This window comes from Thermobia domestica, chromosome 10 (genome assembly GCF_964235325.1).
Source record: "Thermobia domestica chromosome 10, izTheDome1.hap1.1, whole genome shotgun sequence".
Classification (NCBI taxonomy): domain Eukaryota; kingdom Metazoa; phylum Arthropoda; class Insecta; order Zygentoma; family Lepismatidae; genus Thermobia; species Thermobia domestica.
In genome coordinates, this window is record NC_137463.1 from 171,254,876 (window position 1) to 171,399,054 (window position 144,179).

General features: G+C 34.6%; 1 protein-coding gene across 1 annotated transcript; it reads left to right on the top strand.

Moving 5' to 3' along the window:
* Positions 1-7,082: 7,082 nt before the first annotated feature.
* LOC145662108 (farnesoate epoxidase-like) lies at positions 7,083-121,271 on the top strand. Its single transcript, XM_081727441.1, has 4 exons — positions 7,083-7,233; positions 21,677-21,791; positions 41,394-41,532; positions 120,730-121,271. The coding sequence occupies exons 1-4, from the start codon at positions 7,142-7,144 to the stop codon at positions 120,909-120,911; spliced, it is 528 nt and encodes a 175-aa protein (XP_081583567.1). The 5' UTR covers positions 7,083-7,141; the 3' UTR covers positions 120,912-121,271.
* Positions 121,272-144,179: the final 22,908 nt, after the last annotated feature.

Here is a 144,179-nt window from a genome sequence, read left to right on the forward strand (position 1 = left end):
TTTTCTTGTGGGAGGGGTATAATTAGAGAAAGGACTAAAGTGGTGGGGCAACTAGTTAGTGTTGTAAGGTGTTTAACTTAAATATAGAACAACATTTCGAATATCACTTGATTTGCTTGCTTTTTTAGGGGGGGTAATCTGATCCCGGGACACGATTACCCCCCTGCATTATTTCTTATGTTAATTGCTGAATTTCGTCTTCTGATAATTTTTAGTATAGAGGTATATGTACTAATGCCATAGATACGCTTTAATTGAAACCAACATTAATAGCGTTGATTTTTCCTTTGTGAGTGCTATTTTGCCGCTTTTTCTTGTGGGAGGGGTATAATTAGAGAAAGGACTAAAGTGGTGGGGCAACTAGTTAGTGTTGTAAGGTGTTTAACTTAAATATAGAACAACATTTCGAATATCACTTGATTTGCTTGCTTTTTTAGGGGGGGTAATCTGATCCCGGGACACGATTACCCCCCTCCATTATTTCCTATGTTAATTGCTGAATTTCGTGTTCTGACAATTGTTAGTATTGAGGTATATGTACTAATGCCGTAGATACGCTTTAAGTGAAACCAGCATTAATTGCGTCGATTTTTCCTTTGTGAGTGCTAATTTGCCGCTTTTTCTTGTGGGAGGGGTATAATTAGAGAAAGGACTAAAGTGGTGGGGCAACTAGTTAGTGTTGTAAGGTGTTTAACTTAAATATAGAACAACATTTCGAATATCACTTGATTTGTTTGTTTTTTTAGAGGGGGTAATCTGATCCCGGGACACGATTACCCCCCTCCATTATTTCCTATGTTAATTGCTGAATTTCGTCTTCTGATAATTTTTAGTTTAGAGGTATATGTACTAATGCCATAGATACGCTTTAAGTGAAACCAGCATTAATAGCGTCGATTTTTCCTTTGTGAGTGCTATTTTGCCGCTTTTTCTTGTGGGAGGGGTATAATTAGTGAAAGGACTAAAGTGGCGGGGCAACTAGTTAGTGTTGTAAGGTGTTTAACTTAAATCTGGAACAACATTTCGAATATCACTTGATTTGTTTGTTTTTTAGGGGGGGGGGGGGTAATCTGATCCCAGGACACGATTACCCCCCTCCATTATTTCCTGTGTTAATTGATGAATTTCGTGTTCTGACAATTGTTAGTATTGAGGTATATGTACTAATGTCTTAGATGTGCTTTAAGTGAAACCAGCATTAATAGCGTCGATTTTTCCTTTGTGAGTGTTATTTTGCCGCTTTTCTTGTGGGAGGGGTATAATTAGAGAAAGGACTAAAGTGGTGGGGCAACTAGTTAGTGTTGTAAGGTGTTTAACTTAAATATGGAACAACATTTCGAATATCACTTGATTTGTTTGTTTTTTAAGCGGGGTAATCTGATCCCGGGACATGATTACCCCCCTCCATTATTTCTTATGTTAATTGCTGAATTTCGTGTTCTGACAATTGTTAGTATTGAGGTATACGTACTAATGTCTTAGATGTGCTTTAAGTGAAACCAGCATTAATAGCGTCGATTTTTCCTTTGTGAGTGCTATTTTGCCGCTTTTCTTGTGGGAGGGGTATAATTAGAGAAAGGACTAAAGTGGTGGGGCAACTAGTTAGTGTTGTAAGGTGTTTAACTTAAATATGGAACAATATTTCGAATATCACTTGATTTGATTGTTTTTAGGGGGGGTAATCTGATCCGGGGACACGATTACCCCCCTGCATTATTTCTTATGTTAATTGATGAATTTCGTGTTCTGACAATTGTTAGTGTTGAGGTATATGTACTAATGTCTTAGATGTGCTTTAAGTGAAACCAGCATTAATAGCGTCGATTTTTCCTTTGTGAGTGCTATTTTGCCGCTTCACTTGTGGGAGGGGTATAATTAGAGAAAGGACTAAAGTGGTGGGGCAACTAATTAGCGTTGTAAGGTGTTTAACTTAAATATGGAACAATATTTCGAATATCACTTGATTTGATTGTTTTTAGTGGGGGTAATCTGATCCCGGGACACGATTACCCCCCTGCATTATTTCTTATGTTAATTGATGAATTTCGTGTTCTGACAATTGTTAGTGTTGAGGTATATGTACTAATGTCTTAGATGTGCTTTAAGTGAAACCAGCATTAATAGCGTCGATTTTTCCTTTGTGAGTGCTATTTTGCCGCTTTTCTTGTGGGAGGGGTATAATTAGAGAAAGGACTAAAGTGGTGGGGCAACTAATTAGTGTTGTAAAGTGTTTAACTTAAATATGGTACAATATTTCGAGTATTACTTCATTTTCTTGTGTTTTATTTGGGGGGTAATCTGATCCCGGGGGTAATCTGGTCCCGGGTTATAGCCGGGATATCTTTACCCCCTAGTACAGTTTTACCGGGGGTAAACCTGTCCCGGGGGTAAAATGATACCGTTACAAGCACATATTCCTTCACCAGTAAACTGGGGATGGACTGATAATGGAAGTGAACTTTCTCCAACATGAACTTCCATTCCAGCTGTGTACGAAGCATGTAGGAAACTCTTTTTGAAATGTGCCTGCAAGACATGTACCACAAGTTGTCGTTGTAGCAGTGCAAGCATCCCGTGCTGGTTTTTTTTTTTTTTTTTTTTGGTTCTGTGTGTAGGGGAACATGTGGAAAGGTGATGCAAACTGAAAATGAAGATCTAGACCAATAAAACTTTTATGTAAGTAGCACTCATTATTTTTGAAAAGTCAGTTGATCCACAATAAATTTACGTGGATCCACGTTGGAAACGGACCAATAAATAGATAAACTTAAATGTATGATTCTTTATAGAATAGCTTGTACACAAAGTAATATTAACTGTTCGTCGAAAACATAAAACTGTTTGTACACATAAAAATCCAAAAGATATATTGTGAATTTCAAATTATCGAACCAAGTGTTTGTGTTGTGTTTCTGTTCTTACAATACGAAAGAAAATATTTACTTTCTAATTTATAACAATATATTGCTTTATATAATTTCCTTATAATATTGTAAAGGATATAAATCCAATGTCTATGGTTTAAAGACATGAATTTACTTCTTAGTCTTCCTGTGCAGTTCACTTTCAATTCAGATGAAACCATAAAATTTTTGTATCGTGACGCTACGCACGTAATTTCTTAAGATATTTTAAAACTTGATTCATGTGTAAAAGTGAATAGTAATAGAATAGGTGATATTACTTTGTCTGTATTCGTTTGAAAATCTAGATACTCGGGTTAATATTTCGAAAGAAACTAATTTTTATGAATCATAATTAATGGCCGCCATCTTGAATTCATAACCAGGCTTGGTCAGGCTACTTTGTGCTTCTGGTGAAAGTGGGATTTACGAAGAATACAACACAAGAGAATGATTTGTTTCGTACAATGCAGCATCCATCAGTGATGTTTTATTACAATAAATGAACTCTTGTTCGAAATTTGGGAAAATCAATCAACTCAACGTGAATCTTTAAATTGTCATAACTTCGTTGTTTATTAACCAATCTGAATGAACTATACACCAAATGAAAGATAAGTTAACACTCTTTAAAAAGTTATAAGACATCTTTTTCGATAATCTCAGCCGTTTACTTGTTATTTTTTAAAAAATATGCGTAAACTCCATCATATGTAAAGTTCCAAATTAAATAATTTCTGTAGGTGCTAATTTCAGTGTTAGGTAAGTTATTAATTTAATTTATTAATTAAATTTGCTGATTTATTAGACCCTGTTGTCTTCTACGTCGTTTAGTTTTCGAATCGTAAAGATTGGACTATTAGTTAAGGAGATATAGGGCTCTAAAACCAACACTATGAATTCGCAGAGGCGGACATCTTTGATAGCCACCATATTGGATTCTGGCCACCTGTCGGAGTGGGGCCATTTCGATTCCTGCTTGTTGGATCAGGGGAACAACATATCCGAGTGGCACCTTTTTAACGCAAAGTGCAGGATACTTCCGGTAAGCTCCCCTACTAATTTCTCCCATCCGTCGCGCAGTCATTTCGTTGTTTTTAACCTATGGAGTAGTATTCTAAACGCTATGGAACGGGCAGGTAGCAACGCCAGTTTCAATCAAAGTGCATTTGTGGATGTTATAAAAGTTTCCTGTGGTACTTTCAAAGTCACAGTTGCCAGAAAGTAAACGAAGGAAAACCGAAGCTTTGAATTCAATTACAACGAAATACAACGAAATATCAAATACATCTACGACTGAGACACAAATCCAAAAGAGAATATTTAATATTCGAGCGAGAATAAAACAAAAAGGAAAAAAAGAAAAAACGGGAAACAAGAAAGTAACACTGAAACCATGTGAGCGAACCTATTGGAGTTGATGGATGTTGATTCGAATCCAGCAATATCAAGATTAACACGACAAGCGCATATCACGTGTTTTCCAAGGTCTTTGTAGATTGTTTGGCTTTAAGAACGAAATCAGACACTTGGCCCCTTTGTTTCCTTTTAAGAAAAGTCCAGCCAGTCACATCATAAAGCACGTCCATCTGATTGCGTTTTCCACACTATACGTGTCCCCTTTCGCGTTGACATAAACAAAATACATTCTAATGTATACATCCTTCCTATCAACGTTGAGTTGAGTTGATTTTGAGTTCAACGTCCTTTTTAGTAGCGAGGGTATATGAGACGGGACCCACTGATTAACGTGGAATCCGAATCACATGAGCTCCCGCCGGGAATCGAACGCGGGTCTTTCATGTCAAAGGTATGTACGATAATCGATTAGCCCCGAAGGAGCTCTTCCTATTAGGGTATTCGTCTCCAAAATATTAGGTTTCTTTATTGCCACGTGTGTATAGTCAAGTGCTCCGATAGCACCCGGAAATGTATATTGTTCTTCTGTATATTATACGCGAATGCCAAATGCAAATTAGGAGAATCGCGTAATAGTAATAAATAAGTTGACTAATGCGTTGTTGTAAAGAGGTTACTTTTCAATATTTTTATTACATCATATTATGTATGCTCTTGAAATACACTCAGACTTGTAAAGGGACATACGGAAATAAAGAGAGAATATTCAAAATCGTGGTTCGAAAAAAAAAAAAAAAAAAACTCACCACCCTTAAATTCTCACAAGAAATTTACGATCCCTACAGGTCACTTTTAAAGACTAAATTGAGCTATACTAATGAACACCGAACGGAAATTCTTTACCTTGGTTTTCAGTTTAATACTCTGAACTGCTTTTCTATACAGAAGTGGTGACGCTTTGGTCTCTCTCTTCTCCCTTTATTTTGTGTGTGTCTTATTTGTATTTATATACATAAAAATGTATGTATGTTTGGGAGTTTGTTCCAACATAAGTGTTCCAGCATGCCTTGAGTAATTTTAAGCAAAGTTCGTACTGGAAAAAGTGTTGTCGAGGTGAGCCCTCGAATATATCTATGGCGACATGGTGAGTGGGAGGGGGATATTTATTAAAATGATAGACAACGATAGATATTAGTGTCAAATCTATAGTTTTCGGGGTCGCTGAGACAAATAGTGTCACTTCCGATTGTTTTACTCCGATTTGCACTCAGAGGAGTGACACAGTGACTCAAAAATATCAAAATCGACCGATATTAGTGTACAATGATAAGTTTTCAGCGTCGCTAATTCAATTGGTAGTAGGTTTGTTCTCATTTAAGTCCATTGTAAAAGCTCAAAAGACTAGACATATGCCAATCTCATTGAGCTGAACAAAATGGTATGGATGATTGTTTAAATACTTACGCATAGATTTCAAGAAAATTAAATGCTTCCTGTCGCTAAGAATGTAATAGTTGCAAATAATAATTGATTGCTCTTATTGTGCTGGAGCAAATTGTTTATCACACATATACTTCTAACAGTGTCACACGTGTTCTTAACAGAGACTCATACACTACAAATCATAAAAAATATTATTACTTAATTGAATTTAAACTGGAATGATAAGGTTTTATTTAGGGATGGGTAAAACCGGTTTTTATAAAAACCGAAAACCGGTTTCTATAAAAACCGAAAAACGAAAAACCGACATCTCGGTTTTCTGCAAAACCGGTTCGGTTTTCACCGAAACTGGTTTCGGTGAAAACTTTTCGAAAACACATAAAACTATTTCTGTGGAAATGGATTCGGTTTCCGGAGAACAACGAAACACCATTCTGGTTAGAAGTAGAACAAATTTTGAAAGAAAAAAAACGGAATTGGTTTTGAAGAAAACCGAAACCGGACCAGGTGAAAAACCAAACCGGTTTTGCTCCGGTTTCGGTGAAAAATCGAACCGGTTTTGAAGAAAACCGAAACCGGTTTCGGTTTTTATAAAAAAACCGAAAAACCGGTTTTTGTGCCCATCACTAGTTTTATTCAATAACAGAAATAAGTCATAGGATACTACAAATAATTTTAACACTTCTCTTTTACCAGTCTCAAGACATTAAAGAAGAGACTGGAAAATTTACTAAATTGATTCGTTAGTTAATATAGTTTTTCATGAAATTGTATTTTTGGTGATTTGTGAGAAAACCTGAACCAAACAAATATACGCAGAATTCATTATCTATAATTTACTAGCAGATTTAGTTCTTACCGGTTTCGTGTATATCTCTTTCAGTTACTACGATATTTATTGTTGTGTTGAGTGTAACACGAATGAAGGAATTGAATTTACCATCATTGAGGTGGCTCTAATTAATATTATTTTGAAAATTTTCGAAGTTTAATTCTCAAATAACAGCAATATCTGTTGTATTTAAATTTGTTGAACATGATTCATACGTCAACGTTGTACATTAATACTTAGTTATGTATAAACATAAAATTCATGGGCAATTATTGCTAAGCATAACGTTTAATACATTGGAATCTAATAAAAATAAACTTCATGCTAACAGCAGTTTCGCAGAACTTTGTTTGACTGTAAATTCTCACAAATAAGAAGGCGCAATTTTATTCTGAAGGGTGTGTTGAAGGTTTCTTAAAGGTATGATTTGTGTTTTATTCTTTATTCTTATTTATTTTCAAGTGTATTTTATTCTCAACCCTGCTTTATTCTCAAGTGAATTTTACATTTTTCAGACAACGCTATTATTGACATTATTTCTGATATCTATCTCGGAGCAATAGATACATGTAGTAACACACTAAGCTTCATTGTTCTATATGTGATGTTATATCCTGATGTTCAACGGAAGATTCAAGAAGAAATAGATGAAGCGATAGGAAAGAATGGAATTCCAACTGTCGAACATATGAACAGGTGAGAATGATACACATACACAAATTAGTGGCAAATATTATAATTCTCAAATTTTCTTTCAGTAAGAATGTCATCAATCTATAATGAAGATATAGATTTGAAATTTATTTTCGAAACGTAGTAATCATAATATATAAGAGAAATGTGATTTTTCATAAGAACTGTAATCAAGTGAGGAGTAGAACGTCAGATACTAAATAAACAAAATGTACTTCATAATATAATGTGTTATGCATGTTCGATGTTTCTAAAAAATACCTGCCTAAAGCGAGACATACAATACATTGCAGTTAGATCGATTGTGAGCAATCACGACATGTATGTGATTTTAAAAACCATTATTTCGCATGTTTAATTGTAGGTGATATTTGTAAATGAAATGAAATGAAATTTTGCGCCTAGGGTAAAGGAAACAGTGAAGATGAGAAATGGACGAAATGGTGGAATGAAGAAAGTTTGAGGAAACAGGAGAACCCCGAGGAAACCCACGCGCATGGTGTTTGTTCACCACAAAGTTTACTTGGCGGGCGCACGTTTTGAACCCGGGACTCCATGCATCAGAGGTGAACACTCTACCACTGAGTCACCGCGGCCCCTAGGTGATATTTCTGTTAGGAAATGATTAAGTATACGGAATTTCGCTAAAATTTAAAATTAATTCTTTCTTTAACTTATGATTTTGAATTGTACTACGAAACGCAATTTCAACAAAATATAGATGAATATATGAAAACAAAACTATCTCGTATAAAATTTTTAGGCAATCAAACTTAAAAATAATCTTCATAAGTAAATATTAGTATTATTATTCTTAATTGTTTGGAAGGTAAGTTTAATAACATTAACAATGTGTAATGTATCACTTATACATTATTACAGCATTAACTTGTCATTTTGTCATCATATTAATTCTGTTGATGGCCACAGTTTGTTTACCGTCAATTATAGAAAATTAATACATTGGTACGCATGCAGGCAAAAAAGCAAATGATTTAAAAACGTATACTGCTAAAAATCTACTCAAAAACAAAACAAAAAAATATGAAATGAAATCTTTAAGTTTTACGTCCCACGATTAGGCTAAAGAAGACGGTGATGATGAGACATGAGTAAAATGGTGGAATGAAGAAAGTGGAAGGAAACGGAAGAACCCCGAGAAAACCCACGAGCACGGTGTTTGTCCACAAAGTCCGCACGGCGCGAGCTGGGATCGAACCAAGGACCCCAAGCATCGGAAGTCAACGTTCTACCACTGAGACCCCCTACTCAGAAACAAGTACTGCATAAAATAAACAGGAAGAAATGTACTTGACTGCATGATAATTATACTACTATAAGTTATAATAATTTCTTATGCTTAGTTCTATTCAATATTAACTAACAAGTTTAATACTTTACGACAGTAAACAAACTTTCTAATAATAAGTAGTATTTTATATTAGTTAACAAAATTTTTGTCTCGAAAATATTCTAGTGTAGCAATACACACCGATATCTATATGCGCAAACTCTTACCATATACACTATTCGAGTACGGTACTGTAACTAGTACTAGCAATTTCTAATTTCTAGTTCTTATCTACTGAAACTATATACATCTATGAATACTCTACTCACAACTTCAAAACTACTGCTATGGTCTTAGTAAACTACTTCTAAACGTATAACTGATACTGAATTAACTCTTGGGTGAATCCATTCTGGCCGTATTGCTGCGACTTCTAGGAGTAGGGCCGCCTTAAGCCGATTGGACCGATTGTTCCCAATCGGGCCCCGCGCCTAACGGGGCCCCGTGCTAGTGCTGTCTACTTTACTCCCCAGTGCTGTTTTAATAGCATATTAGGCCCTAGAGTAAACAAGCATGTCGTTGTTCCTATGACTAAATTTTGCTCCTAATACATGTAATTAGTACATGTTACTGTGCTCGCCCCCCCCCCCCAATACTTGCGGGGCCCCAGCCAAGTGGCTATGATACCGTTAAGATGGGTCTGCTACCCTCGGTTGTCAAGTACACACAACAACATATTGCAATACAGGTACATCCATGGACTCCACAAAGGAGGGTATGGCCTCTCCCTAACAAGTAAATGAATAGTTTGTATTAAGTTTGCGATATAAGCAAATATTTTCTAAATTTAATGCTGCAATAGTTTCTTTATTCTTTTTACGTTTACAACTTCTGTTTCAAAAATAGATATTATGTCCAGAGAGTATTCTGCACATCCCAACACCTGTAACACTCCTAGGGTTGCCAACTCTGGAAAATTAAAAAAAAAAAAAAAAAAAACAGCACCCCGTTAAAATTCGCTATGATATAGGTCTAAGTGTGAAGTATATATATTGGAACTCATCCATGGGAAGGAAATGTACTATCGTGAACAAAAGTGCATTAGCACTTGTATTCTGCGATTCCTTAGTACATTCATTAATAAGCTTAGTAGATGCATTAAAATCGGCATTGGTCATTTTATTTAGTGGCCTCGCGTAGCGTCCTGGTTGATTCCCGCTGCGGGGACTCGGTCGAAAAAGTTTAAAAAGTTTTAGGCCAGCCATTCTGAATGAAGTTTTCCTGGGGTTTTCCTCATTCACACCAGGCAAATGCCGGGGTGGTACCAAACTTATAGGTCCCAAGCCGCTTCCTTCCTTCCCCAATCCTTTCTTCCTTCCCTTTCTCCAGATAGTGTGTTTTCTTCCTTCCCTTTCCCCGAGGGACGTCATCCCTCAAACGTGAAGGGCTAACATGGCCACAGATGCTGAAAGACCACAAATCTAAATCCTAAATCCAATTTTATTTTATTTACCAGTAACTGCCGCTTCTTTAAAATTATCGAAGCTGATGAACAAAAGTATATTAATCTTTACTTGACAATTTCCGATTTGAAAAATGAAATTTACTCTTTAAACTTATACTTCAACTACAGGAAATTGCTTTAAGAAGTCCTTTTTCACTGCCAATAAATGTATAAAATTCCTTACAAGTAAATTTCAAATTTTCCTTAGTACAGTCCTTATCATCTCTTTAAAATTATCTAAATTGATGAAAAAAATATATTAATCGTTGATAGATGGTAAAAGGTAACTGCCTCGGATTTACAGAATAAAAGTTATTTTTTAAATCAATACTTCGAAGTAGATGAAATTGATTCGAACTAGATACAAATTTGATAAAAGATGGTCATTTGAAAAGAAAAAAAAAAACGGTATGGTAAGAAGTTTGACCAGTCACCGGCTTCAACCAAAATAACAGCAATATTTCCAGCCGGCCGGTGAAAAACAGGCCAGTTGGCAAGCCTAAACACTCCCCTAACACACCTCTAACAAGGGAAGATGGGTTATATACCAATCGAAAGTACTAATGACGCCTGTTACGAAACTGTAATAAAAATTTTTCTGCTTTTAAAGAATGCACAAAGAATGATATTGATATAACGGGGAGATGAGAACTGATGGAATGTGATGCACCCGTTACACCAATATGATTCTATAGGTATTCTTTAAACAGTTGATACCTAGCTGAACGTCCTCAATGGTTTGTAACTCCCAAAGAGTTCGCCTTCGATATTGATGATGCGAACATTTATGACCACTGTGGCACGTCATTTTTCATTCGTTGTTCATGGTTCAAGTTAAGGGTTTGTTTTGAACATTCCGTGAATGTCGATGATGTCCATTTTGTGAAGTGTGTTACATATATCCCATAGAAGGTTGATCTCTGCACCTCCCGGATACGTATTTTCTGTCGCCCTCCTGATACACATGGTGAGCCATTAGCAGCCAAATTTTTTTCCTGTCTTCATTGTTTACATTACACTTTCAAATGAGCCTTACTAGAGATTGCACTTCCGACCTCGCACTCAAAGAGTTCATTCTTAGCTTTTAGAAGTTGCAAATTTTAAAAACTTAATGCGGTAGCATAAAACCAAGGTACGTATCTTTGAAGGTTTAGGTGGTGTATCTTGTTCCCTTTAAACATTTCTGAAAATTTAAATTTTGGAGGTTCTTGACCCATTTTATCCTTTTTGATGAATCTCAGAACATTTTAAACAGGTTGGGGAGCATGGTGTGTTCTGCGGGCGCTGGCCGGCGCTGAGGGGTGTGTGTGGCGTGGTCTTCCTTTTATCACTCAGAATCGTTGTGGTGTGGTGCTTTGCTTTCATCGTGTGGTGCCTTGTCCTATGTTTTTGTTTGCAGGAGATCCAGGAAGCAACGTGTAATTTTGATCAATTTCGTATTATATGCATTTCAACAGAAAACTTTTATGTCAGTTATTAGTCGTTAAAATCAGTCGTTAAAATTCGAATTTAACAATCCAAAATATGATTTTTTTTACAGACCCTAAACAATGAGAATGGAAAATAAATCTATAAATGCAAACTGTTCACAAGATTTATCCATCTTATCCGAAAATGAAATTTATTGTTTTCAATGCGATAAAAAATTCCCAACAAAGAAGGGATATAACATACACAAGACTAGAAAACACACTACACAGGAACAATACCCAATTACGGAAGACTTTACGCACGAGTTGGCTAAATTAAAATCAAATATATGGGTAATAAAAAGGATTCCAAGAGGCATACGAGGTGCTGTAGCAGACAAACTTTCTTCTATCATTAGTGATTGTGCCAACAAAAATGATTTAACTTCTTGGAAGAAATTGTTTAGATTTGCTTTTCATAATCTACGAATCCCAGAAACCGAACAACATCCTCAGTCACTAACATAATGAAACAAAATCTAAGAGAGTCTTCTGTAGTAGAATGTCCTGCAACTTCAAGTAAGAAGATCAAACCCGACTTATCTAAACTGATTACAGCCAAAATCGCTGATTTTGATACAAGAGGTGCCTTAAGATTACTGATATCTGACGATTCTCTGGCTCCTTCGAGTGAGGAAACTTTTGCTAGTCTACAAAACAAACATCCGTCTCCTTCCAGAGTTTTAGAAATGCCGGAGCAACCAGAGTGCTTGACATCTTCTCTCCTTGTAAATGAAGACATGGTATCAAGAGCAATCCATAATTTTAAGAGTGGCTCCGCTTCTGGAATCGATGGCTTATCCCCTCAACACCTGAAAGACTTAATTTCTAAGTCTACAGGAGTATCAGGGTCTGTTTTACTAGGCGAAATCACGAAATTGGTTAACACCATTTTAAATGGAAACGTAAATCAAGACGTGTGGCAACACTTTTTGGAGCCAATTTGTGTGCTTTACGAAAAAAGGATGGCGGAATCACACCTATAACAGTTGGATGTGTTTTTCGACGACTAGCATCCAAGATAGCTGTTTCGCTCGTTAACAACCAATGCTCTCAATACTTACAACCACACCAACTGGGGTTTGCAACTAAAAAAGGTAATGAAGATATTATACATGTCACACGGACATACATAAAGAGAAATGAAAACGCAAACAAAGTAATCTTAAAAATTGATTACAAAAATGTCATTAATTCGGTGGAAAGAGATTCAATGCTAAAAGAAGTGAAATCTTTTATGCCACATTTGTATCCTTTTTTTGGCAAAACTATGCTTATCCATCAATATTATTTTATGGAGAAAGAACTATCTCATCGCAAGTAGGATGCCAACAGGGAAATCCTGCAGGTCCAATGTTGTTTAGTTTGGCAATTCATCCGATAGTCCAAGCGCTTTGTTCTGAATTGAACGCCTTTTATCTGGATGATGGAACCCTAGGAGGATCGCCGAATATAGTCATAGAGGACATGAAGCATTTAATTGCAGAATATAAGAAAATTGGGCTAGATGTGAATCCATCGAAATGTGAACTCTATTACACATCGGGTAAAATAGACACAAACGTAGAAACCCAATTTAAAAAGCTGTTGCCAGGCATACGTATTTTACAACCAGAAGAATTATCGTTATTAGGGTCTCCGCTCCACGAAGAAGGATACGATCTCCATTTCGAGAAACATATGAATAGTTTCAAAGTAATAACTGAGAGACTAAAAAATTTACCAAATCACATAGCTTATTTTCTTCTCAAACATTGCTCCGGCATTCCAAAGCTAACGTACTTTTTAAGAACTATTCCAACATGGAAAAGACTATCTAAAGTTTTACAGATAGATAATTACACTAGTTAACAAAGGTTTTGTTACATAAAAGGAAATACCTGTTCTTAAAGGAACTTTTTGCGCTGAATTCGAATATGCACTCGGTTTTTCTCCATCACGTACGATTTTCCCGTAACAGAGGGATTTTCCCGAAAATTCCCTTTTCGTTTATTTAAACCCCAAGATCTTGTTCCCTTGCATATACTAACATAGAACTTATACCTAAGTATACTTTGATTCATATTTAACAAACCCTCCAAGTTTCATAATAATCGCTTTATTATTTCTAGAGAAATAAATATGTTTGTATGTATACTGTGTGTACTGTTTATTGCACCTTATAGTAATGCTTTCAGATCTCTTAAGTTGAGGTAAAACGTTTTGCTTTATTACCACAAACACATATATAAAATATAATACAATATAATTTACAAGTGTGACAATTTACAATAAACAATAATACAAATGTACCAAAAGGTCATGAAAAGACAATCAAAACTATCACAATATATGAAACTTCCATTGGGTTTCAAAAACGTACACTACTTCCTTCTTTTGTAAGAAATGTTGCATTCTCTAACAAGACCCCAACAATAGTCCCCCATCATTGAAGGATCCCATCGTCCCTGGTACTTTTTCTCCATTATATCTTGGTGGAATCTTTCCCCCTGTTCGTCGCTGAGAGCACCTAGGTTAGCAGGAAAGAAGCTGAGGTGGGAGTGCAAAAAGTGGATTTTTAAAGACATCCTACAACCCAACTCTTTGTATTTCTGTATCATGTCCTGTACGATTTCTGTGTAACTCTCAGCTTTGTTATTGCCCAGAAAGTTGCGCACAACACACTTAAATGCTGTCCAGGCAGCTAGCTCAGCACTGTTTACCTTGCTGTCAAAGCTATCATCAAGCATTAATTTCCTAATTTGGGGACCAATAAACACTCCCGCTGAAAGCTTAGCATCACTCAGGTTAGGGAACTTATCTCGCAAATACTTGAAACCTTCACCAGATGTGTCCATGGCTTTGACAAAGTTTTTCATAAGTCCTAACTTGATATGAAGTGGCAGTAGTAATATCTTATTAGGATCTACCAAAGGAGCGTATTTGACGTTGCATTGTCCAGGTACGTAATTCACTCTAGGTTCCCATTCCTTCACTTCATAATGTTTGTCATCAGCTCGGCTATCCCATAAACATAAAAAACATTGGTACTTCGTGTAACCGCACTGCAGTCCTAATAAAATACCAACTACCTTGAGATCACAACATATTTGCCAACAATGGTCCTTGTAATTTATAAGATTTAGCAAAGTTGACATGGTGTCATAGGATTCCTTAATCTTCACTGAGTGCGCAAGTGGTATAGAAGGTTTTTTATTTCCATTATGTAAAAGGACAGCTTTAAGGCTGACCTTTGACGCGTCGATAAATAACCTCCATTCTTTTGGAACGTAAGGAATTTCTAGCTCCGCCATCAACCCATTTATATCCGTACATACGCACACATTATCTTGCATTGAGAAATAGCTTGAAAATTGAACATGCCTTTTCCTGTACACTGATATGTTCGTTTCTGCATCCAATAAGTTCCACTGCTGGAGCCTTGATCCCAGAAGTTCCGCCTCTTGTTTTGTCAGGTGCAAATCACGGACTAGGTCATTAAGTTCACATTGCCGGATGAAATGTGGCTCGCGAACACAGTCAGGGATGAACGTTGGATCCTTGGATGTACATGTTGATGTCGATGGTTCATCAAGGTCATGATCATCATCAGAGTCTTTTGGCCATATCTCTTCCCAGTTGGTAGGGGGCTCGGGAAGTGGAAGTTCATCCCCGTGCGGAATAGGTCTAATTGCGGATTTAACGTTGGGATAACTTATTGTGTATTTGCTTTTTTTAGAATGTCCCTTAACTACTGTGAGACAAAAAAGCAATCATCCAGATGGTTGGTGGGTTCTCTCCCCACCATTGGTACAGCAAATTTCATGAACCTCCGTTTCCCTTTGGCCCATGCAAGTAAAGTGACGTAGCACGACGCACAAATTATGTTGGGTGCCCAAGTTTTGTCCTGATCTCCCACACGACATCCGAAATATATATAATATGCTAGTTTCACCGATGGCGTAATGGATCTACACTGTCCTTTAACTACAAACTGGCCACACACATAACAAAAACTATTTGGTGAGTTAACACACGAACGCCGTCCTCTTGACGCCATTGTACTGATCACAAACTAAACTTCTGGTCTTAGTTGGGTATAATGTCGTTAAGATCAAACATGAAAGCACTCTTAGCAGATAACAAATATTGATAACCATTTCATGAACAAAACGAAAAAACTTGGAGAATTGTATATATATGTATTAAGATATACATATACTGTACGTTTAAAAAAATATACGTTGGAAGTACATTCTATTTTTATACACATTTCTAATTTACAGAGAGCAATACAAGTGTGTTGTTGACTATTGTAAATATTCATTTTTATGTGTGTGTTTGTAGTAATAAAGCAAATCGTTTTTACCCTAACTCAGGAGATCTGAAAGCATTACTACCAGGTGCAATAAACAGTGCACACGGTATACATACAAATATATTTATTTCTCTAGAAAGAACAAAGCGATTTTTACGAAACTTTTAGGGTTTATTAAATATAAATCAAGGTATACTTAGGTATAATTTCTATGTTACTATATGTAAGGGGACAGGAGCTAGGGGAATAAAATATCTGAAAAAGGGAAATTTTTGAGGGAATTTCCGGAAAACCCCTCTGTTTCGGGAAAACTGTGCGTGATGGAGAGAAACCGAGTGCATATTCGAATTCAGCGCAAAAAGTTCCTTTAAGATCAGGTGATTTTTCTCATGTAACAAACAAAAAGTTTAAATTTGTTAATTAGTGTTATAGATAAAAGGCATTACAGCAAATAATCAACTATTCCCTAAACGAAACCCAATGGACACAAGCAAGCCTTCCAGTCCGCCTAGGAGGTCTAAACATACGGAAAGTATCGGACTTGAGCCTACCAGCCTTCCTTTCCTCTTGTCCATGCGGTGCGTCCACTTGTCTCCAATATTTTAAATAGTTCAGTTGACAACGTGGATATACATCACATGGATGAGGCTTTGGAAATTTGGAAGTGGATCTACAACAGTAAAATTCCTGAGACAAAAGAATTCCAAAAAAGTTGGGATGCAATATTATTACAGAAAGTAATAGATAATGAAGTAATTCCTGAAAGTATAATTGACATTGTGCGTATGAAAGCTTTACAGAAAAAAGAGAGAGGTGCTTTGTTGCAAGCCACGCCATCTAAAACAATTAGAACCTTTTTAGATAACAAAGTTTTTCAAATATGTGTAGCTTTGCGTCTGGAGGTAAATATCTGCCATACATTTACTTGTACATGCCAAAGCAGAATGGATGAAAAAGGGTTACACGCACTAAGTTGTACTAAAAGTGGAGGAAGATTAGTACGCCATGGTGAATTGAACAACATAATAAAACGAACACTGGCGAGCATTGATTTTCCAAGCATTTTGGAACCACCAGGAATGTTTCGAGAAGATGGAAAGCGGCCAGATGGAATTACCCTAACTCCATGGAAAATGGGTCAACGGTTGATATGGGATGTCACATGCGTGGATACCGTTGCATCATCTTAGGCCGGCTATACACTATAAGATAGATCCTAGGAAATCTCTTACGATTTATCCTAGAGTCAAAATCTCAACGTGTATGGCAACAGATCCCATGTCATTTCCTGTGTTCTGAACGATCCTATGAGATTTCTCTTGTTTAGAGCACGCTCTATTTCGGAAAGAAAATTCGTAAGATTTCGATTTAAGCGACATTAGGTGAGAGAAAGTGAAAACAAAACAAATGAAAACACAAATGATGAGGTATCTTCTGATCGTGCAGGTTTACTTTAGATGTACCACTCGAAATAATTGTTGAAAAATTATAATTTGTCACTATTTCCTAAATGATTTGCGTTGACCGACATGAAAATATCTTACATAGCATAGATAAAATCCCTGAAGGGGACCAACAAAAGCAATTGTTGATAAACTACAATTCTTTTACGATTTGCGTACAAATACGGGGTCAAGATATATATATAGTATAAAAACTATAGTGCAAAAAACGCAAACCAAGGTGTGCTAGGTTGTTTCTAGAAAGTACGAATGCTATTTAACCGAGTCAGAGCAGGGCTAAGCGGAGTCCCGAGCGTGAGGGGGTGCGAGCGAAGGAAGCAGGCGCGTCAGTTGATGTAGTGAAAACGAGTGCGTTTTGGCAATGATACGAGTTTGAATAGCACTTGTCATGGTATCGTGGTAGTAGCGCTCCACTCGTAAACATAAATTATAGCTTCTGTAAACTATGCAGAAATACACCGGTGGTGGAAAATAGAAACACCGGTCAACTTTCATATGCACTCACTTACGTAAAAGTTTCGCAGAAGGGGTCCGAAGTAAGCAGAACATACAAAATTCACAGGAGAAATGGAAGATGCAAATACTTAGACCTAACACAACCTAACTAAATCTAATCTAATGAAGTTAACTAGCTTAAACTAACCTAATATTAATAGAAGTAAGCGAAATTCTATCACTTTTTGAAAATTGTGTTGGACCCATGTACTAATACAATCTAACGTAAATTGTAGCATTTCTTAGAAAAAAATAGTTGGACCCTTTCTGCTAAACATTGTCTCACCTATTTTAACCGTCGTTAAAACATTTATAATGATTTTACACTAGTAACCCTACAGTTGTAAACATAAAATACAGGTGTATTACCTTGTATTTAATTATGTTGCTTCCAAAAAATTTGTTCCTTATAAATATGTCTTTTCATGCAAAGTATTACATTTTACTTGTAAATCTTCTAAAATGTGGTACGCCAAAAGTATACCAGCACCCTTCTGCTTTTTTTTTTTTTTTTTTTTTTTTAAGAGGTATCCAATTTAACAATATAGCGCCTGATATTAATATCAGTGGGATGTGCAGTGTGGTTAGCATAGTAATTCTTCAACTTTATACTTTTATTAAATAGAACTATTTCACAATGTTGATATACGTCATTCGGTCAGACAGGAAAAATCTTCACGTGTATGGCACACAAGGGTAAGATTTCCTACAAGATATGTCATAACATTTTTCCGAAGATAAATCCTAAGATATTTCCTAGGATTGATCTCGTAATGTATAGCGCGCCTTATTTGCCATCAACACAAAACGAAGCAGGTAGTGCAGCTGAAGTGGCCTGCAAGAGAAAACACTCCAAATATTCTAAACTGAAAGAAGAGAATCTTGTCGTTGCTTTCGCAACTGAAACTATGGGGGTTTTCAGCAAAGAAGCTCACAAATTTTTGAAAGAACTGGGTTCCAATTTGATTAATAAAGCGGGCGACACCAGAAGCCAACAATTTTTAGTACAACGCATTAGCCTAGTTATACAAAGAGGCAACGCGATTAGTATCTTAAGCTCCTTTCCTTCACACAAGTTAGAAGAAATCTTTTATCTTAATTAAACATAAATTTTCCCTTATAAATTTTCAAAAATAATTCATTTTAGAGGCTCATTCTTGAAAAATATTTGATGTATAGAATATCCATTATTTAACGGATTCATAAGATCACAAAGCATAAATAGCTTATATTTTTCATATCTGTAATTCCGTGCTCTGTATCTTCATAATATCATTGTGGCATTGGGGTTTTATATTTCCCATCTAAATGTACTAACAGTCTTTCACCTGTACTCTAAAACTCTTTCTGTGATAGAATTAATTTTCATGTTATTTCGTAAGCTTTGCCATTTTGTAAATCATATAATTTAACAGGTATTAAAAAATTAATCTATATATATAAAAGAGAACGCACAAAATCCTTTGTCCGCTCATCACGCTAATACGGCTGAACCGATTTCTTTCATTTTTGGGGGGTTGTTAGGATTTGGACCCTAGATGGTTTTTATCATATCACTTTAATTTTCAATTACCAGTGTCTTGAGATAATTGACCAATCAGGTGTCAATACGTACAAAAAATCCTTTGTCCGCTCATCACGCTAATACGGCTGAACCGATTTCTTTCATTTTTGGGGGGTTGTTAGGATGTGGACCCTAGATGGTTTTTATCATATCACTTTAATTTTCAATTACCAGTGTCTTGAGATAATTGACCATTCAGGTGTCCATACGTACAAATCCTTTGTTATTAGTTCATCATAGGTATAAAAATAAACGTATTTATATGCAACCCGCATGACCCTGTGACTCGGCGGGTTAACATAACTGACAGGCGCTATAAATCACTTGAAAGCGAAAAAGTAAAAATTATCTAAGTAACAAAGTTTATTGCGTTCGGGGATGACCGCAGCGAAGCGGGGCGGGTTGGGGTGACCGCAGCGAAGCGGGGCGGGTTAACATAAATGAAAGGCGATATAATGTTAACATTAGTGCAATCTTCTATGGTTTTTATCATATCACTTGAAAGCGAAAAAGTAAAAATTATCTAAGTAACAAAGTTTATTGCGTTCCGGGGTGACCGCAGCGAAGCGGGGTGAACGCTGCTAGTGTAAGATAATTTATATCTTAAGTAATAATCAAACATTGTATCTTTTGAATGAAACAATTTATTATTATAAGAACTAATGTGTATATTTGTTAATAGATGCCAAGGAATAACAAAAAATACAAGTAACTTTTCCTTGCTTATGTGGGATATTGACTGTATTGCCGGCAAAATAAAAGGAAAAGCATCGATAATTAAAAAAAAAATGATGAATGTTGATATGAATGATATACATATATCAAAAATGATCAGTCATACTATATCGTTATATGGATGAGTACATGTATCTATACTCTTTCATACAACATAGGCAAATAGATCCATCCCTCTTAGTTTCAGGTAGTATTTCAGCCCATGACTTAAATGTCGGAATTGTAAAGAAATAAATATGGTAATAGTTCTCTAAAACATGAATATATGCCTCTGTAAATTTGGGTGGTCCTGCTTGTGCATTTGTATGGGTAAAAGGTTGACAAAAGTGTAAACACAAGCTATACGTATTTACCAAGCTATACGCCAGGTTTCTGGATTTTGTTTGAATTTATTTTCTATGATGGAACTTCATAGCATTTTCTGATCATGTAAATGAGTATATAAGGGTCCATTCTCATTCATGGACAGTTTACGGATTTTTATTTTTGACAATTTAAAGATTTAACACATGAGTACCAAAAATTTAAGAGCATGCAGCATGGTACCACTGATTTATGAAAGACAATATCGATCCCTGTGTATATCCATATGATCATATACTTTAATTAAGTGACATCTTAAAACAGAAATTGACATAAAACCCAATCCTATTGTAGAACATATTATTATTTTTATATTTTAATTTTTCGTAATTCTATTACTCACAGAAGAATACTAGTTGATTTTCCCAAATTTACAAAGGTATATACATGACTCCAAAGATACATTTACCAATACTATTTTTTTGACAATTCTCAAATCTAAGGACGAGTCATTGTATCTGTCTCAAATTTAAAGGTGAGGTGTATCAAACTATTCATATCTTATGTAAGAAACTAAGCGCCCCTACCCATCCATATTATCATATGTTGTACTAGAATCACATTTTAGATGATAAATTAGGTCAAAAGCCAACCATGTGGAAATACGTATTGGTTATATATATTTTTGACATTTTTACAAATAGAAGAGGACAACATGGACCATCCAAATTTACAAAAGTATATACCGAAGCTCTTGAGAACAATTACCAAGTTTGATGTTTTACAATTTTCAAATTCAAGTAAGGGAATCTTTGAATTTCTTAGAATGAATGTTTGTACATTTTATCATTAGTTCTCTTTGATTTAAATATACTGTATATTCTAAGGGGAAGAGGATTTAGGCTTTGAACAATTTTTTTTTTTTTTTTTTAAAAAGCTTTACCTTCTGAAATGCTTTTCTTGAACGTAGTATGTTCATAAAACTGATTGTCCTTCATCTCACTTTGATTCAAATGCGCTCCCTAAAGGTGGGGACAGAGATTAAACGTATATTTCAAATATTTTTCAATAATTTACTTTTACCGTGAAACCAACGAATATTTCAGCTAGTTACTTCCTTAAAATCGTCTAATTACGATGGAACATTTTTCGTTTTTTTTTTTTTTTTTTTAAGGTTTCAAATGTGACATTTTACTTGAAATTCAAGGAAGATAAGGTAGTAAACATTGGTAAACTGAACTTCTAATTATAACCAATTATTGTATTTCTAAAGTAACTATTGTAGATCGTAAATATATTAATATAATATTTTTGTATTGTTCCAGAATGCCTTATACCGTTGCGGTGATACATGAAGTGCAAAGGTTATTGTCTGTTATACCTGTCCTTCCACGAAAAGCTGTTGAGGATTTTGAGATAATGGGATATTCAATTCCTAAGGTATATATTAATACATATTCTCTATGTAATTAATGTCTGTATTTTAATGTATTATGTGTTTCACACTCATTCAAACGTTATCTTCATTAGTGACTAGGTGTCAGAATTTAAAAGTAGCCCTAGTGTTTATAAAGAATATGTATTTTAAATTAAAACATATTTAAATGCGGGGTGTTGTAAAATGTACTATTACTTATAATACTCACAAGTAAACCTTACGTTTGGGTGAATCGAGTTGCTGACTGAGACACATATGAGAAAGTAGTACTAAATGTGGTCAGTATTTCTGTGAAGTTGTAGGTGCGAAGCTCCAGGGGTTTAGGAGATACACCTACCAGAACATCACATGGAAGTACAGAATAGTATTCACACAGTTAGAGGTAAAAGCCCTGTAAGACCTCTTGTAACGACAAAAGGTGAATAACAAATATATGGGTACATATTAGGACTAGGGGGAAGTCATATAGTAAGGGTATACCTGACGGCGGCCATCTTGAAATCCGCCATTTTGAATTAAGGTTAAGTTTTTAAAATAGGAATAGGGTCATGTGATACATGATTTAAGGCGCAAATTTAATCAGAAGAACAATGGTGACGTGAATTTTGATTTACGCGCAATTGGTAAAAAGTTTCAGGGAAATTAAATATTGTTGCAGCATATGTATTAGTCCTTTACCCCACCTTATAAATTTTGTGTTAATGATAATAATTAAATAAAAAGCAGGTGGATAAATATTAGGTCTATGGTAAGTGTTGCCTTGATGGCGGCCATGTTAATGATACAGCAAAAAGGTTATACCGTTGGATTTATAGTAAAATTTGCTATTAATAAGGTGTCAATGTTATGCGTTTTGTTTAAATTTTTTGTCTGATTCAAAATGGCGGATTTGAACATGGCCGCTATCAAGGCAACTCTTACCATAGACCTAATATTTATCCACCTGCTTTTTATTTAATTATCATCATTAACACAAAATTTATAAGGTGGGGTAAAGGACTAATACATATGCTGCAACAATATTTAATTTCCCTGAAACTTTTTACCAATTTCGCGTAAATCAAAATTCACGTCACCATTGTTCTTCTGATTAAATTTGCGCCTTAAATCATGTATCACATGACCCTATTCCTATTTTAAAAACTTAACCTTAATTCAAAATGGCGGATTTCAAGATGGCCGCCGTCAGGTATACCCTTACTATATGACTTCCCCCTAGTCCTAATATGTACCCATATATTTGTTATTCACCTTTTGTCGTTACAAGAGGTCTTACAGGGCTTTTACCTCCAACTGTATGAATACTATTCTGTACTTCCATGTGATGTTCTGGTAGGTGTATCTCCTAAACCCCTGGAGCTTCGCACCTACAACTTCACAGAAATACTGACCACATTTAGTACTACTTTCTCATATGTGTCTCAGTCAGCAACTCGATTCACCCAAACGTAAGGTTTACTTGTCAGGGACGTAGTGTCCATTAATGCTATAAGGCTTAGCCTATCCATTTATTTATACATCAGCTTCAAATGTTCCTTTTGGATATTGATACAATTAATTTTATTATAATAGATTTATTTTATAATACGCTGTTTAAACATCAAGCGAGTTGAAGCGAAGCTTCTGCAAGAACGCATTGAAGGCTATCGGCGGCTAGCCTTCCGCTTCTCTCATGGAATTAGGAGGATGGGGCGGTGACAATCACTTTCCCGCCACCCTGAGCAGACGAAAACTATTTGAGCTATGCACAAATTCAACATGATGCAACGAAAGTGGACGAATGTTGACGAAAGGCTAGCCTTCCGGCGGGTGTTTGGCGAAATAAAAGCGACAGGACGCGGTCTTGTAAGAAAGTATAGAACAGAGACTATGAAAAATTTAGAAGCTCACATTCAGTAACGAGTTTTGACCAAGAGAAAAAAAAGAGAGACAGAGAGAATAAAAATGTTATGTTATTATGAATAGTATTAATACATCAGGGACCTTATTGCGTACTGGTTTGCGTTATTACAGCGTAAAATTTACATTTTAGTTTTCGATAATTGACATAGCAGTTATAATTGCTTGTATTTTTTGCGTTGCGTTGCTATCCGCAAGTTTTTCGAAGATCGATACTGAAGGAGACCTCAGATGAGGTATAGTTTCTTTTTTTTTTTCATACCTTCAATCTAAAAATAGCTTTTTCTGTAAAAATCATCAATTGACTGTGAGCTACTGATTCACTGTTTTCCATTAGTATGCTGATATGTGTTGTTGTGGGTGAAGTGCTTAAGTTTGTCTATGATTTGGGGAAGTTACACGTAAGATCGTCCTATAGCAATCCATTTTTATTTGTTTCTTTGAAACAGTAATACAGTGTATGTGTGATATGCGAGTATCGCATATGTAAGGAAACCGTATATGTAAGGGAAATATGAAGCAGAACCACTCTTATACTTTTTCTTGCATTGTATGAAAAATATATTGCATGAATTAGCATTTTTCTATCAAGCATTACAGCGTAGTCAGAACACTAAGACGTGATCGTTTAAATAAGGGCAGGATAGATTTTTATTGGGGAGGGAGGGGTAACTTAAATTCACTTTACACTCATATATACATACAACAAAAATTGCAAGTTTCAGGGGATTGAGCCCCTCCTAGCCACCCTCTAGCTACGAATCTAATATCAGCCTACCCATTACAAAACTTCACGCTACATTACTGCAGGCGCATTAAAATCCGTAACGAGTGAGTTAGAGAAATTCAGGATGGACCTAGTAGGAGTTCAGGAAATTAGGTGGGAAGGAAATGGATCTGTGAATTCCGGAAATAAAAAGGAAATAAAAATCACCAGTTAGGAATAGAGTTTTTCGTTCACAAACGAATATCACCAGCAATTAAACGGGTTGAATTTCTTACTGACAGACTTTCTTTTATTACTCTTAAGGGACGTTGGTGTGATATCATTGTTTTAAGTGTACATGCCCCAACTGAAGATAAGGATGATGATAAGAAAGACAGTTTTTACGAAGAAGTGCAACGGATATTTGACCAACTCCCGCGATACCATATGAAAATTCTATTAGAGGATTTCAATGCGAAGGTGGGACGAGGGATATTTTCAAACCGATTATAGGGAACGAAAGTCTGCATATGGAAAGTAATGACAACGGTGTTAGACTCGTGAATTTTTTAACATCCAAAAACTTAATCGTGAAGAGTACAAAATTCCCCACATCGCGACGTTCATAATACACTTGGACATCACCAGACGGAAAAAACACATAATCAAATTGAGCACGTTTAAGTAGATAGAGGAACGCAATCTAGATAATTGATGTCCGGTCGTTTAGAGGGACTGATTGTGACACTGATCACTACCTGGTAATAGCGATAATACGAGAGAGATTATCGTTGAATAAAGGTAATATTCAATGTCTGAAAATGGAGAGATTCAATCTAAAGAAATTAGAAGAGAGCCAGGTAAGAGAGGAATGCCAGATTAAAGTTTCGAATAGATTCTTGGCTTTAGAAGATTCGGAGTGCACTAGTGTTGAGGATACCTGGATTGAAATTAGAGATAGCATTAAAATTTCAGCAAAAGAAAAGTTGGGACACGCGGAAATACGTAGGAACAAACCAAATGCATTAAACTAGCAGAGAAGAGAAAACAGGCAAAATTACGCAGGATACAAAATTCGAATGAAATAACTACACAAAATTTTGCAGATATCAGGCGGGAAACTTCCAAAACTTTTAGAACAAAGAAACGCGATTTTCTGAAAGCTAAAATTAAGGAACTTGAAGGTAATAATATAAATAAAAACATCCGGGACATGTATAAGGGAATCAGTGAATTTAAGAAAGGCTATCAACCTCGTGCTTATATATTAAAGAAATTTGACGGTACAGTTCTCACTGATACGGATAGCATCTTAAATAGATGGAAAGATTTCTTTGACGCTTTTGCTTAACACGCAACCAAAAACTAGTGTGCATGGAAGAAAGGAGATACACACCGCAGAACCGTATATTCCAGAACCCAACCTAATAGAAGTAGAAACCGCTATAAAGAAATTAAAGAAACACAAATCTCCGGGTGTAGATGAAATTCCGGCTGAGTTAATTTTAGCTGGAGGCGAAAAATTGTGGAACAAGATACACAAATCTATACTCATTATCTGGAACAAGGAAGAATTGCTAAAAGAGTGGAAAGAATCAATCATTGTTCCAATTCACAAGAAAGGAGACAAAACTGACTGCAATAATTATCGAGGCATTTCTCTTCTGTCTACATCCTATAAAATACTTTCGAATATTCTATTAACATGATTGATCCCATACGCAGATGAAATTATTGGAGATTATCAGTGCGAATTTAGACGAAATCGATCAACTATCGACCAAATATTTACCATTCGTCAAATATTCGAAAAAAAGTGGGAATACAATACCCCGGTACATTAACTGTTTATTGGTTTTAGAAAGGCGTACGACATGGTTAGGAGAGGAACATTACACAACGTTCTTACAGAACTTGGAATACCGAGAAAGCTAATTAGATTAATTAAGATATATTTAAATCAATCCCAAAGTAAAGTCCGGGTAGAAAAATTTTTGTCCACGAGCTTTCACGTCGAAAATAGCCTGAAACAAGGAGATGCGATGTCGCCATTATTATTTAACTTTGTTCTGGAATACGCTATAAGGAAAATCAAAGATAACAACCAGGGCCTAGAGTTGAACGGCATTCTCCAGGCTATGGCGCTTGCTGATCATATAAATTTAATAGGGGATGATAGGAGAACAATAGAAAGAAATGCAGAGATCTTATTAAACGCTTGCAGGGACCTGGGTTTAGAAGTAAATGCAGAGAAAACTAAATACATGGAAGTGCGTCGGGACCGTAATACAGCAAATTATGGATGCGTTAAAATATTAAATAATACTTTTAATAAAGTGGATAGTTTCAAATATCTAGGATCAATATTAAGATACGAAAATCATATTCACGAAGAAATTAAATGTCGACTAAAGGCAGGGAATTCGTGTTACTATTCGGTTCAAAATCTCTTGTCGTCGCGAATTTTATCGAGGAATTTGAAGCTTAAAATATACAAAACGATAATCATGCCTGTTATTCTGTATGGTTGCGAAATATGGTCACTTACTTTGAGGGAAGAACATAGACTAAAATTATTTGAGAACAAGATCCTGAGACGAATATTTGGACCCAAGAAGAACGGGAATGGGGAATGGCGGAAACTTCATAACGAGGAACTACATAATTTATACGGTTTACCCAACATTGTTAGGTTCGTGAAGTCTCGAAGGCATAGATGGGCAGTTCATGTAGCTAGAATGGAAGAAAGTAGAAACGCTTTCAAAGTCTTGACTGGAAGACCAATCGGAAAACGACAATTAGGAAGACCTAGGCGTAGATGGGAGGACAATATTAAGATGGATCTAGCAGAGATAAGAATACAAAGTAGAAACTGGAAGCAGTTAGCTAAAGATAGAAGTCAGTGGAGAGCTTTTGTGAACGCGGCATTGAACCTCCGGGTTCCATAGGCCATAGAGTTAGAGTTAGTTAGTTAGTTTAATGTCAGTTTGTATTCTGGTCAAAATCGAACAAGTACATATGTTGTATAGTAGCATAAATTTATCTTATATAGGGAAGGCGGTTTAGCATTCAAACAAAATATTTTACTTTCATTTCTATAACAGCGCTACTGCATTAAAACTTATGTTACTTTTAGTAAAATATTTTAGGTCCCCAACGTGCTTTTTGTTATTTTATAGCTACTGTTTTTTATACCTAAGTATATTATTAAGCATGAGAGATAGATGCATTAACGTTTTAGTCAATTGAGACTCCAAGTTTAATTTCGTCTTACACTGTACTTAGATCTTATAAACTGATTGTAGCTTCATTAAGAACAGAATTTAAAACATTACATTGCGCGAGATGGAACAAATGCACAGAGAAACCGTTAGCTCCGTCGTTGCCAAGCGGTTAGCGTATGCACCTTTTGCATGGGAAATTCGGGTTCGATTCACAGTGGGAGCTTATGTGATTCGGATCCTACGTTAAGCTGTAAGTGTACGTATTATATAGCCTTGTTGCTGATAGGTACTCTAAACTTCAAATCAAATTTATGAAACGCTTATTAGAAATACTATGACATATAAACAAATATTTGTATTGGACATTTGTAATGATATCGTGGAATATTCTTCTCTCGTTTATAGAATGTTTCTAGATTCATCTATTTTATGTTAATAAAACGGAAAAACGTGTTATGAATACCGTTTACAAACACCGTATAAAGAGCTTAGCGTTAAAGGGAAGATTACTGCATCTGATGCATTTGAAAATAGGTCGCACTCTTCTGCACTTTAGATAAGAAACGAATAGAAATGAACGATAATAATGAAAGAAATAGTGAAAGGACACAATGTACTCATGACAGAAGTATTCGAACTCTTTACAGACAGATCTTGCGATCTTCGGTTTAGTACCATAAACCGCTCGACCATAGGACTAAGTGAGATTAACTGATATTGTAGTGATTACTAGAACGAGGTGTATCGGACGGTGTTTACGTAACTGTCTTTAAAGATTTCGTATCATACTGTGGTGAAGTGCTATTGTGATACACTGCTTCATTCAAGACCTTATACTTCCATTCAAACTCTGAATATCTGACTAAACGTTATTCTAGACGACATAAAACATGCGACATATTTATGATGTTGACCATACTTGTCCCACCTTGTCCCACCTTGTCCCACCTCCTTAAGAGGCCTTGTCACTTTACAAGAACTTGTAGCTGTCATAAAAAACCTTGAAACCCTACCATATTTCAATATGTTCACATAGTCTTGAAAGGGTCATAAAACTTTTTTTCCATCTTGCAAGGAGTTGAACAGTGTGCAACTTTCTGGGATGTCTTGCTTGCTACCTGCTATCGCCCTTCCGCTGACATAAAGGAAAAAACAGTTTCGACGCTTCCGAAACAACGGATTCTTTTCGACAGGGAGGGGAAGTGCGTCAAAATAAACGTTTTTAATGAGAATGTTCACTGTTTGTCCACTAGAGTGCAGTGCTGCATGGGTGATGATATCTCTCTTGCTTAGAAGTTGTAAAATCTAAAAAGTAGATAGAAAGATCGTGTAGCAATTTTTTTTTTTTTTTTTTTTTTAATCACAGCTACAAGATTAATCTAAAATGGAAACGTACCATAACAGATCTCTATATACCTTAATATGATTACTTAACTTTCAGCTTCATACTATACTCTGGCAAAAGAAAATAAATTGTGTGTTACTCTTTGAGCTTTCCTAGTACATGTTTAAAACCTCAAGAAAAAATATTCAACACTTAATTTTATAATGCTAACTGATTTTACCAAAAAAATCATATACTTAATTTCTATAGGGAGACTTAATAGCGAAAAATCTGCAAATGGATAATTTTGATAGTACCAATTCGATATTTTCAGTTAATTTAATTTTACATAAGTATTCAAATAGCGTTAAAATAGAGACGGTTGAAAATAATAACTTCCAACCCTGTTTTTCGGAATTGAAAATAACTTTGTAGATAAAAATTGTGTACTGATGGATGAAGTAATCGTGCAAAATTTGATTCAAATCAGCCACATATTGAGGTGGTACTTATGCTTATCATCGGCACTTATAAAAAAAAAACTGGACATTTTTTCCGGTTTCTAAAGTTATTCGTTTCATATATTTGATTAACACTCGAGGGGTCCATTTAGTTGTAGTGCGACATCTTCAAATTCGAATTTTAACTAGCTCAGAATTTTGTCCAATTTTTGTCCATTTTTGTCCACCCAAGAAAAAATTTTGTACCATTAAAATAAACGAGGGAGGGCCATTTCAAAATTTGGGACACTTTGATCACCTGTAGTGCGACATCTTCAAATTCGAATTTTAAGTAGCTCAGAATTTTGTCCAATTTTTGTCCATTTTTGTCCACCCAAGAAAAACTTTGTACCATTAAAATAAACGAAAGAGGGCCATTTCAAAATTTGGCCGAACCATTTAGCTGTAGTGCGACATCTTCAATTTCGAATCTTAACTAGCTCAGAATTTTGTCCAAATTTTGTCCATTTTTGTCCACCCAAGAAAAATTTTTGTACCATTAAAATAAACGAGGGAGGGCCATTTCAAAATTTGGCCGAACCATTTAGCTGTAGTGCGACATCTTAAATTTCGAATTTTAACTAGCTCAGAATTTTGTCCAAATTTTGTCCATTTTTGTCCACCCAAGAAAAAAATTTGTACCATTAAAATAAACGAGGGGGGGCCATTTCAAAATTTGGCCGAACCATTTAGCTGTAGTGCGACATCTTCAATTTCGAATTTTAACTAGCTCAGAATTTTGTCCAAATTTTGTCCATTTTTGTCCACCCAAGAAAAAAATTTGTACCATTAAAATAAACGAGGGAGGGCCATTTCAAAATTTGGCCGAACCATTTAGCTGTAGTGCGACATCTTCAATTTCGAATTTTAAGTAGCTCAGAATTTTGCCCAATTTTTGTCCATTTTTGTCCACCCAAGAAAAAATTTTGTACCATTAAAATAAACGAGGGAGGGCCATTTTAAAATTTGGACGAACCATTTGGCTGTAGTGCGACATCTTAAATTTCGAATTTTAACTAGCTCAGAATTTTGTCCAAATTTTGTCCATTTTTGTCCACCCAAGAAAAAATTTTGTACCATTAAAATAAACGAGGGAGGGCCATTTCAAAATTTGGGGCACTTCGATCACCTGTAGTGCGACATCTTCAATTTCGAATTTTAAGTAGCTCAGAATTTTGTCCAAATTTTGTCCATTTTTGTCCACCCAAGAAAAAATTTTGTACCATTAAAATAAACGAGGAAGGGCCATTTTAAAATTTGGCCGAACCATTTAGCTGAGTGCGACATTTTCAATTTCGAATTTTAAGTAGCTCAGAATTTTGTCCAATTTTTGTCCATTTTTGTCCACCCAAGAAAAAATTTTGTACCATTAAAATAAACGAGGGAGGGCCATTTCAAAATTTGGGGCACTTCGATCACCTGTAGTGCGACATCTTCAATTTCGAATTTTAAGTAGCTCAGAATTTTGTCCAAATTTTGTCCATTTTTGTCCACCCAAGAAAAAATTTTTTACCATTAAAATAAACGAGGGAGGGCCATTTCGAAATTTGGGGCACTTCGATCACCTGTAGTGCGACATCTTCAATTTCGAATTTTAAGTAGCTCAGAATTTTGTCCAAATTTTGTCCATTTTTGTCCACCCAAGAAAAAATTTTGTACCATTAAAATAAACGAGGAAGGGCCATTTTAAAATTTGGCCGAACCATTTAGCTGAGTGCGACATTTTCAATTTCGAATTTTAAGTAGCTCAGAATTTTGTCCAAATTTTGTCCATTTTTGTCCACGCAAGAAAAAATTTTGTACCATTAAAATAAACGAGGAAGGGCCATTTTAAAATTTGGCCGAACCATTTAGCTGAGTGCGACATTTTCAATTTCGAATTTTAAGTAGCTCAGAATTTTGTCCAATTTTTGTCCATTTTTGTCCACCCAAGAAAAAAATTTTGTACCATTAAAATAAACGAGGGAGGGCCATTTCAAAATTTGGGGCACTTCGATCACCTGTAGTGCGACATCTTCAATTTCGAATTTTAAGTAGCTCAGAATTTTGTCCAAATTTTGTCCATTTTTGTCCACCCAAGAAAAAATTTTTTACCATTAAAATAAACGAGGGAGGGCCATTTCGAAATTTGGCCGAACCATTTAGCAGTAGTGCGACATCTCCAATTTCGAATTTTAACTAGCTCAGAATTTTGTCCAAATTTTGTCCATTTTTGTCCACCCAAGAATAAATTTTGTACCATTAAATTAAACGGGGAGGGCCATTTCAAAATTTGGGGACTTCGATCACCTGTAGTGCGACATCTTCAAATTCGAATTTTAACTAGCTCAGAGTGTTGTCCAATTTTTGTCTATTTTTGTCCACCCAAGAAAAAAATTTGTACCATTAAAATAAATGAGGGAGGGCCATTTCAAAATTTTGGGCACTTCGATCACCTGTAGTACGATATCTTCAATTTCGAATTTTAAGTAGCTCAGAATTTTGTCCAAATTTTGTCCATTTTTGTCCACCCAAGAAAAAATTTTTTACCATTAAAATAAACGAGGAAGGGCCATTTTAAAATTTGGCCGAACCATTTAGCTGAGTGCGACATTTTCAATTTCGAATTTTAAGTAGCTCAGAATTTTGTCCAAATTTTGTCCATTTTTGTCCAGGCAAGAAAAAATTTTGTACCATTAAAATAAACGAGGAAGGGCCATTTTAAAATTTGGCCGAACCATTTAGCTGTAGTGAGACATCTTCATTTCGAATTTTAACTTGCTCAGAATCTTGTCCATTTTTTTCTATTTTTGTCCATCAAAGAAAAAAGTTTGAACCATTAAAATAAACGAGAGAGGGCCATTTCAAAATTTCGGTCACTTCGATCACCTGTAGTGCGAAATCTTCAAATAAAAATTTTAACTACCTAAGAATTTTGTCCCATTTTTGTCCACCCAAGAAAAAAATTTCTACCATTAAAATAAAAGAGGGAGGGCCATTTCAAAATTTGGGGCACTTCGATCACCTGTAGTGCGACATCTTCAAATTCGAATTTTAACTAGCACAGAATCTTGTCCAATTTGTGTCCATTTTTGTCCACCTAAGAAAAATTTTTGTACCATTAAAATAAACGAAGGAGGACCGTTTCAAAATTTGGGCACTTCGAGCACTGTAGTTCGACATCTTCAAATTCGAATTTTAACTAGCTCAGAATTTTGTCCATTTTTGTCCACCCAAGAAAAAGTCTTGTATATTAAAATAAACCATTGAGGACCATTTCAAAATTTGGGGCACTTCGATCACCTGTAGTGCATCTTCAAAATCGAACTTCAACTACCTCAGAATTTCGTCAAATTTTTGTCCATTTTTAAGCACCCAAGAAAATTTTTGGTACCTTTCACATAAACGAGGGAGGGACATTTCAAAATTTGGGGCACTTCTCTCACCTGTAGTAAGACATCTCGAAATTCGAATTTTTACTAGCTTAGAATTTTGTTCAATTTCTGTCCACCTTACGATAAAAATTTTCTATCGTTCAAATAAACGAGGGAGGGCCATTTCAAAATTTGGCCGAACCATTTAGCTGTGGTGCGACATCTTCAAATTAGAATTAAAACTACCTAAGAATTTTTTCCAATTTTTCTTCATTTCTTTCCACCCAAGAATAAATTTTGTACTATTCAAGTAAACAAAAGAGGACTCTTTCAAAATTTGGCAAAACCATTTAGTTTTAGTGCAACATCCTCAAATTCGAATTTTAACTTTTCCAGAATTTTGTCCTATTTTTTCCTTTTTACCACCGAAGAGAATATTTAGTATCATGCAAATAAGCGAGGGGGCATTTCAAAATTTGGGCACTTCGTTCACCTATAGCTCCTCATCTTCAAATTCGAATTTTAACTAGCTCAAAATTTTGTCCAATTTTTGTTCACCAAAGAAAATATTTTGTACCATTCAAATAAACGAGGAGGATTATTTTGAAACTTGGGACACTTCGATCACCTGTAGTGCCACATCTTCAAATTTGAATTTAAGTAGGGCAGAATTTTTTCCCCATTTTTCCACCCAAGAAAATATTTTGTACCATTGAGATAAACGAGGGAGGGTAATCTCAAAATTCGGCCACATCACTCACCTGCCAATCGTCAATTTCGAATATTAATTATTCACAATTTTTCTAGCTTTTGTACATTTTTGTACCAGCAACAACAAAAGAAATCCAATGAAATAAAGAAGGAAGTATTTAAAATTTGTTCACTTCCAACAGCTGTTGAGTGACATCTTCATATTCCAATTCGAACTAGCTCAGAATTTCGTAAAAAAATTTTACCATCAAGAAAAAATGTACCATTCAAGTAAGCAAGAGAGCGTCACTTGAAAATTTTCCCAATTCGATTACCTATAGTGCAACAATATTCAAATTCGTAATTTCAGTAACTAATATTTTTTCCGAATTTTGTACGTTTTTTGTACCATTTAAATAAGCGAAGGTAGGCTATCTTAATTCTTAGCCACATCGATCATCTGTAGTGCGACGTCTTCAAAATCGAATTCTAACAAGCTTAGAATTCTATAAATTTTTGTACATTCCTGTATCACCAGCAAAACATTTTATAGCATTCAAATAAACAACGTGGAGTTATTTCAAAATTTGACAGCTTCGAGCACCTATAGTGCGACACCTGTAGTACAACTTAATTTTTCCGGTTTTGTACATTTTTATATCACGTAGTAAAAATTTTATACCTTTCAATTAAACCACGGACAGTTAAAATTACGGATGGTATCGAGACGAGACGAGACGAGACTTTATACAGTCTCGGTCTTGTCTCGGTTGATAAGTAGCGTCTCGGTCTCGATCTCGTCGCCAGTCAAAAATCGCCGTCTCGGTCTCGGTCTCGTCTCGGTCAACAGATGCTTGTCTCGATCTCGGTCTCGGTCTCGTCTCGAAAGTCTCGATATAAATAGTGTGAAATTAAAATTGTGAAAGTATTATTATCGTACAGTCTGTCGTTTCCGCTTCTTATTTTTTGCCTTCATTCTTCACTTAGAATTATGGTGTGACGTGCCTCTTCGTAGCTAATTTGCTAGCGCTAATGATTTCCATGTGTGTGTTCCAGCTTCTATCATCAGTCAGTATAACTAACATACCTGGGATAAAGCAATAATAGTAACCCATATTTCACTTTCAGCAATAGACTTTGTGTCAAATAGCGTCAGTGCTGCCTATACAATTAAACTCTATTAAATTAACTCCAATACTATACAGTAGTTTATTTCCTTCTTTTGAATCAAAATTGTTCAATACCTCCTAACTTATAACGCAACACATAGGAGTACGAATGTATTTAATCGCGCCGAAATTGAAATTTACAATTTCTCATTTATTATCCAATACATTCTGCTTTGACGGTCATTTTAAAAACAGAATATAACGTTCATTATCTTAGCAAATAGAGTAAATAAATACTACATTATATTTTGTTTCAAATTGTCCAAATGCTTTATTACCGTTTCACATATCAGTGTTTAATTGACACTTTAAAACAGGAACTTCTTTAACTTTGTGGTGGGAGCTACGGCAATCATCTTTGCTATCTGTGGTCTCGAGTTGGATCACCAAAGAAGTTAGATTCAAAGTCCGATGTTTCGTATAGTTCGCCTCTCACTTTAAGTACTTTAAGTGTGTATATATATATATATAAGTGTGTGTGTGTGTGTATGTATGAACTTTAGAGATAGACTATGCTAAGTCACATTTTGTCGAAATTGAGTTAACAATACTTTTTTAATATACTATGTTCTTTCTAGTGGTGTAATAATGTTGTCTAAAAGCATCCTATTACTTTGTAACTACTTAGTATAGTTTGAAAAACAGTACTTTAGGTCTTACTAAAGGAACCGGTTTTTCGCTTCTCCTGTAAAATTAGGAAATTATGACTTGGTTTAGTTTATCACTGAGGTTGATAAACTAAATTCGAAATTGAAGATGTTGCACTACAGCTAAATGGTTCGGCCAAATTTTGAAATGGCCCTCCCTCGTTTATTTTGATGGTACAAAATTTTTTCTTGGGTGGACAAAAATGGACAAAAATTGGACAAAATTCTGAGCTACTTAAAATTCGAAATTGAAGATGTCGCACTACAGGTGATCGAAGTGCCCCAAATTTTGAAATGGCCCTCTCTCGTTTATTTTAATGGTACAAAATTTTTTCTTGGGTGGACAAAAATGGACAAAATTTGGACAAAATTCTGAGCTACTTAAAATTCGAAATTGAAGATGTCGCACTACAGCTAAATGGTTCGGCCAAATTTTGAAATGGCCCTCCCTCGTTTATTTTGATGGTACAAATTTTTTTCTTGGGTGGACAAAAATGGACAAAAATTGGACAAAATTCTGAGCTACTTAAAATTCGAAATTGAAGATGTCGCACTACAGCTAAATGGTTCGGCCAAATTTTGAAATGGCCCTCCTCGTTTATTTTAATGGTACAAAATTTTTTCTTGGGTGGACAAAAATGGACAAAATTTGGACAAAATTCTGAGCTAGTTAAAATTCGAAATTGAAGATATCGCACTACAGCTAAATGGTTCGGCCAAATTTTGAAATGGCCCTCCCTCGTTTATTTTAATGGTAGAAAATTTTTTCTTGGGTGGACAAAAATGGACAAAAATTGGACAAAATTCTGAGCTACTTAAAATTCGAAATTGGAGTTGTCGCACTACAGCTAAATGGTTCGGCCAAATTTTGAAATGGCCCTCCCTCGTTTGTTTTAATGGTAAAAAATTTTTTCTTGGGTGGACAAAAATGGACAAAATTTGGACAAAATTCTGAGCTACTTAAAATTCGAAATTGAAGATGTCGCACTACAGCTAAATGGTTCGGCCAAATTTTGAAATGGCCCTCCCTCGTTTATTTTAATGGTACAAAATTTTTTCTTGGGTGGACAAAAATGGACAAAATTTGGACAAAATTCTGAGCTACTTAAAATTTGAAATTGGAGATGTCGCACTACAGCTAAATGGTTCGGCCAAATTTTGAAATGGCCCTCCCTCGTTTATTTTAATGGTACAAAATTTTTTCTTGGGTGGACAAAAGTGGACAAAATTTGGACAAAATTCTGAGCCACTTAAAATTTGAAATTGAAGATGTCGCACTACAGCTAAATGGTTCGGCCAAATTTTGAAATGGCCCTCCCTCGTTTATTTTAATGGTACAAAATTTTTTCTTGGGTGGACAAAAATGGACAAAAATTGGACAAAATTCTGAGCTACTTAAAATTCGAAATTGGAGATGTCGCACTACAGCTAAATGGTTCGGCCAAATTTTGAAATGGCCCTCCCTTGTTTATTTTAATGGTACAAAATTTTTTCTTGGGTGGACAAAAATGGACAAAATTTGGACAAAATTCTGAGCTACTTAAAATTCGAATTTGCAGATGTCGCACTACAGGTGATCGAAGTGCCCCAAATTTTGAAATGGCTCTCCCTCGTTTATTTTAATGGTACAAAATTTTTTCTTGGGTGGACAAAAATGGACAAAAATTGGACAAAATTCTGAGCTAGTTAAAATTCGTATTTGAAGATGTCGCACTACAAGTAAATGGACCCACACTCGAGAACTCGCAGCGCGGTCTTTTCGACCGCACCTATAAATATTCTTTGATTTTGTTTAGTGACTTTGAGCAAACTTCCCCTCACCCCCCTCTAATCCTTCCCCAGACTGTATTGTTGCAACACACCACCGCTTTTGGCAAGTATACAATTCATTTAAAATTATGTAATTCATTCCTTAACGTCAAATTTTACAGCGAGTTCTCGCGTGAAGGTCTGTGCGCGAGTGCTGAAGGGAAAAGGAGTCATAACCATAAGCAATGAAATCAAGATTTTTTCTGGCACAAAACATTTGACCAAATAATAATTACAAAATTGTTATAATCTTAATCCTATTTCTTCCAAGTGGTTTCTTGAAGGAAGTGCTTTTAAACTGTTGTTTCCTTTACAAATAGTACCTTATGAAAAACTTATTTTTTCCGCGTTCATATGTATGTTTCACCACAATGCAATTCTCAAAAAAATACATAAAATAAAAATATTAGTTCTCAAACACGAACACTCCAATTTTTACGGAATAGTAACACACTTCGCTTTTAGTGGAACGTGCAACAAATTTTCACTGTGTACGTAGTATTTATACATATTTTGTCTGTAGACTTAGAATTCTTTCCTGGAATCAAATAATTTACTTCAGAATGATAACTTCTGCTCAAAAAGAAGATACAGTGGAAAGAATGAAAGCAGCAATCCTAATTTGGGAACACGAAGAAACTTGAGTCGAGTAACTTCACCGACATGTGAAGGCATATGTTACTTTCAGTCTCTCAAGTGTAGTGTTTCAGTAAGAGGAAAGTGTTTAGGATATTACTAATATAAAAGCAACCCAAATTAAAGAAATTGGAAAAGATCTTCGTTAGAGTAATATCTAATCAAAAATACATGTAAATAAATCGTACATCCAGGTGAAGTACAGAAACATAAAAAGAAAAACGTTATAAACAAGAAGACAAGAATTTTGAAAATTCTGTTAGTGTCTTCAAAAATAAAGTGGGAGATCGTCTTTGATATTCGTATTTACGATTTGATGGAGTGCACTTATGAAATTAGTAGGAAGTTCTCGACAAATGAGTGCGATTTTCTTATTGACTAAAGGCAAACGTAGATATGATTATAATAGGCGTAGATAGTGTACTACAAAAAGATAGAAAAAGAAAATTTTAAGAAGATTCTAGAAGAAAGAAAAGTGACAGTAATATTGTCATTCAACCCTGTAACTTGGCCAGGCGTATGTTCACCTAATATGTTTCTATCTTGTCAATCTGAAATAAAATTGGAAGTTCCTGCCTTCGCACCTAAATTTACAGAACAGTCATCGCCAGCGACCCAGAGCGAAACATGTAAAGAAGCAAGATCAAATGGCTATCTCAAATGCGGGTTAGGTTGCCTGCATTTGTAAATTCATACTTCTCAACAAGAATGCCTTCTACGGATGCAGCTGAAATTGCAAATTCTAAATTGTAAGACATGGGTATGGCTTATTACTAAAGAACATATGAGGAAAGTGATTAAGAAGAAGAATGGAAAGGGTGAGAAAGATACAATGTGAACTTCGTATTTAAGAATTTGGTAAAATTGATAGCATAAAAATTCTCTATTGTGATTGAAGAAAGTATAGAAGTAGAGGCATTAAACAAATAAAGTTTAGTAGAAACTTTCACAGACAAGTCACAATTAGGCAAAATGTAATTCTTCTTGCAGAACCACATTAGAAATGCATTCGTTATTTACATCACCTTTAGACACATCCATCGATATCGAATCAAGTACTATTGACTATTTAAAAATATTGAAATCAAATTTAAAACCAAAGAATATACTGCTGGTAGCTATTTTGAGACTATGGTGAAACGTGAACGAAAAAGGTGCTATTCGTTTAATAGGACAAGAGATTGAGAAACAAGTGGAGTTGCATGCCAACGAGCTTCCTCTCCGTTACCTGAGCAATATTTAGATGGGCAGACATCAGGGCTTAATATTTTTCAGGTAATATCGATATTCAGGTTAATTCATTTGAGAAGTTGCCGATAGTCGAATTCAAAGGAATTGACTCTCATTACAAAATGCCGATTACAGACAAACTAGACATCAGTAGAGATCAACAATATTTGTTGGAGATATATCGAGCTGTTGAAAGTGGAGATACTGGGTCAGCCCTGTCGAATAAGGACCATGGAAAGCTATCTACTCAAACTGGTTAATGGTGGGCAGCATTGGCGTCTCTGGTATGTAAAATTTGGGGGGAACATCAAAGAAAGTGATTTAAATGGTACTACCTAGCCAACCTGTTTATTAACTTCGATTTCATTTGTTACCTTTCTGCTTACCTTCACGGACTCCCTAAGGTATATCAAGAATTCGATTACAATAATTTCACGGCCTGAATATTATATCCCAAATAAATATAAGGCCTATGTTTAGAATAGTAGAATGGATCCAGCTCTTTTTTTTAAATTACAATTTTGTTAATTTCTGTTCACATTAGGTTAGTTTAGGTTAGGTTAGGTAAGTTTAGGTTAGGTTGGGTTAGTTTATGTTATGTTACTGTAGGGGTCCAGCATAATTCTCCAAAAATGATAGGATTTCACTTATTTCTACTAATAATAGGTTAGTTTAGGTTAGTTCCGGTTAGCTCAGGTTAGTTTAGGGTAGGTTAGATTAGATTTGGTTACGTTATGTTAAGTCTAGGTAATTGCATCATCCATTTCTTCTGTAAATTTTGTGTTTTTTACGTGCATCTGGACCCGTTCTGCTAAACATACTCCAAATGTAATTATTATTATTCATATGATATTCTGTCGTTAGTAAATAAATTAAATTAGAATAAAATATTGGAGGGACCCGTCCTTCTCGTCCCCTCGCCAAGAACGCCCGTGGTGGGCTGTATGATCTTATGACTATATATCAGCTTACCAGAATCTACTGAGAACCTGCCGGTATTAATCTTGTACACTTCTTTATGTAAGTGTGAATTCCAATCAGATAAGAAATAAAATGAAGACTACAGGGAGGAAAGGAGACAAGTAAGTTTTTTTTTTATATATATAACTTTACACAATTGTCCTGTTTTCCATTGACTTACCTACTTCTTCCGCTGTGGGCGAAATCTTCAGCATTAAATTTCTTACTGACTAACCTTCTTTTCGCTTTCTTTCTACTGTGGGATTTAGTTTAAGCAAACAACACCTTTCAGGCTACATAATTCTCCTGTTAACTTACGACCGACCATTCCTTGGCTTACTTCCTCTTTCCCCTGTGGGCTTCAAATGTAATTTTAATTTGAAAACGGTGCTTTGTATGAACAATAAACCATGAGAAACTCAAGAAAGACGTAAAATATAACTGCTTTGAAACGGTGCTTTGTATGTGCAGCAAACCATACAAAAATGAAGATATCTAAGACATGATTTGAAGCTGTAGTTGATCCACTCATTCAGAATAGCTCCTACTCCGTCCATCCTCGCGATAGTGACTGACGTTCAACCATATATTAGAGACTTAAGAATTACTTGTAGAAGATTCCTGAGTGCTGGAAATTTCGATTAAATAAACTACACATATCTAGTAGGTTGGCAGTCATACAATTTGGCAGTCCCTCCCCTGTTAAGGGATGTCACTAGTAAGGAGTTAAAGCTCATATTCAGAAGAAGTTACCGAGGAGTGTGAAGATTCTGAAATTGCTCGATCAGACACAAATATTGAAAGGTATACTAAACTAGGGACAGAATATCAGAAAAAGTTGGGGATCAGCAAATTGGTGTAGTATCTTCCGGGCTGGAATTGATGAACTGAAGAAATTGAAAAAGTTTCTATCAAAGAAGAATTTCCTTGCTAAATCGAACTGCTAACATTAAAGATATGCCCAATGGTTGGACTTAGCGCGGATGGCACTTGGCAAACAGCCAGCTGCTCATGGTAACTTCTGGATTATTTCTATTTATATAAATAGATTTGACTAGAATCGAAGGTTGTAGTGTCAAGTTTTTGAAAACGTCAGTTGATCAAATGTGTTGATCCACAAAACGAAAACTTTAGTTTATTTCTTATGGGTACAACTCTTCCATCAACAAAAATATAACAATAACGTTAAAAAAAAAAGTTTTGCTTTAGTGCTGAAAAGTGGTGCCAGTTTCATTTTAAGATGTACTCCCAACCGAAGCAAATTTTGCACATATTTACTTCATGTTTCAGTACAAAACTTTACAGCACAAAGATGGTTTCGATTTTGGAAAAGAATTTGAAAGTCTCATGTTTGACTCAATTTGGTATGTAGTAATTTTCTTTATAGATATTCATAAGGAAAATGTTAGGGGAGGGGAAACAATAATCAAGATTGAATAATTGATCTTTATATGCAGGATACGATTCTCTGGCTCAGCCTGTATTCAGTCTCCATGGACAAAGAGCATTGGAAAGATCCTGAAAACTTTAGACCAGAAAGATTCCTCAATGGTGGAGAGTCAGTTCACCAAGAATGGATAACTTTCTATGGTGGAGGTTTGTTAAGTTTAGTATGCTTTACATGAAAATAAAATAAATTAGAATAAAATAACAATCATTAGAATTTCAAACCAAAATAAAAGTTAGGTAAATTAATTGATAAATTTGAACTAAACGTGTTTTCAGCAGTTTAGTATTATTTACCCTCCCAGTATAAGACTGTGGTAACTATAAAATGACAATTTTTCATGTAAGGTAATTCAAATCTTCGTATCTAAAGAAAGTTGTCATGTTTTCTGTTATGTTAATTACGGTGTTGTGTTGGCTTTCAGAAGTACTAATTGTTGTAGAGTAATTATAATTATCCTAAATGCATAGAAATTACCATTATTAGACATTGAAAAGTAGTATCAATTTAAAACGTATTTCCAATTACAACAGTGTTATTCTGGGGGTGCGTATTATATAGGAAACTAGCAGCGTTCACCCCGCTTCGCTGGGGTCACCCCGGAACGCAATAAACCTTGTTAATTAGATAATTTTTACTTTTTCGCTTTCAAGTGATATGATAAAAACCATAGTAGATTGCAGTAAATGTTAACATTATATCGCCTGTCATTTATGTTAACCCGCCGAGTGACACGGTCATGCGGGTTGCATATAAATACGTTTATTTTTACCTATGATGAACTAACAAAGGATTTGTACGTTATGGACACTTGAATGGTCAATTATCTCAAGACACTGGTAATTGAAAATTAAAGTGATATGATAAAAACCATCTAGGGTCCAAATCCTAATAACCCCCCAAAAATGAAAGAAATTGGTTCAGCCGTATTAGCGTGATGAGGGAACAAAGGATTTGTGCGTTCTCTTTTATATATAAGATAAGTCTGCTTGTTTAAATTCGGCTTTATTCGTTCTATGTCTTTATTTAAAGATCGAATTAACTCACTTTCCAAATTAACTGGAAACAGAACAACATTTGAACACTGGGTACAGTAAATATTCTTGAACAAGGGCAGATCATTTAATTTCAGGATCGTATTTATTTAAGTATGTGCTCTCTCCTAAGTATCTCCTCCAGAAGAGATTATTGCATATGTAGTAGCAAACTACGTATAGTATATAACTGGGCAAGTATGGGCAGGTGATATTTTACAACAAACAGGAAGTGTGTTTTCCTATACATTCGTGCCAACATTGGTGCACGGAATACAGAGGAGTGTTTTTAGCGCACATGAAAGTTTTGTGATACTAACAGATTGCAATAATTATTTTACTATCAACTCCGTCCCCAACCCTACAGAGATACGCAGGGATCGGAATATGCTATATATCGCTGGAAAGCTCGCACCAAGTGCACTTTACATCTGTGACATCTCGCTTGAATGACACCTGTACGATACGTTGCGATTATTTGAAGATACCATCTGAAGATCCGAACAACGACACTGAAAAGTGCGCGTTGGAGTGTAGAACATCGTTATGCTTTCATAACTGTCTTTCCGGCATCACATTATGCCGTGTATACTTGTGAGCCATATGTATGACAAGTATCCACTGTCGTGAGTAGGGACGGCGCCGACACCGAGACTAGTCTTGATCTCGCCTCGACTTCGAGACCGAGACCGAGATGTGCTGTTCCAAATTGAGACGAGACTGAGACTGAGACGGAGCCCAGGCTCGTCTCGACACCATACCTACTCATGAGGGCTTTCCGGAAACTCATTCGCCCCTCTCGTATTAGTGTGAAGGTGAGTGATGGTCAAATAAATTACGTACCAGTGAGTGAGAATATAATCTTTCGGTCTTCGTGAGCGTGAGGATGTAAGAGGATGAGGCCAAGTGGTTGTCACGAAGGTGAGTGGGAGTGTGGGTCAAATGGTTTACCTGAAGGTGAGCGTGAGTAAGGGCCATGTAATCTTAGTGAGGGAAAGGGCCAAGCAGTTTTTATGAGGCTGAAAATGAATTTCAAGTAGTCTTCACGATGGGGACGGTTAAGCTTGTGCATGAGAGTGAGGGTGTCCTTGTGAGGAGCGACACCTCTGCTAGTTGCTGTAATTGCAAAAGAGAAAAGGAAAATGCATGAAACGTTTCTTGTAAACAAAAACAAATCAATCTTGCAATTTGCTCTCTTGAGGTCATGTACAGGATGGCCCAAAAGTAGGCATGCAGTACCATACTGATCACCTCATTGCATTTTATATTATTTCTTATTGCTATCAATCAGGAAGACTTAGTTTCTTTATTATTTGTTCTTAATATGTTTTTATTTATATCTTAAGCTCGGAAGAGCCGAAGCAAAAAAAAAAAAAAGAAAAACTATAAGCCTATAAAAGTATAAAAAACTATAACTATACTGAAACTAAAAAAAACTATAAAAAAACTATAACTGTAATACTTGATCAATGCATGGGTATATGACTATTTTTGGGCCACCCTGTATATTTGACGGAGGCTCAATAACCCCATTTCATTTTGTGTACCAGAAGCGTACATTCCTGTTATTGTAAATTGGTATGATGAGTAGCGAACATAACATTGGGTAGAGTAGCATACATATAATATATGAATGCTTTGATAACGCTGTACTACATTGCTGAAATAGAATTGTGAGAGTAGTTGTAGAGGGAGTGGCAGTAACAGCGATGGGAAAGTGAATCTATTTGTCATTAGCAGAGCAACTATTATTTGTGCAATCACATCTTGATAACGAGTGTTTTCAAGGTCTTACGTTATTATTACAATACTCGAGACATTGAGTGTTAAATTGTACAGCCAGCCACAAAAGTAATTCCCCCACTAAGCGCTCTAAGCCAATTCTGAGATCAATCTCTCTGGTTCAGAGCGTGTTGTCCAATGAGCATCATATGTTAATCTCAATATTGCTGTGTATGTAATGTATGTTTTCATTGTATACTGTATATTCAAAAAAAAATAAAAACACTGATCACATATGAATCAGAAAATGCTTGAAAGTAGCTGAAAATATCAAATCTAGATCAACTTCTGGAAATAACTTTGTAAATGATTGCCTCCATTGAGAGACCTTTCCCAATTCTCCTCATTCCAACAATTTTTTTTAAGGAAGAGAAAAATATCTTGCTTACCACACTGAGTATGCATTGAAATTAAAATTGAAACAGGAACATTTGAAAAAGTTTCAGCCTCGCCGGAATTCAAACCCGGGTCTACCGAACAGAAGTTCAATGTGCTAACCACTCACCTACCGCGTCACTTAACCTTCTACCGAAACTAATAACTAGTTAAAATCGTTTCATGGAGAAATATAAACAAGATGCTCAAATATAACAAAAACAAACAAATATAAACAAAATATAAATAAAAATATAAATAACAAAATATAAGCAACTTGTGTGACTGTCTTAATGACTTACTCGAGATTTCCTTGTTTAACTCAAAAACAAGTTATATACATGTTGCTCAATGAAGAAAGTTTCACGAAATGTTCTGCAAGTTGAGCCTACGTCATCAGCAGAGACGTAACTTGTGGGGGGCAACTGTCCCCTAGAAAAGCTCCCCAACGTTCAAGGGAGCCCATTTTGAGACAAAATTTTCTTACTCCATATACGACACGAACATGAAATTAGAAATGAAGCATCAAATAGGGTCGCTACATTACATAAACAAAACAGCACACAAAAGGTAAATAGAACAAAAATGAGTCGTGGACCCATTTGAGTAATATTTATTTGTATGGCTTTGAGATTTATCAATATTCTCCTCTTAATAATTTTGCCATATATGGAACGGACCCAGGCAGTAATTAACGGAACCGCAGACCTTGCCGTTCGGGAGGGTCCACAGACTCCGGTGGGCGATAAAGATTAAGAGAATGTTGGAGAGAGGGGGACCAATAATTAGAAATCAACTTTTTCTATTGGCCCAAATAAGCTAATTAATGCATGCCCCCTCAGAAAAGAGTTGAGTTGATTTTGAGTTTAACGTCCCGTTTAGCAGCGAGGCTATATGAGACGTGGACCTACTGATTAACGTGGAATCCTAAGCACATGAGCTCCCGCCGGGAATTGAACTCGGGTCTCCACGCCAAAGGTTCCTCCAGAAAAGAATCTAAGTTACGGCACTGGTCATCAGTTGCAGGGATGGTCCCGACTTACATTACATTTCGTCTTTAATATAACTTCTAATTTCCAAAGAAGAAACGACGACATAAATTATTTTCACATTTTTAAAGTTGTATCAACACGTGTAGAAATAGACAGTTCTATGTTGATGTTCCATAACTAGTAATTTATTTTCTTATATTCATATGAGGAGTTTGTGGCAAATTGAGGCCACATGGTCATGAGACTGCTGATCATGAGGCGCAATCCACTAGGGGTTCGAATTCCTCTGAAGAGCAAGGTCGGAATTTTAATTGTGCTTAGTATTTCTGTGTTCGTGTTCTTCACGTGAGGTGCCAGTGGCGAACAATACTCCGGTTGGGCCGATTTCTTGAAAAAAAAAAAAAAAAAATTGTGAAAGCAGGAAACTCTCATTCCAGCTACTTGGTTCAAATCCCATCGTAGTAATTATTAATTTTTCAGAATGGGAAGATAATGTTTATGTAATTGGTATTGTAATTGTTATTCTTTATTATTATTATTATTATTATTATTATTATTATTATTATTATTATTATTATTATTATTATTATTATTACCACAATTGAAAGAAATAGTATCATAGTCGAAGGTATTCATAGGAACAGAAAAGATATAGAGTATGTCAGATGTTTCTTAGGTTTACATATGAACGCAATAATATTACGTTTACGGATTTACAGATAGAATTATCATTTTATGACAAGGAGTGGAATATAAAGATTTGTTAGCTGATAACAGTAATGCCTTTTTTTCGCCCTTCTTCTAAGTAGAAAGGAGAGGGGACATCTTAAATAGTATCATTCTTGTGACTAGCGATCCTATTGTAAGTTCGATCACTATTAGCAATTTGTGCACAGTTAGAACAATTCCTTGGAACTCATTTTTGGCCCATACTACAGCAGTAAGGACTTGTTTACCTTTATGTGTTCATCAATTCTTCTCCAAACACTTTACTTGCCGGACAGTTACGATGGTTGATACAGATGACGTAATTTAGTGCTATTGGCGTTTCATCTGTAAAGGAAGTTGTCCCAACTTTTAGACTCACAAGGAAAAAGCAAACTTTGGTAAGTGAACTTCGGGTCCATTTTTCGCGAGGAGGTAGTACACATTTAAAGAGTTAATATTACAAACTGGGAGAGCGCAATGGGCAAAAATAAGGGAGAAAAACCGTCTTCAAAAGCTTTTACTCGGCACATATGCTGTTCGACGCGCAAATTTGTCAAGTTACGGCGTGGCAGAGTGAGTAAAATGAGCAACTCATATGCAAAGGGTCCCGGGTTTGATTCCCGTTCGAGTCAATCCTTGTTTTGTTTTTTGCTTCAACTAATAAAGTAACCATTTGTAACTCTAAATAAAATATTAATCCACCATATGTTTATAATGAAAAAACAATAGAAACTTTAAAATCATTTTGTAACATCTTCCAATGTTCCATGTTAACTAGCAAGAAAATTTAATCTATTCCGTAAATATACTGATATCACGAGTTGTATTATGGTTACGACAGTCAACGGCGCCGATTTCTCTGTAAATTTGGGTCTGCCTATTCATGAAAAATACTTACAACAATACGTCTCACAATAAAAAATACAATGAAAATACATATTCTTAAAAATACATGGGGCTCACATGAGCTTGGGGTGGACGGGCCCCTCATGATCGGTGCCGTTGACTACAGTCGTTGTGTAATAAATGTTCTTGACGCTTTGTGTCTACATCTGTTGACAGTGTGCGATTGTCGACACAGATGTAGAAAGAACATTTTTTACACAACGACTGCAGTAATAATAATATTTACGGAAGAGATTAAATTTGGTTCCTAGTTAACATGGAACATCAAAAGAATTTACATGCGATTGAAAATTTGTATTGTTTTATTCATTATAAACATATTGAATGTGTAATAAATGTTCTTGACGCTTTGTGTCTACATCTGTTGACAGTGTGCGATTTACAAAGGAGTTGAGTGGAAATCCCCTTTGCTAATACTGGATGTTGCTTTAACCAAAGCAGATTCCCCCCTCATTCCCCTTGTAATTATCACAGTCAACAGATGTAGAAAGAACATTTTTTACACAACGACTGCAGTAATAATAATATTTACGGAAGAGATTAAATTTTGTTCCTAGTTAACATGGAACATCAAAAGAATTACACGTGATTGAAAATTTGTATTGTTTTATTTATTATAAACATATTGTGAATTAATATTTTGCTTACAGTTACAAATGCCTACTTTATTGGTTGAAGCAAGAAACAAGAAAAGTTTGACTCGAACGAGAATCAAACCCGAGACCCTTTGCACTTGAGGAGTCGCTGATTCTTTTTACTCTGCCACGCCGTCACTTGATAAGATTGCGCGTCGTAGATATATGCGGCGAGAGAAAACTTTAAGACGGTTTTCCTCCGTCATTTTTGCCTATTGAGCTCTCCCAGTTTATAATATTAACTCTTTAAATATGCACTACCACCTCGCAAAAATGGCTCCGAAGTTCACTTACCAAAATCTGCCTTCTCCTTGGCAGGAAAATTGAAAATTTTCGTGTACTATACATCAGAGGTATCAGTTTTGTAGATTGTAAAAATTTACTAAATTGCCACACCCGGATTAAAACTCGCGTCCACAAAATTACGAAACTAACGCTTTAGCCACTGCTTTAAGACCTCATTGTTCTGGGAGAAGGAAACATGGAGCTATAGTGAATTCAGTTAATTACACACTTTTACGATTCCAGTGTAATAATGCTGAACCTTTCTGATTTCAGTCACGATAAAATAGTAAGGTATTATGCAGAAAGAATAGTCGTGGGTCAGTGTGTCGTGGGTCAACAGCATGTGACCCACTGCGACCGATCATCCACCGTGAGCCACTGCGACGCACCACTCACCATGATCCACCACTCACTATGACGCACTCTGACCCACCGACCCTCTCTGTTCACTGCATTGTAGACAGCATCTTCTGACGCGACAAAACGCCAATGAACCACAAAATTACTCCCCCAAAATATGTTAAATTGCCTATATGTGTGATTTGATTACATTAAGGTGAGTCTAAAAACATTAAAAATTTACCAGAAAAGTACCCCGGAGGAGGCTCGAACCACCAACCTTATGATTATTCGGTTGGATTTCTTCTGACTTTGCCACTGTGGCGATAAAGGAGACGTCGCTTGTAAAATAATAAATCGTTGAGATATTTTTAATTTGGTGAATCAGAGTGCTCTTCTAACCTATATATGAAACGATAACCGTTTGGGATAAGATAAAATGCGTTTGCCATATAATTTTATAACAAAATGACGCGTGTTTATTTATTTTATTTCATAGTTCTCCCATACTCACTTTCTAATGATCGACGACAATTGCCATCTAAATTCATACAATTATCGGACTCAAGATTTTTCACTTCATAATGTTGAGGCAGAGGTTATTCTTGACTCCCGGAGCTCACTTTAGGAACAATTCATCAGGAAAAAATAATATATAATAATCACCTCATGCACATGACTGGCGATACTTCGTGTTGGTCCTTTCGCGTTTCTCCGCGACGAATCGAAGGAGCGCGGACCAAAACGAAGTCCTTGCTGCGATTCGGTGGTAACATCAACATTCCGGCGCGAGATATCTCTTTCGACTCGACGAAACCCCGGCCGGCAGTGAGTAGTGGAGTATATTCCGGTTCTAGCGCACCCCTAACCAATGAATTAGTCCAAATCTTTTTAAAAAATCTAGTTTACGCATACTTTTTGACAATCGTTTTCCCTCCAGGTGTTAGTTTAGGTATACATTCCCCCTACCAGTACTTTTGACAAATATTATTTAACACAGAAGGATAGCACAATGTTAAAGTGAGATTGATTTGGCTTTTATGACATTTAAATTCATAAAAACTTACATCTAAAGCTGATAACTTATATTGCTGTCTTTGATTGAAAAAATAGATTTAGTTTGGTGCAAATCGCTTCAGAAATAACTAAATTATAAAAGCTTAAAGTTTAGTATATTGCATACAGCTGTTACAGGTACATATGTATATACACTCTAGCTCTCATTGCACACACGCACTTACATGCATTCAGTTGATAAAAGCAATAACATACATGTACATGAGATTTATGATCATTCTCTTTCTTTCTTTTTTGAAGCGTGATTAACAATCCAGTTTCTTTTTCCTTCTCCTCACGCCAACATACTTATATATATATTAGCCTCTTCCTTTAACAGAACTTCTAGCTAGCAGCAGTGAGAGAGCGCTGTATCGGTGACGTAGTCTCCATGGACGAGACAACGTAATACATGACGTCATTGAATCCGTGACGAAATATCTCTTGGGTCTCTTTCTCTCTTCCTTTAACAGAACTTCTAGCTAGCAGCAGTGAGAGGGCGCTGTATCGGTGACGTAGTCTCCATGGACGAGACAACGTAATACATGACGTCATTGAAATCCGTGACGAAATATCTCTTGGGTCTCTTTCTCTCTTTCATTCCCATCAGCACTCAGTGATACCAGAATATTAGAATTTAATCCTAAGTTGTGAGACAAAATTCTAAAAACAGGGTTAGAAACTATAACATGTTTTTCCAGAATTGTTAAAATTACGAATTAAGCTTAGAAACTATTACCAATGAATTACCACCAAATAAGGTAAACATGATAATTTTTTGAACACGATAACCAACCCTGCCATCAGTGGCGTATTGAAGGGGTGCTGTTTCAAAAATCGTTATATCTCCGTAGTTTATTAACCGATTTTCAAAATTCAAACGTCAATCAATAGAGAAATAAATCCGCTATTTTCTGAATGCCTCGTGGGTAGTATAACTGTAAGGATACTATTACAAAACTTAAATGAATCTCTTATTTACGTATATAACTTTAAAAATCGAAAAACATAGCGCTGTGTATGTCTAAAGATCTCAGTTTTTTTAGTCTTGAAACCATAAAAACACTTTTACACTTAGAACATATTTAAAATTACAAGTTTGGATACTGATAATGGAATCTTCTGTTAACCTCGTTCTCTATGGGAAACAATGATTTCTTAAACTCTGCCCAGTAAACTACTTGGACTTTGATTTGCACATTTTTCACAATTACGTTGAAATTATTAGTAAGTATAAACTTCTTTTGGGGATCCATACTAACCACTCCATTTTTAACTTTAGAAAAAATTTTTAAATCATTTTTGTTATTTCTTAGACTCATTTTTAAAGAACAATTGATGTATTTTGTAACCATTAGAAAGATCCTTCATTCCATCATATCTCATAAACAGTTTCTTAGTTTTCATCTCTTTTAAAACTTGATCACTATCTTCGTTATATCTCTGTGGTAATAAGGTTTTGTATTTCTCATTTAGATGTACTAATACCCTTTCCCCAGTGTATTTTGTTTGTATCAATTTCAATGAGGTTATTTTGTATGATTTTCCTCCTTCCAGATCTTGCAATTGAACAAGCTTCAAAATGTTAATATTGTTTTTCTTGTTTAATTGTGAGGCCATTTCTCGTTTATTGTATAAAACGTGTAAAAATTTGATCATTTTTGTAGTGATCTTGTCTCGTTATATATATAGTTAATTCTATCAACAAAGTCTTTTATATGTTCGTCTGTTAATTCTCCATTCATTACTTTAATAACATTAAGCTCATCCTTAAACATAGCAATTTGAGTAACCATATTTTTATAATACTCTTTCTTTGAAGCTATATTAAATCGTGTTGATAAACCAGTGATAACGGCCTAAGCAGATGCAAATGCTGTTGTAATAATCGAATAGACTGTTACAGGAATAAATATATTTATAAATCCTGTAGAAGCAGAAAGTAGTTCCGAAAATGCAATAAGAATAACATAGATACAGTTTAATCTCTTAAATTTCCTCTTATTTTACGCTAGTAAGTTTTGGAGTGTTAATATAGTATCCTCAATTAATGCAATTAGATTCTCTCGTGGAATGTTATCTGGAATATTCATTTTATTAAAGAAGTTTTTATGATCATTTCTTAAATTATCGGTTTCATTAAATAAACAAAGTGGAACGTTTCGTTCCTAGTAAACACAATTCATCATTCGTCTTAGCTTAAGCACAAGTGGAACGTTTCGTTCCTAGTAAACACAATTCATCATTCATCTTAGCTTAAACACAAGTGGAAGGTTTCGTTCCTAGTAAACACAATTCATCATTCATCTTAGCTTAAACACAAGTGGAACGTTTTGTTCCTAGTAAACATAATTCATCATTCATCTTAGCTTAAACACAAGTGGAACTTTTCGTTCCTATTAAACACAAATCATCATTCATCTTAGCTTAAATACAAGTGGAATTTTTCGTTCCTATTAAACACAATTCATCAGTAATCTTAGCTTAAACACAAGTGGATTTTTTCGTTCCGTTTTGTATCTGTTTATCTTTTTGGTCTATATATAAGTTTCTATGATAATTACTATAAAAACACTTTAAAACTAAAAAAACATCTAATCGAATTTAAATTTTCTCAATCATCTTTTCTTTTCGAACATCATATTCGAGGTTTTTCTTGCCAATCATTACAACATAACAAATCGTTTTATCTGGTACATTGCTCTCAAAATTAACAGTTAATTTCAAATTGGTTCTATCATTTACAGTTACTTATTTATGCTTGCTTGTGTTAATTACGAACATCGGCCTATTTTCTAAAAACTCTTTAGGATAATAAAACATCTCAGTGTTTCCATTGTAACTCTCTTGTATATCGTATACATTTCGTAAGCTTTGAGATATTTATGCTTTTCAAAATCTAAGTTCAAAGATTCTAAAGGAAAAGACTCATTTCTAGAATTACGAAAATGGATATTCTGTACTTTACAATGATCAAAATAGCTTGAATCTCTTTCTTGGTTATCATTCCTAATCAGTTTGTAAAAATGCAATCTTAAAATTAGGCATATCAAATTCACTTGAGTTAAATTGTGTGGTTAGATCGAATTCTAAATATTTGCCTGCAACTGATTTTTGTAAACATTGATATGTGTTGAAGAAAATAGGAATCTTACCTTCTTTTAACATGTTAGTTCTTTGCAAGGTAGCATAGTTAGGTTCATAATCAACAATAGGCATTCTCAACTCCATATTTGTAATCTTAACTTTACCTGGATGTGGTTGATCATTCTCATACGTTCCATCCTGCTTTTTAGTTTTCCAAATAGCAAATGCATTATCGTCAGAACCACTTCTTTTAAATGTATATTTCAATCCTCCTTTCCACATAATACCTTTATAATCAGAACAAAATCCTGGTAAAAGTCTTAGTAAAAATACTAATTCTTCATCTGTTCTTCGCCATGTAATTCCTTCCCTTCCACATTTATCATAATGATTTGCTTCTGGTTTTGAAATTGTATATGTGTTTACAGCTGTCGAATTTATACCAGGATAATCTATAATATCTAATATTTGTCCATGTTTACTAACTTGTATTTGAGAAAACAGATGTGGGAAGAAGTTATTAACAAGTCTAATATTTTGACCAGCAGTATATTCTCCATTAGCATCTCTACCTCTAATTTCAAAAGTTACATAAATATCAGCATAATAAGGATGAACGAACCCATCCCCAACATATATATCAAACACAATAGATCTGTTTGGCTTATTTAAACTTTCGATTGTCTTTTGATTAGTTTTAAAGGATTGTAATTCATATGACTATTTTATCCATATTTATTATAAAGAAAAAATTGTTATCATTTTATGACTTCAACCCATAAAACAAATTTAAATATAACTTCTGCAAATATCCTTATTCCTATTCACCTGACTAATGATTTCTCAAAAACTATATCCATCTGTAAACATTTTTAATACTACAATACATAAATGCCCACAGATTACCTCGTTAAAATGTGTGCGATTGCTACTGTACTCTATATTATAACCACGATATTTTACAAGTGTTTTTGGTGGATTACCTCCGAATTAATCAAACACATACTTTCTATTTCCTTCTTTCCAATAACAAATCCAATGAGTTCCTATATTTTTAGACGTATCAAAGTTAACAATACCACACACATTCTCCTTTGGTTGTTTATGTAATTCATCACTCATAAATACACCTCTAAATTTTCTTATATTAAGCTATTTAATAAGATAGATTAGATCCAAGTTACTTAAAGGCTTAATTTTTTCTTTTTCTTTATTTTTTGGGTTTTTCGGTTTTTGTAAGCTTACCACCTTGTTTCTCTTCCATTGCTAAGTTATGTCTCTTTTGTTCTTCTAATTCTGCTTTATTCTTTTTCACATCTTCTACCGTTTTGACTACAGTAGCAACTCCAGCAGCAGCAGAACCAAGAGCACCTATTAAAGCTAAAATGGTTGGAACAGTAAATATAAGACCTCCATAGTGAACTTTATTATCATTTGCCTTTATTTCTTTGTTTATTTTCTTAATTTGATGTATAGAAAGAGCTAAATGCAATTTTGTACCGTTTCTTCTTTTTGGCTTTATCATTTAACTGTTTCTTAGTTAGAATATGATCAGTATTTAATTGCTTAAGTTCCTCGTTAGGAATTGTAAATGTAAAACTACTTAACTTCATACTTATATTTATTATAAAACTTTTATGGAAAAACCATAAAAATTAAACACAAATACTTATAAACCTAAACCAAACCTTACTTTTGCATTCATAGCTAAAGCAGTTCCAAGAGCAGGTAGTTTCTCACTTATTAGATTAGCATCTTTAGCAAAAGCTCTTTCCCATGCTTTATTTTCTAATTCTTTGTCTGCTATATGTCTAGAAGCTGTATTTTTATTATCTCTGTAGTAAATATCATGTTCTCTACAAGCTTCATCTAGTGGGTTAATACCTTTATCTCCTCTTTCTAACCTTTCTTGTAGCTTCGTAAAAGGCCCACAAAATTCATATCCTGGTATATGTAACTCTGGTATTCCCTTCATGTTTAAAATCCTAGTCATTAATCCTTTTCCATACTTCTCACTGTTCCAAAATTTTGGTGGTAACGTATTCAATATCCTTATCAAATAACCTATACCCTTTGGATCACTAGGAATAAATTGTGAGAGTTAAAAATTAATCATATCCATTATGCCTACTTTCTCATTATAAAAGTTATCATTTCCAGCCTTTTCTTCTCCATCTATAACTATTAACCTATCTATTAATTTTCTCACATCCATCCATATATATTTTTTTTTAGGTAATTCGTTATATATTTTTATTCCTTCTCCAGACTTTGGTGTTTTCTTTCTTGGTGGTGTTGGTTTTATATATCTTTCCCAAATAGGTTTGATAATTTCTTTGTATTTTTCATTTCTACTAGATCGTTGTTTCCTTGTATTTGGATCATTGTTATGAAATACTACATTAGAATCAATAACTATTTGTGTATATTTTTCTAGATCATCTTCATTAGTTTTTTGGATTATGTTTTGTTAGTAATTCCCATAAACCTTCTGTTCTTGTGTAATGTCGACTATTAATAACTAAATCATCACCATGAATTTTAACTTCTGTATCCCCAATCATATGTACGATTTTTCCATCTTCGTCATATGGTTGAATTCCAAAACTTTTATCATCTCTAGTTGCATAATATCTCGAAGCAATCTTACTAAAATGGGTAGCTGGTAAAGATCCTATTCCTTCTACTTTGTACTTAATTTGCTTTTTCATATGTTTTATTTCTTCTGTTATTGGCGTATCACTTTCACTTATTGAGCTCTCATACATAGGAGGAGTTACTAATAAGCTTGAATCTACTTTCGAGCTTTTATTTACAACTGGAACTAACTCTTGAATTAAATTTTTATTTTCTTCTTTTACTTTGGATATATTTTGTCCTAAACCTTAAATTGAATCTATAACAGGTTGATTTTGTTCTTTATATTTTTCATATTTACTTCGATTAGCTTGTTTAATTTCCTTAAATCTTTTCACAAGTTCTTCTTTTAACTTTATATATTTCTTCGCTTCAGCAGCATCTAACTGACTCATTTATTATATAAAGAAAAAATAAAAAACGTTACCTAACGTAATACAACATACACGTTTAAGCACGTTTATCTATGTTTAACTTACAATTTTAAAAAGTCTTTAATTTTATTTCTGTATTTGCCATTATTCGTTTTCCTAGTCATATCTATTGTTAAGAAACCATGCTCTTTTCCCCAACAGTTATTGCATAAAGATTGTAGTTTTTCAAACGACATTTCTGATCCAACAAATTCATCATATATGTGCTTTAAATTTCTGTTATCCTGTCTAAAGATGCAAAGAAAATTTAAGTTTCTCTTATTAGCTCTTTTGGTACTTTAGAATATGTTTGTCCAAGATAGAAACAGTTTCAGCCTTTATGTCTACCTCGAGTAAAATATTCTCTAACATGGTTTTGTTGTTCTAAAATGAAATCATCAAATACTACCACAGAATCGTTCTCACACTCATCTAATGGAATAATCTCTTCGTTGCTTCCTTTTACTATTGTAATTGTCTTATTAATATCTCGTTCTATGTCTTGGAAAAGTTGTATTAGCTGTTGGTATTTAGGCTGATGTATACTTTTAGAATAGATATAAACATTTGCATATTTTAACCATTCAGATGCTAACAAAAATTATCAATCATTAACGTTGTTTTACCACAACCACTAGGTCCTACTATTAGACATCTTATATCATCAGGTAGCAATATACCATTCTTCTTCTTTTTTACAGTTTGGTCTGATAACCTTACTCGGATATCCCATTTATTCATTTCAACTTTTATTATATAATAAATGAAAGTATTTAATTTAAACGGTTACTTATCTGTACTAAGCATGTACTTACATTATCCATTTGAAAATGATTTAGAAGTAACTGTTGCAGGATTTTACACAACATACTTAACTCCAAACATTACAGAGAGAAATAATAAGTTAACAATTTGTAGCGATGGACAACTTCCGAAGCAACTCATAGTTCAATATAATTTAAAAGAATTAGAAGAGCATATTAAATCAATTCTTTCATACACCGATGGTTTTATAGCAACTTTAAATATTAAATTCACCGAAGATAGAAAGAAAAGCAGAGTTAAAATATCTTGTAGGCTTTGTGATATAACCTTAGATACCATTAACACTGTATTAGGTTTTTAGTGAGAAGAAGTTAGTTAGAAACTCTGAACATGTTGGAGATAACCCGCCTAGGTTCCATCCATTTGATACTATAAATATTCACTGTGATTTAGCAGAAGGTACGATTTTAAAAGATAAAGATACAACACACAACGAAACAGATTTAATAGCAACGTGTAGAACAAATGCCGAATCTGGAGAACCAATTATTTATGAGCCTAAAGAAAAAAACATTTTTCACAATACATCACGACAAATTTAATAATTTCAAAGTTTCAATTCGAGATGAGAATGGTGAATGGATTGATTTTGGTGGAGCTCGTATAACTGTTCTTCTCGCTGTTAAATAGATATAAATTTTGTATATAATAAATATGGATATGTTTGGTAATATTAAATGTAGGATGAATGATGCCATTAGTGATCTAGATAAAGTTTTTACATCAAATAATATAACATGGGTTCATTTTAAAAAGAAAAGACTTGTTAATGTAGCTGATGCTATTGACCAACAAGATGTAGTAACTGTTCATCAGCTTGAACCAATAAATAGTCAATTAGAAAGTGATAGAAACAAATTTGAGGATGTATGACAATCATTACAAAACACATACATAAAGATAGATGATGTTAATGCCTTGAGGAAAGAATATATGGAAGAAATCCAAAAGACTAATAATAATGTAGTTCTTATGTTTAGTACAAAGGTTCCTATATCAGAGTTCAATAAATACAAAGCAGAAATGTCATCGCAGTTAGAGAATGTTGTTAGAAAGAATGATATAGATAAATTTGTTACAAAAGATTTCCAAAAATCAAACAAAGAAGCAAATATGTTCATTTTGAAGAAAGAAACTATAAATCTATTATGTCGATTGAGAACTAAGAATGTTAAAGACCCAATCTTTAGAATATTTAATCGATCGAATGGTTATAAGTTTCTCTATAATGGGAAAATAATGCATATGGAATTAAGTTTGGATAAATACTATCTACATATATTTTTGAACGATACTTTAGTTGAAACTTTTCCTTTAGACGTTAAAAATTGTGATATAATTACGTTTCAAGCAGATAAAAATTCAGCTTTCGAAGAAGGACAATTACTATATGTTATGTACGTAGAAAGAGAACGTAAATGATTTTCTATATAATAAACAGGATGTATTGTTTTAAGTGTAAGAAATCAACAGATACGAAGAAAAATACCATTAGAATAGAACAAACGAAGAATGGAAAATATATTAAGAAAGGTATTTTTTTCTGTATGTGGTGTTACTAAATCTCAATTCGTTAAAAAGGAAGATTGACTAGAAGAAGGTAAAGGTATTAGAGAAGACATTATAGAAGAAATTCACAAACCTTCCAGAAAGAATTATCCTAGGTTAAGTGTTATTGTTAAAGGTATAGATGATTTATGGCAAGCAGATCTTGTAGAAATGGATAGCGGAGTATTAAAAGGTGTTTCCAAGTTAAACAAAGACTATAAGTATTTGATAACGATTGTTGATGTCTTTTCGAAATATGCTTTTGCTGTTCCCGTTAAAGATAAGAGTGGTGAGAATGTTACAGAAGCGTTTGAACCAACATTAAAAATTAGAAAACCTAATAACTTACAAACAGATCAAGGCAAAGAGTTTTACAATAAGGAATTGATGGATGTAAATAAGATTAATCATTACTCAACCTACAGCGGTAAGAGAGCTTCTGTTGTTGAAAGATTCAATAGAACACTTAAACAAAACATGTGGAAGAAGTTTACAACACAAGAAAATTATAAATGGATAGAGATATTAACAACACTAGTTAGCGAATATAATAATCAAATTCATAGTACAATTGGTTTGAAGCCTATTGAACTTAACAAGAAGAATGAACGAACAATATTGGAGAAAGTTTATCAAAAAAAAATAAGCGTGTTAGACCCAGATACAAATTAGGCGATTATGTTCGTATAAGTAAATCGAAAGGATTATTTGAGAAAGGATATACACCTAATAGGTCAACAGAAGTATTTGTTATTAGCGAAGTTCTTCCATCTAACCCACCTACGTATAGATTTAAAGATTTAGAAGAAGAGTATGTACTAGGCAGATTTTACGAACCAGAACTATTAAAGACGAAACACAAAGATGAATACTTGGTGGAGAAAGTATTGAGAAAGAAAGGTAACAAAGTATACGTTAAATGGCTAGGATTTGATGATTCACATAATAGTTGGATAGATAAAAGTAATGTTGTAGTGTAAATATATATATGTTATCTTTTATGGTTATTATTCCATAAAAGGCTAGTATCTTTTAACAAACTAAATGGACCGAATTCGGACTACTTTGAAAACTCATCTTACACACTAACGAAAAAACGTTATCCTTCTAATTCTAAGAACTTTATTAAAGCAACTTACGAAAAAAAACTTGCAGACAGTGAGGAAAAATAAGTTAAAAAATTATTTTCTAAACAATAAATATGAGTACTATGGATAGTTCTCTTATTTTAAACGATATTTGCTACGAACAGATTAAAGACAATTATTGGTATGGTATTTTTGGTGATTTCAAATTGATTATAGAGTACAGGATACTTTAATGCTACAAAACTATGTAATGATGGTGGTAAAGAATTTAAACATTGGTTAGAAAGTAAACAATCAAAAGAACTAATAAGGTATTATAAAGAGAAAACCAACCGCCGGAATTTCGACTGTTGCTCCACATATCTAATAAAAGGAGGAGGCAAAGAAACAACACATGCACGTAGCCAGGATTTCGTGAAGGAGGGTCCGTGACATGAAATACTGTGGTCATCACAAAAGGCGCTCGATCACTCTAAACTATTTTACTGGAACATATATTGGTTCGTTTAACCAGGATTTCGTAATTGGGGGCATGAAATTCTGAAGGCCCAGGCGCTCGATCAATCTAAACAATTAATACTTTACTATCAACTTATATTGGTTTGTTAGGACAATAAAATGAGGATATGTTGGCAATAACAAACTATGAAGAAATTTCGAGCAAAATAATAAAAAAAAAGTATTGAAAAAGATTTTGCAATATTTACGTCCTTCTCCTGTTTATTCAAATAGGGTCTATAACAATTTTCCTTTCGTTATGACCAATTATTATAAAAAAGTACATACTGAATACTGTCTTGTAAACTATCTTCTAATATAAATAAAATAAAGAGTTTGTGTGTTTGTCTCTCTGTCTCTCTGTGTGCGGCCTGGGGACCAGACGAGTGGACCGAGAGTTACCAAAGATTGGTCAGGGCTAACTTCATTCATTCCCCAGATCAAGACGAAGCGTTTTTTAAAATTTCGAAACAGTGGGGTCTCAGGGGGCGTTTACCGGAATTGGCTTGAGAACCAGACAAGTTGATCGAGAGTTATCAAATTTTCGTCACGAATACCTTATTCCAGCCTCCAGACCAGAGTTAAACGTTTTTGTCGAAATTCGAACCAGGGGAGTCTCAGGCGGGCGTTTACCGGGACATGTAAAAGTAGTAGAAAATGGCCGATATTTATTTAACAATCACCAGATACAGCTCAGAGGCCATTTTACATTGGATATCCAACAACATTAACAATGGAAAGGATTTGGGAAGGTATTGGCCAGAGTCTGTTTAGTAGGTGCCCTCCCGGCATTTGCCAGGTAGGACTGAGGGAAACCCTGGAAAACCTCAGTCAGGGTGGTAGGCAGCGGGATTTGAAGCCACGACCTACCGAATGCAAACCCAACGCTCTACCACTTGAGCTATTAGTGTCGAATTCATATTTTCGCGGTCGCTGAAATCAATAGTGAAACTCCAGTCGCACTAACTTCCAAATTCACGCTATTCGGCTTCGGGCCGGGGGTCACCGTAGGGGTAGATGAGATACCAAGACATATAAAAGTAATCCAAAATGACCGATATTAGTGTCAAATCCATAGTTTTCGCGATCGCTAAGATCAATTGTGATACTCCCACAGGCGTTGACTTCCAAATACAACCCCTGTGCGAAGCATGTGTATATTCAACTAGTTTTACAATATATGCGTTCCTTTCTCTGTTGAATCAAATGGTAACGGAACTTTCTTTAAACATAATATTTTTGTTTTTATTGTTCCGTCAACTACTGTTGGTTCCAAATGAAAATTGTCCTTGAAATAACATGTTTGATACTGCAAGGATGCGATGACGAAAAGTTATGATTAAAAATGTCCACGCTGTTACACAACGGCACTTATGCTTTCGAAAGCTTTAAATCTCCCTGACTAGTAGCAGGAATTCTGAGAATTCCATAACTTTTCTTGAAATTTCAAATTCACTGACTCTTCTAGAATACCTCGCTTACCTCGCCACCATATTGGAAGTAATTCAAATCTCCTCATAAGAAAGAGTAAGCAAAAGCTTCCTGTAGTTTTCTTTTTAATTTTTAAGGCTGATCCTTCTTTTTGTCATTTCATTTTGTTTTATCCTTCCTTAACTTTTTCATTTCTGGTCTCGAAGGGGGGGGGCGGACCCCCGGACCCCCCTGGCTACGTGCTTGAACAACATCAATTATCTCAGGAAATTATATAGAAAAATATTTCTTGCTATTGCTTTATGGATATCACAAGACTTCTATGACAAATGCTATGATATTATCGAAGACTATTTCGTTTCTAGCTTTAAACAGATTCAAGAAGATCAAAAAGAGTTGCAAACGAGAGTAGAAAAAATAGAACAAACAATGGAGAAATTGAAAATTGAAAACGAGGGCTTAAAAGAATTTCAGCATCATATACAGACGATAATTGAAAAGATAATTGCCTAATCATATACAAGAAGAACACACTTAATGATCCTTTGCCTTATTATGCTATCAGATGCCAAAAGAGAAGCCTATATAAGCCTCTTAATAAAGCAGAAGAAAAATATCCGAACCATGAGATAATATACGAAAAGCTTAGAGATCCTAACAGTATTAAGTTATTTAACCTAATGCAGCAAGAACTAGATATTCGTAAAGGTAAGAGTAATGAGTTTCTGACATCCCTATCAGAAGATTGGTTAAAGAAATTTATGGTTTATATGATCGGTTAATATCTAATCCTATGTAAAAGCTTTAAATATAACTTTTATGATTATTATTCATGAAAGCATAACATTAATCTACACTAACCTAATTCCAGTCTTCTTCTTCATAAAAAAACTTGCTATCAATATCAGGAATTTCAGAATATCTAGAATAAACCGGATTATCAAAATCAAGTTCTTCTGCAGAATATTCAATATCGTTGTCGCCGTCGTTGTTGTTGTTGTCGTTGTTATGTATAACCACTCTACACAAAGGACAAGTGTTATTATTTCCTAACCAGGTAAGCATACTCTCAACACAGAACACATGTTCGCATGTTGTTTTACACAATTGAGTTTTTCTTTCTTTGCATATTGGACATTCTTCTGAGTTTTGTATTAAGTGTACACCTGATGCTAGTAATATTAGTTTGTTTCTAAGGAGATGGCTAACATGCTTATTTACTCTTAAGAATTGAACTATATTGATCTTGTCTTTGATCGCCATTAGAATGTTTTCAGAGAACCTCCTATTCCAACAAGTATATACTATCTTGCTTAAATCTAAGCCTTTTCTTTGAAACTCGAGAATGAATTTTTCGCTTTTATCATGTAAACTAACTTTTGGCCAATAAACTTTATTTTGGTATTTTCCCAGATGTATTTCATCTAGTTAAGTGTAATAGCTTGCCAATCGATAAGAGAATTAAATTCGCTCAAGAAAGTTGTTAGTTCTTTTCTTTCAATGTAACACCTTTTAGAAACAATATTCCAACGGAGCTTATCTTTAAAGGTTCTTAGGAACGCAAGTTTGAGCAAATTTGAATGATGAGAGATTATATCCCAATATAAGTATTCTCTGAATTGTGTACAAAACTTAATAGCTTGTTTCTGTGTATACTTTCTCCAGTTATTTTTTTCACTGAACGCAAACCAATCAATCTCTTCTTTAAACTCATTAAGAAAATCTTCACTCATTTGTTGAGCATATTCGTACGTCTAGTAATCCCAATGAATATGTTGTCTTGTATGTTCTTTATGTTTTAATACGAATTCTGGTTTTAAATGAGGATAAGACCTTGATCTATACTTTCATTCACACAATTTGTCCCAGGAAAGTTTATCACCATACTTGTTAATGATGTTTTCGTGTTTAAATAGGTCTTTTCTTTTTGATAATCTAACCCAATTGATGTATTCTTCATGATTTTGAATAAAAGAAAGTGATAGATTATGGTTTGATGTAACTAAATACCAATTTACCTTGTTTTTGAAAGTATGTAGAAATTCATTGGATAAGCTTTTTATTTCTGAAATTTGTTTCCATTCTTTGGCATTTCGATTATTAAGTACATCTATAACTATATTTCTACAAAGTGGATTTTGAAAGTAGTTTACAATATGTTCAGGATTTAATTTTTGAACCATGTGTTTTATAAGTTCAGTTAGTTGTTGTGAATTTATTGCAGTTGTTTTAGCTTGTTCATTTGGTTGTTGTGAATTTGTGGTAGTTATTCTTAGTGACTTATTTCTGTGCTCGTTGATTAAGGTTATTAGTTCTGCTTTCCTAAGCTTTGAATAACCATGTATTCCTTTCTCTTTGCAGTATTGTTTAAGTTGGGGAATAATTTTCCTCTCCATAGTCTCGTTTTGTATATTAATTAAAAAAATAATAATCATTTTTGCTAAATTTCTATATAATAAATATGGAAGCACATTGTGATTTGATACAAAATAAGCTTAGCCTTATTCACCAAGATCTTAAACTCATAACAGCACTACTAGAAAAACAAATATTATTAAAAGAGCAAGAAATGTTATTAAAAGAAAAAGAGAATGCAGCACTAGAAAGACTTACACCAGAATCAAATTGGGATAGTGACAAAGAACTTGAGTCTACAAATGATAGTGAGGAGGTAGATTGTTAAAAAAATGAATTAGTTTAGAAAAAGTTTTTTTCATCTGCGCCGCAGGCCATTCAGAGGTATTTTACTTTAGGGCAGCATGGCCACATAAACTCCTTTAACAAAGCCAAGACTAAAGCCCACGCGTGGAAAACACGACTTAAAGAAGAAGAAATGTGAAGCCCGCATGTGGGTTTCATGCCCCCTGTGAAGAACTATGTGAAGCCCATATGCGGGCTTCACGGCAGTCAACGTGTTAATAGAGATCCAGAAAGAGTTCCTAGACAATATAAGCAAGAATTAGATAAATATTTTAAAGATATTCCCTTTCCTGTACAAATTACTGATATACCAAAATTTGAAAATAGAGCTAATATATCTATCAGTGTCTTTACCATAGATGATAATGAAAAGATCTATCCACTTAGAATACCCAAAGAAAGAAAGCAGAATCATTTTCGTCTTTTATATTTAAAAGAAGAAATGAAACACATTACTGTTTAATTAAAGATCTATGGAGGCTTGTTGGAAGTCAAATAACAACAAATGAACATAAGAGATTTTTATGTGAGGGATGTTTAGCTAAGCATTTTAAATCAGAAGAATTATTAAAACAACATGAAGAATACTGTGGTTTACATTCTGCTGCTAAGATCATTTTGCCTAGAGAGTGGAATAAGATATTAGAATTTGTAAATGATAAGCGTTCTTTAAGAATACCATTCACAATAATAGCGGACTTAGAATCAATACTAAGAAGAATAAGTACATGTCAGCCTGATCCTGAAAGATCCTACTCAAATGCTTATCAACTACATGAACCTAATAGTTTTACTTACTATGTAAAAAGCACTTTAGATTCCTATACAAGTGAACCAGTAGAATACATAGGAGATTATGTAGCAGATGAGCTTATAAAAAGGTTAACAGAAGAAGCAATCAAAATAGCAAAAATATATGATACTTATACACCTATGACTCCATTATCTGAGGAAGAAGAAGAGATATATGAATCAGCTACAATATGCCATATTTGTGAAAGAAGTCTTGAACTCTGCCACGTTTGTTAGTAAAGAAAATAGAAAGCTTAAAAATTAAAATTGAATATTTAAAGAAAAAGACAAAAGAAGGAGCTATACACTTGGAAGAAGAACATCATTTTAAAATAGAGGATGAAGAGGATGATAGCGTAACAGAGATAAAAGAGCAGAGAAAAGAGATAAAAGAAGTCTTAGTAGAATGTAAGAAAGAATATAAAAAGCTTAAAAATAGTAGAGAGTCATGTAAAACAAAAGTACATGATCATGATCGTTTAACAGGTAAATTTAGAGGTGCTGCTCATTCTTATTGTAATATAAAATATACAAATCCAAGATTTATACCTGTATATTTCCACAATCTCTCTAGGTATGATACGCATTTATTTATAACAAGTTTAGGAGGTTGGGATGAGAAAGAAAAAATAGATGTAATAGCTAACACTGAAGAAAACTACATTACATTCTCAAAAACCATTCGGTATAAAGATGCAAAAGGAAAAGATAGATCTATCAAGTTAAGATTCATTGATTCATTCAGATTTTTATTAAAAGGTTTAGCAGAGTTAGCAAAGAATTTAAAGCCAGAACAATTTCGAGAAACATAAAAGTTTTTCTCGATTGATAAACTTGATCTAGTTACTACTAAAGGTGATTATCCATTTGATTATGTTGATTCTAAAGAAAAGTTAGAATAATCTGTTCCATTATCTATAGACAAATTTAGAAACAGATTAACAGGAGAAAGAATGAATCCTGAGCGCCATAAGCATCATGTACGAGTTTGTAAAGAATTTGATTTAAAAAAGCTAAGTGAATATACTCAATTTTATAATAAGAAAGATGTTCTTCAACTAACAGATATTATTGAAAATTTTAGAGATACAGCTATTAAAACATATAAATTAGATCCGGCGTGGTATCTTACCGGTCCTCTTTTTTTCTGGGATGCAATGTTAAAGATGACAAAACAAAAATTAGAATTATTGACTGACTATGACAAATTACTATTTATAGAGAAAGGTATACTAGGTGGAATTTCTCAATGTTCAAATCGATATGCAGTTGCCAATAATAAATACTTAGATGGCTTTGACAAGAAGAAAAAAAGCTCTTATATAACTTACATGGACGCAAATAATGAGTATGGTTGGGTGATGCTGTATGGAGGTTTTCAATGGATATATGTATAATGAGAAACACTTAGCAAAAACAATACTAGAAACAAAAGGTGATTCTGAAGATGGTTATATTTTAGAAGTAGACTTAGAATATCCAAAGAAACTCCATAATAAACATTCAGATTTTCCCTTAGCTCCAGAAAACTATATTAATAACAAAAAGCTTCCAAAGTTATTAACAACTCTATATGATAAAGAACATTATATACTACACTATCAAAACCTTAAATTCTATTTGCTACAAAGAATGAAACTTAAAAAAATACATAAGGCAATAACATTTAAACAATCAGCCTGGTTAAAGAAATATATAGATCTAAATACTAATATACGGTCACAAGCAGAGAATGCATTTGAGAAGGATTTTTATAAGTTGGCTAATAATGCTGTTTTTGGTAAAACTATGGAAAATATAAGAAAAAGAATAAATGTAAGATTACTACATAATGAAAATTTGTTAGAGGATTTAGTAGCTAAACCTAGCTTCAAAAATAGAAAGATATTCTCTGAGAATTTAGCTGCTATTCATATGTATAAAACTAAAATTGTATTTAACAAACCTATCTATGTAGAGATGGCAGTATTAGATATCTCTAAAATATGTTTGTACGACTTTTACTATAATGTTTTGAAAAAGAGATATGGAGACAATATAAAATTGTTAATGACTGATACTGATTCTGTTATAGCACATATAGAAACAGAAGACTTTTACAAAGATCTGAAAGATATGTATGAATATTTAGATACCTCTGATTATAAAAAAGACAATGAATATGGATTGAAATTAGTTAATAAAAAGGAATTAGGTAAATTTAAAGTCGAACTGAAAGGTGTTGTAATAGAGAAGTTTGTAGGTTTAAAATAAAAAATGTATGCTATTAAAGAGAAAGTGGGAGATCAGGATAATCCGATTAGAAAAGCAAAGGGTATATAAAAAAGTGTAGTTATAAAAGATTTATCATTTGAGGATTATGAGAACTGTGTTTTAGAAAAGGAAGAGTTATATAAAATGCAAAATCATATTCGTAGCAAAAAGCATAATGTATACTCAGTAGAAGAAAACAAGTTAGCTTTAAGTGCTTATGACGACAAGATATATATATTGAATGATGGTATACATACTCTAGCTTGGGGTCATTATAACATAGAATTAAGGAAAGAAGATTTGATTCCCAAGTTAAAAGAGTTATATAATCAATATGCTAAGAGTAGACGAGAAAAAGAAACACAACGAATAGAAGAGTTAAATTAGATTTAAGTTCTTTATAGTTAAGTGCTATAAAGTTCTATACACAAACAACTCTTTAGCCAATTTCCATATACCAAAAGGCTAGTCTCAAAAATATAGTAAAAATTGTGCTAGTCAACTAATGTTAAAAAAGCAAAAATTATTCAAAGAAAATGCTTAGTAATTACGTTAGTCATCTAGTGACGATTTGTAGTTAGTGATATTATATCCATTTTCTTTAAATTCTGACATTTTACTTTGTATCCAATTATGAAGTTTTATATGAGATATGGAACAAAAGGTTTCATTATAATATGCAGGAATTACACATACAACACATGTATTATTAATATTTCTTTCATTAATTAAGTCATAACAAGATGTAGTTTCGTTCCTTCTAGTCAAATATGGTGGGAAACCAACACGTATTATATCTTTAAATAAAATAACTTGTGGTGCTGGTAATGTAAAACCTACGTCGCTATATGTTGAGTCTACAAACTTACATTCTGATAATGTAGCTGGTCTTAAAATCATAAATCGTGTGTCTATATCCTTAAAGAAAAGATACATTATTTTTATAAAGTCATGCTCTAACATTTTATTATGTATTTCAACCACTCGTTCTTTTGATGAGAGTGAATAATTTACCAACGGTCCAGAATATTTTAAACCCTGTTCGATTTCTTTATTCAAATTCTCTGCTCTATAACATCTTTTACAGTTATCAGACCTCTTGTTTCCATTTCTAGCGAACTCCTGGAATTGTTTTAATTCTCCACAAATTACACACTTTTTCATGATTTATTAAATATAAAATATCCAAAATAGTTAGTTCATTTTTGTTTGATTTTAAATGCTATAAAAGCCAACTCAATCTGACTTTAACATTGTGCTATCCTTCTGTGTTAAATAATATTTGTCAAAAGCACTGGGAGAGGGAATGTATACTTAAACTAACACCTGAAGGGTAAACGATAGTCGAAAAGTATGCGTAAACTAGATTTTTTAAAAGATTTGGCCTAATTCGTTGGTTAGGGGCCGCTAGAACCGGTATATACTCCACTTCTGCAGTGGGACACTAGCGGAAATCCTTCGACTCTTCTCTATATGGACGATCGACGGTTACCGGCAAGTGGGCCACTAGGTGTTGGCGACGTTTACGGCATGGGGTAGGTCCATTTTCGTATAACCACGCTGCTGAAAAGGACGTTACACTCAAAATCAACTCAACTGAACAAAAAATACAGTGCATCGCATCATATATCAACATATGCTTATCATGTGCTTCATAATAATTGCTTAAAGCTTGTTTATTATTTGGAGTGCTTGGAGCACAGGGCAATCAACCCATAAATTTGTGAGAAAGATAGACATAAAATTTGTAGTGTAAGCTTCTGTATGTTGATCTACATACCTTGATTTGGGAGTTTCAAATTTCATCCGCTTTTCCACTGAGAATTATCGATTATAATTTAATTGAAATTCATCGTAAATTTGCCCATGACAAACACTTTACCATTTTATATCGGAAAGGTAAGATCCATCATTATTGTAACAGAGCGGTGCTTGAGGGATGGACCGTAGAATTTCAAACTCCGATTAGTTAGAATTTGACAACCTGGTTTTATTACAAGTGTAAACTCTTTATCAGTAGAAAAGATTACGTGTATCATGTGTCATAGTTAATGACGATGTGTTTTGGTGGGTCGGTGGTTCATGGTGGGTCGGAGTGGGTCATGGTGGGTACTGGGTCAGAGTGGTCCAAGGTGGATGGTGGATCATGGCTCAGAGTGGATCGCGGTGGGTCGTTTTCATTGACCCACGCCATCTCTGATCAAGTCTGGAAAACCAAACCAAACAAAGAGCAATACTACTACACAAAACGCTCAACATGTTAGCTTTTCATGACAAACTATTGCATGATCCGAATAATACTATTATATCCACAAACCATCATATGTCATATTTTACTGAAATACGTCATGACTTTCCTGACAACCTGATATTTGAAATCTTGTTAATACGCAAAGTTCATTCTTCTCGTCACTTATTCACTTATTCTCTTATGGTCATTACAACCTTTAAGGTACGTTCCGTAGATATAGAAAGGTGAAATGTAGTATCCAGGTTTGGTGTGGCGTGCAAGTAAATCAACAGAATAATATTTCATTCCTCCAAACCCCTTAAAGTGGAGTGTGTTGATTATTCAACACAAAGACCTGAAAGCCAATCAGAAAATTAATAAAATATAAAATATGTAGCCAAGTCTCAACTTTGTAATAATAATAATAATAATAATAATAATAATAATAATAATAATAATAATAATAATAATAATAATAATAATAATAATGGTAATAATAATAAAATAACAGAATTACAAAATCAATTACGTAAACAATGCCTTCCAATTAAGAAAAAATGATTGCCACAACGACGGGCCGTAACTTGTGGAAGCAGGGATCCACTATCCCCCACCCCCAGGGAAGCTCCTCGCCGTTCAAGGAGTTCCCGTTTTAAGACAAAATTGTCTTTCTCCATATACGAAACGAAAATGAAATTATAAGTGAAGCATCAAACAGGTTCACTACATTAGATAAACAGAACAGCACACTAAAGGTAAATAAGACAATAATGAGTCGTGGGCCCATTTCAGTAAAAAAATGTTACTATTAGGGGCACTAGAAATAATATATATTCGTATATTGTTGCTAGATTTGTAAATATGGTCCCCTTAATTAATTTGACGCGTATGGAATGGGCCCAAAGGCGTAACTAACGATCCCGCAGAACTTGGTGTGCGGGAGATTCCAAGAATTTCAGATATCCTCTTATCTTATTGGCCAATACAGATAAGACATCAAGAGTCATGACCTACATATAGTTGAAATTAAGGCAAACTCCTGTCGGCTCTCGTGGCCGAGTGTTCTAGGACAACGTTCCAGTAATGAAAATGCTTTTTGGCGTGAGTTCGAACCTTGCCCAAGGATTTCTTAAATTTTCATAACACTTTTTTCATTAAAATAAGCTTGCAGTTTTACTATACGGATCCATAGTAAAAGTATAATAATAATAATAATAATAATAATAATAATAATAATAATAATAATAATAATAATAATAATAATAATAAGCAGAAGTAGTAGAGGTAGTAGTAGTAGCATCATTGATAATAATTATATTGTTTATGTAGGATACTTGAAGAAAGTACTTGAAACTACACACAGCATTTGGCTCGAGTTTCTTCGTTCTGATTCAACTCGAATCGCACATCGAGTCAAATTTGAGTCAAGTTGGAGGAAATTTTTCGACCTGAGTTCTCTAGTCGAACTCAAAAATGTATGTTTTGAGTCGAGTCGAGTTTGAGTGAAAACTCGCTCGAACTCGCTTGTGCCCATCCCTACAATTCTTCTTTACGTTCTACTTTCCAAAGAAGAAAAGAATTTATTTTCACATTCTCTGAATTATATCAACACATGTAGAAATAGTGTGTGTTATGATTATGTAACATAACTACTAGTTTATTTTCTTATCTTTGTCTGAGGAATTGATGGCAAAGTGCATAACGTGTTTGGTTGCTGGAGTGTGTGGACATGTGCTGCGCGCTCTGTGCACAATGACTTCCCAGTCTTGGTCGTCAAATACTTCACCTTATACGTGTTGAGTGTTTGTTTCGGCTTGTTATATACAGTGAAGCTTCTGTTTATTGTTTTCAAAGTGCTTTTTTTAAAAGAAAACTTTGTTTTCTTCTTGTTGAATACTGTGCCGCATTTCAAGATGTCAAATCTTAAACGAGTAAACACACTAAAGTTTGATTTCGGCCCTATCTCTCAACGGCCAATGTCTCTTGTGATACATGAGTGGTTGCAGAACACTTTCTTGTTTATTATTGATCAAGAGTTGAGTATAAAAATGGATGTATCATAAGTGTGTTTTCGTCAAACTGGTCTCTTTACAGTTATGTGAGAAAATTCTTCGTGATACAAATGGTGTTGCAAAATTTAGTGATTCCCAGAGTTCATACGATATAAAAGTTACTTGGGCCGATATTAGTATTTTAACCATGAAACTGCATGTTACTCCCTTGGAGTTGACATATACTGATATCCAAAATGTTCTTGAAAAATACGGTAAGATTTATAGTATACAGGACGAACTTTATTCCGCTGAACATGTCTAGCCTGTTCGAACTGGAACGAAATTAATTAAAATGGAACTGAAATATGCCATCCCTTCGTTTATAAGTATTCAGAATAGTCATTATTGTGTTACCAATCCTGGTCAGCAAAAGACATACTTGCGATGCAATTCGCTTCATTATCTACACTCGGCTTGTCCTCTCCGTCCTCAGCTCCAAAATGTTTCTGCTTCTTCGAGCTATGCTGGACGAGTATCTGTTCCCAAGCCTTCCCATTTGCTATCACCGCCGGATTTTCTTCCTAAATTTTCCACCCTGGCCATAACTACTCCGCAGCGAGGAGGTGAAGTCAGTTTATCCACAGTGTCTCCAGAGCTTTCCACATCAGACAGTGGTAATTATGATATTAATGTGAACGATAACACCATACCTGTTATGAACAATGTCAGTGAATTCCCCCCTCCTCTGACAGTACTACTGCCTACGACAAGATCATATTGTGTGATAATGGTACTGACGGCCGCCAGTCTCTGACTGTACAACCAATTGAGCTCCCAGATTCACTGCACCAACCACCCACTTCAAATTTCTCCACAATGGAAATTGCTTCCAATATGGCCGAATCTCTCCCCTTTTCTTCAGCTGATGATTCCATTACTATGATTACCAACGCAAGTGTAAGCCCCATTCAACCACCCTTGGGAAATCTTAGTGTTTCACCTCAATTGTTCCCTGCTCTAAGTATTCTGACAGATGATCAAGTGCAGAAGTACTCCTCTAAGCGAGAAAGTGTAATAAATGCATCCAGTTCCCCTGATCGTGCTAAACGGAAACGTAGGAAACGACAAGAATTGAGTAAATCCGTGTCTCAAAGAACTGAACAATTGTCTGAAGATATCGTTTCCATACGTTCTTCTGACAATAAGTAAGTACTGCAACCTTGCCATAGTGGATCAAATTTTCGATTTGTGTCTGTTCTTTGTATAATCTCTGCATTAATATGACAATACCGACGATTTCTTTGGCAACATTGACGTTACATGACATTTTCATTCTCACCATTAGTGAAATTTCTGGGATAATTCAGTTAAGCATAGCGCCTGTTATCGACTCAAATATCCTGTGTAAAATATGGTGTACTTACAGAAAAACTTACATTTGTTTTACAGTGTTTCTCTTCATAATTTTCATGTCTGTCAAGATAGCTACCACCAATATTAACAACTTGCAGACACCTATGAAACAATTTTCCTGACGTGATTTTCTTGTACGGTCGCACATAGATATCGCACTCTTACAGGAAGTTGGTTTAGAACAGCTCAATTTTGGAACAGATTATACAGTATACTATAACTATACCGCAAACGGAACAGTTACTGCAATAGTAGTTAAGAATGATTTAAACTTCACACCTGGAGAAATTCACCCAACCGGGAGAATAATAACTGACACACTAGGAACTATACACATCGTAAATCTGTACTCACCGTCAGGAGCACAGCAGCGTTTAGAAAGGAATGAATTTTATGCGCATGATGTTCCCTTTACCTTATCCCCAAATAGCTAGAGAATTTTTTAATAGTTAGAGACTTCAATTCCGTCATCCATCCTGAAGACCAAAGTCCTGGTTTTAACTATTGTCCTACCTTACATGAACTGATTGAAGGATTTCATTTACAAGACGGTTGGTCATTGAAATGTCCAAATGAACGTGGATATACTTACATCCGGAACAACTCCGCTTCGAGAATTGACCGCATCTATTTGTCTTCCGTTCTTGCAAAAAAAAAAAAAAAAAAAAAAAAAAAAAAAAAAAAAAAGATACTAGACGTAGAAGTTCTCCTACCATCTTTTCTGATCATCAAGCTTGTGCCATATCCTTGAAAATTCTTGACGCTAAAATTGAACGTTGCAGAGGACAGTAACAGCATTTCAACACTTCCCTTTTTTCTGACACCTCCTTCTGTGAAGAATTTGCAGCTAAATGGTACTATTGGGTGACATAATAACGACATATCCGAACTCTCAGCGAATTGTGGCATCAATATTTGAAACCTCTTTAGGTTAACAACTCGTGCTCGCGGGTTTTCTCGAAATACTCCCCTTTCCTCCCACTTTCTCATTCCACCAATTAATTAACCATAATTCGCTTGCTATAATCATTGTCTCGCTCAAGCTAACAGGTATAATCGTGGAACATTAAACGCAAAGATTTCATTTCATTCCATTTTTAAACGGTTAATCGAAAGCAAACTGAACCGAAAAAGTTGTATTTTCTATTGCTCACTAACGTGTTTTCACAAATATATATATAGAGAGAAATATGGAGTATCGTAATTCCATTAAAAAGTGAAACACCAGATTCATAATACGTTAACTTAAAACGAAACCATTACATATCTTTCGGAACTTTTCCAAAATATTATGGATATTCTGAAAAGAGGTAATATAGGTTTGTTTCTAAATAAAACTGAACACGGCTAGTGGCTATGCTGTAGTTGATGTTTATATGAGGGTTGTTTTGTTTGAAACAAATGATTAAAGCTTGTTTAAAGCAATTGATTTTGTTTAAAACACATTTTATATACGTTTTAAACATTTTGCTTTAAACACGTATTTTTTAAGACTTGTTTTAAAAATATGTTTATTTTCGTTTTATTTTATTTTTGTAAAAACAAATCTGCCAGAGAAAGAAAATTTTCACAAAGTTCTTCCCATTCTGGAAACTATTTTCTTCCCATCGGAATGTTTTGCTTTCTTGTGGCTACAGCAGGTCAATTGGTGGTCTACAATTTGTGTTGTCTATTTTTCCTCTGTTTCTAGCGTTAATTGTATTGTTTAAATGATTCTCAGTTAAATTGCGAGAAAGTGTCGTAGTCGATGGTTAAACTACTTGCAGAAACGAATATTAAAAAATAAATAAAACACTTATCATGGAAACAAGTTTTTATGTTGTACTCAGAAGACAAACAAATGGTTCTTTGCTAAATTGCGTTTTTGAAATTAAAATATCGCAGTGCTGGTTGTTACAGTATGTGTTTTCTCAGTTTCCGTATATACATACTTTAGAGAAAGCAAAAATCCGAAATGAAAGAAAAACTACGCGACGAGATGCAATCTAAACTTTTATATGATTGCCTCTAGACAGGGGTGTCCTTGTAGAGGTCATCCGCCCTCTAGCCTGATTTTCAGATTTTGAGAGCAGTAATGCAGATTTAGAAACCTTTTGCTGAACAAAGTTCACAGAAAAAATATGAAGTCTTTACACCGATTAAATACGGAGTTTGGTCAGTTGTAATTCATTTCTATTTCCCGTAAGGAGTTATAGATCTATTATATCTTTGTATATTTTTTGGCTCAAGGATTCCAAAGATGGTTCTTTTTTTTTTTCGAGTTTGGTATTGTCTGCTTAAAATTCTGGAAATTGGGGCTAAGCAACTTCCCAATTTTGATCAATATTTCTTCCTATTTATTCGGTGTAAGGATCTCAAACTTAATTTGTTGGACTTTCCTTATTAAAAGGCATCTAAAACTGCCTTACCGCCCCCAAAATCTGAAATTCAGAATGCAGGTGGAGGCGGCTGCCCTTTTGCCTCACTGACGCACGGCTGTCATGAAACTATGCTACGCCATTTTACGTTGTTTTATTTATATTTTATGTCGGACGTTTGACTGCGGAGGTATTACGTTTTGAGATAGAATCCATTTGGTGAGTAAACCTGAACCTTATTGAAAGTGGACTTAGAAGCATTGCGCTCTGAATGCTCCAAACATTATTTTTCATCAATAAATTATTGACTGAAGAAAACAGTCCATTTCATAGGCTTGCCCAAAATATTTTTAAAGTTAGTGCAACATGAAGTATGCTTCAAACATTACTTTTCGAAAATTTATTATTTTAAAATAACTTTATTAGCATCAGTGTTGTGAAATAGTAATCAACTTCTCCAAATAAAATCTCACCAGCTTCCATGAAACGCACGTTTATCCTATAAGAGCATACTTAGAAAACTTTCCAGGGCAGTAACTCCGAAATGACTTCTTTTAGGATTAAAATAACCGCACAAGCTTAGTTCTGGTAAATTTCCAGCCTTACAACATCTAACATGACTTCCTTTGCGTTTGAAATTTCAAATTCCAATGACAAATTGCCACCATGATGTTTGACAGCTCCATCTGATGTGTCAGACCGCTTCCAAATCTCATTACCCGTTCTAAACACACAAGAGTGGTGAGGACTTTCATTTCACCATGTGTAATGTAAAACGTTGTCTCAGATACGTTTTGTGGGTAGAGCATTTAATAAAAAGAGCGTCCGGAATCGACTCCCACTACCAGTTTTATTAAACAAGCTTCCACTATAAAAGTATTTTTACAAAATACTGTACAAATTAATCTCTCTAGAATCAAAGGTTAGTTATAGGTGGTCTTTGACCGTAAGGTCGCAGACAGGATCTCCAACAGAGCCCCGTAGCAGGCTAAGCGGAGTGGAATTAAGGAACCAATGCTCCGTAGCAAACAGAGGTGGGTTAAGTGGCCAACAGAGCCCCGTAGTAGGCTAAGCGACTGAGGTTAGGATTCCCAGACAGAGCCCCGTAGCAGGCTAAGCCAGGAGATAGGATAGCCGTAGTCCCGTAGCAGACTAGAGGCCTGGGGTTACGTTACTCCAAAAGTGCCGTAGCAGACTAGAGGAGGGTCACCAGAAAACTGGTACTGAATTGCCTTTGTCCATCCAATTTATAGGGTTCTTTGAGTGGCGGTGGCGCTGCTGCTCCGATGTCGTCTTCTGCTCCGTGGGAGGGGCCAAAAGCCGTCGTATGCATGTGACTGTAGATCCATATGGTGAGATATCCTCTTGCTGAACCACGTGATGGTATTTGTAAACATTGATGCGTGGAATTGTTTGTTTACATCACATAGGATATTACACCCCCTGACTTGTTTAAAAAATAAGCCGAAAGGTTATTTTTCTTTATACGAGGGTTGGCAACACTGAGGTATCACACAGAAAATCACTAAAAACTTTAATAACACTTACAACACTGAAAAAATCACTTATCGGAGCAGTAATAAGGTAGCGGAAGAAAGCACTAAATAGTTAGTCCCTAATCACAAACAGGATCGGTGCATTTTAATATGTCACTTCATTTCCCTCGAGGTAGGGCTGTTTTAAGCTTTGGCTTAATACACATATATTAATTCACTTATAGTGAGTGGAGTTGGAGCCTGTAATATCGGTAGCTCCTTAGTCGTATTATTGGTATTAAACGTGTCCATCGGAATTGGAGGAGATATTTCTAAGCGAGGCGTTTTGGATATTTTTGGTGTTGAGCGAAGACGGATATATAATATATATAAAATAATAAGAGTTACAAATACTAAAAAAGTTGCTAGTAACACAGAGATATAAAGATAATTTATAATGAAAAGTTCTGATTCGAACGGCGTGATTTCTTGTTCACTCTATATAAGGTGTAAAAGTTTCTAAAATATTAGTACTAAAGATAGGTATTTCAATAAAATAATTCAATTTGGAATGCCAATCATTATGATAATGATGGTCCAGGATTCCTGGTCATCATTTATAATGTAAGACTCATACTGACGTTTGGAACATCCTGTATAATATTCAAGTTGCATAATGTCAGTGACAATATATAGTTCACACAGGGAAAGAAAAAAAATCTATGGAAATGTAGAATTATAAGTTAGGTGTCCTTGTAAAGATCGGTTGCCTTTTAAATGCGGAAATGCAAATCTCAGCATTCTTTCATTCAGTTGCAAAATAATGAATCAGCTTTTTGTAAAATAAATATGAAAATTTTTGTATCGTAACGAAAGTTTTTTAATCTGTCTGAAGTCTTGTCTTTGTATTTTCATCTTGCTAGTGGTGACTGCTTTAATTTCTTTAAGTGAGAATAATTAAAATGCTTTTATGTTATTCAATGTTCTTTGCCAATTGAGTTCAATCATTTAGATGCGTTAATGTAATTATCTTGTTCTTTTCTTTTCGAGCTGCCAATTGAAAGAAGAGAAATATGTAAAAGATTAGATATTCCAGATCATATAGTATATCTTGCGCTCCGCCCTGGCAATTATATACATTTTTATTTTAAAAGTCTTCGCTCGTGTAGAAAATAAAGAGAAGTTATTTATTCTTGTTCTATGCCTTTACTATCTTCATAGTATGGCTTAATTCGGTCTACTGAAATCTACTGTATTGTTTGACGATATGAGTCTGGAAATTTGACCTTATAAAGATTAGGGTTAATTCTTTCGATAATGTCTAGAGGTCCTACGTGTTTGGATGAAAAGGATTCTGTTAACCCAATTTGACGATTGGGAAAAAATACAGTACTTTCTGGCCCTTATCAAAATGAGTTTTTTTAAATGTATGCGGTCAAAATATGTTTTCTGTTTATTATAACTTGGCGACGATTAAAATTATCCTGTATGATCCCACGTATCTTATTCGAATGTCCATTGTTGACGTATAACGTCGGAGTTGATGCTAATGCTTATATCAGAGATGGTCATAGGTTCATATCCATGCATAAGTAAAAAACTTGAATATTTAGTTTCGGCTTGTATGAATGTATTAATTGCGAATGTTATGTATGGAATTAGTTTTGGCCAATGATTTTGATTTTCCTGTACAAAAAATTTAAGAGCGTTCTGTATGATTCTGTGGAACGTTTGCACTATACGTAGATTTTTGTGGTTATACGCTGGACAAAATTTAAATTCTAAATTGTAGAATTTTGCTAGGTTCTGCAGCCTCTTAGCGTTATGTACAGGCTGTCTCTAAATACAGGAATGTTATATATAAGAAATTATTCAATTTCTTCTGCTGTGTTGCTGTTTACAACTCTTGTGACACAGTATCGCGTGGACATTTCAAAAAGCAACTAGTATGTGTTTGAATTTTCCATCTCCGACCGGCACCTGCTCAATTGAATCGTACTGCCAGGCAGTGGCAATGGGTTTAGAAGGGTGATGCAGCAATTGGACCGATGGTTTAGCTGGTAATTTCTTGACTCTTTGGCAAACATTGCATGTCTTTATTCTATTGGCTATGTAAGCTTTCATATTAGGAAACTAGTGTTTTCTAACCGTTGACTGTCTTAATATACCCGAAGTGCGGTGCCATTGAGTTGTTATGGATAGCCTCAAACCATTTTCCTAGTAAAAATTTCGGTACGTAAAGTAAATACAGCAGTCCTAATTGAGGGTGTTTCTGAGTCCTATATAACAATAAATTTTTAAGAGAAAAGTATTTCGTCGCACGGAGTGTAGATAATTTGTTAGGTTTATTTTGCAATAAAGTAATGATATCCGAAAATGAAGGGTCTTTCCTTTGTTCATCTGCTAAATTAGGTAACATAATGAACTGGTCAATTTGAAAGATGAGCTCTAAAGAGTGTGAAGCAAAAACTTTAGCGTCTTCTATGTCGGAGAAGTTATCAACTTCTTGATTCTCGTCCTGTTCTATATCTTGTTTGTCTTCTAAGCGGCTAAAAATGTCTGCAGGATGCTGCTGACTTTTAATGTGTTGAATTTCAAAATTGTAATCCGCTAGGAATATCTTATAACGACTAAATTTCCCGACTTTGTCCGGTTGGGTACTGAGTGAAGCCAAGCGATTAGCATCTATAAATAATTTAAATTTTCTATTTAGTAAGAAATATCTGAATTTTGGCAGGAAATATATCAGTGCATATAGTTCTTTTTGCCGTGTTGAGGCTCTTCTCTCACTTTTGGTAAAACGTCGACTACAAGAGGAAACAACACGTTCCTTTTATTATCATAACAAGCCAATATGCCGCCTGCGGAGGTTGATGATGCATCTGAATATGCTCCGATTTCCTATGATGGATCAAAATGAAACATAGATGGAGCTTGTATAATATCCGTTTTAAGTTTTTCAAATAGCTCATCATGCTGTGTTGTTCATTTAAATTTTGAATTTTTGTTTAAAAGGATTTGAAATGGTTCCACCTTTTCCGTAAAATTTTTAATATCTGCTCTCAAATAGAGCATAGTCTCAGGAAACTCTTCAAGGTCTGTTTAGAGGTTGGTTTCTTAAAATTTCGTATTTTGTTCTCAATTTTAGGTGATATTTTGATCGCCTTTCCATTAACTGTGAATCTTAAAACTTCTAATTCCGAGTATAATAAATGGATCTTCTTTGGGTTTGCTCTAAAATCGTATTTTCTTAACCTTTTAAAGAGCAATTCCAAGTCCGACAGTTGTTGTTTCCAATTTTTGCAACCTATGACGAGGTCATCCGCAGAGGCTGTTACGCACGGTGGTAGACCCTATAAAAGCATGCGTAAAGCTATACTTAGGGCAGCAGCGGAAAAGATGTGTCCCATTACGTAACGTTGAAATTTATACGCCTTTCTAGTATGAGTAAGCTCAAAAGTCATATATTTTTTACTTTTGGGATGCAATAATAGTTGAAAATAACTAGATTTTATGTCAATAGTCGAAATACAAGATTTGCCTCTAAGTACATATAAAATATCTTCTGTGGACTGGAACGGAATGCTCAAATAGTGTGTAAATTTATTGCAAGCCTGTAAATTTAAAACTAGGCGGAACTCTGAACTATTTGTTTTCCTCACTATGAGAAGTGGCGAGGAAAACGAACTGTTACTTGTCTCTTTAATAATATTAGCATCTAAAAGTTGTTTAATTTGTAAATCAATTTGTGGTCTTACTGCCAATGGAATGGGAGGTGATCTCTGATGTAAAGAGGCTCCTTTATCTATCCTTATCTTATGCACATAACCACGATAGTAGCGTATGTCAGTTGGTGTATAAGAAAAGACATTCCTGTATCTAAAAAGTAGATAATGTACAGCTTTTTTCTGTCGACTCTTTAAATTTGGATTGATGTCGAGTAATTTAACATCAAAAAGTGACTTAATCTCTTCTAGCCTATTCTGAATTTCTTGTTCAGTTCGATAAAATGTTTCGTCATTTTCTTAATCTTTTTGGTAATCACCCTGTAAATCTAGTTCTTGAACATTCTTTTCAACATATGCAATTGGGATGTTCTTTACCAACGTTACCGGCCTACTACTAGGATTTGATATTATTAAAGTGAAATTATTCTAGGTACTTTAGTAGGTAACGTTTGTAGTCCGTATTTGGCCAGCAAATTTTCTAATGGAGAGATAAAAAAGTATTCATTATCCTTTTGCCGATTCCTGACATTGATTGGTAAAAAGAAATGAGACCTGGCTGGTATAGTAACCTTACGAGTTGTAAAAACATCACCCGACTTGTACTGTTTTATTGTATGCTTAGCGCTAGCAGACAATCTTTCCTGAGTATCAACTTTAATTGGATAATGCGGAGGCCGTGGTTTCTTGTATACTGTCAACATGTTATCCTCTATGTCAATTTTGGTTTGTAATCCATTTAGAATGTCTTCACCGAATAAAGGCAAAAAATCTCCGTGCCCTAAAATTGTGAAATAATGAGAAAATGTTGCTGAGCCATTCCTGAACTTAATCAAAGCTATAAAGCGTAAGTTTACCACGGAATTCTCAATTCCTCGTAGATTAGTGCTAAAAGGAATCAATTTTGTGTTTGGTGGGAGCCAATTGTTAGGCCATAGACTCAATGAACTGCCAGTGTCAATGATTACAGGATATTTTTCTTGATTAATTGTTACATTAATTAATAATTTATGTTCCTCATTTAACATTTTAATGTTCTTTCTTCTATCTGATAACGGAGCCACTGCATAAAGCGATGTAATTACCAATTTTTGTTGTTCACTTCTTTCCTGATTTTCGTCTCTCAGAACATGTTCTTGAGAGGGTTTGTCCTGGAGCCCCCTAGGCGTTTCCCTGCTGATTGCTCTTATAGCATGTACTGGAAGAATTACTTTTTTATAGCATGTACCGCATACTGTAACTGTTTCCGGCCTAGGATTACTATTATTATTATTTTTAGAACTGTTTTTATTTCCATTTCTCTGCCGATTTACATTAGCATTATTTGTATTTATCGACCTATAATTGTTACGGGCACCTCTCCTAAATTGTGAGTTGTTTATAGCATTTTAAGCTACAAGGAGAGATAGTTCAGCCATTTGATTTGCTAATTTAGTTAATCTAATGAATTATTTGTGCTAGTATTATTAGATGTGCTAGGCGCGGGGAGTTCGGAAGGGGGATTCGGATTAGAAACTGGGGAGAGAATTTATAGTTATCTAATTCTGTGATGCACTCTGTAGCTGTGGTGCTGAAGATGTAGGAAAGATTGGGGATGGTTGCTGGTATTGATTCCAACTAGGTGTTGGGTTACATAATGGATAAGTCAGTTGTTGATGCACAAGGAAGCAAGCGCTAGTGATTACTGATGAGCGTAAATTGCTGACTGGTGAATTTTGATCGCAGAGTGAATTTATTGCCTGTTGTAATTCCACGTAATCACGTTTCTTCATTAGGTCATTTGCTTTCTCCAGATTATGTAAAACGTGAGGCTCCTTATTATGTGTTTGTAAGGCGTGAACAGTTGTAAATGTTTCTAACGCTATCTTTTGTAAAAAGTTTTTCTTTAAACCTAAGGATAAATAATTTATTTTCTCCTCCTCGGTGGCGTGAGGCAGAACTTGCCTAATGACCTTCAATTTCCCGAGAAAATCCGCATCTATGGGCTCGTTATCACCTTGTTGGACCTGAAAAATTTCAAATTTAGCCCGATATGCCGGTATATTCGGTGTACTCAAATCAACTAATTTATCTTTTAATTGTTCGTAATTAAACGCATCTAACTGGTTATGGGCCTTTAACTGTAGGACTAAATCAAGTGCTACGTCTTATAACTACATAGGTAATAGTTCTTTCTTTTTCTGTTCATTCCAAAAATGCAGCAATGCAAGATGGTCGAAAAGCATAAAGAATCTACCAGGGTCCTCCATAACGTGTCCCGAATACTTAGTGAGGTGTGGTATATTAAAAGAAGGTCGCGAACTCTGCTCCATATTTGTACCATCCTCCGGAAAAGTGTTCTTTCCTGTTCTAGTTTGAGCCATGCACTAAATAAAGTCAAGTCCGATTCACAAATTGTACACTTAAGAAAATCATCTTAAGAATAGTTCACTTTCAAGTTAATAAAAATGTTGTCCGGTAGGGGAGTATTCACATCGATCATCGATACTGAGCCGGTCAAAGCCTCTACCATGTAAAACTTTGTCTCATATAGGTTTTCGGGGTACAGCATTTAATAAAAAGAGCGTCCGGAATTGACTCTCACTACCAGTTTTATTAAAAGAGTTTCCACTATAAAAGTATTTTTACAAAATACTGTACAAATTAATCTCTCTAGAATAAAAGGTTATTTATAGGTGGTCTTTGACCATAAGGTTGCAGACAGGATCTCCAACAGAGTCCCGTAACAGGCTAAGCGGAGTGGAATTAAGGAACCAATGCTCCGTAGTAAGCAGAGGTGGGTTAAGTGGCCAACAGAACCCCGTAGCAGGCTAAGCGACTGAGGTTAGGATTCCCAGACAGAGCCCCGTAGCAGGCTAAGCCAGGAGATAGGATAGGCGTAGTCCCGTAGCAGACTAGAGGCCTGGGGTTACGTTACTCCAAAAGTGCCGTAGCAGACTAGAGGAGGGTCACCAGAAAACTGGTACTGAATTGCCTTTGTCCATCCAATTTATAGGGTTCTTTGAGTGGCGGTGGCGCTGCTGCTCCGATGTCGTCTTCTGCTCCGTGGGAGGGGCCAAAAGCCGTCGTATGCATGTGACTGTAGATCCATATGGTGAGATATCCTCTTGTCGAACCACGTGATGGTGTTTGTGAACATTGATGCGTGGAATTGTTTGTTTACAACATCACATAGGATATTACAATATTTATAGATTGAAATCCTGATGGTAGATAGATTTTAAAACCTACCTAAAAAGCTTATTAAAACGAAGAAAGTACTTATGAGACTCACGGGCACGAGGGTGTAATAAAAGAGGGTCGTGATATGAAATACACTTACAATTACTAATCTGTATTGTAATATTCTGTACCCAACACCGTGAAGTCTTAAGCAGCATAATATAAATGAAAAGTCGGTTGCAAGCAGTGATGCTATGCAGCCGGTTCGCTTGAACCGGTTGTTAAAATATTTTGAATTCACAGACCTTTTGGCATACCCAGACGTAACAGTAAATTTTACCCAGATATACCCAAGAACACGTTGATGCTACTTGTCTACTAGTCCACGCTTAGTTGCATCCATGGAGAGCATGTACGCGACCGTTCGGTCTCTTTAATGGACGGGCTCCGATGTACCATCTCGTCCGTATTGTTTGTGCTTGGACCTGAGTCCTCGTGCACGATGTGCACCGTCAAGATTTGTCCCCTAACCTTGACGCCTTAGCTTGTAATCCCATTCATTGAGGGTGTGGATACGCCCACTGCGCGGCCAGACCGAAGTTCTGAGTGCCTACCAGTTAACCTACTGGTGGAGGCGGTCCTGCTAGTGAGTCAGGCCCTACTATACTCTGCAAGCATTTTGCACGAGCGTTATAAGGCAAGCTCACTTACCGCACATGTTCACCGTTACCCAGGTTCCTAGGATTAGCTCCTATGTGCTACCGAATCGCACGGTATGACCACAGTCCGGCAGAGTCCAACCCAATCCGTGAACCCCAGGCAATGCCCGAGGGGACTCGAGTCCCGGCCCTACCAACCCCTATCGTTCAACTGGCAACCACGTGTGTACAAGTACCACACTCACGTCGAGATGTTTCGTATCTCATCCCCGATCCAATGATGCGTGCTAAGTCACCATTTCAGTTTGGTGCCGGTCCATTTCCTACAGAGTCTTCTCCCTTACGCGCCTTCAGAGCCGTTACCCAGGTACTCCCATGCGCAATAAAAATTGCGCGTATTCTGTAAATCACGATTTTTCGCATTTATTCCATTTTCCTTACGTTTATGGGTAAACTTCAGTTATTAGTATGTGGAGATAATAGAAAGCAAACCATCTAAGGAGATATTGCCAGAAACATATAATAAAATAATAAAAATATCAGCAAAAAACAAAATTATGCTCGGTTTTGTGTATACTGGCAATAATGATTTCTAGGATTTTTTTTTAGTAGCAAAGCACGATTGCGGAGGCAAATTGACAATAGGCAGTGAACGAGCTGGCGGAAGGAACTGGAAAGTGGAGTAAAATATTGAATTTATTGGTTTAAACCTAGTGTGTAGGTGGTTTGTCAAATATAAATTAGCTTCTGTAACCAAGATGTCGTACAGAAATACAGAAACAAAGAGGAAATTCCTTGTCTTGAGGTTGGAAGTGACATGCGCTATGGATATTAGCATTTATTTGTTAAGCAAAAGAGAATAAGCAAAAAGTAGTTTCCGTGGTTAGGTGGGTAGCGTGGTGCAATAGTAGTTCTTATTGAAGTAAATTATTGAAGTTTGCTTCTCTTTAGCTTTTAGCTAAAACATATTTTTTTATAAGACTATACTTTATAAGGCAAGGTGTGTGATCATACCCACAAATTTTGCTAGAGAGTGAAAGATAATTGTTTATACAAAGATTTTACAAGTTTAGGTGCGTGAAACACTAATACACCGTGGTCTTGCTTATTCGACCTACCTTATTTACACATACCGTATGATCCGACATCATTGCAGATAGCACCAATCGGCAAGAAGATCTGCAAGTTGTGGTCTTAATCTATTTTTCATGCTCTGGAGTCTATCGTCTAGCGCGCCCATCTACGCGTTGACTCATATGTTCTATCATTCAGTGCAGACATGTATCCAGGTTTTCTATTCGGAGGGGGCCCAACACGAATCCTCGTAGGCACGTAATACCAAGGTTTTAAAAATATCAATAATAATAATAATAATAATAATAATAATAATAATAATAATAATAATAATAATAATAATAATAATAATAATAATAATAATGCAACAGTTCTGTATTTCTCTTCAACTTTTTGCTACTTTTCATTTAAAAACATTTACTTTGGAAACTGCATAATAGCATAAACAAAATGAAACATATTTTCGAGAGAAATGTAACTAAAGAAAACTGTCTGGTACGTACACCACATAACAAAAATAGCAAGAAGACATTGAGTGTATCGTTCTAATTTGTTAAAGTTAAAAACAGAACGGAAACCCGAAATGTTAATCCTATTTAAAACTCTTCTTTAATTCCACCTGGTATAATGGCATTATGGTATGGTCTTAGAATTATAACAAGACAACAGCACATTGCCCAAAATTTTGACACTGACTCCAAGTAAACTGATATAAAAGAACCTCAAAAGGGTAAAAGCAAGTTTATTAAAAATGCTTGAGTTTCGGAAGGGGACAGCCCTCAGGCCCTCACGCTTGATATGTCCCTAATTCAGTGCAGTGCACTTATTTTCCTCCAATTATGCCAAATATTGTATATTCATAAATACAAAACGGGCCCACATGATCTTTGAGGGGGTCCGGTCGCCAGGCCTCTCCAGGATCGGGCCCTTGCCTTCTTCCTAGTTAAGCAAACGTAAGCAGATGATTTACTCCCTCCCCCTGGTAAGCAAAATTGTTTTTTTTCCTCAAGATCTGTTATGTTTCGTGAAATAACAGTAGAAATTTCCTGATTACTTAACCATCTAAATAAGTGTTCGGCGTCACCGTCGATTCGCGTTGCCCAGGACTAAAATAAATTAAGGGTCAATAATGAAGATGAGACTTTCATATCAAACATGAAGAGACATGTGGGTCGGATATTTTTCTTTGTTCAAACTTTCATTTTTTCAAATCATGATGGGAAATTATATTCTGAGTACAATTTCCGAAATTAATAGTATACAATCGTAAAAATATTTTACAAAACGATGATTTATAGCAAAATACTTTGACTCAAAGAATAAATTATAAGTAATAAACTTGTTACTTTTTTTGAAGAGTCTAAGTCTTGAATGAGACGGTGGCTCTCGAGCGTTGTGCTTGGAACGATTGCCTTACTTGTTCTACCTTCCCCTTGGCCAGCCTTGATTCGACTTGATCCTAAACGGATTATTCAGAAATCGAAGTTGGAATATGTTCCCCATTGTTCCAAAACACTCTTGGTCGATTACAATCTGCTCACTTGTGAGGGGACAACCCCATGCCGTAAGCGTCGGTGGACCACCGATAGGCAACTAGCAACATGGCCCCAAAAATTGGTGGTCCCGCAGCGACGATCGGTGGTGCTCCGACTTCCGTTTTTAAAATTATACCATCAGCGGCAGAGAAGCGATGGAACGCCAACGAACCAAAAATTATTCCCCTACAATACGTTAAATCGCCTATATGCGTAATTTGTTTGCATTAAGGTGATTCCAAAAACATTTTCAAAAAAGTAAAAAAATATTGTCCTGAGCTGGGCATCAACCTTACGGTTACTAGTTCCGTGTTATTCCGAATTCACCACGGAGGCGATTATGAAAACACAGCTTGTTGAGTGATAAATCGTTGAAGTCTTTTTAATATTTCTAATCAGAGTGCTCATTTAACCTTGTATATATTTGACGATAACTGTTTGGAATCAGATCAAATGCACTCGCCATGTAATTTTATAACAAAATGGCAAGCGTCTATTTACTTTTTTCATAGTTCTCCCATATTCACTTGCTAGTGATCGGCGACAGTTACCATCTAATTTCATACAATTATACGCACCCATCTCAAGATTTTTCCCTTCATGATGTAAAGGCAGGAGTTACTCGTGACCCCCGGAGCTCAAGTATTGTCCTTATAATAACAATTCTCAAGGAAAAATAATATAAAATAATAACCGCATGCACATGACTGGCGATAGTTCGTGTTGGTCCCTTTGCGATTCTCAGTGACAAATCAAAGTCCTTCTATACTTACATGGAAGTAAAAAAATTATTTTTAATTCGTGGAATTGTACCAATGCACTAGGTCCAGAGAGTTTTTAAATTAAGATTATAATAATTATTATTATTATTAATAATAATAATAATAATAATTATTATTATTATTATTATTAATTATTATTATTATTATTTTATTCTTGAGTTAGGTTTACCTGAATATTAAGCAATATTTCACAAAAAGCTGGTATTTTTAAACAAATGTGTTCATATCAAGTTTCCATAACGTAGTCACTCTCTCCTATAAATAATTTCAGAGGGACTGCGGTGGCTCAGTGATAAAACGTTCACCTTTGCTGCGTGGGAACCTTAGTTCGACCCTTTATCGCATCAAATGAATTTTGTGGTGGACAAAAACCATGTACATGGGTTTTCTCGGGGTTCTCCTGTTTTCTCCCACTTTCTTTATTCCACTATATCATCCATTTCTCATCATCGCCGTCTCCTTTAGCCTAGCCGGTATAACCGTGAATCGTACAACTTAAAGATTTGTTTTCAAATAATTCCAACCCAAACAGTTGCAGGAAGTATGTCATTTCGAATAAAACAAACTACTCTATAAAATTCTGGGTATTATTATTTTTAATATATACAATTCATGCGGACCTTATTTCTAAATCGAAGGGTAAGAAGACTAAGTTCACTCTCTTATTATTATAGATTCATTTCAATTGAAGCAGTTAAAATAGTTGGGAAAAATTTGAAAGCCATATGCTATATTCCAGTGTGCCACAACCGGATAACACGGCACACTGGAATGCCCAGCAAAATGAAGAGTGTGACGCAAACGTTTACCTATTATTTACAAGAATATTTGTCGAGTTTATTTTATTTATTATTATCAACAATTCTTCCACGGATCAGCTGTCTCTATACAGTTAAACAAAAAAGTATCACATTGAGGGAATGAGTGAAATTATTGTCTTTAATAGTATTAGAAAGTTATATTTTCTTGTATTTTCTACTGGGAATAACTGCATCCGGTCTAGAAAGCTGGGACTAACAACAAAGGAACCTGATGTGCCAACCACACACCACAATATAGTCGTGAGTGCCACAAGTCCTTTTCTACGTCTTGGCACACTAAAGGTTGTTGCCTTCAAAGAGAGAGAGAGAGAGAGAGAGAGAGATTACTTAAATCCATTTCACTTACATGCTTAAATAAATAAATTATGTAAATAACTGTCGATTATTATTATTATTATTATTATTATTATTATTATTATTATAAATTTCTTAGGAAGTTTACTGCAACATGTATGCACACGGCTCTCCCTTGCAGGCCCGCGTGCATGACTTTCCATACACAAACAATGTATTCCAAGTTTGTTGTGTTCGTCCTATAGGTGTGTTTGTAATTAGATGCATATGGTGTAGAAGTCAAAATTTAATATCAACGCTACGTATATGCAAAAGCATAGACAAAGAAATTTATGAACAAAGACATATATGGCGCTAAAACAAAGGCCAAAAATAAAGAATATGGGCGGATTGTTCCCGTAGTGCAAAGGTGATAACGGTTAACAGTTTTAAATTTAAACAAATAGAGTTTCAATTAAGCACGAATTTAACTTATAGTGTACAGTGGGGAAGGCTCAGGAGTTAGCTAAGATCGTTACAATACCGAACCCCGTGAAATGCATTGCAAACCTGTCCGCCCCTGTAATGTTCAACAGATATTGCGTATTAATGCTCATTTCAGTGCAAACCTATATAGGCCTACGCACTTCAATATAGAACGTGTAGACTATTCATGTGTTGCAGTATTAAACTCTCTCACCCACTGTATTCTCCTAACATGTCTCCCAGCGATTACAACATTTTTTGGTATCCCAATCACTCCCTAGTAGGATAGCTTTACCTACAGATCACTGATTAACCTGGCATTGGATGTTTCACTTCCTTACCTTTGGAGTTGACAGTCATCGGTTGGACATTTCACACGCAAATATCTAATATTAACAACGTTTCTTCTATAATTTCGTAATATTGTATTATTTCTTTTTATTATTCATTAGCTTGGTTAGGCTTGTTTAAAAACTTTTCTCTTTGCACCTACGTATTACTTTTACCTTAACGTTGGATAAAAAATACACTAGCTCTCACCGGGAATCAAATCCAGAACCAACGCTCTTGAACCATTTGGCCACAACAAGGCACATTTAAAAAGAAGTTTCGATTTTGTTTGGGAATTTGTGATTAGGTGTAACATTTAAAAATATATTTAAGAATGGGTACGGATGAAACGCACTGAATATTCTCTCTCGAATTTCTTAACATGACTTGTGTTAGGCTGCAGCTATCACTGAAACACTTATTTGGGAAATGCGAATAAAATAATGTGTTTGGGAAACTTTGTTTGGAGCAACTTACGTCCAAAAATAAAGTACACATTGGTCACATTTCTGTTAGAAATAACTTATGCCATATATTAGAATTATTAAGGAAATAATTGTATGTGAACTATGAGCAAAAGCGTCTGAGTACTTTCTGAGAAAATCGTCAAAAACGTCATCCCCAAGAATAAAGTATCCCTTTTATATCTTTTCAGGACAAACGAGTTATGCTATTTATGAAATACGAACAAAATTCCCCCGCCAAGTGAACTTTGTGGTGGACGACACCATGTGCGTGGGTTTTCTCGCGTATCCTTCAGTAAACTACCCTTATTTTTAGGTGTCGGAGTATATAGAATTTGAAACGGTAATGTGTTATAAAAACTTCATGTCTAGAATTCGGTCCAGATACGTCGAGCAGTATGGCCTCTATTTGAATGCATGTAAGAGCGTGACGAACCGACAGACGAACAGATGGACAGACATCAAAATCACTTTTTCGATATGTGGGGGCGTGAAACTTGAATTCTTGGAATCTCGAATTCGTTCTTTATCGCTATCACTACAATTTCTTTTTTCGTCGCTCCAACGCGGAAACGAATTGGAATACAACGATACTTAAGGTGATAACTTGTAATCCCCAAAATGTAATGAGTTACGTTTAATGTGTTGCGATGCTAGAAAAAAGTTTATGCCCGTTTGTTATATCATTTTAATATAAGTTTTTCACGCTACTATATAATGTAGAAATATGTACGATTATCGTTCATATTCATGCTATCTTTTGGACATATTCGTGTTTCGCATACATAGATCTATATAATTTAGTTTCGTTCAACGAAAGCATTCTTTATTCCTTACATAGATTTATGGTTGCATTTCTTGCACTTGTGGATATGAAAAGAGAGGGAGAAAGACAATACTTTAAAAAGAAAAAAAAATACAAGCACACACACGTACATACACAAACGATAATTTGACATCAGCTTTTTCCTTTGTTCCATTTTTTCATGAAAACAAACTATTCTAACATTCGACGTAACGCCATATCAATGTAATTGAAAAGACTGTCAAGGTCGCGTATGTTCTTTTTCCTGTTCCTGACACAAAAATCAGAAGTGGGATGTCCGCAGTTCAAGAACAGGCAGGGGAGGTGTAACATACAGGGGAGGTATAAACTGAAAACAATCCCTGTCTTCAATAGTACACATATTCTAATACTGAAGAAATACTTCGATTAAAGGATACTATCAATAAGTTATTTCCTTATTATATTGGTTCCGTTCTTATTAACATCAAAATTATACACTTCCTATAATGTTTTGTAAAAAATATATATGGGAGGGATGGGATTCGATCTCCTGTGGAAATAATAAAATAACTACTAGTTCGCCACTCTATCCACCTAACCACGGAGAGTACTTTTTCTTTGCTCTCTTTTTCTTAATAAATAATGCTCATAACCATGGTGCGTATCGCTTCGAACTTTAAGATAAGAATCTTTCTGTTTAATTCTATATTTCCGTACGACATCTAAGTTACAGTAGCTAATTTATATTTCGAAAACCATCTAGACAGTAGGTTTAAACCAATAAATTCAATATTTTACTCCACTTTCCACTTCCTTCCGCCAGCTCGTTCACTGCCTATTGTCAATTTCCCTTCGCAATCGTGCTCTGCTACTAAAAATCCCTCGAAAGCATGATTGCCAGTACACAAAACCGAGGGTAATTTTGTCTTTTGCTTATAGTTCTATTATTTTAATATTTTTTGGAAGTCTCTCCTTAGATGGATAGCTTTCTATTATCTCCATATACTAATAACTGAATTTTATCCATAAACGTAAGGAAAATGGAATAAATGCGAAAAATCGTAAGTTACAGTATACACGCAATTATTTTTGCGCATGTGTGTACCTGGGATTGGCCCCTCCCCAATTCCGTTTAGTCCCCTGGCAGGCAGAAATCCAAGACTCCCCTCCCGGTAGTATTGTCCAAGCAATACTGGACTACCTCTCTTTAACGTGTTGAGGTACCACGTAGCGGGGACCAGAACAGGAAATTTTAGTTTAGCTTTATTTTCAGAAATTCTTATAGACAAAGTGTTAAACATATGGTTCCGCTGAACAAAGTATGAGAGGTTCATCTCTTGATCTAAAATGCTTAGATATTATGAATGAAAACTGGGATCACACGAGTGTAGCGGTGAAAGTTGAAACGCATACATATCATTATCAACACTTGTCCATCTATTGCTGGATTAAGGTCTTTCCAATACTTTGATAACCATCTATCTTGAGTAATTTGTTTCTAAGATATTCACAGTAGTACCTAATTTCGTCACACCTCCTTGTACTAGGATGCTGTGTAAGTCTCTACATGTAACTTGTGGTATCCAGTAAAAGATGTGCTTTTGTCTAAATTGTATGGCTTGTTTCTTAAGAGAGTTATATCTATCTTTCTCCCTATCCATCTAGTATCTCTCTCTCTCTCTCTCTCTCTTTCTCTCTCTCTCTCTCTCTCTCTCTATATATATATATATATATATATATATAAGAAACAAGCCATACAATTTAGACAAAAGCGTATCATTATATATATATATATATCGGGTGTTGCAAAATAAGTGTTACAACTCTTGGGAGGTGACTCCTGCCACTGAGACAAGAAAAAAAGTTCTCTTCAACTTTCTGCTATCGGACATAGTTTCAGATCTACAAGGTGCCGAAAGCGTGGGAAAATGACTTTCGGACGCCAATAATTCGGAAACTATCCAACATAAAGAGGGCGGGTAAAAAATTCACTGAAGAAGTCATACCTGCTCTATTGAATTTTGCATGTTTCACAATCCCACCGTGCACGCGCAAGGGATTCCCCAAAGGAACGTAGGGAGTCCCGGATAATCTGCCAAATGAAACTTAGTCCAAATGGATATGAATTGATAGACTTTCTTTCAGGTAACAATAATTCGTTTGTCTTAAGTCGATATCTGGAACAAATACAAAATGGCGGACACTTTTATGATTGCTGTGTGTGGTTGCATAATCGCCAGGAACGGATGCTGGCCAACAGTGACGTTCTGAGTATTGATTGTAGCGAATTTGTACTCAAATGCTCTAGAAAGACATCTGGAGTGTCGGTAGAGCATAACAGATGAAGCAGGGTAATTCACATGTGTGTAAACACTTAACGAGAAATGCGAAGAAATGCACTCATACTCAGTAAACGTGAGTTCAAAGCGTCGGAAATGTAAGTATTAGCGTCAAGAACATGAAAGCCATTGCCAATTCACCAATAATATTTCCTCAAACCAATGTAATATGATGTGCACGGTTGCATACCAATAAGGATGCAACAACTGAGGCCAAGTTGAAATTGTGCAATGGACTCACAAAGAAACTGGGTAAACTAAAGGAATGTCACTAGTGGAATCGCATGATCGATATTGAAATGTGGCCAATGTGTGTGTTGATATCAACATGTAGCTAATGGACAAATGTCAACATGTTGCACTACTGCTGGGACTCCATCTCACGTGCGAAAACTAGGAGAATAACGTTGTACATTCCGCTATTACATCTGGTGCACCTTTTGGTAGAACGTAACTAGAACACGATTGTATCAATGTCCCTTTTTGTTTGGGACATTGTCCCACAGTCGACACATATGAAAAGAAATATCTCAATGCATGGTTCAAATTCTGATAGAGCGTGAAAATAACAAACTTGTATCATGTCCCACGTCTTCTGAGACATATGATGTACTCGAAATATAGGAAAATACCTTCAGAAATTCGTATAGGAAAATACACAGTGCACATGCCAAGACAAAGACGAAAATGAACCGATTTGGCACATTTAACACTACAGCTGGAACACCATACATATGGAAAATAAAACGACATGAGAAATAGGAAGAAACGTCTTAAAGCTCTGATTGTTTACAACTGTGGAGTAGGAGTAACAAAGTCAAACACACAAGCATGTCGCGAGGCTGTACAAGAGCGCTTGCCAAACAAAGTGGGTACTCCTCAAAGAAATGAATACAGAGAAAGTGATTCTCCTTCGAACCTCAGGACTAGAGCGCTCGCTTTTGCTCGTGTGGTCGCAGTTTCCAATCCTACTGGGAGCCCACGGCCTCAGATTCAAGACCCGAGTAGTTATTTTCCAATTTTTCGCACGTGGAACGATGTCCCGGCAGTAGTAGGACATGTTGACATTTGTTCATTAGCTACATGTTGATATCAACACACACATTGGCCACATTTCAATATCGATCATGCGATCCCACCAGTGACATTCATTTAGTTTACCCAGTTTCTTACTGAGTCCATTGCACAATTTGAACTTGGCCTCAGTTGTTGCATCCTTATTGGTATGCAATCGTGCACATCATATTGCATCGGTTTGAAGGAGTATTATTGGTGAATTGGCAATGGCTTTCATGTTCTTGACGCTAATACTTACATTTCCGACGCTTTGAACTCACGTTTATTGAGTATGAGTGCATTTCTTCGCATTTTTCGTTAAGTGTTTACATACATGTGAATCACCCTGCTTCATCTGTTATGCTCTACCGACATTCCAGATGTCTTTCTAGAGCATTTGAGTACAAATTCGCTACAATTAATACTCAGAACGTCACTGTTGGCCAGCATCCGTTCCTGGCGATTATGCAACCACACATAACAAGCATAAAGGTGTCCGCCATTTTGTATTTGTTCTAGATATCGACTTAAAACAAACGAATTATTGTTACCTGATAGAAAGTCTATTAATTCATATCAATTTAGACTAAGTTTCATTAGGCAGATTATCCGGGACTCCCTACGTTCCTTTGGGGAATCCCTTGCGCGTGCACGGTAGGATTGTGAAACATGCAAAATTCAATAGAGCAGGTATGACTTCTTCAGTGAATTTTTTACCCGCCCTCTTTATGTTGGATAGTTTCCGAACTATTGGCGTCCGAAAGTCATTTTCCCACGCTTTCGGCACCTTGTAGATCTGAAACTATGTCCGATAGCAGAAAATTGAAGAGAACTTTTTTTCTTGTCTCAGTGGCAGGAGTCACCTCCCAAGAGTTGTAACACTTTTTTTGCAACACCCGATATATATATATATATATATATATATATATATATATATATATATATATATATATATATATATATATATATATATATATATATAATGATACGCATGGATATATACAGAACCGGTTGTTTAATAATTAGAATAACATGACTGTTCCAACTAAAGGGCAAGAAATCTTAATAACTAAGTTATTACACGATCTTGAAATATATGTTTAAAATTATGTTTAAAACTCTTCAAAATGTTTAAAACATGTTTTTTGTGTGTGTTTCAAAACATATTTAGAACATTTTAAACATATTTTTCATGCTTTAAACATGTTTTGTTCTTTTTTTAAAAAAAAATATTTTTTCCAACCCTGGTTTCTATTGTCTAATGAATTCAACAGCTTTTAAGTAGTGCAAATTTGAGATAAAAACCCTTATAGTCTCCTATTTCCGCCCACTTACAGCGTGTTTCCAAACGCCGACAACGTTTGGGAGGTGATTCCTGACACCAAAATAAGACGAAAAGTATATACCAACCTGGGTGCACAAATGCTTCCTTTCGGAGTTATAGGCTGCCGAAAACATTAAAAAAAAAAAAAAAAAAAAAAAAAAATTAAAGGTTCATAGCTCCAAACCATGGGATCTACCGTAGTCGAGTCAACACTTTACTCAGGAACTAATATGTGCTCTATCCAAAAATACATGTTTCAGAATCATAAGGTACTCACGCAAAAATTTTTGTACAGTTTGGTTAAGGGTATGAAGTATTCACTAACTACCTCTATAGAATTTGTTGCGGAAGTACTGCATGATTCTGAAGCATGTATTTTTGGATAGACCTTCTTTAGTAAAGTTTTGACTCGACTATTGTAGGTTCCATAGTTTTGGAGCCATCGACCTTTAAAATTCATTTTTTTACGTTTTCGATAGCCTATAACTCCGAAAGGAAGCATTTGTGCACCAAAGTTGGTCTATACTTTTTTCTTATCATGGTGTCAGGAATCACCTCCCAAACGTTGTCGGTGTTGTTTTGAAACACCACACACACACACACACACACACACACACACACATATATATATATATATATATATATATATATATATATATATATATATATATATATAGGGGAAACTGTACAGTCGTGAGCACTCTGATAGTGATGGGCACCTATGCCAATTATTTTCAAATAATAAGAGTCTGAGCGCGTGTAGCGAGCTATTGACGATTTTCAAATGTTGGTACGCCTCCTTCTCTACGCTCACAGTTTATCAATTGTCTTTCTTCTTTCGTGTGTGTGGCGGGGTGTAGAAAGGTGCGCGATGTCAAACGTTGTGATGGTTGTTGTTCATTTCTAAAGAATTCTTTTAATCAGATAGGTGTACTGATTAATGTTTTGTTTCATTATAAATCAATTGGAAATTAAACTTTTGTGTTTTGAGTGATTATTAAATGATAAGAGCATTTCATGCTAATGAAATGTAAGTCTAAATCAGTTTTGCTCTCAAATCATGAGGTGCTTACCAGTGTATTATAATTTAATTGAACATAACAGTGATGGGTACCTAGTGCCCATAACTATATTTTACTATATGATTTTTTGTCGTTATTTTAAGCCTAAAGTGCATTTCAGGCTGTTGCGTTTCTTGCTCGAAAATTTCATGAAATTTAAAGGTTATTTAACAGTGATGGGCCCAGTGCCCATTACTGTAAACTCACTATGCCCATCACTGTCTGTTTATATTGGATTAAGCCACGGCCTCCTTTGATATACAAGCCAGAACCTTGAATGTGGCAACTGCGCAAATCGGTCTGCCACAGACATCCACCTTCATCAGTTGGCATCAACAGACTATTTGTCTACCATTTTAGCGAGGATCCTCCCTTTCTCTAGATATTAATGCAGAGAGTTTGGGCAGCCGGTTGTGCTCGGTGGATAGTCTGTGGAAGGCAAAAAGGCGCAGTTGCCATTTCAAGACTGGCCTGTATAACAATAAAGGCGGCCGTGATTAAGCATAACAATAGAACTAGGCTTATTTTATAGAGACCCCTTTCTAGAAAAATGTACAAGGGAGTGTATAACTACGATCTCGGTACAGGGCCCATTATGATCAGGTTACTTAAGTAGATTTAAGTTTCTCATGTATCTGATTATATTTAATTTTAGGGAAAGGAGGAAATCTGCACTCTTACCAATATGAAAGGAAGGTTTCAACGTTTCGACTCAGCTAGACCTAGATCATGATCCCAAAAAAGAACAAGAAGGGGAAGCACTGCACAAACGTCAATATGCGTTGGAAGTCCGAAGCCTCTTTTTTCATATTGCTAAGTGTACAGTTTTCTCCTTGAAAATTAATAACAAGGCCTATTCATATTTATCACATATGATTACATTTAAAATATAGCTACAGTCCTCGCGCTAGGAGAAACGCCAGTGACTTACGTTGTGGCCATGTACAGTACTTACACGTGAAGTTATGGAGTATGAAATAGGCCTAGTAGCTTTTTAAGCTAAATACTGTGATGTAATGAACAGTGTCTAACGGTGATTTTTGTATTTTTGCCTCGGATGTGATTACTCAGCACCTCATTTGCCACTGCTGTTAATACCGGCTTTTAAGAAACTAATCACAGCGTTTTCACTCAGGTAGCTGCCCAAGTTAGTTTGTGGCGCTGAGTAACGACTGAATTATTTCCAAGATTATTTAAATACAATTTAAATGCAATCAAATTTTGGTGATTTGACTTATGAGAAGTTTTGTTATTTACTTGGGCCCGAGAAGTGTAACCAAATAAAACAGTTTACAGATAAAGCTGCAAATGCTCATGAAGAAAAATATGAAGATTTTCGCCTTCTCTGTAAAATATTAGAAAAATTTTCTAAAGATGAAACGCTCATAAAAATCCACATAAATGATGAGTTGCCGTCAGATGAAGCCTCAAACTTACCAAGATTACAACAGACTTTATGTGCTTTAGCAGAACAGTTTAAGGAAGCAAGCACTTCTCTACAAGTTGACGTGACACCAGAAAAGCAAACAGATCTACTGACCAGGGTAAAATATGTCGAATCAAGAAATCAGATATACCGGTACCGCTTTTTAAAGACCCTTTTGTATGGCCAGAAACGCTAAAGCGGAAAGGTCGCAATATTCAAAGATTCCCATTTGTAATAACATCAGATAAATGGAAAGAGCTGAACAAAGAGAAAATAAATACAAAAGAGAAACAAGAGAGGGAGAAAGAGGAAAAGGGAAGCTAAACAGACTGGTCCAGCTGGGAAAGTAGAAAAAAGACACGAAGATACTCCTAGTGTTAATCTATTTTCTTCTGAACATACAGGTATAACTGGAGCTGATGTGGAGAAATTACCTTCTGCCCCTCCGCCTAAACGAGTGTTTTTTGGCGAACTACAAGAGAACAAAAATGAGGGAGTTCATTCTTCTTCAGCATCCAAAGATGATTCAAACAAATTGAAAGTGAGGGTGTTGCAAAACAGTACGGAGCAATTAGAAAACCATACTTTTTTCACTTTCTGGATTGTATAACCAATGTGGTGAGAGTGTAGGACATCGTTTACTAGGAATGAACTGCAAACGCTGTGGACAGGCTTTCCATAAAGCTTGCCTTCTTGTTGTGGAGAAGCCTACGATGATGATGTATCTTATTGTATCCAATGTTAGCAGATCTTAGATGAAACTGGAAGTGACAGCGATGAGGCAAACAAAGTGCCTAATTTCATAAGTTCTTAATTTTTTTATTAAAATTGTTACTATACAACTACAAAACCTCAAAACGAGATGCTGTATTATGCATTTATGTAACAAAGTAATATATCTTGACATTATTAAATAATTTTAGAAATTTCTGCACAGGTGCCCATAACTGTAATCAAAAGTACCCAACTCAGTCTCTGTAGGGCCCATCACTATAAAAGTTATAGTACTTTTTTTTAAAATAACACGTACCTAACGTTATATTTCAGTCCGATATCATATTTATTTTAAAGCCCATACTCTAACAATATTATTTAACAAATATTAGATACATATGGCCAAACGGATAAAAGTTATAACTTAATTACTAAAAAATCCCTTAAGGTGCCCACGACGTATAGTTTCCCCTATATATATATATCCAGCCTGTTCCATAATTCGTATACTTTTCTACAGCACTGGAAGAACATGAAGTTTAAACACTATTAAAGTGAAATTTGGCATTCTTATTGAAAAGTGTCTGAATTTTTTAATTTTAATAGTAAATGAGACCAAATCATTCTTTAGTCCATCTTTTGGAGCGAAAGCACAAAAGTTCATTTTCCTTTGGTAGATTTAATGTTAAATTCTTGAGGCATTCTTCCCCAATGATTATTGGTAACGAATATTAGGCACATGAGCATCGGATACGAACAAAATCTCGCGGCCGAAACATCGCCGCCCAAAATCTCGCCGGCCAAAACCTCGCGTGGCCAAAATCTCGCCGCCCAAAATCTCGCGTGGCCAAAACCCCGCCGCCCAAAACCTCGCGGGACAAAACCTCGCCACCCAAAACCTCGCGTGGCCAAAACCTCGCCGCCCAAAAGCTCGCGGAACAAAATCTCGCCGGGCCAAAACCTCGCCGCCCAAACCCTCGCGGGACAAAATCTCGCCGGGCCAAAACCTCGTCGCCCAAAATCTCGCCGGGCCAAAACCTCGCCACCCAAAACATCGCGTGACCAAAACCTCGCCGCCAAAACCTCGTGGGTCATGAGATCAAGTCAACGCTCAAGAATTATCCAAACTTCAACACCCCCTTACGTGAAGCATTTTGCAACATACCTTTTTATGGTACAAGAAGAAGATTTGTACCAAAACGTAAAGGTTCTATGCTTATTAGTTTTTTAGATCTGGAGAACGGCAAAATTCATTCAAGGCCTTCCATTCCATTCCTCCTTAGGAAATGCATTTCGCAAAATATTGTCTTATCTGGAGCTTGTGCCCTTGTGAAGAAAGAAGATTTATAAAAAATGTCAAGTTTCAAAACCTAATAAGTTTTGTAAATCTGGCGATAGAACATTCTACATTGAAAAAATCGTCGTGAAGAGGTTTTATCCTGACGACATTTCTTCCCAGGCGATACTACATCTCGCTTAATTTAGACCAGGCGAGATTCTGTGTCGCGAGATCATTACAACGAGGCGAGATTTTGGGTATGGCGATATTTTGGGGCACGAGGTTTTGGAAGACGAGGTTTCGGCCCGGCGAAATTTTGGCCCGCGAGGTTTTGGGTGGCGAGGTTTTGGCCCTCGAGATTTTGGACCGCGAAGTTTTGGGCGGCGAGGTTTTGGCCTGGCGACATTTTGTCCCGCGAGGTTTTGGGCGGCGAGATTTTGGCCAGGCGAGATTTTGGGCCGCGAGGTTTTGGCTAGACGAGGTTTTGGTCCGCGAGGTTCTGGCCGCGAGGTTTTGTACTCAAACTCATGAGCATTATTGCTACCAAATACAATAACACTCATCCCCAATGTTACTATAGTCGTCCGGAACATTATATTGGGTAACGTTTCTCTTTTGGGGAGCAAGCGTTGACAAGAAGTGCACACATGACCGGTATATGCACAGGCGCTCTTAGGTAAAGTCATAAATTTTGAAAGGGAAACGAGTTATTAATAATAAAACTAATAATAATAATAATAATAATAATAATAATAATAATAATAATAATAATAATAATAATAATAATAATAATAATTACTGTTATTATCTTCCGCCAGTTTGCTACGTCACTGACGTGCCTTATTTTGTGCTTGTCTCTCCTTGCGTTTCGTGTATGTTTGTTTTGTGCTGTTAGGCTTTTATATTAAGCCTTTACATTATGTAACCTTTCTCTTTTCTGCGAGGTTTTGTTTTTTGGAAAATGAAGAGAAACTGCTTTCCTTTGTTATCTATTTCTTTCTATTCTCCTTGTGTGAATTGCTTAAGCAAGATCATTTTGTAACTTTTCATGTCATCCATTGCTCTCACGATAATAGAATCGTCATTATCTGAGGAACGATCCATTTCTGGATAGAGTGTTGACATATGATGAGAAGTGGGTCCTGTAAGAAGCTCCACGGTGCTGTCATCATTGGCTTACATCCCATGAACCGCTTCCAAAACAGCCGAAACCAGAAGAAGGCCATCCTGTGTGTTTGGTGAACTGCTCGCGGCAACGTGCATCGGGAACTGCTACCAGGTGGTCAGAGCATCAATGCAACTGTGTGCTATTAGCAGTTAGCCGTTTTGAAAAAGAATTTAAAACTCTGGAGCCAGCACTTCTGAATCGCCAGCAATCCTGTTAGAAAACAACGCTACCCCCCACGTGGCTAGCATGACTCGGAACACCACTCTACGCCTTTGATGGGAAATACTATTGCATCCGCCATACTCCCAAGACATTGCACCGTCCGATTATCGCCTGTTCCATTCTTTGGACAATCAACTTAGAGGACACCAGTTCAAATCCCTAATATAATTGCAAAATGCACTTGATACCTGCTTTTCTTCACGGCCCACTAAGTTGTAGCGTTATGGAATTCATGGCCTTCCAGAACGTTGGGAGAAGGTCTTTAAACTTGATGGGGCTATTTTTGATCTTCCAGGTACGTCTTAGGTGAGATATCCATTTTGAAGGTGGTGGCTAAAAAAGTGACAGAACTTTCTTGGTTACCTTTATAGAAGAACTCATAACATTTAAATAACCAAATGTGAAGAAGAGATCATTTTTATTTAAATGTATGCAAACGAATAGATTGAACATATAATATACCACACGTTACTAATGTCAAATACATGCACTATCTTTGAATTTAGGCCATTGATTTTATGAAGAATTATTTTCTGTTTTCTTTGAAATGAACAAGAATTTTAATGGTGTTATTGGTTATTTTTATCCAAATCTATATAAATGCCCCGTACCTTAAGAGTATTTAATTTTGATATAGAACAAAAGTAGTATCATTGATACCAGTTCTGACGCACTTTCTCCCCAAACCCGCCACTGACCATAGTACTTAAACAAAGTTACAGAGCGCAAAGTAGATTGAGTATTGTACCTTGTGCACTTGCTTTTATCACATTTTAAATGATAAAAACTTACATCTAAATCTTACATCTAAAATTACTTACATCTAAAATTACTTACATCTAAAATTACTTACATCTAACTTAACTCTTCTATTCGTTGTATTTCTCTTTCTTGTCTACTCTTACATATTGATCATATAACTCTTTTAACTTAGGAATCAAATCTTCTTTCCTTAATTCTATATTATAATGACCCCAAGCTAGAGTATGTATACCATCATTCAATATATATCTCTTATCATCATAAGCACTTAAAGCTAACTTGTTTTCTTCTACCGAATATACATTATGCTTTTTACTACGAATATGATTTTGTATTCTATATAACTCTTTCTTTTCTAAAACACAGTTTTCATAATCCTCAAATGATATATCTTTTATAACTACACTTTTCTTTATACCCTTTGCTTTTCTAATCGGTTCATCCTGATCTCCTTTCTTTTTAATAGCATACATTTTTGATTTCAGACCGACAAACTTTTCTATTACAACACCTTTCAATTCATCTTTAAATTTTCCTAATACCTTTTTATTAACTAATTTCAATCCATATTCATTGTTTTCTTTATAATCAGAAGTATCTAAATATTCATACATATCTTTCATATCTTCGTAAAGGTCTTCTGTTTCTATATGTGCTATAACAGAATCAGTATCAGTCATTAACAATTTTACATTGTCTTCATATCTCTTTTTCAAAACATTGTAGTAAAAATCATACAAGCATATTTTAGAGATATCTAGTACTGCCATTCCTACATAGATAGGCTTGTTAAATACAATTTTAGTTTTATACATATGAATAGCAGCTAAATTCTCAGAGAATATCGTTCTATCTTTAAAGTTAGGTTTAGCTACTAAATCCTCTAACAAATTTTCATTATGTACTAATCTTACATTTATTCTTTTTCTTATATTTTCCATAGTTTTACCAAAAACGGCATTATTAGCCAACTTGTAAAAATCCTCAAATTCATTCTTTGCTTGTGACCGTATATTAGTATTTAGATCTATATATTTCTTTAACCAGGCTGATTGTTTAAAAGTTATTACCTTATGTATTTTCTTAAGCTTCATTCCTTGTGACAAGTAGAATTTAAGGTTTTGATAGTGTAGTATATAATGCTCTTTATCATATAGAGTTGTCAATAGCTTTGGAAGTTTATTGTTATTAATATAGTTTTCTGGAGCTAAGGGAAAATCTGAATGTTTATTATGGAGTTCCTTTGGATATTCTAAGTCACCTTCTAAAATATAACCATCTTCAGAATCATCTTTTGTTTCTAGTATTGCTTTTGCTAAATGTTTCTCATTATACTTATTAACATATATCCATTGAAAACCACCATATGGCATGTGATGATTCATCGCCCAACCATACTCGTTATTTGCATCCATGTAAGTTATATAAGAACTCTTTTTCTTCTTATCAAAGTTATCTAAGTATTTATTATTAGCAACTGCATATCGATTTGAACATTGGGAGATTCCACCTCTTATACCCTTCTCTATAAATAATAATTTGTCATAGTCAGTTAATAATTCTAGTTTTTGTTTTGTCATCTTTAACATTGCATCCCAGAAAAACCCAGGACCAGTAAGATACCACGCTGGATCTAATTTATATGTTTTAAGAGCTGTATCTCTGAAATTTTCAATAATATCTGTTAATTGAAGAACATCTGTTTTGTTGTAATGAACAGTAAAGTCATCTATTAACTTCAGATCGAATTCTTTACAAACTCGTACATGAAGGTTATGGCGTTCAGGACTCATTTTTTCTCCTGTTAATCTGTTTGTAAATTTGTCTGGAGATAATGGAACAGGCTCCTTTAACTTTTCCTTAGAATCAACATAATCATATGGATAATCACCTTTTGTAGTAACTAGATCAAGCTTATCAATTGGAAAAAACTTTAATGTTTCTCGAAATTGTTCTGGCTTTAAATTCTTTGCTAACTCTGCTAAGCTTTTTAGTAAAAATCTGAATGAATCAATGAATCTTAACTTGATGGATTTATCTTTTCCTTTTGCATCCTTATATCGAATGGTTTTTGAAAATGTAATGTAGTTTTCTTCAGTGTTAGCTATTATATCTATTTTTTCTTTCTCATCTCCACCTCCTAAGCTTTTTATAAATAAATGTGCATCATACCTAGAGAGATTGTGGAAATATACAGGAATAAATCTTGGATTTATATATTTTAGATTGCAATAAGAGTGAGCAGCACCTCTAAATTTACCTGTTAAATGATCATGATCATGCACTTTTGTTTTACATGACTCTCTACTATTTTTAAGCTTTTTATATTCATTCTCACAATCTACTAGGATTTCTTTTATCTCTTTTCTCTGCTCTTTTATCTCTGTTATGCCATCATCCTCCTCATCTTCTATTTTGAGATGATGTTCTTCTTCCAAGTGTTTAGCTCCTTCTTTTATTTTCTTTTTTAAATACTCAATTTTAATCTTTAAACCTTCTATTTTCTTTACTAATAAACGTGGTAGATCTTCAAGACTTCCTTCACAAATATGACATATTGTGGCTGATTCATATATTTCTTCTTCCTCTTTAGATAATGGAATCATAGGTGTATAAGTATCATATATTTTTGCTATTTTGATTGCTTCTTCTGTTAACCTTTTTATAAGCTCTTCTGCTACATTATCCCCTATGTATTCTACTGGCTCACTTTTATAGGATTCCAAAGTGCTTTTTACATAGTAAATAAAACTATTAGGTTCATGTAGTTGATAAGCATTTGAGTAGGATCTTTCAGGATCAGGCTGACATGTACTTATTCCTCTTAGTAATGATTCTAAGTCTGCTATTATTGTGAATGGTATTCTTAAAGAACGCCTATCATTTACAAATTCTAATATCTTATTCCACTCTCTAGGCAAAATGATTTTAGCAGCAGAATGTAAACCACAGTATTCTTCATGTTGTTTTAATAATTCTTCTGATTCAAAATGTTTAGCTAGACATCCCTCACATAAAAATCTCTTATGTCCATCTTTTGTTATTTGACTTCCAACAAGCTTCCATAAATCTTTAATCAAGCAGTAATGTGTTTTATCTTTTTTCTTTAGATATAAAAGACGAAAATGATTTTGTTTTCTTTCTTTAGGTATTTTAAGTGGGTATACCTTTGCATTATCATCTAGGGCAAAGACACTGATAGATATATTAGCTCTATTTTCAAATTTTGGTATATCTGTAATTTGCACAGGAAAGGGGATATCTTTAAAATATTTATCTAATTCATGCTCATATTGTCTAGGGACTCTTTGTGGATCTTTATTAACAGGATGTAATGCTCTTAGAACAGACCATAAGAAACATTTTTGATCTTTGTTTTTAATATTAATGCATGCTTTTCTTCTTTTAATTGTTTCTGGAAGTTCTATATATGATGATCCATTCATTGCTACGTATTTATTAATTCTTAACTCAAGATAATTAACAGAATGCAAAGTCCAACCTGAACCTTTTCCTTGAAACTCTTCCATCTCTGTTCTAATTTTTCTAGTTGCATTTTCATAATACTCATTTAGATCGGTGAATTGAAGTATAATTTCATTTGATGTTTTAAAATTATGTTCTCGAATCTGCTTATCTTTTATGAAGTTACATGTGAATGACATATTTACCTTAAGTGCATTAAAATATTTAAATCCATTTTTAATCATACTTTTAACTGGTTTGCTAATTGAACGTAGGAATTTAGAAGGATCTTTATATTCACCTGTGTTTTTTATTTTGAAAGTGTGTAATCTATGTTTAAATGCTGTTTCTTCTAATTCTACTTTGATGGGTATACGTGCTGGCTTCGGTTTTTCAAATACTTCTTCTTTAAATGGGAATATATTTCTAATCTGTTCATCATCATATTGTTTAAGAAGGTTTATTAGTTCTGCTTTTCTTAATCCGGAATATCTTTTGATTCCCTTTTCTTTACATAAGTTTTTTAATTCAACAACAGTATGTTTAATTAAACTCATAATTACTCTATCGTTTTATATAGAAAATCTTACTATTACTCAATTTATCTTCGCCGAATTATTTCTAGTCATTTTTTGTATTATTTTACTTCCATATATCCTAATACAACGCTTAACTTTGTACACTCCTGCCATTGTCTACATATTACGCGTTGTATTAGAACACGACTTTGATGAGAATACCCCATCAAAGTCACATATACACATATTAAAACTAAATCATTTTTGTAAACTTATTCATCATCGTCATAATCATCACTACCATATTTATATTCATCATCACTATCCAAATCAGATGTTTTTTGTTGTATTATTGATAATTCTTTTTCCTTTAACAGTATTTGCTTCTCTAGTAGTGCTGTTATGAGTTTAAGATCATGATGAATTAATTTAAGTCTATCATGTAATAAATCAAAATGTGTCTTCATATTTATTATATAGAAAATTAGCAAAAATGATCATTATTTTTTAAAATTTATATATATACGATAGAGTAATTATGAGTTTAATTAAACATACTGTTGCTGAATTGAAAAACTTATGTAAAGAAAAGGGTATACGAGGTTATTCAAAGCTTACAAAAGCAGAACTAATAACCTTAATCAACGAACACAGAACAACTACCACAAGTTCACAACAACTAACTGAACTTATAAAAGACACGGTTCAAAAATTAAATCCTGAACATATCGTAAACTACTTTGAAAATCCACTTTGTAAAAATATAGTTATAGATGTGCTTAATAATCGAAATGTCGAAGAATGCAGACAAATTTCAGAAATAAAGGATTTATCCGATAACTTTCTACATACTTTTAGAAACAAGATAAATTGGTATTCAGTTACATTTAAACATAATCTATCACTTTCTTTTTTTGAAAATCACAAAGAACACATTGATTGGGTTAGATTATCAAGAAGAAAAGATCTGACTCAACACGAAAGCATTATTAGTAAGTATGGCGATATGATTTTCTGGGATGAATTGTGTGAGCCAAAGTTTGATTCAAGGTATGGGCGATATTCTCATCTAAAACCAGAATTCGTATTAAAACATAAAGAACATGTAAGTCAACATATAAGATGGTATTGCTACACTGATGAATATGCTCGACAAATGACGGAAGATTTTCTTAATGAGTTTAAAGAAAAGATTGATTGGTCTGCATTCACTGAAAAAAAAATAACTGGAGAAAGTATACAGAAAAACAAGCTATTAATTTTTGTACACAATTCAGAGAATACTTACAATGGGATATAATCTCTTATCATTCAAATTTGCTCACACTTGCATTCCTAATAACCTTTAAAGATAAACTCTGTTGGGATGCAGTTTCTATAAAGTGTCATATTGAAAGCAAAGAACAAACAGCCTTGAGCGAATTTAATTCTCTTATCAATTGGCGAGCTATTACACCGAAACTAGATGAAACACATGTAAGAAAATACCAAAATAGAGTTTATTGGCCAAATGTTAGCTTAGATGATAAAAGCGAAAAATTCATTCTCGAGTTTGAAAGCAAAGGTTTAAATTTAAATGAGATAGTATATACTTGTTGGAATACGAGTTTTTCTGAAAGCTTTATAATGAGAATCAAAGACAAGATAAATATAGTTCAATTCTTAAGATTCAATAGACATGTTAGCGATAGCCTTAGAAACAAACTAATGTTACTTTCATCAGGTTTACGCTTAATAGAAAACTCAGAAGAATGTCCAATATGCAAAGAAACAAAAACTCAATTGTGTAAAACAGTATGTGAACATGTGTTCTGTGTTGAGTGTAAGGTTATCTGGTTAGGAAATAATAACACTTGTCCTTTGTGTAGAACGGTTATATATAATAATAACAATTGATAACCCGGTTTATTCTAGATATTGATAGCATGTTTTTATGTAGAATTAGGTTAGTGTAGATTAATGTTAAACTTTTATGATCAATAATCATAAAAGTTATATTTACATAGTCCTTACCTTTATAAATATCTCCATCCACATGATAATCATACTTTTTCTTTTACTTTATTTAGAAGGTTGATTGAGTCTCCCTTACAACTAAAACAATCATCATTCATCTTAGCTTAAACACAAGTGGAATGATTCACTATTCATACTAACCTTTTATGTAATAATAACCATAAAAGACATTATATATTTACACTACAACATTACTCTTATCTATCCAACTATTAGGTGAATCATCAAACCCTAACCATTTAACAAACACTTTATTACCTTTCTTTCTCAATATTTTTTCAACCAAATACTCATCCTTATATTTAGTTTTCAATAATTCTGGTTCATAAAATCTTCCTCTAACTTCTTCATTGTTTAAATTTTTAATTTTATATGTTGGTGGATTAGATGGTATAACCTCATTAATAACAAACACTTCTGCTGACCAATTTGGTGTATAACCTTTTTCAAACAAACCTTTAATTTTACTTATACGAACATAATCACCAATCTTATACTTTAACTTAACAGACTTATATTCTTTCTTATACACTTTTTTCAATATCGCATGCTCATTTTTCTTATTCACTTCTACAGGTTTCATACCAATTGTTCTATGTACTTTGTTATTATATTCATCAACCAAACCTTGCAATATTTTTAACCACTTATAATTACCTTGAACAGTAAATTTCTTCCACATATTTTGTTTAAGTGTTTTGTTAAATCTTTCAACAACAGAAGCTTTTTTACCACTATATGTTGAGTAATGATTGATATTGTTTTTTCCCATCAAATCTTCAAATTCTTTATTGTAAAACTCTTTACCTTGATCTGTTTGTAAATTATTAGGTTTTCTTACTTTTAACACTGATTCAAATGCTTCTGTAACATTCTTCCCACTCTTATCTTTAACAGGAATAGCAAATGCATATTTTGAAAACACATCTATAATCGTTAGCAAATACTTATACCCTTTATTGATTTTGGAAATACCTTTTAACACACCACTATCCATTTCCACAAGATCTGCTTGCCATAAATCATCTATACCTTTAACAATAACACTTAACCTAGGATATTTTTTTCTAGATGGTTTATGAATTTCTTCTATAATATCTTCTCTAATACCTTCACCTTCATATAGTCAATCGCGCTTTTTAATGAATTGGGATTTATTAGTATCACATACAACACATATACCTTTCTTAACATATCTCCCATTCTTTGTCTGTTCTATTCTAATGTTATCTATTTTTGTATCTGTTGATTTCTTACACTTAACACAATACATCATTATTTATTAAAAGAAAATAATTAAGGTTCTCTTTCTATATACATAATAACTTCCAATAATTTTCCTTCTTCCATAGCTGATTTTTTTGTGCTTGAAACATAATTTTATCACCCTTTTTAATGTTTAATGGCAAATTTACCACTAAAGTATTGTTCAAAAATATATCTAAAAAGTATCTATCCAAACGTAATTCCATATGCATTATTTTTCCATTGTAGAGAAACTCATAATCATTAGATAGATTAAATATTCTGAAGATTGGATTTGGAACATTTCTAGTTCTCAATCGACATAATAAATTTATAGTTTCTTTTTGCATAATTAGATTAAAAGTTTCCTTTTTCATCATTTGAAAATCTTGTTTTGTTGTAAGTGTATTTAACAGGGATGATATTTCTGACTTATATTGATTAAATTCTGAAACAGGAACTTTTGCTTTAAATAGAATAGTAACATTATTATTGGTCTTTTTAAATTCTTCCATATATTCACCTTTTAAAACCTCAATATCATCTTTCTTTATATGTGTGTCTTGTAATGATTTTAATACATCTTCAAATTTGATTCTATCACTTTCTAATTGGTTGTTAATATCGCTTTTCACTGACTCGAGCTGGTTTAACGTAATAGCATCTTGTTGATCAATACCATTAGTTATATTAACTAGTCTTTTTTGTGTAAAATCAATCCAGGATCTATAATTTGTTGTGAAAATTTTATTTAGTTCAGATTTAAAATTTGTACGACTCATTAAATTTTGATGTGTGTCTCTTTTATATTTTTCAAATTCTTCATTCTTAACCACATTATCTAAATTCCTTAACTGCTCTTCACTAATATCACTTACCTTACTTTTAATATTACCAAAAATATCCATATTTATTATATAATAATTTGAATTATTTAACAGCAAGTAAAACAGTTATACGAGCTCCACCAAAATCAATCAAATCACCCTTCTCATCTTTAATTGAAACTTTGAAATTATTAAATTTATTGTGATGTATTGGGAAAAATATCTTTTCATTAGGTTCATATATAATTGGTTCTCTAAACTCTGCATTTGTTCTAAATGTTGCAATTAAGTCTGTTTCGTTGTGTGTTGTGTCATTATGTTTTAAAATCATACCTTCTGCTAAATCACAATGAATATTTATAGTATCAAACGGATGAAACCTTGGCACCTTATCTCCAACATGTTCTATCTTTTCAGTCAAGTTCTTTTCACTAAAACCTAATACAGTATTAATGGTATCTAAGGTTATATCACATTGCTGGCTAAATATTTTAACTTTATTTTTCCTTCTATCCTCAGTAAATTGAATATTTTTAAAAGGATCGTTGGTATATGGAAGGTTTGATTTAATATATTCTTCTAATTCTTGTAAACTATATTGACCAGGCTGAATTATGAGTTGTTTTGTAAATTTAAGTTACTATTACAAAATGTTAATTTATTGTTCTTTTCTGTAATGTTTGGAGTTAAGTATGTTGTATAAAATCCTGCAACAGCTACTTCTAAATCGTTTTCAAATGGGTAATGCAATGACATGTTTAATACAGATGAATAACCATTTAAATTAAATACATTCATTTATTATATAATAAATAACTATTATGGATAATTGGGATATTAAAGTAAGGTTAACAGAAGAAACGGCGAAGAGAAAGAGGAATGGAGAGTTGTTACCTGATGATATAAGATGTTTAATAGTTGGGCCTAGTGGTTCTGGTAAAACGACGTTAATGATTGATAATTTTTTGTTGGCACCTAAATGGTTAAAATATGCAAATGTTTTTATATATTCTAAAAGTTTAAATCAACCTAAATACCAACACTTAACACAACTTTTTCGAGATATAGAAAGTAATATTAAAGACACAATAGCAATTATAAAAGGAAACAATGAAAAGATTATTCCATTAGATGAATGTGAGGACTATTCTGTGGTAGTATTCGATGATTTCATATTAGAAGAACAAAACCACGTTAGAGAATATTTTACTCGAGGTCGTCATAAGGGTTTGAACTGTTTCTATCTTGGACAAACATATTCTAAAGTGCCAAAACAATTAATTAGGGACAACTTAAACTTTCTTTGTATATTTAGACAGGACAATGTAAATTTAAAACATATATATGATGAATTTGTTGCATCTGATATGTCCTTTGAAAAATTACAATTATTATGTAGCAAGGGTTGGAGTGAAGAACATGGTTTCTTAACAATAGATATGACTAGGAAGGTGAATAATGGTAAATATAGAAATAAAATTAAAGAATTTCTAAAAGTGTAAACTAAACGTATATGAGCGCAGGTGAACGTATATATTATGTTATGTTATGTTATGTTATGTTATGTTATGTTTTTATTTTTTTCTTTATATAATAAATGGATGTTAATAAAGCTAAGAAGTATATTAAGTTAAAAGAAGAACTTATTAAAAGATTTAAGGAAATTAAACAAAGTAATCGAAGTAAGTATGAAAAATTTAAAGAACAAGATCAGCCTGTTATTGATGCAATTAAAGATTTAGGGCAAGATATATCAAAAGTAGCAGAAGAAAATAAAAATCTAATTCAAGAGTTAGTTCCAGTTGTACATAAAAGTGCTAGAGTGGATTCAAGCTTATTAGAAACACCGCCTATGTATGATAGTCCTATAAATGAAAGTGATACGCCTATAACAGAAGAAATAAAACACATGAAAAAACAAATTAAATATAAAGTAGAAGGAATAGAATCTTTAGCAACAACTTATTTTGGAAATATTGCTTCAAGATATGCAACTAGAGATGATAAAAGTTTTGGAATACAGCCATATGATGAAGATGGGAAAATTATACATATGATAGGAAATGCGGAAGTTAAAATTCATGGTGATGATTTAGTTATTAATAATCGACATTATACAGGAACAGAAGGTTTATGGGAATTATTGACAAAACATAATCCAACAAATTATAATGATGATGATCTAGAAAAATATAAACAAATAGTAATTGATTCTAATGTTGCATTTCATAATAATGATCCGAATACAAGAAAACAAAAATCTAGTAAAGGTAAAAAATATAAAGAAATTATCAAACCTATTTGGGATGAATATATAAAACCAACAACACCTTCAAAAATGACACCAAAATCTGGAGAAGGAATAAAGGTATATAACGAATTATCAAAAGAATACATATGGATGGATGATGTGAGAAAACTGATTGATCGCTTGATTGTTATTGATGGGGAAGAAAAATCTGGAAATGATAAATTTTATAATGAGAAAGTAGGCATAGTGGATATGATTAATTCTAAACTTGCACAATTTATACCTAATAATCCAAAAGGTATAGGTTATTTGATAAAGATATTGAATACGCTGCCACCAAAATTTTGGAATAGTGAAATTTATGGAAAAGGATTAATGAATAAGATTTTAAACATGAAAGGAATTTCAGAGTTACATATACCAGGTTATGAATTTTGCGGACCTTTTACTAAGTTACAAGAAAGATTAGAAAGATTTGATAAAGGTATTAATCCATTAGATGAGGCTTGTAAAGAACATGATATATACTATAGGGATAAGAAAGATACAGAATAAAGACATATTGCAGATAAGGAATTAGAAAATAAAGCTTGGGAAAGAGTTTTTACTAAAGATGCTAATTTAATAACTGAAAAACTACCTGCTCTTGGAACTGCTTTAGTGATGAATACAAAAGTAAGATTTGGTTTAGGTTTATAAGTAATGAAAGTAAGATTTAGTTTAGGTTTATAAGTATTTTTTAGTTTTAGGTTTATATGTACTTTTTATGGAAATTTTTCATAAAAAGCTTTTAATTATATAATAAATATGCAGTTAAAAGGTTTTACATTTACGATTCCTAATCAGGAACTTAAACAATTAAATATAGATCACATTTTAACTAACAAACAACTCAAACAAAAGGAAGCAAAACTAAATAAAGGACAATGTATGTCTCTATCGCTTTCTATACCACAACTTAAGAAAATAAACAAAGAAATGAAGACAAATGATAATAAAGTTCATTATGGTGGTTTTATATTTACTATTCCAACGATTTTAGCTTTAATAGGTGCTCTAGGTTCTGTTGCTGGAGGTGCGGCTGCTATTGCTAAGACTGTAGATGATGCAAAAAAGAATAAAATGGAATTAGAGGAACAAAAGCGGCATAACTTAGCAATGGAAGAAAAACAAGGTGGTAAGCTTTCAAAAAACGTAAACTCCAAAACAGTAAAGAAAAAGAAGAAATTAAACCTTTAAATAATTTAGATCTAATACAACTTGTTAAAAAACTTAAGATAAGAAACTTTAGAGGTGTATTTATGAGTGATGAATTGCCTAAACAACCAAGGAAGAATGAGTGTGGTATTGTTAATTTTGATACGTCTAAAAATATAGGAACGCATTGGATTTGTTATTGGAAAAAAGGAAATAGAAAGTATGTGTTTGATTCATTTGGAGGTAATCCGCCAAAAACACTCGTAAAATATCTTGGTCATAATATAGAGTACAATAGCAGCCGTATACAACATTTTAACGAGGTAATTTATGGACATTTATGCATTACAGTGTTAAAAATGTTTACAGATGGGTATAGTTTTTCAGAAATTATTAGTCAGGTGAATAGGAATAAGGATATTTGGAGAAGTTATATTTAAGTTTTTATGGGCTTAATTCATAAAACGATTACAAATATTTTTATAATAAATATGGATAAGATAGAATCATATGAATTACAATCCTTTAAACCTAATCAAAAAACAATCGAGAATTTAAATAAGCCAAACAGGTCTATTGAATTTGATATTGACGTGGGTGATGGCTTCATACATCCTTATTATGCTGATATTTATGTAACTTTTGAAATTAGAGGTAGAGATGGTGATGGAGAATATACTACTGGTCAAAATATTAGACTTATTAATAATTTCTTCCCACATTTGTTTTCTCAAATTCAAGTTAGTAAGCATGGTCAGATATTGGATATTATTGATTAACCTGGTTTAACTTCAACAGCTGTAAACACATGTACGATTTCAAAACCAGAGGCAAATCACTATGATGAAAGTGGATGGGAAGGAATTACATGGGCAAGAACAGATGAAGAAATAGTGTTTTTGCTAAGACTTTTGCCAGGATTTTGTTCAGATTTTAAAGATATTATGTGGAAAGGAGGATTGAAATATACATTTAAAAGAAGTAGTTCTGATGATAATGCTTTTGCTATTTGGAAAACAAAAAAGCAGGATGGAACATATGAGAATGATCAACCACATCCAGGTAAAATTAAGATTACAAATATGGAGTTAAGAATGCCTATTGTTAATTATGAACCTAACTATGCCACCTTGTTAAGATCTAATATGTTAAAAGAAGGTAAGATTCCTATTTCATTTAACACGTATCAATGTTTACAGAAATCAGTTAGTGGTAAATATTTAGAATTCGATTTAACCACACAATTTAACTCAAGTGAATTTGATATGCCTAATTTTGTGATTGCCTTTTTCCAAACTGATAGAAATGATAATCAAGAAAGAGATTCAAGCTATTTTGATCATTGTAAAGTTCAGAATATCCATTTTCGTAATTCTAGAAATGAATCTTTCCCATTAGAATCTTTAAACTTAGATTTTGCAAAACATAAGTATTTGAAAGTTTATGAAATGTATACGGTATATAAGCGAGCTACAATTGGAAATACTGAGATGTTTTATTACCCGAAGGAGTTTTTAGAAAATAGGCCGATGTTCGTAATTAACACAAGCAAGCATAAATCAGTAACTGTAAGTGATAGAACTAATTTGAAACTGACTGTTAATTTTGAAAGCGATGTACCAGATAAAACAATTTGCTATGTTGTTATGATTGGTAAGAAAAATTTAGAGTATGATGTTGAGAAAGAAAAAATAATTGAGAAGATATAAATTAATTATATGTTTATTAGATTTGTTTAGTTTGTAAGTGTTTTTATGATATTATCATAAAAACTTATTTAATAAAATGACTATTCCAGATAACATTCCACGTGAGAATTTAATTGTGTTAATTGAAGATACTATATTAAATCTTGAGAAGTTATTAATGAAAAACAAAAGGAAGTTTAAGAGAATAAAATGTGTTTATACTACTCTTATTACGTTATCAATTCTATTATCAGCTTCTACAGGGTTCATCAATGTATTTATTCCTGTTACAGTGTATTCAATTATTACAACTGCATTTGCTTCGGCTTCTGCTGGTATCACTTGTCTATCAACACGGTTTAATATAGCTTCAAAGAAAGAATATTATAAAAATATGGTGAATCGAATTGGGATGTTTAAAGATGAGCTTAATGTAATTAAGCTCATGAATGGTGAATTAACAGATGAAAATGTAAGAGATATTGTTAACAGAATCAATGACATACTTAACGAAATTCGAGGCTATTAGAAACTGATTTTTAAAAAGTTTTAATATAATAAATACAATGGCGAGTCATATTGAACTTTTAAATAAACTTGGAAGTCTTGAACAAAAGCAGGTTATTGGATTGAGAGAATTAGAATTAAATACAGAATATAAGATTGTGAAAATGGAAAAGATTAAAACTAAGTTTGGAAAGAGCATTTTAGTTGAATGTGAAGAGTTTAAGGTATTTCTTCCACCTAGATTTACAAAACACTTAACAGATAAAATGATTGATGAGATCGTTAAAGATGTAATAAAAATCAAATACACTGGTTTAAAAGATAATTATCCAACTGTTGAGTTCTGTATGTAAATCCAAAAAAATAATAAAAATGATCAAAAATATGTTGTCAGAAGTAAAAAATGGAGTGAATAGAATGGATCCTCAAAAGAAATTTATACTTACTAATAACTTCAATGTAATTGTGAAAAATGTGCAAACCGAAGTTCAAGTTGTTTTTGATATTAACGGCTGTCTATTCAGCTTGAATTATGATCAGTGGACAGAGTTTAAGAAGTCATTGTTTCCTATAGAGAACGAGGTTAGCAGAAGATTCCATTATCAGTATCCGAACTTGTAACTATTAATATACTAATTTGTAACTATTATGTAATTATGTAGAATTTAGTTAACTTTTATGGTATAATCATAAAAGTGTTTTTGTAATTTTATTATCGATATCCGAACTTATAATTTTAAGTGTATAAGTGTTTTTATAGTATCAGACTATAAAAAACTAAAACCTTTGGATATACAGAACATAATGTCATTTAAATTTTAAAGATATATATATAAATAAGGGATTTATTTGAGCTTTTTGTAATTATATCCCTAGAGTTATGCCATTTATAAGACATTCAATAGATAATAAATTTATTTCTCTATTGAATATCGTTTGACTTTTGAAAATCGGTTAATAAACAACGGAGATATGACAAATTCGGAATGGTATCCTTAGAGGTATGCAACCCACAACACATTCAGAAAATGGCAATTTTTTTTCTCTCTCGAATGTCGTTTGAATTTTGAAAATCGGTTAATAAACAACAAAGTTATAAAGATCTGGAGATATTTTCCCTCATGAGCCGCCATTGATGTTAGGGTTTCCAAAAAATTATCATGTTTACCTTATTTAGTACTGGTTCATTTGTAAGTTTCAGAGCTTAATTCATAATTTTAACAATTCTGGAAAAACATGTTAAAAAGAATTAGTTTCCAACCCTGTTTGTCACGTGAAGGTAAAAATCATCACGTTATATTGTCACGTTATATAGCTAAAATTTCTTCTGTTCACAATCGAAAAAGTTTTAAACTTCTTAGTTTAGCTAGATAACGTGACAGTTTTGGTGTTGTTATTACTAGACTTCCATATACTGCTTGAGGGAATGCAACTTGTGACTTAAAAAGAAACAAGTTCTCCTTTACATATGTTCATATGGAAGTCACGTACGCAGCTTGCATGCAAAAAATCTTCCTCATATACAATGGAAGTAGATAGCCTTCGCTTTAATACAACTTATTTGTTTATTCTTACCAAGCAAACTGGATTGTGTGTGCATGTATCAGTGAGTTGGATGAATGAAAATATATATATATATACTGTGGCTGTGCGTTTATTCAATACTCATATACACTTTAAGTTCATCTTCTTATTACTCAGCTATTAGTAGGCCGATTTTAATCAAACAAAAAGTATTTTTTCAATCAAAGACAGCACTATAAGTTATAAGTTTTAGATGTAAGTTTTTATGATTTTAAATGTCATAAAAGCATATTCAATCTAACTTTAACATTGTAGTTATGGGAATACTTTGCATTAGTTTCTTGGGTCCTTATATGCTAGTCCGCTAATGTTAAAGCAAAAATATATATATTCAAAGAAAGTGTTTAGTAATTACGTTAGTCATCTAGTGGTGATTTATAGTTAGTGATATTATATCCCTTTTCTTTAAATTCTGGCAATCTTTTTTGTATCCAATCATGAAGTTTTATATGGGATATGGAACAAAAGTTCTCATTATAATATGCAGGAATTCCACATACAACACACTTATTATTAATATTTCCTTCATTAGTTAAGTCATAACAAGATGTAGTTTCACTCCTTCTAGAAAGATGTGGTGGCAAACCAACACGTATTATATCTTTAAATAAAATAACTTGTGGTGCTGGTAATGTAATACCTACGGGGTTATATGTTGGATCTACAAACTTACATTCGGATAATGTAGCAGGTCTTAGAATCATAAATGGTGTATCTGCATCCTTAAAGAATTGATACATTATTTTTATAAAGTCATGCTCTAACATTTTATTCTGTATTTCCATCACTCGTTCTTTTGATGAGAGTGAATAATCTAGCAGCGGTCCAGAATATTTTAAACCCTGTTCAGCTTCTTTATTGAGATTCTCTGCTCTATAACATCTTTTACAATTATCAGACCTCTTGTTTCCATTTCTAGCGAACTCTTGGAATTGTTTTAGTTCTCCACAAATTACACACTTTTTCATGATTTATTAAATATAAAATATTCAAAATAATTAATTCATTGTTTTGTTATAATTACATTGATTTCCGCAATTTGATTTTAATTGTGATAAAAGCAAGTGCACAAGGTACAATACTCAATCTACTTTGCGCTCTGTAACTTTGTTTAAGTACTATGGTCAGTGGCGGGTTTGGGGAGAAAGTGCGTCAGAACTGGTTTCAATGATACTACTAACAAATTAATTATAATCAAAGGTAAGTGATATTAAATTTATAATACATCTCTATTGATAATTAATTTTGAATAAACAAAGGACATTTAAATAGACTTGAGGAAGAAATCAGTCAGATTAAATCATTAAATTTCTAGTTTATTAAAAAGAGAGAGTGAAAAAATCCCATGTCAATCAATGGACTGAAAACTAAAGATGGAACACAACACTTTTAAGCAAGTTGTAAAAGAAAGACATTTCATATTTTGAGACTGCAAATACATAATAAACTGAAATATGTTTAATCAAATCCCTTATCACTGAAGTTAGAAGCCAAAGTAATCAGTAAAATATACATTGTCTAATAAATATTTTTTTTTCAGAATTTTCCTTGCTTGTTTGATTGCACGATCGTTGGAATAAACATACGTTATTGTATTTTGATGATGCACTTTATCGCATTCGGGTATAACATAAATAACATCTTCAACTTTAAGTATAGTTTTATGAAAAAGTACAATAATTGGTTTCATTGTGTTTCCAGTTATTAGATATAGATAGGTTAAAGTTACACTAGTGTAAGTCACTTAAAGAAATAAAAGGTCTCTGATTTAAATCGGTCAATCTGTTAGCAGGAAACGTGTAATAAATGAGGTCCATTCTACCGCCATCAAGTGGTAATGGAAGTTCTAGAGATAAATGAAACAGCAATTTTGTTTATCAGCAATGTGGTATGAACGAGACTGATACTGCTGTCTTTGAAAAAGTAACTTTCAACAGTGTACCTTTATCCCATCTATATATTGCACTTGCTTGCTTTAAAGAGATTATGTTGGTGCTATTTTTATGTTTGTACATATTAAGGTAATCTAACGGGTGCTCTTTCGTTTGGATAAAATTACTTTTTGATATTTAAAATAAGATAGATATAAATGATATTTTGTAAACAGATATAGTAAACGTAAACCGTAACATAGTATTCAGCAAAAATGTTACACTTAGAGTTAGAAAAAAGCAAGTAAGCTTCAGTACTAACTTTAATGCGTAAAGAACTTGTGGTTTGTTACTGTGCACATATAAGGAGTCACATCAATCATAGCTTAAATTAGTAACTGTTTATCTGATTTTTCAAGCGGTATATTAAATATAAACCACGTTTTCAGGTGGCCGTATGGAAGTAGTTTTACTAGCAGAATGTCTGTTCTGTTCAAAAGAAAACTAAGATTTATGGAAAACATTTTAAATATATAGCATCTACACATTTATGTGGTTTCAAAATACTTGTTAATGCATCTTCAGTTTCACTAAAATTTCATAACATCTCAGTCCAGTTTTCCCCTTTAGATGTCATACTATATCCGTAACTCTGTCTTATTGTCATTGCAGGGTGCATGAAAATATTTGATCAAAATTTCAAGTTTCTATGCCTAATACTTCCAAAAATTGCAGGACGGAAACAACGTCAAGCCCATTCCTTGCCTTTAGAGGTCAAATATCGCAATATACACTTTTGTCTTTAAGCTGGGATACATGGTGAATGTTTCTACAAAATTTCAAAATTAAGCGCCTATTAGTTTCGGATATCTGTAGAACAAAATATTATAAATTTTCAAACAACTTTTTTGCGCCGTTAAGAATTACATCTTCTCACGACAATATTTACAGAAGTTCTGAGCAAATTAATATCAATTTGTCACTGGTAATTTTTGGGAAAATTTTATATAAATGACCAGCCAAAACAATGAGAAACTAACTTCACTGTAATTCAGTGAATACCCTCTTGATCGATTATTGCAACTTGTGTATAATTGATAATCAAAAGTAATATGATATAGAAAGAAAAGCTCGATACAACTGATATCTTTGTTCAAGAAATAATTTTAAATATCGAGGAAATGCAAAATAGATTACCTTCCCATAAAATTTATAAATGTAAGTTATTTGACTTTTACACTCACCAAATCAAAAATGAAATGAAATGAAATGAAATCTTTAAGTTTTACGTCCCACGGTTATGCCGGTTAGGCTAAAGGAGACGGTGATGATGAGAGATGAGTGAAATGGTGGAATGAAGAAAGTGGGAGGAAACGGGAAAACCCCGAGAAACCCCACGAGCACGGTGTTTGTCCACCACAAAGTTCACTTGGCGGAGGCTGGGATCGAACCCGGGACCCCAAGCACCAGAGGTGAACGCTCTACCACTGAGTCACCAAATCAAATACCTACGAGTATCATAAATTAGGCTTTCTTCCTTTGAAGATGTAAGGTATTCGAGATGCAAAAAAGCCTTTGTATAGATCAAACTCATGTGGTCAAATATGGAACTTCGCAGTTAACTTGATATGACTTATTATTACTTGTATCATTACAGTTTAGCTTCTCTTTCAGCAGCGAAAACATCGTTATGAAGTTGACGTCTATTATGATCTAGGATTGTATGATTACGTTGATATTGAGAATTGATTAAATATTTAACAAAAAGCAAATGATTTTTTTTCAGTGTCTAATTAGAAATTCTACAATTAGATTTTATATTAAAGTGAAATAATACTAAATATATTATATGTAATTTTTATGCTTTGTTTGCAGGTCGAAAACGATGTCTGGGGGAAAACGTAGCCAAAATGATCCTTTTCTTAATGACAGTGGTGATCTTTTCGAGATTTACTTTCAGCATCCCGCCAAACGAACCTCCTATTTCAACAGAACCGATTGATGGGGCAGCCATGAGACCTAAACCATTCCGTGCTGTTGTTCAGCAAAGGAGTTAGAGACATCACAAAGAGAAATAAATAGAATACTCATTCGACAATAAACGTTAGTAATAAAAAAACACAAATCGCACGATGTTCACTATGTATCGTTACCCATTTGACAAAAGACTTCAAAACTTCAAAAAGAATCTCTCCCTAAAAACGGGACTGCAACAGATGTATTACAGAAGTGAATTGTAAAACCCAGATAGCTTTACCATTTAAATCTATCTAGATATTCACATGTGATAATCAAAAATATAAGTTTAAAGGTTGATATTTACCAGTAGTATGTTACAATGGTATTTTGTTGTTTTATATGTAGCTATATGTATTACTTCATTCATTGTTACCTACAAATAAAATCCTTTAAATAAAGATTACTACCCTATGAAGTATTGTAGTACCATATAAAATAATCATACTATTTTTATATTCATTAGAGTGGAAGGCGGGAATATGGAACACTTTTTTGTTTTGCACTGCCATTTGACAAGTTTCTGAGTCTGACTGCTTTCACATATAGAAGATCGAAATTTAGTCTTTGATACTTGTATTACCAAACGTATATGCAGAACTGTGCATTCAGTTACGAAATGTAAAATCATACAACAATTTATCCAAAATTTACTATTTGGAAAATGGGGTGGGAATATGAAATAGGGGACAGTTCAAAATAAAATCCAACTGAAGGATTAATTGAGGGATTAATAAACTGAGAGATTGAGGGATTAATAAACTTATATATTCCTACATACGCAGTGTACTACAACACTGAGTGTGCAAAAACATATAGTGAATTACAAACTAGAGGCTTGTTTAGGCATACTTTAGACATAAATGTGGACATGGCGATATGCATTTTGCATATCATTCTGAACCGAAATATGTCAACTGTCTGCAAATGCTGAAGGATAGTTCAGTAGGGATTCAAACAAATCTCACACATAGTTCAGTCAATAAAAATTTTTGTGTAGGATCTAACTAGTTACAAGCTGAATTTTTCAGGAACGTTAGGCCACAATAGAAGGAGTATTTTCTGAAAAATCCCCACCCCTCCCTTTCTATACATGCGAGCTTCTTGATTTCTGGATGCACCAATTACTACAACGAAACCTCTTAAAAGATTGAAGCACATTATTTTGATTCATTGTATACAGGCAACAGCTTACTGTGGACCGATCTTAGTGAGTTATCTTCAGATTTGTAGAAGAATAAGATAATTGAACTTTAATGTGTGGTGTCACGTTGATCATCCATAATGGTTTTCCTGATACAACAAGGGTTTAAGCAGGACAACCCAAATTTACGAAGTTATATGTATTAGTCCTAGAGAAAATTTTTCAAATTTTATTTTATTTTATTTTATTTTATTTTATTTTATTTTATTTTTTTTGGCAATTCGCAAACTTAATAGGTTGGTCAACAAATCGCTTCCAAGTTTTGAGGAGGGGACATCAATGTATCCATGTCCTACGAAATAAAATAGACGCCTATAGTCAATCATATAATCAAATAACGTTATGAAGGCTCATCGAAGGAAATAAATTAGGTGAATAACCGACCAGATGGTGAGCAAATTTTAATACGTATATTTTATGAACTTTGTACCTAATTGAAGGGGATAAGCAGGACATTTGAATGTACGGCGTTATACATTTGAGTCGTAGAGACCGTTTTTCAAAATTTAATTTTTGATATCTCTCAAATTTGAGGCGTGGTGATTACGTCCATTCAAAACTTTGAGAAGGGAGCATCTATGTACCTATGATGTATAAAAGAAAACGGACCAATGTACACATCTATATAACAAATAATCTAACAAAGCCTCATCAAAGATTAATTGTGCTAAAAGCTTCGAAAATTTCAAGTATTGAAATTTTTTTTCTGACGATGTAAGAGAACAAGATACAATCAACCAAACTTCTACAGTTTCATACTGCCCTTATGTACTACCATGTCATTTCTTTAGATCTGACAGTTTCCGAAATGTAGGCTATGTGATGGTCGTTTGCACTCTTCCCAAAATTTACGTATTTGCCCAAAGTAATCCAACCAAAATGAAAACAGCGTTGATCCCTATGATACCACAGCATCTGATCGGGTCACCTGACATCCTTAACTAATCAGAGCCGGGTGAGATAAAAATCCAGGCATACTATTATTGTATCTTACGGATTTATTTCGCAGCTACCAGGTAAATCTTGAAGATTATATTTGAAGGTATAGAATAATATAGAAGTTTTTATTGTTACATATGGGGATTTCACCCAAGTAATTTTTCAGGATTGAACGTGTTACACAATTCTGTTATTGTATAGATTTATGTATACTCAATTACTGAATCTGATGTATAAATTTCATTCCACTCAGTGTCATTTTCCACATGCTGCAGATAAAATTAGTTTCATGTGGTTTTGCCAACTGTAAATCATAGGTATATCAAATTGTCCGACTCAAATGTTGTAATCAATATCGATGTTAAATGTAGCATTAAATGTGTTGGTTCGAAACGATTAGCATAATAATAATTTAGAAGTATTCAACCTAGCAGTGAAATACATTTGTAAATCTGCTGGCATAGCATATTTTCGTTGTGGTTGTTTTCCGTCCACATGGAAATATATAGAGTCTGTTTAGGGTAACCAAAAAGTGAAGTAACTAAATGAACGTTATTGCAGTTAGTTGGAGTATTTTAACGTATTTGATTGTTCCATTCTCTATATTTTCCTTTCTGTATACATTGTATATGTCTAAAGGCTGTTTTATAACACTTGTGTGACTCTTCCGTGATGTATATGGCGCTGTTGTTCAGGAATATTTGGAATACGATAGGATTTCGATTGCCCGTCATGTTTCCGTGATCTTTGTATGGTGGAACATATCTATAAATATGTGTCTTAGGACCTTGAATTGCAACTCAAACCTACCATCTCGGACCTTGGATGGCCCCGGATGTATGCGCATGCTAGAGTGTGATAAATTACGACGAAAGCTGCTGAATGGCCTCATTCACCGTATGAGAAAACGCTGCAAGATTTATATTGTCGTTCGGTGTATACAGCTAATACTGAATGTCTCTGGGGATGTTTACCCTTGTCAACCAAGGTAATTTGACCTACGTTCCTTACCAAGGAAGATTCCTGAAACATAAGTGTAGCTTAAGAATTACTATTAAAGTTTTGACCTTTCTTTTTACATTTTTTTCTTTACTCAGAAGAGCTTCTTGTACCAAGAAATATGTCAGCACTACATTGTCATATATATTGTATCCTTCATTCTTCTATATTGCATACACAACGATAGATTGATATAGTATATATAATCAATTACTATGTAATGCTACATTTTATAAAATTGAAACTTCTATAATGATTTCTACTCCACAGGAAAATAGTATTCATCTTACAGAAAGTGAAATTTTTGTGTTTTATGAATTGAAACAACATTCCTACAGCAAACGCTCGGAGTTTGAACATTCCTACGTTTTTTGCGCATAAACCGATTGCAATTTTCACACTTGGTATTTACTTCCATACCACAATTCTGGGGACACAGGCAGCATCATCCTATTTTTTTTTTGTTTCTGTATTTCTAGGACATAGCGAGTTTGGGATATTTGTATTTCTGTTGCTTCTATGGTTGTCAGCACATGCACACGAAACTCAATGGGATTAGCAGCTTCTCTTGCAATAGTTTTATTTATTTGTTCTTTGCCCAAGTGTAACAAGAAATGATATATATTATGCATTTTCTTGTTCCAGTCTGTTTTTCAGTAGCCAAATGACGAATGATTCTAGGGCTGCAATGTCAATTATGTTCATAAGAAGATTGAGATGCCACTTAGAGCATGAATATTCTTGAATGAATTTGTCATCGTTGCCGTCTCCTCCTTTAGTTTCCCCGTAGTGAAGAAACGTCAGTGGATTTCAATTGTCATCATTGCACAAAGAACTACTAATAATTTCTGTTGATAGAACTCGAACAACTTTGTTTATCTTAGTGACGTAGCTGACCATGGATTCGTCCTCAGGGAAGATAAATATTGACGATAAAGTCTCTAGCAGCTTTTAGCAGTGTCCATATTTTCTTAAAACAAATAAGATAAGGACGCTACTTACCACGAGGAGATGGGTGCATTTGGAGTTCTACTCACACTCTAACCATCCATCCATCCATCCATCCAGTGATTAGTGTGTATTATTTACAGTTGTATTTACAAAGTTATAATTTTACATAATTCGTTCCCTACAAATTTCCATTTCCCCCTTTATTTTTCCGCTTTATTTTTGTCCACTACTATGACTTCAAACTCTGATTTATGTGAAAATGCAGGCATGGATGATCTTGACGATAGTGCAGCTTTGATGAAGGCCGTCTCTAGCTCTGTGTCCGCACACTCTACGGGATGCCTCCGTTACAAGCTTAACGCATGTTTCGACAGCTTGAGTATGACATGGGAACTTGTTGAAATTCAAAACATTCTTAGAGTCTCTGCTTATAAACTGTCTTATTTCGCCATTAATCAATGCTCTTAAGAAAGGAGGATAAGTAAGATTAGAAGTACCCCATTGTATTATGTATTTCGGAGTAAAGTGCAGGTTTGGTGGCATAAAATGTCTAATTAGATCAGTTTCAGGAGGTGCTTGCCTTGCATTCAAAGGTCGTCTGTCACCGAGCTCTCGAATGTGGTTCCTGTCATCATTGACCATCTCCAAAAGCATATTTTCGGAATGAGGAAAGTTATTATTCCGTTTTATAACGAAGTCTCCAACTTATTTAAACTCTTCTGGCAAATACCTCATTTTCTGAATGGTCTCGTAAACATGTTGTGGACTTTCCGTCAAGTTGTTGCTCAACGTCATGTCAAACCACATAGGCACATATAACTTTAAGATGAAGGTGTCAATTTTCCTCTTATTATCTGAAGGACTTTCTACACTAATGTACAGCCGCAGAACTTTATTAGCTGTAGTGAGGCACGGTGAATGTGACAAAAGGACAGGGTCAAGAATTGAAAAGTTTTTGGAGCAGTGCCCTCACTGGATGATTTTGATATCTCTAGTAAATACAGTTGGTATTTGCTGAGTATCTGCCTGTCTACTTCAGGAATCACACAATTGATAGGTTCAAATTCAATAACTGGTTGAGTGTGTGGACACAGTGCTAGAGACGGTTTCATCAAAGCTACACTATTGTTCAAATCATCTATGCCTGCATTTTCGCAGAAATCAGAAGAAACGAAATCTTTATGTTTTACGTCCCACGATTATGCTGACTGGGCTAAAGGAGACGGTGATTATGAGAAATGAATGAAATAATGCAATGAAGTGGGAGGAAACAGGAGAACCCAGAGAAAATCCACAAACATGATTTTTATCCACCACAAAGCTCACTTTACGCGCGCTGAGATCGAACTAAAAACCCAATGCAGCAAAGGTGAACGCTCTACCACTGAGGCCCCGCTGCACCGCATAAATAAGAATTTAAAGTCATAGTAATGGACAAAAATAAAGCGGAGAAATAAAAGGGAAGATGGAAATTTGTATGGAACGAATTGTGTAAAATTATAAACTTTAAATCTAATTATAAATAATCCACCCTAATCATTGCATGGATGGTTGGTTAGAGTGTGAGTAATATTCCAAGTGTAATCACTCCCTCGTGGTGAGTAGCGTTCTTATCTTACTTATTTTAAGAAAATAAAGGAAATATGTTAAACTATCAAATTTTGCTGATTCGCTTATTTTGCGAATTTTTGACAGTGATGCACGACCAGAAGATACCATGTGTATTTATAGTTTATTTATTTTAACGTTATTTTTACAGACTTGAAGAAATATTTAAGCCATATAGAGTCATCATTCTATATTCGTTAGTCGTTTTAGAAAAAATATTGAAAAATTATTGTCTTTATGGGATTTTTCACATTTCAACGGTGATGCGCGACCCGAAAATATGTAAATGTAAGTTTTCCCTTTTAGATTTTGTCTTGCCTATATCAACGGCAACTTTTGCGCACTATAGCGTTTCGGAAATGAAACTGATTTTTTTCGAACCACTCTAATAGAGTCATTCAGGGGAAAACGCACATACGGGTTAAATGCGCAGAACAAAGTTTCTCAGTTATCTTGCAAAACTGATTGATATGGGATATATCACGTGCAAGCTTTTGCAAGGCAAGAAGAGTTGCAAAAACGAGCGTTGAATTTTGGAGGTATGTTGAACATAAAATATCACCTATATATTTTAACATGTTATGATACCTAGGTATAATATTAAGATAATGCAGAAACGATTGTGCTAGAAAACAATGTGTAACATTAGTGGATATATGCCAATTTTGAGTGAGGTAGGTGAAGTGGTGAATAAAAGTCTATGGCCCATGTGGCTGAGAACAGTGTCTACTGATTAGAGTTGCTACATGTATGAAAATTATATGTTATGGGCAAAATGCTCATATTGTTGTTGGGTTAAAACGCACATATGCGGAAATTACCCCAAGTGAGTGGTACAGTAAGGGACACTTCTGGATGGTACAGCCATATGGAGGTTTACGGTTAAGTGCTCCACCAACTGAGTCCCAAGCATTTGCCGGGAAGTATTGCAACCGAATTAACTTTAAAAGGAGGCGGGTGGCATAATCGCCAGGCACTGGAAATTCCCTTACACATGGGTGAAATTCCCACTATCGTCTAGAGCATCATTTCTCCAAATGAAATGAATCTTAGACGTATAATTCTTATGGAAAACATATTACTTGATATTTGTCCTACTTGTGGAGATAAATTGAAACAGAAAATTAAAGTCCAATCCTGTTGCTGTTGGAATCAACACTCTTTCTGTCGTTTGATCTGAAATGACTTTGCAGAGTCTGAATAAATATTCTGTCACTTCAGGAGGGTAGGAGAGCGGATACCCCCTCCTTCAGTGTGAAAACGCATACATTTAACCAAATGCTCAGTGAGAGTGAGCCCATTGGTACGGCAATTTTATGATTTCAAGTTTTATTCCCAAGCCATCTCATGCCATAGCTGATGACATTGGAGAACGAGAAATGAAAATATGATGAAAGAGAGATACTGTCACATGCGCAAATTTAGAATTTGAGACAAAGTGATCGGATAGCATCCATATTTTGTCGAAAATTTTGATTTGGTAAGTAGATATGTAAAAGCTCCTCCAAACCTGAGGACGTCCCACTACCAATTGTTGAATTCAAGTGAAGAACCCAGTTGAGAGCATCAGATGATTACCGAGGGGGAGAAACATCTCCAGATATAGGAAACAAATAATGAAGAAACTGGACTGCTCTGAACAGGACTCGAACCATGAAACTTATGATTACTAAGCAACGACTCTACTTACTCATCCACGGAGCTACATTGAATGCTAGGCATTCATACGTCAGACACAGAACGTTTGTTACTTACAAAACGTTTTTGTAAGGGGGAAAGCTAAGGAAATTCCACATCTCTAGGTTTTCTTTCCCTGGCACTAACTTAATTACTGTTGTCCCAGCCTGGGAAGAATATTTTCCAACCCTCCATAAACTTTCCTAACAATTTTCATACATTTATATATAGCAGCACAAAACATTTATCCATGGCTGTTCTGCACAATTATACATACACAAAACAATTACTTCCAATTCTATTAATTCCAGTACCAAGTAAACAGAAATACTGGATATGAAATTCTATATTTTGGCAATAGTCTTGCAGAAAATATAGAAAAAAATCAATTTTTCTATTTGGAACAGGGGGATCATACACGCAAGTTGCGCTTATGAGATTTGTTTTGCGGAGGAGGGGACAGAAATTTACATTGAAAATGGCAAAATCGCACGTTTAATTATAACATAATTTTATTTTTTAAAATGCCAAATGCGAAGGAGAACGAATGTATTCTCTTTGGCTTGAAAGAATAAAATTATGGCTGAAGTAGAAGTAAACAGAGACTGATGATGTTTAGGAAAAATGCATGCTACCAATCAGTGGCGTAGCCAGGAGGTCTGGAACCTCGGGACATTGGCACAAGTTGTTAAAATGAGGCCCAAGAGTAGAAAGATACTGAAGAGACCTCGCGATCGAGGTCGAGGTGCCACTCTCGATACTGACGCAAACACATGGATTCAAATGGGTATGCACATGCGGGCACGCTACATTGCGATCTAGAGGTCGACCGCGAGGGTGAATCAGTGGTCGCGATGATAAACAACCGAGTTTGTTTTTCGAAATCCGAAAAAGTGAGCCTAGATCCGACACAATTCCCGCAGATCGATACACAGGAAATTGCATGTTCCCGCCGTTCGTTATATAGACACTGGGTACAAATCGTACTGTCATCCGAGCGATGTGAAAATGCTAAAACCAAATCAAACTACTTTTTTTAGATTAATATTGATTGCCCACCTCATGCACAGTTCCAATATGCAAAATCAACCATTATCTTAAGCAGAAATTGCTGAAAACGACAGAAAATGGATATTTAAACATCCAAGTAGAAACCTATGCTGGAGAGATTCTATTATGAATATTATACATTATATATATTATAATACAATATTATAATACAAGCTCTTCAAAGTTGCGTCTATGGTCAAGCGGATTTAGTACTGCTATTGACATTTCTAAAACGAAGGGCGACGGTTCGAACCTCCGTGCGGAAAGTTAAATTTTTTCTTCCTTTTTTTAAATATATGAGAACCTTTTATAAATATAAATTTTTACTGTGAAGTGATTGGAAACACATTATTCGACAAACTGTCACTTTTCAAATCTCTGTCCCATTTACTAGCCCACCATGTCCATAATTCATAGACGAAAGCGCAAAAAATGAGAAATGAGAACGTAGTAGAGTACCTAAAACAACACGTCCAAAATGAAAATTATTCATATATATATTTCGGGGGGCTCTGCTAACTTCATTCTTGGAAATGTGAACATTCTACAAGATATTTCATTCACTTTACAATATTTTATATTTTATAATATTTACAATTATTTTCATTCACTTTATATATATATATATATATATATATATATATATATGCTAGTATTTTTTTGCATTACAAAACCTTAGGGTACCTCATAATCTGGATTCATATAAAGCAATTTGAACAATTATTTAGAAAATATGTACTGCTTAAAATCGGATTAAATCGCAATGCCAGTAATCTGTAATATGTTACATTTTTATTTATTTACATTGAATGTATACTTGTTTTATACTGTATAGCATGAATATTAGCTGCTACATAAGAAACAATTATCTATAATTGAATTTAAGTAGGAAATTGATATAGTTATTATAAGAAGAAGCTTGTGAAAATGAAGTGTATAATAATGGTTGTATCTGAAATAGATGTTGTGTAATGGTGTAGTTGGTTACTTCGCCAGCTTTGGAATATTGCGCTCTTCAAACTGTCCATCCTTAGGGATGCGCGGAGTCGAGTCGAGACAGAATTTTCCTGACAAAATTCAAGTCGAAACACAGCTCTTCCAATAGAAGAATATACATTTTTCGAGTCCAGACATCACTTTTACAGCATATTGTCGAGACGAGACGACCTCAAATCTTTTCTCGCGCATCCCTATCCATCCTACGTACATAAAATCAATTTTGGATACGAATATTCAATTTCTTTTAACGATAATTGTAATCAACGATACAGATTGAAGTAAGATATTGGCTTGAACTGCTTTATTACCCACTTAACCTTCGAATACTGTAATTATATCTAAGTTTGGCATAAATATTTATTATTTTTAGAATGTAAACATTGAAGAATATATATTAACACAGAATGAGAAAGAGCTCAATGCTCGTAGTAATTAACAAATTGGTTGCATGTTTATTTAAAATTAACTCTCTTGAAATCTAAATAATCATTATTAGAAAGAAAGCAAGAGAACCGTTTTGTTAATTTGGACATATTACAAGAGATTGAGGAATGTGTATGTAATCGAACAGAATATATGAAACTAAATGGAATTGTATGTGGAACTGAACAAGAAAGAGGATAGAATGTGTAAATGAAAAATTAAAGAAAGCAATGATTAACAGCATTAGTCAATACTTACAGCAGATGAGTGAAATCTCCCCTCCTCCAAAAGTTCAACAATTCTGAAACATAAGGGCATGACATTTTATTCGTTTCCTGACAAAATTGAAAAATGGATTTTGCATATTGTCCGTCTATACCCCTTCAATATAGTTAGCTAACAAACCAAGTACGATCTACTGACTAGACGCCACTTGAGTGAAATTTATATAGGAAGTTTCGATACAGCGTTCACCGAAATGCCGCGGACGTGGTGTTGAAACTACTGGTAGGTAATATTTCGTAGTGGACTTTAGGTCAGTGAGATTTCTTTATACGTATCAGAAAGATCTTTAACTCCATACTAAAGGCGTGTCGTATGATTTATTCAAACCGTCAGGTATTTGGACAACCATGAGCCCAATTCGTTTTGCTTCACTGCTCACAAGTTTAACTTGAAATAAATTCTTACTTTTCGACAGAAACTCAAACTGTTTGAATGCACATTTTATTATGGGTGAAATGTATAATTCTGCAAGTAATAAAAATATTCATGTTCTTCTCCGAGGTTCGATCCCTCGTTCTTTGGCTCAGCAGTTCGACACGTAGACAACTACACTAATTGTCGTTGTGGAAGTCCTTGCAGTCCTAGCGTTCGGACGTGTGTTAACATCGCTCCAGGAGTCAGTCATCTGTGACAAGATGGGAGTAGATACTTCAACTTGGAGAACTCGGATAGGGTTATTTGTTGTGAGAACTAAGTTCCAGTGTTTCAAACCTCGTGCAAATTCTGATATTTGTGGTGCAGTGCTTAAACTCTCGTTTTTGGTTTAATAATTGCAGTGCTACTTGGAATTGGTGGAGTGGAAATAAATCCAGGCCCTAAGTCATTAGATGACTTATACAAAAAGCTAGAAGAAATGGACTCAAAGATAAATGGAATATGCAGTGTGACTAATGACCTAAATAATCAACTACAAGTAGTGGTGAATGAACTCAATGCTGTTAAAAAGGAGAACGAAGAACTGGAAATTCAGTTGGCTGCTAACAGTGAACTCTTGGACAAATTAGAAAATCACTCAAGAAGAAATAATCTAATATTTCGAAACGTTGGCGAGTTTGAAGGTGCGGAAACTTAGGAAGAATCTTAGAAACGTGTTATAAAGTTCATCACAGAGCAATTGAAAGTGGATCTAAACGCAAGTGAAATAGAAAGAGCCCATCGCCTAGGCCGCAGACTTAACAGACCTATCATTGTAAAGTTCTCTTCCTACAAGAAGAAGAATCTAATATTAAAAAATGCATATCATGCTAAGGGAACCCCTGTCTCAACTATCGAAGATTTCTCTGCCTCAGTTCGTCAAATTCGCAAAGAACTAACTGTCTTCATGTGGGATGCGCGTTCCAAAGGTGACCATGCAATGCTTCAGTATAACAGGTTAATTATAAATAATAAAGCATTTACTCTTGAAGAACTCCAACAAAATAGTGCGACGCTATCAAAGCAGGAGGAAATTCTGAAGAACGTAAATACAGAATTTGCAACACTACCAGTGGTTAACCAAATCCCGATTTCAGTGGGTACAAAAATACTTCCAGATGATTGGTACGTTGGAACAGGCATGAAACTTATGTGCTAGTGTATCGAGATTGTTGCAGTATGTGCATATATTACTATTTACAATACCTATATTGTGAAGTCTTTCCAATGTTTCGTATACATTATTGACTATGGAGTACCAGGTTGTACGTTGGTTGTGGGTGAGAAAGGAAGCGTTGATGTTTTTCCGTATAGCATTCCAATTTTTGTGTGGGTGCTTTAAGACGACATTAGGTATACTAGGAACCCACAAGCGAACATAGCGCCAGTAAAGGTTGTTTATCGAACCAGTTTCAATGGGATCTTTTGCTAGCAAGGCGTATATCATATCAAGTATGATATCACGTAAATTAGGAAATTTGTAGCTCCAAGGAAACACGTGTACTGGCTCCTGAAGGTCTAAACAGTGGAAGCAGACATTGACAATAGCAGCCGTAATCGAAGTCTCGTGTTCACAGACAAGCTTACAACTTCTGTGCATAAGAAGGGCACGTGCCTGTGCTTCTATGTGCAAAAAGCCTATGCCTCCTTCACGTGAGGGGAGGTAGAGTTGATTCTTAGCCACGCGTAAGATTTTGGAATGCCATAAGAAAAACAAAGCTTGACTGGTTAACTGGTTAGATATTTTAACTGGCATTGGTAAAATCTGTGCAATGTGGCTGAAAATACTAAAAACAGACGTTTTGAGAAATAAGTTTCTACTAAAAATGTTCATGTTTCGCTGTCTATGAGTAATAAGAAGACTTCGGATTTTATTTGCTGTAAGATGATATGACTGTTCTACGGTTTGGTTGATATTATTGTACCACCATATACCAAGTATTTTGACACTTTGAACCGTATCATAGTAGTTGCTATATGAAGCATTGTATTCTTGATGAATACATAATATTTTTGTTTTTCTGTGATTGAGTTGCTCTCCAGAAGCCTGTTGATACAAGGTTAATAAACGTTGTAGGCAATTCATGTCGGCCGGATTTTGTAAACAATATTGGGAATCATCTATGTAACTTTGTACAGTTAGTTTGGTATTGTAGACAGAGACACCAGGGAGTAAACGTTCAGTCGCGTATATAAGTGGTGCAAGGGACAAACTGAATAATAAACTTGACATTGAGTCACCCTGCAAAATACCGTTATTAATGTTTATTGGGTTACTTAAGCCAACATTAACCTTGATTTTTGTCAATCTATGCGTATAAATTCCTCGTACAAGAGAAATAAAGGAAGACCCAAAACCATATTTCTCAAGGACTTTAAATAAGTATTCATGGTTAATCCTATCAAAAGCTTGAGAATAATCCGTGGCTAAACCAGCAACGGGTGAAGGAACAGTGGATTCGTGGTAGGAAATGAAATCTCTAAGATTTGATAAAGCCTTATAGATCGGGTTCTTTTGGCCTATTCCATATTGATGTGAACTTAGCAGTTTGTCACTAAACACTTTTATTCGTGCAGTAAGACAGCGTGTTAAAATTTTTAAATCCGTACACAGAAGGGAAATAGGTCTTAAATCATTAACACTGGAAGTGCGAGAATGTTTAGGTACTAAATCTGTAACACCTGTGCGAAGAAATTTACCTAGAACAAGAGTCTGCCTATATTCATTGAAAAGGTTTGTAAGAAAGGGTGCTAATATATCGATAAAGGTAATATAGAATTCTAGAGGTAGGGAATCAATCCCCGTAGATTTTCCTCGACGGCCGGAAGTAAGGCTGATTTAACCTCTTCTACTCTAAATGGACTAGATAGATATTCTTGATCCTGTTCCTGTAAGACTGTAGGAAGATAGTTGAGAATTTCAGGACTGTCACAGAAGGAAGTAGGCTTGGCATACAGCTGTTTATAATGATTTGTGACACAATGTATTAGTTCCTCACCGACATACACGTGACCTGTGGCATCTTTAAGCTGAGATATAAATTTCTGCTTTCCGCGCATGAGTTCTTTGCTGATTTGTACAATTCCGGGAGTTTCTAAGTCGTCATATTGATGTATTTTACTGCGAGTCGTGAAACCTTTGATGCGGCGTTTGTGCATGGCTAATAAGTGGGCTTTGATTTCTTGAATTTGAGGTCGAAAATTGTTACCTTGAAGTTGTTCTTTAATGTAGTCTCTTAAGAGATTGGTGTAATATTGATACTGAGTACAATATGAAGCATTCCGATCCCGACAATATTGTTGGGTAACCACTCGAAACTTCGGTTTGACTCGTTTTTCCCAGAAATGCATAAAGGATCCTTTGTAATATTGATGACGGTGTAAAAGGGCTGCCCATTCTTAGTGAATAAGATGGATGTAGTCAGGCTCCTGGAGGATGGAGGTATTAAAATGCCACAAACCATTTCGTTGTAAAAATTTTGAGACGGGTAGATCGATGGTCATTGTAACTGCCAGGTGGTCACTAAAGCAGATGGGTGTAATTTGTACATCTCGAACCCCTTGAAGAAGAGATTTACTGATATAGAATCTGTCCAATCGAGAGGAAGACGATCCAGACGTGAAGAATGTATGTCCTGGTTCATTAGGATGAAAATGGCGCCACACATCCACTAAGTCATAGGTTGTTATTAGTTGACGTAGAGCACACGAATCACTGAAATGAGGATAAGCATCGAGGGGAGAAAGGGTGTAATTATAATCCCCATCAAGAATGCATGGGGAGCGACCATTATACAAAGCCGGGGGAGTTCAGTAGCAAAGAAATTATTTCGTTCTCGTTTATACGAAGATCCAGATTTGGCATATGCACTGCACAAACGAATATGTTGTAAATATCCGGTGGTAATACGTTCACTGGGATGTTGTAAAGGTGAGAAGAAATTGAGATCGCTGCGATAAATAATGGCGGTTCCTGAAGCTGTTTCACTAACACTGGTAACATGAGAATGATTGGGTTGGTAATGGAATTCCGTGACTGCGACTTCCTGAGCGAACAAAACATCGATTTCTTCTTGATGAATAAAATCACTCAGGGCATGTTGCTTAACTAAAGAAGTGAACTTATTGAGATTAACATTCGCTAAACGAACGTAAACATAAAAATGAGGAGAGACCAGAAATATATGCAAGCGCAACACCACATGAGAAATAGGAGGTAATATTACTACAGAAAGAATAAAGAAAAATAACACAATACAGTATTATGATGCCACTACAATTTTAGGTACCACCTCCTTTGGAATTAACCACTGATTTCAACTTTTCTGTGAAAGCTCTCGTTTGGCGTGCATGATTGAGAGAAAGATCGTGTATGGGACGCAAATCCTTACTACACACACTACTGAGTACTTTTTGTTTTCTGAGTTTGCGTTTATCACTATGAATCATTTCTGTATCTGAGTCACTTGTGGAGTCACTACCGCGAGAGCGTGATAGTAAGTTGAGAGTTAATTCTGGTGGAACAGCTAAAGGTACAGTTTGAGAGACGGGACAATTTTATTCGACTAAACCAGAATCACTGACCGTAGAAACTGATGTTACGACTGTTGAAACAGCTGGTGCGGTGCTGGGTGTTATGGGTGCTGGAATAATTTTAGTATCCTGAGTTTCTTCCACTTCCATGGTGTTAGAAGGTGCAGCTTCTGCAGAAGCCGATTCGGAGTGAATGTCGGGATCTGTTGGCTGGTTGTCTGCTTCATTCGGTGGATTTGAAAAAGTTGATTCCAGAACATTTTTATGAAACACGGGAAAAACACTGTAACTACCGGTGTCAGGAGCTGATGGATCCACTGGTAAATTATGAGGTACTCGTACAATGGAAGAAATGGAATTGGTTGATGTAGATGGCACAGTAAGACGTGCATTCCTCTTCTGGGACACCTCTGAACAAAATGGTCGGGGGAGTTGCAGATGGCGGAAGTTTGAATTTGACCAGGAAAGCTGGTAAACAAACGTAAACCACAAACCGTGATAAACGAAGGAATGTTTCGTTTAATAGTCATTTTAACAAGCTTACGACCCGTTCTAGTAGCATAAACATGTTCCTTTGAATATTGTTCGTCGACAATACTAGTGACATCGCCATATTGGGAGAGCACACGCGATAATTGCATGTCACTAAAGTTCATGGGCCTTGACTATCACCACAGAATTATCAGCCAAATCAATAGGCAACACATGGTCCCCATTATTATCTGAGTAGGTCACTACTCCATTAGTATTACCTAAGATTTGTTCGCATAACACTTTGTTAATTAATTTCAGATATAAGTTTTTACGTATAAAGTCCATTTCAATGGACAACACCTGATCAACAGTTAACTTAAATACCTTACGTATCCATTCATGAACGGCAATAGACGTGGGCTTTTGACTCACCGTGACAAAATCCATGCGCAATGTATTATCTCGCATGCAACTCATGGCACGAATTCGACGATAAACATCACCAATTTATGAACAATAATAAATATGAACTGAAAATGCTTATAAAGTTATAACTTTAAACTGAAAGTAAGTCATACTGAAAGTTTAACCTCTCACAAGAAAGTAGCGATGTAAAGAAACACGCGCAAATGGAGCGACGGCAGAGACGATGTTACTCGCATCGTTGCGAGCGCTGAACTAGTTCGTACGTCTTCATTGAGTTTCTTTAGACTTTTCTGTAAAGTAGTTTCCTGCTCCACACTTTTTTTTGTTTATGTCGATACCACTATAAGTTTGTGGTGAATATTTGGGCTTCACAAGTCTTGCAATGCATAAAGATCTTTTTCGTATAAACTATATTCAATTTTACGTCCTAATAACTTATATGCAACAGGTTGAATCTGTGAAATGATTGGGGGAGTAATCGTAAATGTTTTCATAGTTAGGAGCCTGGATAGGGAAACCCGCTTAACGTGAGGATTTACTATTGTGAAATTTGGTATATTTTTCAAGTATATTACATAGACAGTATAATTATTATCAATGACACTACTACTACTACAACTTTTATTATTATTATTATTATTATTATTATTATTATTATTATTATTATTATTATTATTATTATTATTATTAATTGTAACAACTCTGTATGTAAACGTGACAGATAGACGGTTTGTATTTGAATACTAAAAAAACTAGTTGAATGAGAACCTCGGTAGTCGTGTAGTCTAGGAGTCAAGGACATTGTTCACTAGCTTTTGAATTTGTGTTGAGGGTCTAGGTTGAGTTTTCGGGCTCGAGCCCAACACTGTTAAAATTTATAGGGCACTGGCCAAATATCTTCAAAACTGCTCGGTCCGGGTTTAGAATTGTCAACCACTCGAGCAGCTCGGCTCACAGCTCATTCACTATCGACCCGAATCGAGAAGTGAGCCGAGCCAACAGCTCACCCAACGACTCGGCTAGATCCCTCGGCTCTGTAGAGCGGAACAGAGCATATGGCTCATCCCTACCAAGCCAGCTCGAGCCGATGGTTCACCCCAAGTGAGCCGGCTCGAGCCATCCTCTCAGTTGAGCCGAGCCGAGCTGAGCTTGTTATGAAAAATATCTTGTGGCTTTGCTATCGAGACGAGAGGTGATGGAAGCAGTGTCCCCTTTCGTGAGCAACACTAAAAGTATTCCATATTACTGTTAGCTTACATTTCTCATGGTTTTCGTTTTCCAGTGTAATCAGGCCATGATTTCAAGACGAGTTAAAACGAACGAACCATTTATCAAACTCGACTGAACTCGACGCGAAAAACTCAATCAGCTGGGAACTCGACTCGAGGTTATTACCTTTGACTTGACTCGAAACTCAATTTGAATTCGAGTCGAGTAGAGATTTAGCTTGACTCGTGCTCATTCCTATGCGTTAGAAAAAATTGTAGCTTATTATTATTCTGCTAAATTAATTATATAATAATAACAATGTTGTTATGTAAAATTAAAAATGCAGAATATAGAGAAACATTACACTACAACTAATAAAATGAGAACACATGAACTGGGAGTGAATCAAAACTTGCCAGTAACTCTAAAATTGATACATGCTTTTTAAAGTTAGTTTCAAACTCTTTAATCAACGGGACTCTAGGATAAGCAAACTGATCTGAAAGAACTCCAATATTACATATCATCAGCAAACTATTTTCTAGTAATAAGTCGGCCTGCTCATCAGAATACAGTTTATTCATATTAACCCCTTACTATAAATCTTTAATTATGGCACCCTAGTTGTTGATAAATATTTTCCGCCGGGGCAGTTCAGACTGTTTACTTTTGAATTTTGTCCACCATCATCCTCAGCTCTTAAGAAAAAATATTATTTCAAATGTTCGAACGGTAAAATATTTTCGTTCTCCATCTTTATAAAAACAACACCAATCAAAGTAAAATAGACTACCGGTATCATTGCACTCCTAGTTCACTGACTGAATGTATTGATTTGGAGCTGCCAAATCTACGACAAAATCTTCCAGATGCTTGCAATCAGTACACGTGATTTCCCTAAGGCTGTTTTCATCTTCCAAAAACAGCAAGTGGCACTACGAACTTGGGACTACATGGTATTTGCCTCCATCCAGCTATAATCAACGCCCTCAATTTCCTTCGAGCAATTCAAACCGATTTTCCTTCAAGCTATTACACAACGACAATTAGTGTAGTTATCTACGTGTCGAACTTCTGAGCCAAAGGACGAAGGGTCGAATCTCGGAGAAGAACATGAATATTTTTATTACTTGCAGAATTATACATTTCACCCATAATAAAATGAGCATTCAAACACTTTGTGTTTCCGTGGGAAAGTAAGAATTTATTTCAAGTTAAACTTGTGAGCACTGAAGCAAAACGAATTGTCCGAATACATGACGGTGTGAATAGATCATACGACACGCCTTTAGCATGGAGTTAAAGCGCTTTCTGATACGTGTAAGGAAATCTCACTGACCTAAAATCCATTAAGAAATAGCACCTACCAGAAGCTTCAACACCACGTCTGCGTCATTTCGGTGAACGCTGTATCGAAACTTCCTATATAAATTTCACACACGTGACGTCTACTCAGTCGATCGTACTTGGTTTGTTAGCTAACTATATTGAAGGGATATAGACGAACAATATACAAAATCCATTTCTTAATTTTGTCAGGAAACGAATAAAATGTGACGCCCTTAAATTTCAGAATTGTTGAACTTTCGGGGGGGGGGGGAGATTTCACTCATCTGCTGTAAGTATTGACTACTGCTGTTAACCATTGCTTTCCTTAATTTTTCATTTACACATCCTATCCTCTTTCAAGTTCAGTTTCACATGCCATTTAATTTAGTTTCATATATTCTGTTCGATTACATACACATTCCTCAATCTCTTATAATATGTCTAAATTAACAAAACAGTTCTGTTGCTTTCTATCTAATAATGATTATTTAGATTTCAAGAGAGTTAATTTTAAATAAACATGCAACCAATTTGTTAATTACTACGAGCATTGAGCTCTTCCTCATTCTGTGTTAATATATATTCTTCAGTGTTTACATTCTAACAATAATAAATATTTATGTTAAACTTAGATATAATTACAGTGTTCGAAGGATAAGTGGGTAATGAAGCAGTTCAAGACAATATCTTACTTCAATCTGTATCGTTGATTACAATTATCGTTAAAAGAAATTGAATATTCGTATCTAAAATTGATTTTATGTAAGTAAGATGGATGGGGATGCGCGAGAAAAGATTTGAGCTCGTCTCGTCTCGACAATATGCTGTAAAAGTGATGCCTGGACTCGAAAAATGTATATTCTTCTATTGGAAGAGCTGTGTTTCGACTTGAATTTTGTCAGGAAAATTCTGACTCGACTCTGCTCTTCGTATCCCTAAGGATGGACAGTTTGAAAGGCCCAGTATTCCAAAGCTGGCGGAGTAACTAACTACACCATTACACAACATCTATTTCAGATACAACCATTATTATACACTTCATTTTCACAAGCTTCTTCTTGTAATAAATATATCGATTTCCTACTTAAATTCAATTATAGATAATTGTTTCTTATGTAGCAGCTAATATTCATGCTATACAGTATAAAACAAGTACACATTCAATGTAAATAAATAAAAATGTAAGATATTACGGATTACTGGCATTGCGATTTAATTCGAGTTTAAGCAGTACATATTTTCTAAATAATTGTTCAAATTGCTTTATATGAATCCAGATTATGAGGTACCCTAAAGTTTTGTAATGCAAAAAAAGATACAAGCATATATATATATATATATATATATATATATATATATATATATATATATATATATATATAGGTGTATTTTAGTTGACTTCCGGGCTGATCCCCCCAAATTTTATGTTTTTTCCAATATAATATTATAAAGTGAATGAAATATCTTGTAGAATGTTCACATTTCCAAGAATGAAGTTAGCAAAGCCCCCCGAAATATATATATGAATAATTTTCATTTTGGACGTGTGGTTTTAGGTACTCAACTGTCTTCACATTTCTCATTTTTTAGCGCTTTCGTATATGAATTATGGACATGGCGATCTAGTAAATGGGACAGAGATTTGAAAAGTGACAGTTTGTCGGATAATGTGTTTCAAATCACTTCACAGTAGAAATTTGTATTTATAAAAAAGTTTTCATATATTTAAAAAAAGGAAGGAAACTAACTTTCCGCACGGAGGCTCGTACCGTCGCCCTTCGTTTCAGAAATGTCAGTAGCAGTACTAAACCCGCTAGACCACAGACGCAACTTGCAAGAGCTTGTATTATAATATTGATAATAGAATCGCTCCAGCAAAGGTTTCTACTTGGATGTTTAAATATACATTTTCTGTCGTTTTCAGCAATTTCCCCTTAAGATAATGGTTGATTTTGCATATTGGAACTGTGCATGAGGTGTGCAATCAATATTAATCTAAGAAAACGTAGTTTGATTTATTTTTTACATTTTCACTTCGCTCGGATGACAGTACGATTTGTAGCTAGTGTCTATATAACGAACGGCGGGAACATTCAATTCCCTGTGTATAGATCTGTGGGAATGGTGACGGATCTAGGCTCACTTTTTCGGACTTAGTTTCTGAACGAGTTTCCGACTTTTTGTGAACAGGTGTGTAGAGTTATTTCCAGTAACCTTGAACGACAGGGACACGAACAGAGATACATCGAGGACATTTAATATTTCAAAGGCTCTCCCACCGAGAATCGAAACTGAGACCCCGTCTACTGAACTATCTGATGGGTGGGTTGTCTGGTTCGTTCCCAAGGCAAGTAAGCTTGTGACCAGTCTTGGGAAGTAACGTAACGCATGTAACGGGTTACATTTTTCCAGAGTATCTGTAAGGGTAACGCATTACAAATTTTTAAGTAACGTACCTAGTTTGCGTTACTTTTTTCGCGTTACATTTCGGATGAGTAACTACAATATACATGTATATTTCTTTCCTGTAAGTGAATTTCTCAGAATGAAACAATCGAGCATGAACTACGTATGTCAGTGACCGACAGTCACAAACACACAGAGAAACAGATAAGTTCGTAGTGCCACTTGCTGTTTTTGGAAGAGCAGGAAGATGAGATGGAAAGTGTTCCTTTGTTTAAAATTATAACCGAAGGGCACTATTATGTGCAGGACTAATTCTCTCTGTTTCTCTCTCTCGCTCTCTCTCTCTCTCTCTCTCTCTCTCTCTCTTATGTTTCACAAATATTACCTTTTTCTCTCATTTTTGAATATTAGCTATGTCTTATGTCTGATTATTTGGTAATAGTCTTTAGCAGACGGTTCTTCCAAATAAATCTTAACTAGCACAGTAGTAACCAATGTTTTGTTTACTGACTTTCTGGAGGGGAAACAACTTAGACTCTTGGATAGCTCTTGGCAACTTAAAAATTGCGGCTCCCCTCCTGGGGCATGGGTGGCCAGTCCTCCAGGTGCTTGAAAAAAAAAAACAGGTATGCCTTCAGGTTTCGGTCTGGAGGCGTTATTAACTGTAGCAAATGAAGTTTCGTCACTGCAATTCCATTATACATTTTCTCCCTATGGATATGTGCCTGTCTTTAAAGGTATTTCTTTACCTTATACCAGTAACGAATTTACAAGAAACCCTTTTTTACTAATGTCGGAATTGGGGGAAAGGAGTGGAGTTTTTAAGCATATATATAATTAACAGTAGCTTCATTTTTCTAAAAAGCTACAGTGTAATTTTCGAATAAATATGAATAACTTACCCGATATTCACATTTCAGTTGCTATTTTCTTCCATTCTCTATTTAAAACGTGTCTATTGTGATGTTTTTGCGTTTCTTATCCCATATTACTTGAACATTCCTCACTAGTTCTATTAATGTCTTTCATAATCATATTTAATATTGCAGCAAAACCTCTCGAGTATAGACATATAGAATCCTCAGCAGACGAAATTTTTAAACAAAGGAAAACTTTATTCCTTGCAGCGCTTTAAGAAGAACCAAAGAGAACATGAGCCACAGCGGTGCTTCCGCTGAACATCGATGTAAAAACCAACTCGGTTGTTTATCATCGCGACCACTGATTCACTTTCGAAGTCGACCTCTAAGTCGCAATGAAGCGTACCCGCATGTGCATAGCCATTTGAATCCATGTGTTTGTGCCAGTATCGAGAGCGACACCTCGACTTCGATCGCGAGGTCTCTTCAGTATCTTTCTATCCTTGGGCCTTATTTTAACAACTTGTGCAAATGTCCGGAGGTTCCAGACAACCTGGCTACGCCACTGATTGGTAGCATGTATTTTTCCTAAACATCATCAGTCTCTGTTCACTTCTACATTCAGTCATAATTTTATTCTTTCAAGCCAAAGAGAATACATTCGTTCTCCTTCGCATTTGGCATTCTCAAAAATAAAATTATATTATAATTAAACGTGCGATTTTGCCATTTTCAATGTAAATTTCTGTCCCCTCCTCCGCAAAACAAATCTCATAGGCTCAACTTACGTGTATGGTCCCCCTGTTCCAAATAGAAAAATTGATTTTTTCTATACCTTCTGCAAGATTACTGCCAAAATATAGAATTTCATATCCAGTATTTCTACTTACTAGGTACTGGAATTAATAGAATTTGAAGTAATTGTTTTGTGTATGTATAATTGTGCAGAACAGCCATGGATAAATGTTTTGTGCTGCTATATATAAATGTATGAAAATTGTTAGGAAAGTTTATGGAGGGGTGGAAAATATTCTTCCCAGGCTGGGACAACAGTAATTAAGTTAGTGCCAGGAAAAGAAAAATTAGAGATGGGGAATTTCCTTAGCTTTCCTCCCGTTTTGTATGTAACAAACGTTCTGTGTCTGACGTATGACTGCCTAGCGTTCAGTGCAGCTTCGTGGATGAGTGAGTAGAGTCGTTGCTTAGTAATCATAAGTTTCATGGTTCGAGTCCTGCTCAGAGCAGTCCAATTTCTTCATTATTTGTTTCCCATATCTGGAGATGTTTCTCCCCTCCGTAATCATCTGATGCTCTCAACTGAGTTCTTCACTTGAATTCAACAATTGGTAGTGGGATGTTCTCAGGTTTGGAGGAGCCTTTACATATCTACTTACCAAATCAAAATTTTCGACAAAATATGGATGCTATCCGATCACTTTGTCTCAAATTCTTAATTTGCGCATGTGACTGTATCTCTCTTTCATCATATTTTCATTTCTCGTTCCCCAATGTCATCAGCTATG

What these genes read in the sequence shown, in the direction of transcription:
- LOC145662108 (XM_081727441.1), top strand. Translation starts at nt 7,142, where the DNA reads ATGTTATATCCTGATGTTCAACGGAAGATTCAAGAAGAAATAGATGAA. An exon ending in ACTGTCGAACATATGAACAG is followed by an intron (nt 7,234 to 21,676) that starts GTGAGAATGATA and finishes GTATTGTTCCAG; the next exon opens with AATGCCTTATACCGTTGCGG. An exon ending in GATAACTTTCTATGGTGGAG is followed by an intron (nt 41,533 to 120,729) that starts GTTTGTTAAGTT and finishes CTTTGTTTGCAG; the next exon opens with GTCGAAAACGATGTCTGGGG.